Source organism: Lycium ferocissimum, chromosome 9 (genome assembly GCF_029784015.1).
Source record: "Lycium ferocissimum isolate CSIRO_LF1 chromosome 9, AGI_CSIRO_Lferr_CH_V1, whole genome shotgun sequence".
Classification (NCBI taxonomy): domain Eukaryota; kingdom Viridiplantae; phylum Streptophyta; class Magnoliopsida; order Solanales; family Solanaceae; genus Lycium; species Lycium ferocissimum.
The window spans coordinates 38,959,132-39,102,305 of NC_081350.1; the positions used below are offsets into that span (position 1 = coordinate 38,959,132).

The following is a 143,174-nucleotide window of genomic DNA, read 5'->3' on the forward strand; positions in this document are numbered from 1 at the left end:
CTTTTTTTCTAACTTTTTCAAATTTATTCAAAATGTTGAATTCATTTTTTTAGTTTCTTTATTTAATTCATTTCATCTTTATTTTTTAAGTGAAGAAAGATGATATACTGATGATATATTAAATGAAGTGTTCAGCATTGTAAGATCGTTCATGTGAATCTTATAAATGTCCTCATTTTCAAGTTTTAGTCACATTATTACACCTACTTGAAAATTCAGTGGGGAAGAAAACGTTTTTCTGAAATTTGGGTTGTACTCTAGAGAAGAAGCCATCTGATTTAAAGGGGAGGGGGTTTTAGCCACATGGACTGCCTAGGTGGACTGCCATGTCAGTTTTTTTATCCAGTAGGACTGCCTAATCAGCTTTTGTGGCAGTCCATTAAAAGCTAGGGCATTTGTGGTCCCGTTGTTAGACGGCAAGGGCTCGTTTGGTACCAAAATCTAACAGAAGGTATATGTGCTCTATTTCGAATAGTTCGAGGATAATTTTGGCCCTCTTGCGTAGTAAAAATAAAGATAGTTATGATATTATGTTCTCTTTGACAGCTTATTAGACAGCATGAAGTATTATTTGACGAAATAAACATATAAAAACATTAAAATAATGTAACGAGAAGACATCTTTCACCTAAACAGTTGAGACAATACATTAGTTAAGAATTGCAGATTTGACAAAACTTCTCAAAAAGTAGAAAAAAAGGGAGATCGAAGAAAAGATTCTCACCTCAAAGTCTTATTGAGGACAGTTTTGTATGTTTGTCACGATTAAATTTGAAGAAGTAAAATACAGTAAAGAGACAGAGCATATTGAATTTACATTTTAGATTTGGTGGAAAACGTCAATAATTATCCCCACTTAATTAAGTCTTCATAGTTGAAATCTCTTTGTGTAAGGTGAAAGAAATAGTTTGCTGCATTTCAGCTGAAGCTAACATATTTGGGAGCTGTGGTATCCACAACATTGAGGCCTTATCTGTACATTTGTCCCATTTCTTACTTGATCTTCCTTTGGTTTATTAATGAGTTCATAATCTGTTCTCTGCAATTTGTGCCACATCTGGCATTTCTACCCCCCCCCCACAAAAAAAAAAATATTTACACAATCAAATCATTATAGTATAATTATAGGTAAATCTCTGCAATCAATATTAATAATTATCTAGTTAAAATGATAATTAACATGCCATCACAGATTAAATTGTGATATTGTAAAAAATCTTTACACTATTACTATGTCAGTAACTTGATATCCAAAATAAAAAATGAATACTTGTTTAAACAACCCAAAAGAGGAAAAATGTGAAAACGAAAAGGACATGACAAGTAAATAAATAGTCAAATTTAAAAAGAAAAGAAAAAAATAAGCAGTAGAAACCCATAGATTGAAAAGGAGTGAGAAAAAAAAGAAAGTACTTACCAGAGAGAAGCCGGAAGTGGAAAGAAGGAAAGATAGAGAGTGTGATAGAAAAGAGTGTGTGAAAAATCAATCACTTATTTTCTGTTCGGTTAGTTGATAAAAACATATTTAGAGAAATAAATCATAAGCCTTCCAAACCCACCCCAATTCTTACTTACTTATTTTAAAAATTGGACTGGGAAATGCGTCAATAAGTTCTCGAGCATAAATGGTAATATGATTGTATATAAGTTCAGTGGATAGACATTAACTTCCAATCAGATATCTATTGCACTCTTTCCATATATGCCACATATAATTGAAAATATAAGTGTTACTTGCTGCGATGATTGCTAGCTATAATCGATAATATCGTCAATCCATTTAAGCGTTGGGCTTAGCAGTCATAATATCAAGCTAATTTTGTTAAAAGACCTTTAGCCATATTTGTCTAGATTATGGACATACCCTGATAATATGTGAACAACCCTCTACTTCACTATCACGTCTATTACATTTTGGTGATTCAATCATGTTCTTGTTAAATCTAAGTGCATTGGACATAAATCTTTTATGTTGCGTAAAAAGTATTTTATATTTTCAGGGCTTCTGTAAAATATTTCTGTTTCCGATGTTACATATGTATAGTTATATCTTTTGGACGAAAGTAATCTATTAAATTGTCGTCCAATTAGAAAATCAAGACTCATCTCATTGATCTATCTAACTATCATCACATCGAAGATATTAAGAAGCGTATTTTTCTAAAATAATATGAGGTACAATATTTTAGAAATAAAATAAAAATTTACTTGTGGTTGACTTGATACAAAACTTCCATTAAATATTTGGATAAGCAGCTTAGTAGCAAACCTATCTGTGACAACGACAAAATGGTCAATAATTTATATCAGATATAATTAATGTCACAGAGCAAATGGTAGGTATTTATAAACTTGACTAGAAATAAGCAACCCAAAGAAAGGGAAATGCGCAAACAATCGATAATGAGGGAAAATGGAAAAAAGAATAGTACTGTTTCTTTTTTTTCTTTTCTTTTTTTGGTTAAAGTACTGTTTCTTACTACTGAAGTCAAATACAAAAAAATCAAATTTGCCGAGTAGGTGAGTAGAACAACAATAATACAAAATGAATAAAACGTGCATACAAGAAGATATGACGATGAATTCATCACGAATATGTTTGGTAGAATAAAAACTAGATCTACTTATATATGTATATGCACATAAATATTGAGGAAGGATACAGAAGGAAATCAAAATGGATATAAAGAATATGGTGAGAGACAATAAATTGATCAGAATGATAAGAAAATTGTGAGAGGCATTATTGAAGTGAATGTTAGTACATGGCAAATGCATACTGATAATACATATGATGAAAAGTACTGACATGACAATAATTATATAGATATTTGTATTATCAGTATAATGCATACTGATAATACAAAGGTCTATCTAATACCAAGAATTGAAGCAAAGGGCTAAATGTACATAAATAATACTAGACATGACAAATAATTATATAGATATTTGACATATATATATATATATATATATACCATATTATCAGTATATATAAAAGCAAATTTTCATTCCACTCCTTTAATATTTTAACTTCCATTTTGATGAAATTATAACTTATGTATCCTAATTTTTAAAGTTATTTAGTTCTAAATAAATAATCTATGCATAGTTAATGAACTTTTAAGACAAATACAAGGGATGGAGTTCTTTCCTCTCTTAATTAGGGATTAGGGGTTCGAACATGGATATGGAAAAAAATCTTTAGAGGAAGCGCTCCCCCGAATAGGCGCGATGCGGTGCGAATTATACGGATTACATATCGAACCAATCAAAATAAAGAACAAGAAAAAAAATGAGGTAGGAGGTTTGATAGGCTTTTGAAAAGAACTTTAAAAACAAAAACAAAAAAATTGACATAAATAAATAAGATTAGGACCTAAAAGTAATTAATTAAAAAGTTTTAAAAAAATTTGTTACCGGAAATTTAAGGATTTTTAAAAACAAAAAACAAAAAAATTGACTTAAATAAATAAAATTAGGACATAAAAGTAATTAATGAAAAAGTTTTTAAAAATTTGGGAAATTATTGTAGGACTACAAAAGTCTCCATTCCCTCTTATATATAATAGTAATTTGTAGATATCTTTAAGGGGATGAAATAAAGTGATAATTTATCTCCATAAATAACAAATATCTTTAAGTTGTTCCAAGAATTAATGAGAATTGAAAGGTTTCATATCAATCCAATAAATTTGTATGAAAAGTTGGATTGTTAATTTATCTGCTGCAACATGTAAAAGTATACTGACCAGTGTAAAAATTTGCAAATGGTAAGCATTTCTAACTTGACTAGAAAAAAGCAATCCAAAGAAAAGAACATACGCAAACAATCCGTAATGAGGGAAAATGGTTAAAAGAAGAGTACTGTTGTTTACCACTGAAGTCAAAATGTAAACAATCAAATTTACGAGTAGGCAAGTAGAAGAACAATAATACATGATGAAAAAAACGTGCATAAAGATAAGACGGTGAATTCTTCTTGCCAATTAATCTAAAGGATTTCAGGTACAATTCAATTTTATATATGGTGATTTTGGGAGTTATAGAAAAGGAAATTAATTGAGAATTAATGAGCTAAGATGTGATTAATTAAGTGATTAATACTTGCCAACGTACTTTTCAAGTGTTAATTGAGAAACAGTTGAAAAGAGCAGGTCCTCAATGAAGGTAATATTCAGGACTGCAGATAAACGTGGTCCATGTACAATGATGTGGACTTTACATGAAATATCAAACCAATTATTTCATGACAAGTATTATGAGCTGTTTCTTTAATTTATAAAAATGCATAATATTTTTTTGTTTGTTTTCTGATATGAGAATATTAGTGAAATTTATACAAGATCCTATTTTGCCTCTCCACAATAAGAGGTTAATAAAAGAAATTAGTAGTGCTTGGAAATTACTCCATCTATTTCATTCGATGTGACACTATTTCATTATTAGTTCGTTCTAAATAATATTGACATTTTTCTCTATTTAAAAATAATATATTAAGATTTTCATTTTCTTCTTAATGGCATGCGTTTATATCCCCATAGAAATATTGTGCCACGTTTAATATTATAAATTTCAAAAAATTGATCTTTCTTTCTTAAACTATATCTTTGAATTAAACTCCGGGACATAAATAGAAGCATGTGAAGTAATGCTAGTCGAGATGAAATATGAGCTCATATCACATGTCGGCCATTGGTTGTCCAAAAGAGAAAATGAAAATTGTGGAGAATTAGAGGCGAATTCAGAATTTAAAATTTATGAGTTTGAGTTCGAAATTATATGACAGTCCGTTTGAAATCTTTTATTTGTACTTGTTTTATAATTTTTTAGCTTTTTTTTTAAAAAAAAAATCAAATCAAAGCTATTTAGTTTGAACAAACCTGTTATATCCCGCGTTTTCAGAACATGAGTTTGACATGTACCTCATCGTAGTAATGGCATGTTTTGAAAGGCACAAGCCATGGAGAGTACGTAACAACGAAGAAAAAGGGTGAATTACGATCTCGTAAGTCGTAATCGGAAAGAATATTTTAAAACACGGAAACATGGCCATTATTAGTGTAATAAGTGATAAATATCATGTATGGAGAATTTCGAAATATTTCGGGATTGAGTAAATTGAAGAAAATAAGTTCGACGAAAATTTGAGAAACGCGGGACGGATTTTAGTCAACTTTGGAGCGCATATCTCATAGTATATGTGAAGTTTTAAGGTGTTTCAAAATCCTAAAATGAAGTTCGTCGAGTCTAGTTTGTAATGCAACAAACCATTCATTGATAGGACATCGGAGTAGAGAATTATAGACGTTACAAAAGGCTGGCAATCGACGCGAAACAACATTCCCGCGGTACGCCACGGTCTACAGCTAAGATCTTTAAGATGCGCTAGCTGATAAAACCGACTTCGGCGATCCGTTTTAAGGGACGAAACCTCTTTTTTTCAAACACAAAAAAGTTCCAAAATTTCCAGAAAATTCAGCCCTCTCCTTCCCTTCTACATAATTAAATTGAGGGATTTTATGGCTAATTGAAGGAAAAAGATGGAGATCACAACGGCCATGGCTGTTTTTGAAGAAGGTTACATGTTGGCTTTAAGAGCTTGGCTTCTAAGGTAAGATTCCATTCCCTTTTCCATGTTTTGGAAATGATTAATCTTGGTATGTAATTGGTGGATGTGGAATTGAATGCAAAAATTGTGTGGGTTGATGTTGAAGCTTGTTTGGGCGTGGGGTAAGCTAGAAGGGTGAGTAAATTTTAATTAGTGTTGTGAGTTGTTGTTTTAATTAGTGTTGTTGTTGTTGTCATGAATCAAATGGTGAAAGTAAAGGGAATTTGATGATTAGAGATGAAGTTACATTTGTTTAGTGGGGTCGTTCTTGTTGAATTGAGGGATTAAGGATTGAGATAATGTGTTATGTTGTTGATCTCGTGTAATTGGTGGACTAAGTGTCATTAAAACTTGTGTTGTGTTGATTGTAATTGACGGGCCGTTTTAGAAGCTAATGTGAATCAAATATAGTTTCATGGATTTATGGAAGATAATGTTGTCAATGTGTGAATTGTTGGTATGGTTGATGAAATTGAAAGGAAGAAATGTGTTGTTGATTATTTTCTTGAACTTAGCGGATTTCGGGTGAAGTAGTATATTGTTGGATTGCTTTGAATATTATACGGATTGTTTGAAATGTTCTTGAATCTTGTTTAAATGGTTTGGATTAGTACTTGAACGTATGAATATTGATGTTGGTTTGATCGTATGCGGTTGATTTGAATGAAAATGGAATATCGTCGAATTGTATAGAAAGGAGTTACCAATGTTAGAATGCGTTTTGAATTCATTATTGATGTTGTTAGAATGGTTGTTGGTATTGTTGTTGGTAATATTGGCCGAGTTGAATTCTCGGGTTGTTGAACTTATAGGGGAAATGCCGCCCAAATTTCGTAGATAAAGTGCGAGCTTAAATGGGATTCCGAGGTGCCTATGACTAATGTTTGGTGTCTAATGACGTGTTGTAGATTTTGAGAAGTTCGAGACTTGAGTTTGGATTAGCTTAGGAAGCAAATGAGGTATGTAAAGCTTACCTTTCCTTCTTTTGGCATGTCTTAGATATGAGTAAGGTATGATATGTTATGAACCTTGGGGGTAATTCTCGAAAAATCCGAACATGTTTATGATTCATATTCGCTTTGTGATGTTGGCATCCTTAATATGGTCAAGCCATGATCCGTATGTCCTTGATATGATTGGATTTGAAATGCTATGTACACGGTTTGTTTCGAAAGGATCTTATGTCTTTTGTATGACTAAATTTCAAAAGTTGCATAAGAGTTGGTTTTTAAAAAAGAGTTTTGTTCCTAAACGATTCCGAAAACTACGAACGTCCGTAACTTTCACAAACGAACCCGGATGGCCTTGATATGCTCAAAAATGATTCCATGATGTATGATGACTATGTTTTCCATGGCGGGCCGGCTCGGGTCGACACCCGTCCGTGGGTCCCGCGACTCTCCTTATGTACTTAGCGACTTTTTGAAAAGAACTTAATATGACTACCTTTTCGACCCCGAGTATGATTATATATTTGTTTGTTGAGTCTAAAATGTTGATTCGTATACTTATGATTCCGATACGTGACTATGATTTCTGAAGTTCGGTTTGATATGTTCCCGAGTGGCATTCGGAAGAAAATCTGATTTGACTACTGTTGTGGCTTATAAACGATGATTCGTTTTGATTAACTATTAAGTCTTTGAAAATGTTTTAAACCGTATTTGGTTACTCTTGATTCTCGCGTTGTGCATTCATTATTACTTCTTTCGCGAGTCCGTCGGTTGTGTTATCGTGCGCACTATGTGATGTTGACCGCTGGGTTCCTGGCCGCGGTATGTGTGTATGTGATATTACCGCTGGGTTCCTGGCCGCGGTATGTGTGCATGTGATATTACCGCTGGGTTCCTGGCCGCGGTATGTGTGTATATGTATATGTGTGTATATGTATATGTGATATTGTGTATATTTATGTGTGTATGTGTATATGTGCTATTGCCGCTGGGTATTTGGCCGCGGTATGTGTATATGTGATATGTGATAATATGATGATATGATCTTATTTGCCGAGTCCCTCACTGTAGGGCGGGACACGATATGTGTGCATATGATATGTGATTTTGACACTGGATTATGATCGGTCGGTTAATGTCGAAACTTATATGATATGTTTGATTTTCCGTATATATGAGAAAGAAATGTTTTTCAAAAAAAGCGAAGCATTTTGGTATTCGATTGTCATATTTGTCTTAAGTACCTCTTATGTATGAGTTGTATGTCGGATACGGCTTGCTTGGTATTTGACTATTGTGCTCGCTACGTGCTCGACTTCGGTTATGATTTCGTTTTGTACTTGCTACCGCTTTGCATACTCGGTACGTATTCGTGCGACCCCCCTTTCTTCGGTGCGTTTCATCGCGCGGTACCCACGGATGAGTAAGTGATGTTAGCGGAAGACATTCAATTTGGATTAGCGAGCTCCATTTTCCTCACGAGTCTTTTAGAGGTACGAATGCTTTTGTATGGTATACGAGATGTTGGTAGAGACTTTGCGAACAATTGTCGTGTGTATAAGACGTCGGTTGTAGCGGCTATGTAAGCCGGTGTATGATTATGCATTATGTTCTGATTTGTTGTGACTACGATTTTATTTTATTTGAAAAAGACGAAAGGCATGTTTGTTTTACGAAAAATTTTCATTATGTGCTTATGTCATGTTTTGCGGGCCGCATATGATTATGAGTATGACGAGAGTCACGGTTATTTCGGCCCTAAGTAAGGGTCGGGTGCCCATCATCTTTCTATCGGAAATTAGGGTGTGACAAAACCCATACAATTTGATAAACTTGATAAATGTTTTTGCTAAGTAGGTTATTAGACAAATCCTATAAAAATACATGTTGAACATAAGAAATAATTATTTAAGTTAAATAACACGGAATCTTCATGATATCTTATATGATTAGAAGAAGAAAAAGGATAACTTTCCGTAAGAAGAGAGCAATATCTGTCATGCGTTGGACTTTTATTTGAATGTGATCTGTGAAGGTTATGATGATCCATGATTAATTTCTAAAAAGTATCCTATTGGCCCCCCTTTTTTGTAAATGTTCTATTTAGCTTTTCAATTATTAGAGAAAAAATAAAGTTTAAGAGCAATAATTAAAAGTTGCTAACATAAAGAACAAATAACAAAACTTTTGCATCTTATGTCTTAACATAAATAGAAAATTTTATATCATTTCTAACATATACATAAAAATCTGTAAGTTTATTAATCAAATAAAATATTAATAGGGATCCCACATAATTAGGGATTCACATTTATCTTGGGTCAATTTACATCAATGTATTTTTTACTACATTTCCTCTTTCCTCTCTCTTCCATAATTTCTCTCTCTCTCTCTCTCACATGAGGTTGCCTGAAGGAATTTGTGATAAATTATTTTCAGCAAATTCTATTTTAATGTTGAATAGATTTTTCTGTAAAATATATATTTATATATGTCAGCTATATTAGATAACGACTGTATTTATATAATATAAATATTTCACTAATATATCATGTACTGTTTATACTATATTATATCAAGTATATGGATAGCATATATTCAGTATAATACATGTAACTAAACCAAATCTATTATACATACTATTTAAATATGTTCAACATATTAGATATATACTGCTAATATATGGTCTATAGTATATATCTTTGGAATAGAAAATACTAATCAAATTTGTAATATGTTAAAATAATATATATAATATCCAAATTCGAATTTTAAGAAAATTGCTAGTATTAAAAAAAAAAAAGGAAGGTCAAAAAAATGATGGTATAGAAAGAAAATAAGAATGGAAGAGATTAGGGAAAAAAAAAAGAATCTTTATTTTAGTCAACCGTTATTAGCATTTTTCGAGGAATTAGTTGAGAAAAAGGAGGATATATTTATGGTAGATATCTTTTTTTCTCATTTAATTGGAGTTATTCTATATTGTGCAGGATCTTTTTTTAGGTTTTTAATAGGAGTTACGTTAATATGGTAAATATTATTTGGCTATAATTTATACAATCAATCTTATGCTAAAAATTAGCAATGTCAATTTTAAGATTGCTTACTTAGTAACTTCCTCTTTTAATTATGTTAATTCTAGCTAAAACTTAAGATAATCCTTTATCCAAATTCATACTAGCAGCAGACACGTTAACCATCATATGTTGCTATTTATTTATTTTTCGAATCAAATGGAGGATCTACGTGATTCTCACAATTCCAATTTGCTCTATCGTGAAGTTGTGATACATTGTTCCGTATAAATATACAGTACAATATTGTTATCAATGTGGAGGAGTGAGGCATTTTTTCATTAATGTTTCAATATTCGACGAGCAGTAACTGCTAGGGGCAAGAGCGTACGTAGGACCCTACCTACTGCGCCGGTGAAGATGCAACATGATCTCTCTCTCGGGCATTTATGGGATTTGTAGGGTATGTTGTTGTTTTTGTCTGGTATTAATAGTGGGCTCGATTAAATTCAAATTCATCCCGTGAAGTTTCACATTAGAAGGTAAAGCGTTCTCTAACAAAGGTGATTCCTTATCCGGAACTCGAAAATAAGACATTGATTAAAGATAAAGGAGTACGTACTTACTGCTTCAACAGTACCACCCTTATTGGTAAATTCCTCGGAGTTCATGTATTTATTAAGCATACACAAAGTGCAAATAATCTACCAAAATTGATCTACTTGATAAAGTACCTCTCTCTGTAGGCTATGTGGCCTTGCCACATCTTGTATGCCATTGCTGATACCTATAGAAAACCAAAAAAACTTGATAATAATTAACAAAAACGATTTGAATTTTGAGGTTAGAAAACCAAGCTGATTAGGTTAGAACAATAACTACTATGTCTAGCTCGGTTCCAAACAAATTAAGGCTGATTATATGAATTTTGTCTAATCGCATAGTTTTCCATTTAAATTCATCTTAATCTTAAAAAAGGTGTCAAGTTATTTACCAGCTGGCCATGAGTGTAAAACTTACACAAATATGTGTACTTGGTGGCGGAGGCGAATTCAAGATTGGAAGTTTATAGGTCCCTACAACGATCTCAAGTTAACATACAACAATAACTGGATTCCATTCAAATATTTATAAGATATTTGGTGCATTTCTTAAATTTAGTTACATACATAAGGTTTAGGCAAAAGTTACTAAGGTCCCGTGAACGCATACAACGTTGTACTCTAGAACCGGATAACATTTTTTTTTTATTTTTGTGCGCGCATTGCAAGAAAGTCAAACTTTTTAATGATAGCCGAGTGGCGTATTCAACCATGCATGGGTTCGCGTGTTCGGCAGAACCTTGTGCTTCAAGATCGAACCTTAAATATATGTGTGAAACATAGGGGTGGATAGAATTTAAATATGATTTTCAGAACGCACGCTCTCAAGTCTCAACTCGGAACTCAAGTCATCTAAAGTTTAGATCCATAACTGATGATATGGCATTATTATTATCGTGTCAGTTACCACGTATGATCACTGTATCAGTCCATGAACAAAGTTGAGCAAACATTTGAATTATAGGTTGTACATATTGTTACCTATTAAATTCACTACGTAACACAGCAATAGCTCATTAGTGAGTAAAGTTTGTTCTTACTTTACCTACAATTATAAGACCAGAAGAGCAAATAATTCGGAACCCAATAAATTAAATGATTTGCGACAGAATCACGACCTCAAACTCTGAATTCGCCAACGATTAATTTTAGCATTGAGCACTTGAAATAAAACAGAGAATATTTCACTTTTTTCCTTGAAATTATTTCACTTTATTTAAAAATCAACGTTTGGTCATGAAAATTTCAAATCATTTTGAAGTTGTATTTGGAATTTGAAAAATAACAAAAAATCATATTTTCACTTTTTTCACTTCTAATATATTCAAATAACTAAATATTAACTGCTATAACCTTGCAGCTCATTTTATTTGCACTTTAAAATTTCAAATAAAGTGAAAAATATTTGATTTTCGTAGCCGAACGCCGACTTAGCTTTTGTATTGGTGTGCACTATTTCCTATGGATGTTGTGTCATGTGTGCATCACCTAATTTTCCTTGTTATAGTGGACTGACTGATTGATCCCTGTCAATTCACAATTCACGTGGACTCCTACTGGAGATGAATGAATTTTCCAACATTGTAATTCAATATGCAGAATCATTAAAATCAGGACCATGATAAACATGGTAGTCATCATCCATTTTCAAAATATTCTGAAAGAATAATTGAGTCGTTGGCTATGTTGCTCGGGTACGGGTGTGGGTATTTCACGTGAATATGGATCTTGAGGTCGGATTCAGCATCAAATAAATTTTAGGATTGGGGGTACAAATTGGCTTATTTTGAAAAATAACTTGCACTTTTAGTTGATAATGTAATTTAACTTGATTTCTATTTAATTAAGTTCAATGACCAATGATTATTGGGGTAATTATGACTTATTTTTTATTTATTTAATTAAACATTCATGGCTTTAAACCATTGGTTTAATGTTACTACTCAACTTTATTGATGGATGCGGGGAAATGACTAGTATGTTTTTAAGGATTCAACATGAGTGTGGTGGTATTTTTAGATGAGTCCTTTCTCCCGTCTTTCTCGGTTCAGACTTTGTAGAAGAAATTGCATATTAACAAATTATTAAAACAACTTTGCATGTTACTGTTTATACAGTAAATAATCAACGACAGTTCGGTGCACAAAGCATCCCACAGGGTCCAGAAAATAGCCACACCCGGAGTAAACAATGATAACTTAAAAACGAAAATATGTAACATGTCAGTTATACTGAAAAATAAAAGTTCTACTACCTATTAGTGTATAAATTCTTCTTATGTTTGTCTTCCATATCAATATGCTTCAGAGACAAGCCTAAGAAATACCATTCGTATTAGAAGAGTAAAAGGACTGGATTGTGGGTTATTTTAACTGGACTAAATTAGAGGTGCTAAATTAGCCGATGAAAATATGAACTGTCCAATCTTGCGCCAGCCGCAGCATGGTGGGGAGCCGCAACATGGGGGAGAGTGAAATCACATTATTATCTGAATGATGGTGTAACCCAAGTTGGCGGGCAAGTACGACACGTTGACAATCCAGGGTAAAAAGATTCAATATTTCCATCTTCAAGATTGAAAGCCCCCATATCTTTTCCACCACCACATTCTAATCACCAGTACATAATCTGATGTAAGAGAAGGACTGACAGATAAAACAGCTTGGGCAATGCAGTGCTCCCTCTCTCCTGTAGGAGATGTCTCTAAACCCTGTAAAGCAGCTAAGGCTTTATATGAAGGAAGTTGAATTTGGGCACGGGAGAAAGGATGCAACAAGTTAAACTCTCCGTAATATGACATGGTGAACAGCCATCCCTGTGACAGAAAACACTCTCGCCCTCTAGCTTCTGGGAGTTACAATATCCGCGAGACTTTCCCCTTGGAAAGAGAGTAAAATTCTCAATAATCATCATCATCTTTTTCAGGCAGCATAAGTAAAAGAACTTGGGGTGACAGCCCCTCAAAAGTCTCCTTGGAGGCAGCAGTTCGCCAAGAGGTACAAACACCACCAAAAGCAATGAAATCTTCCATCACTTTAACATGTTTTGCAATCATAGTGATGAGTTCCGGCGGCAAGTCTGCCCAATTCGCCATAGCAGAAGTGGGTGATAGATGGAAGAGGATGCAAAGGCTTCTAATCGATTGTGAGGCTTACAAGAAAAATACCAATTCTAGGACATTTATAACAAGGGACCAGTACATCCTATATTGACAAGTATTGGAAAATAAAGCCCAAGAGTTTTTGGACTTGAATCGGAGAACTAGTCCTATGTTCATTTGGACTGTGAATGGTGGCCCAAATACTAGTCATAAATGGTTGAGATTTTAAAGGAATAATCTATCTATATTTATTTTAAAAGCATGAATATAACTATTGATTGATTAAAATATCCTTCTAATATTGAACTACTTTTATACCTTTAATAAGCTTTAGTCCTGTTTTGAACATACTTCTTAAACCTAATACCTAAAAGAACGTTACAGAATTTCTTTTTAGACTTAATGTCCAAAACCTTACTTTACCACATATTTCCGTAAATACTTCTAGATGGAAAAGGACTTGATTCCCTCTGAACAAATATCTGATAGTCTTTCTATTGTAGGAGTAAAATATATATTTATATTTAATTGGATGAAGAAAATATGTAAATTGATAATCCTTTTACCGAATTTTTTTTATAAAATTGAGAATGTTAAATTATTTTCTAATAACATCTTTTACCTCACTATTAAAATTATTGTCTAATAACATTTTTGTACCTCATAAAACAACTATAATGTAATTACAAGTAATATTACCTAACATTTCTTTTTGGTGATAATTGATAGGGAACAATGTGCAACGCATATTCGTAGAGGCCCAATCTTATATTAAGAGCTGAAAGTCTTAGAAATGTTGTTTGAGCTTTTTTGCCGTTAAAAAGGCTAACGATAGATAAAATTATCATTTGCTATTTTTCTCAAATTATTATTTAATCATCTTTATAATAGTTCACCTATTTTGTTTTTTGGAAAAGTAAAACAACTCACTTTTATTTTTGGAATCCTTTTTAACTTTGGCATTGGAAAACCACTTATTTTTGGAGTGGTTTTTCACTTTGACCATTTTTATTTTTGGAAACATAATAATGCCGTATAATTTTATCTTAGTGGAGTCCAAATAAAAAACAAACATTAATTATCATCACAATTAATACCAGTAACAATCTACTTCATCAACAACTCACTTTTATTTTTGGAATCCTTTTTAACTTTGGCATTGGAAAACCACTTATTTTTGGAGTGGTTTTTCACTTTGACCATTTTTATTTTTTGGAAACATAATAATGCCGTATAATTTTATCTTAGTGGAGTCCAAATAAAAAACAAACATTAATTATCATCACAATTAATACCAGTAACAATCTACTTCATCAAAAAACAAAAAGAAATTTGCTTTGTACGTCCAAAGAAATTCATGGAGAGACTTGAATGAGTCCCTATATTCCCTAATATTTAGGACTATTAAATCAATTAGAATTTTGGTTACTGATTTTATTTATTAATAAAAAGTTATTTAGTACTTTGCGATCCTTTTAGGTTTAGGAGCCCTTTTATTTGTCATTAAATTAGTTAGCCATCAATAACCCTAAACGGCAGAACGTTCACAATATTATTCCTTATTTTGGTTATAAAATTGTTGAAATCCTAAAGCTATAACAATTTCACATGAATAAGAATTCCTATAACCACCTCTTTGCCAAGCTATTTGCCGTTTTATCTTTGACTAAAAAGGTAGCCGAAAGTATTCCGAGGTTCTGGGTTCGAACCTTGCTCAATCGAAAAAATAATAATTTCGTAGGCCAAGGCTTTGCAAAAAGTCTGTCTTATGCGGCAGAATTTGCCTTAAGGCATAACTAAAGTTTGCCTTATGCGGCAGACGTTGCTTTAAGGCATAATTAAAAGTATGCCTTATAAGGCAAAGTCTGCTGGCATAACTAAAAGTTTACCGGTTAAGACAAAGTCTGCCGCATAAGGCAGACTTTTCGTGAAACCTGGTCTTGCGAACTTTTTTTTATTTTTATGATTAAGCCGAATTTAAACCCAGAACCTCGGGATATTTTAGGCGAAAAGCCAAAATTAAAGATCAACAATTTGAGGGGCAAAAAGTAAAGACCACCCTCAAAGAAGGGCAATTTGTGCAAATTGCCATTCATTTTGATCCATTCAAATTCGGCCAAACCTGCTCAGTTAACACCCTTTAACAGAACTCTCTTGCCACAGATAGACCTAAGAACTGAAATAGAGGCCATTATCCATTTCATAATAATACGAAGGCAGCACCAGACTAACCTGTCAGTCCATAACATAAACCTACTTGTATTCTTTTTTAACTTGTTTTCCCTTGCACTTAATTATATTTGGTCAAATAAATTATATTTGGTCAAATACCATCCTTGTCACAAATCCAGATATTATTAGATTAGAATACTAAAAGGAGTTAATTGTTATGACTGAACTGAACTATCTTGCCCAACAGTTTCACCTCTGAGCTGAAATAGAGAGGCCGACCATCCATTCTCAAAATAATTGGAAGGAAGGCACCATTATGATACAAGGAAATACTCATTTTCAATCTGATAGCGAAGCATTACAGTTTAAGGACAAAAATATTACGTGAAAAAGACAAAGCTTTTGCAGCGCAATTTATAATAATAGATCTGAAGATGCTACAGATATACACACCCTTGACTTGTCGAGGGTGAGAATACGGGATTAGCATTAGCAACGCTTGCAGGTTGAAGTTTCTTCCTAATATGCAAGAACTGCTCCAGCAGTGGCGGATGCTGATAAAGACGAAAGCGGCATATCACCTTCCCCAAATCCTAGCTTGGCTCGAAAAATTTTGACATCTGACATTTGTCTCACAAAACGAGTAAAGCTAACCCAATTCCGATATTCAAACAAGTTCTTGTCCATCCTGACAAAATTGAATGAAAAGGTTGGTGTTCCTGGACCATCTGAGTAGAACTTAGACATCCTTAACACCTGTTGAAACGATCCATCATCCAAGCTACTTGCAGAGTTTTCACCTTGCAGGGGAATGTCACATATCCTAGCGGCAAGTAATAGTTGTTTTACAAAACCTTCGGGACTACTGACAGGATTCATCTGCTGCTCTTCTGCATCTTGCATTTCGAAACATGTACAGGACATGGTGAAACCATACCTACCAAATACGCGTGCAATTGGCAGCAAACCATCTCGAATGGATGTATTGTAGTAGCCAGCTGTTAGCTCTGACGGGTGAGATCGTGTACCATAATGCCAGTGAATCCCAGCCACTTTCCCTGACAAATTAACTTCAAGACCACGGAATATGGTCTCTGCTTCCCTACAAATCCTCTCACCATGACGCAGCAACATCCCTGAGTACCATGCAAGGAAGAACTCTCCATATGGTGTGTTCCAAGAACCATCACTTCTGAAAAACTGTGTGCTTTCAGGATCTTGCATTAAATTACTGGCACCAATAGGTCCGCCATTGGCCCACTCACGCATTCCTATCTCCCCAGCACAAGCATTTAAAGATGCAAGCATATACTGCCAATTTAAAAAAAGACAATCACAATTTTGGTTGGATACGAATGACAGGAAAAATCAATTGAGATACATAACATCATGTTTTTCACACCTTATCATAGCATTGGAATTCGCCAAGTTCACGTGAGCGCCAAGTCCAAGCCAGCTTCTGTATAGGACATGAAGGATATCTCAACTCACCAGCAGGGCCCATTCCAACTTGGATCCCCTGCAACATAAATTCAAATTGCATCGGTATAATACCATTCAAAATTAGTTGGTGAGGCATTAAGTGAGCATCATACAGTTATGACGCCACCAAGAAATGGTATGAAGGTGTCGCGGAAGCTCCTCATAAATTCAGCATATGCTTGGATTGGAGATCGTCCATGCAGAACGGGAAGAACATCACACCCTAGGGATATATATTCCATATTCCGTCTACCAAACCTGTCTGAATATGCTAAATCTGGATCTTTATCCATTTCTTCACAAACCCACTGAGGAAGAGGAATCCTAAGCAGCAGCAAAAAGGAGATATTATCAGATTGTGAATTATTAACTAGCAGCAATCATTTCCAGTGGAACTGCAGAGGAAGAGGGGCAGAGCAAGACCAGGAGAGCACAACGCTTAGAAAGTTCAACAAGCACCCAAGGGGGTAGCCTAGGGGGCAATGAAGTGGGGAGAGAACCATGAGGTCTCATGTTCAACTCCCAGCGGAGGAAAAAATTAATACTAGATTTATTTCTCCCTACCTAAGACTTGACATGCAGAGTTACCCGTTACCTGTCTTTGGTGGGAGATTGCAGGTACCCGGTGTAATACTCGACCCTCGCGCAAGCTGGCCCGAACACCACCGTAATCAAAAAACTAAAAACAAGAAGGGCAGATAACTACCTCAAAACCATGAAAGCTAAAAAACTATATTTCCAATTTCCAATCAAGGTTCACAAACAGAGGAGACAGCATTCAGTAAAACGGAATCTATTGTTGGATAGACATAGTCCAGTGACCGCACAAAAAGGCCGTCAGAAGGAAAAAGCTCTTCTGCATAACTAAACACTTAGAGCTCGTTTGGTAGGAAGTCTTAGCTAAAATAGTCATGGTATTAGATGTGGGATTATTTTATACCATGTTTGGTTGGCATTTTGGGGCATGTATAACTAATACATGGATTATTCAATACACCAAAGGGTGTATTATCTTATCCCACCACCACCATGGGATAACTTATCCATGGATAAAAAACTAAAATGACAAAATTACCCTTGTTTTGTTCCAAGAAACCTATAAAGACCAAGCATCCAAGGGTATAATTGGAACAAATTATTTATTTCTTAAATTTTAAAAATAAATAAATATTCAAATGGTATCTTTTGTGTCCAATTTTAGTGCAATGAACCAAACACCCAACAAAAATAATCCCTGTATTACTAACCCATGTATTACTAATCCCTACATTACTAATCCCTGCGTTATTAATCCATGTATAACTTGTCTTTGAACCAAACAACCCCTTAGTCTCCATATTCTTTTAGCTACCACAAACATAGCCAGACTAGAACCAGCTGAAATCAATGCTAACCATTGCTAGAAATATGTTAGATTTTAGCGGCCCAAGGTTCACTGCCATATAACATTGTTGGTTCATTTAAAGAGACGGACACTTCTATTTATTTATTTATTTATGTTTGCAAAACGACCCCTCATTTACGGGCGTGACTCTTTTACTATGGACCAAGAGCGTGGTACTATTTTTGCTTATTGATGACCATGAGATTTTTGACTTAGGACCCTGGCTGCTATAGTCCCATACTAAAGAATCTGACAACTATCCAACCCAAAAATTGTAAGGCAGCAAGTGAAGTAGCCAAAAACTTCATAAAATCCCTCAACTCCAAAGTCCAAATCAGGTTACATGTCGAGAAGGGTGCAAAATTATATAATTGTCTCATATAGGCTGTAACATAAAAAAATTGTGCATGTCCCATGTGAGACAATTATATAACTCAACACCCTCCCGACATGTAACCCAATTTTGGCGTACTTATGTGAGACTTATGAATGTGAGAATGGGCTTACCACTAGGTCCAATACTTCACTCTACTACCATGTTGAAGAATTTGAGTTTGTGCCCTAAAACCTTAAGACAAACAACATCTATTGGGAAGAATGAATTGAAAGGTTTGATTTTCCCCTCAAGATATTGAGGTCTGAATAACATTCACAAAGAAATCAAAAAAGGAAAGATCTAATTATATCCTTATAAAATTACATAATTACAGAGATTTGATCTCTCCATATTGACAAGTTACAAGATCGTACCATATATACATATATGAATTAATACTTCACGATATCAACTTCACAGACGACTTTGCTAGAGCAAGTAGCAGATGAATTATGGCACAAGTTAGATGGAGAACACTAGAACGCATATTACTAAATAAATCTGATACCAAGTACATACCAAAAAGAGAAATTTTGTTCAAATGATTACCTATGTGGATGAGACTCTCAAACGTTCCTATTCGTCCATTTCTCCATGCAAATTGTGCCAATTTCTTTTATTCCTTTTGATGAAGCCAATCAATTTTGAAACATGAAAACCAGTCTGTTTCTTTTCTAACTAAACAAATTGATTCAAGTACCTAACAAGCTACTCTGCGTTCCAAATCATGTGCGCTTTCTTATTTAGTCTGATAATTTTGTCCAGTCTCATAAAGGAAGCTTCTGCCCTACAATAGTTTTTAAAGGTTTCTACTCCTGAAAGAAAAATAACCATGGAATGTTTTAACTTGCTTGTGGAATATTTAAGTACTGTCATAGGCTCATAGAATTAGTTATTAAGGTAAACCTACAAGATTTGTTGGTCAAAACAAAAAACACTTTTCTGTGATCTTATTCCAAACTCCGCGGTGCATTATTATTCTTAATAAGTAATAGTATGCACATTCTTTTTGGAAGTTAATACGTAACAGTATGAAACTAGGCAGAATATACAGAAGTCGCCTTTAATTCCAGGCGACCAGACAGTACAATACACTTCCAAACAATACTGAGCATTCTGAATGTGTACCCCAATTAATAAATATGCCAACAGTTCCATATTAAGGATAATCATTCAGTTGAATCTTACAAGACAGTCCAAGCAGCTTTTGTACTCCATTCCAATATTACATCACTAAAACTAAGGTGTCTGAGCTATATAAGGTGAAAATTAAACAAATACCTAAGTATTGTGTCCAGCATTTTGAACCACACAATCCATAAGCATCATATACCAGTGTAGACACCCTCCAGCAAGTTCTAATGCTTGCTAGAACACACACCAAAAAAAAAAAAAAAAAAAAAGAAAAACACTCACACACAATTAAGAGTCAAATTGCAAGCTTACTAGAACACCAAAAGAGGCGCATGGAAAATGTGCATTAGACCGTATTAAAGGCAAATGTTTCTCAAAGATTCAATCAATAAATGACAAACGCAAAGTTGTCAATCGTGTCAAATAGTACCGGTTAATTGACATTCTACTCATATAAGTTACTTTGTTGTGTTTTGAGAGTTATGTTCGTTTTCAAAACAAACAAAACATGTCTGGACGAGAAAATAAAACAAATATTAACCGGAAATGGTTTTTAAACAAGTGTAAAAGAAGGAATTTCAGAAGGTGTGCCAACCAGAAGGGATCATCAGGCCCAGTACCACACTGATGAAATGCCATGACAGCTCTAACTTTCAAACCACAACGTTTAGCCAACACCACAATCTCTAAATACCCTTGCCAATTATAAACCCTAGGCAATTCCTTCTCCACTAGCCCCCACCATACCTCCATCACAACTCCCTCAACACCAGCCGCCGCCAAAGCACGAAACGATTGCGCCATCGCCTTCTTCCTCTTCATCATACCTGTTAAAAATAGTAAACTTAAATGTCTAGGTTCATATATTTGTTACTATTATCCATATGACTATAAGGAAATCTAGGTGCATGAATTTGATGATTTCAATGTAGGCAAGTTCATATTATGTGTGTGAAACTATTTAATAGGTGTCATTCTAGAAGACTCTACAACAACAACATACCCAGTGTAGTCCCACAAGTGGGGTCTGGAGAGGGTAGGATGTACGCAGACCTTACTCCTACCTTTGTGAGGTAGAGAGGCTCTTTCTGATAGACTCTCGGCTTAAAAGAAAAGACGAGGCTGTGAAGCATGGTAACAAGAAAAACATGACAACAAAATAGCAATATAAAAAGCAAATGAGGCACCAGACGGTAATACACATTGAAGAAAAGAAACTACACGATTAATAACTACTACTAGTAATCTACCTACTAACCTTCTAGCCTAATCTTTGACCACCACACCTTTCTATCTAGGGTCATATCCTCAGTAAGCTAAAGTTGTGTCATATCCTGCCTAATCACCTCCCCCTAGTTCTTTTTCGGCCTACCTCTACCTCTCCTAACTCCTGTAATAACCAACCTCTCACACCGCCTCACTGGCACATCCACACACCTCATTCTAGAAGACTCTATTACCACCTTAAGCTCTCTTGTAATGTTATTATGTAAGAGTAGAGTTTTTTCTAATAATATGATTGAGCTAAATGTTTATCTCACTCTTCCATCCTCTTTGTACCCTATGATATTATCCACTACTAGAAACATAGATTTTTCCCACCATCATTCAGTGGAAAATTTGCGTTACAAAACCCATAACATTCCCACCGAATCAGCTCACTGGGGAAACAGGTTCTCATTAAAACACTGAAAAACTGGGAAACTTTCTAATTTTTCTGTATGAAAACTACCTATTTAGGTTTTTTTTTCCATTGACATTCAGTGTGAATAGCCGCTGAATATTTTTAGTGGGAAAATAGTAGCAGTAATTTGTTAGTAGTGAATGGCATCAGTACTTATATAAACAGTACCTGCCGGAAAGCTGAGGGCATCAACGGGAAGAGTGACGAACACGGGGGAACCTCGACGGCGTTGGTGAGTTGAAACGGCGTGTTGAAGCTCGTAACGGAGATCGCCGTCACCGTTAGATGACGACGAGTTGTTGAGCTGGCAAGATAAATTGAATAATCGGCGAGTTGTTTGGATCGGCGAGAAATTGAATGAACGACGAGATGGAGTTGTTGAGTACTCATTATTATTACACCAGATAGAGAAAGATGGAGCTGATGGCGAACTGATCGCCATTGTTGAAAAAGCTTTTTTAGGGATTGGAAATGGTGTTTTTTAAATGTTGTTTTTAGGTTACGTAATCAAATCAAAGAAAAAGCAACTACTGCCGCTACTGTGAGTGTGACCTTGTGCTCATCACTACTCACATGAACTTTTTACTTTCTTCTTTTTTTTATTTGTTAAAAAAAAAAAAAACACTTTCTTTTATTTTTTACTTAGCGATTTAGAACAGATATATCTTCATTAAAAAAATAATGCATATATAATCCTATTTTATTATGAGTCGAGTTTATATGAGAAAACTCTCTACCTCCAAGGCAAGGATAAGGTGTGTGTATAAGTGTATGCTCTACTTTCTCCAAATTCTACTTGTGAAATTATACAGGGTATGTTATTATTGTTGTATGTGTCCCTTTTTTTGCTGACAGAATTTCAAAAAAAAATATTATTTACTTATTTTGTAATTTTAAAAAATGTCACATGACTTTAAAAGATAAGTTTGCCCTTTTTTTTTAGTAGACTTAGTTTTTCAGGGATATATTTACATCCTTTCCCTTGCCACAATTCAAATTTTCTTTTGGAGCTTAGTTGAAACACAATTTTTGCAAAATATATATTTAATAAATTATGAAACTGTTTTTCAATGCTTTGAGATAAACTCTCTGAGAAGGCTATATGGACGCGCGAAGGCAGTTGTTCATAGATTCAAACTTTACATATTCAGTAAATTCATTTAATATATCATATATAGACAATTTTAGTGATATAGTATTTGATTCCTTAGATTTATGAAAGATAAGTCATAAGTATTAAGCTTTAACTTCAATATTATCCAGTTTTACGAAATTTGTGCTTAGTGTATATTGTATCCGGTCTTTACACAAAGGTCAATAAAAGCATAATGTGGTGTTACATAGTCCTTTAATCATGATTAATTAGCATTTATTCTTATCTTATTAAATTTCTTAACCATAATAAATTTACTTAATTTACTATAAACACCTGAAATAGATGAATAATTGCAGTAAGATAACCGCAAATTTCAAATTCCAAAAACTTTTGCCACCACAATTATTTTTCCCACGTTTCCTTTTTTTTTTTTTTTTTTTTTTTGAGCAATAAAATTAATTATGTCATGCGTGTACTGGTTGGAACCAGTAAACATTTATCCTAGGCCACGAATTTAGTGTGGGCCAATTTTTTTTTTATTTTAGTGGGGGCCTAAAATATACAGTATTAAAAGAAAAATACAAGAGAGACCAGAAAGGCTTGTTTTATTCTTGAAATCAGCACACACACGCGCGCGCGCACACACAAAAAAAAAAAAAAAAAAAAACACACACACACACACTTTATCCTTCAAATGTAAATTAGAGAAAACGCCACAAATAGTCCCTTATCTATGAAAGTTGGTCTAAAATAGTCCCTTAAATATGCACTTACCAGTTTTAGTCTTTTAACTATCCAAAAAGGCAAAAACTTATCAAATTTGGTCTCCGTCTATATTTTAAACAAACAGCTACAATTTAATAAGCCTCCATTAAATTAAATTGTTAAGCCATTCCCCCATTTATTTCTCTCTTCCCGCGACTTTTTCTTCAAGTTCCTCTTGTGGAAAAAAAACCCTAGGTTTATTCCATCAAGTTACACCGTTGTTGCAAGCTTAGGACAATGATTTTACGAACAGAAGATGGTACAACTCCTCTCTATGGTGAGTTTTCTAGGGTTTAAGTTTTATTTGTGTGATGCTTTGTTGTTAAAAAATCTAATTAATTTTTCCTCATTTTTCTTTGTACCCCTCAAAAATCAGCATCAAAGTAACGCACGGTGGTGTTATGGAGCACAAGCCCAGAAGACATTATTTTGGTGGTCGTGTCCAGTTCATTGACCATGTTGATGTTTCAGAAATAAAGCTATGGCCAAGATATATTGATATGGTAATGATTCTGTCGCATTTTGGCAGAAGTATGGTAGGCTCGGTGAAAAGATGAGGCTTGTTTCAACTGATCTAGAATTTAATTTAGTATCCAAGAACATCCCTGAAGATAGAGTCATTGAGGTTTGCTTTGAACATTTAGACTCTTATATTGGAATGGATGTCGGGAAAATCTTCAATGCAGGACAAACTAAAAACGGTTCAAGTGAATATCAACAAGCTGCTAGAGGTACTAATAAAAAGGGAAGGGCTGATTATTCTACAAGTAGTGACCATTTTGAAGATTTTGTAGACTCAGATAATGATTTGTCAGATGAACATGATATCATAGGAAGGAGTGAAAATGGGGCTCATAGATATGAAGTTAGTGAAGAAGTGCGAAAAAAGATGGCTCGTGAAGATGGAGATTCTGATTGCGTTAACTCTGAAGGGTTCAAGAGCCTAGAAAGTGATTCGAATTCCGACACTATGAACTTCCCCAAGTTCAATCCATATTAATAAAACCATTACATCATCGTTCATTGCTAAAAGATATCTTGATGAAATAAAATCAAACAGGGATTGGAAGATCTCTGAATTTGAAGACCATGTTAGTGTTCAGTTAAGAGCACATGTGACATTATCTCAATGTATAAGGGCAAAGAAGGAGGCAATTGCAATGATCGATAAAGATATCTCTAATCAATTTAAGTTGTTGTGGAACTATTGCAATGAAATAGTAAGGACAAATTCAAATACTTCTGTTTATATGAAGTTGGTTGAAAATGAGGATCCCAGCAAGCCTAAAAGATTTCAGAGATTCTACATTTGTTTTGGTGCTTGCAAGGAAGGGTTCAAGAGTGGTTGTGCAGAAGGATAGTCGGAGTGGATGGTTATTGTCTGAAGGGCCCGATGTATGGAACTTAATTGTTAACTGCCATTGGGCTTGATCCTAATAATAATATCTATCCTATCGCATACGCAATTGTGGAGAAAGAAAATCGCTACTCGTGGGCATGGTTTCTGAATCATTTGAAGTTTGACTTGGAGATAGATGATGGAGCTAATTGGACCTTCATGTCAAACAAGCAAAAAGGTTTGATAGAGGCATTTAATGATGTATTGCCAGTTATCGCTCATAGATTTTGTGTGAGACACTTGCATGGTAATTTTAAGAAGGCAGGATTTGGTGGTAACACGTTGAGAAGTTCACTTTGGAAAGCTGCTAGTGCAACAACAATAAAGTGGTTCAACGAATGCATGGTTGACATATTTGATTTGGATCTCGAAGCTGCTATTTGGTTGAGAGATAAGTCACCTAGTGAGTGGTCTAGATCTCACTTCTCCGAAAATGTAAAATGTGATACCTTACTGAATAACATATGTGAATGTTTTAACAACATGATATTGGATGCGAGGGATAAACCTATAATCACTATTCTAGAGAAAATCTGGTATATACTCGTGACAAGAATGCAATCAAATAGGGATACATCTGCCAAGTGGAGATCTGGTGATATTTGCCCCAGGATTAAGGATGTATTGCACAAAAGTGAAGCTGTCGCTGCCGAATATATTCCTAGAAAGTCAAATGAGTGCAACTGTGAGCTTATAGGAGCTAGCATAACTAAGGTATATACTCATGACAAGAATGCAATCAAATAGGGATAAATCTGCCAAGTGGAGATCTGGTGATATTTGCCCCAGGATTAAGGATGTATTGCACAAAAGTGAAGCTGCCGCTGCCGAATATGTTCCTAGAAAGTCAAATGAGTGCAACTGTGAGCTTATAGGAGCTAGCATAACTAAAATTTGGGCTGTGGATTTGCTAAACAAAAAATGCAGCTGTAGAAAATGGGATTTGACAGAAATACCATGCAAGCATGCCATATCTGCAATTTGGGCTAAAAACGATGAAAATAATTCTTATGCTGATAATTGTTATAAAGTGGAAACCTATAGAAGGATTTATGAATTTGGTCAAAACATGTGGCCGCAACATGATAATATTCCTCATTTGCCTCCAAGAGTAGTAAGACAAAGTACTAAAGGAAGAAGAGAAGAGAAGAGAAGAATCATACGAAGTGGGAGCGAGTAGGCAGAAAATGAAAAGGAAGCAGAAAAATTTAACATGCAGTACGTGCCACAAGCTTGGACATAACACAAAGACTTGCAAGTATAGGCAAACAATTTCTCAAGATGTGACTCCGCAATATCAAGAATCATCTTCATCACGTGCTCCTGCAAAGCTACCAGTATTTTATTCTTTAATTTAAAGCATGTTTCACTTAAGTCATTATGTTAAAATTGCGTAAAGATTCACTTAATTCATTATATTTCATAGGTTAGAAGAGCTCCAGAGAGCCATGCTAATATACACTCAACTCAACAAACTAAACTGTTCAAGTAGTTGGTGTAGTTTGGCGCGATTCAATTTTTGGTGCAAATTTAGGTTCGATTGTTGATTTTTAGTGATTTGTTGCTGATTTTTGGTGGTTTGGTGCTACTTCTTTTTGTGTTGATTTTTAGTACAGTTGGTGCAATTTAGTGAAGTTTTTGGCGCAACTTGGTGCAGTTTTTGGTTCAGTCTTTTTGAGCAGTTTGGTACAGTTTTTACGTAGTTCGATGCTGGTTTTTGATGGTTTGCTATTGCAGTTCGGTGCAGTTTTTTATGCTGTTTTTGGGCAGTTTGGTCTTTGGTTTATGGTGGTCTGGTGTTGCTATTTGGTGCTGATTTTTTGTGAAGTTTGGTGCAGTTTGTGCTGTTTTTTGTAGGGCTATTCACGGTTTTGGTTAAAACCAAAACCAAACCGAAAATTTAACCAAACCGAATAAAAAAATCGACATTTGGTTTGGTTTGGTTTGATTTGGTTTTAAATTTTAAAAACCGATAATATTTGGGTTGGTTATGGTTATATTAAAAAATAAGATAAATAACCGAACCAAACCGATAAATTATATACATAAATTTTATAATTATTTATATGTATAATATTAGTTTTTCATAAATAATTATAAATATTTTATACCTTTTAATCATTAATTTGATTTACGGTCTACTTATTTCACATGATTGTTTAAGGCCGTGTTTTTAAGAATATGTTCGAGCCCGTATCGATCTTTAAGTCTTTTAACTCTTTAAGTGTTAAGTGTAAACCTACTAACGAAGCTGCGTTAGATTCTAATGTCTTTAACTTAAATTTTTAGCCTTTCTTTGTCGGCCATTTGATTTTAGGTTGTTTCTTCTTCTTTTTTCGAATTTATACCTTTCTTTTTTCTTGTCTCGAATGGGTCCTAAACTTAATATTTTTCATATGAAAAGGATAGAGGTTGTAGATTTGGAGGTTCCTATAGAAGATACTTCGGTAACATCGGCATTTTCGCAACTCAAGCACATGGTAATGTTCTAATACTTCTTTCGTGGATAATCCTCCTAAAAAGCAGAAAAGAATAACTCTTTGTAGTCGAGACCCTAGCCTTGGGGATAATGATAGAAAAACATCGAAGTTTGGGATCATTACGGAAAGTTTTTTTTTAATAAAATGGGAGAATTGAGGGCAAAATGCAATCTTGCCCAAAGTTTGGGATCATTACACAAAGTTTTTTTATTTCATATATTTTCATTTTAATTTTAGGTAGTCTTTATGTTTAATTAATATGTATGTTCGTAATAACAACTAAAAGCTCCTATGCTCTACTTTATTTCCGGTATGTATATTAAGATGATAAAGCTGATCAGTAGCCACTACTTAGTTAGTTTTTAGCTTTATATGTAATAGTCTAGCAACTTTGGGTAACTTGAGTACGACACTATCACTAATAGTGAAAATGTTTCTATGATGTCTATTCCACCTTAAACTATAAATAAAATATATCGTTTGAACAAAAAAAAAGACATGTCTTTTTCAACTTTTTAATATTTACTGATTAGTCTCATGGCTACTAGTCATAAACTGAAAAATTCAACCAAACCGAATCAAACCGACAATAACCAAACCGGTGGTTATTATTTTATTTGGTTTGGTTATGGTTTTAGACATTTAAAAACCGACTAAATTGGTTTGGTTATGGTTTTAATTAATAACCGACCCAAACCGAACCATGAACACCCCTAGTTTTTTGTGGCGTCTGCGCAGTCTAGTTGTTGTTTTTGCAGTTTGGTTGCTGATTTCTGTTGTTTGATGCCAATGTTTGGTGTTTTAGTGTTGTTGTCAAGTGTTGTTTGGCGCAACTGTTTTTTTTTTGTTGTTGTTGTAGTTTTGAGCTAATTTCTGCACAAAAACTACTGAAAACAGTTTATTGTAGTTCAATTTAGTTGTCGTGTTTCGAATTTTTCTGCATTTTAATGCAGTTTCATTGATGTATTGACTTGTTTATTAACGTAGAAATAGAACTGCATTTCTTGCTCACAATGTTTGCTTAAATGTCCGCACTTACGGGATTACATTAAGTTTGTTGTTGTTGTTGTTGTGTTCTTTACTTAGTGTTCCGCTACAACTCAAGTAAAATAATGATGAATGACATAAAAACTCACGACAAATGGAAAAAATAACCAACCATAGTTGCAATTTCATTACATAATTAAGTACAACATACAATTTCATATATTCACAGCATCAAATAACATTGCTGCCTTTCGATTAGTAACCTAAACCAATTATAAAATACCATACAATTTGTCGGTGGACTTATACCACTAGACAGAGAGTCTAGCGACTTTTTAAATTAATCCGCACAATATGCCTAGAATAAATGACGCTACACCAAACTCCTTAGGCAGTCATTCGATCCAAAACAGAGATACAAATCGGGCCAAAAACTATGCGCGTACAACCCAAAAATAGAGCGTCCTCATCTGAATATTCCCAGTAGTTCGCTCCAAAAAATAATCAATGATCAATTTTCCTGATGCAACGAGATTATTTTAAGGTATGGATCATTCGTGTACTTGAAGTATTGAGAGAGTTCGAGAGCTCTTTCTGTAGTCTTCTTGTCCTCATGATTTCATTGCTATCAAGGCTTCTAGTTATTAGACTGACTAATATACTTTGTTTGCAAGAGACTGATTAATATGGTGAGTCCGCACTAGACTGAAATCGCTGAACCACTCGCAATAATCCAATCATTATGCCATAAACAAACGATACAAGCAACTATCTAAAAAGGTCGACATTCAAATACAAACTCTTTCCTGGATTTTTCTTTGTCCAAAGACATCAACGGTATAAAAATCTATTCTTGCATCAAACTTCGCCGTTAATGTCATCTTCTCCAGAACATCGCATATTTAGGCCATTAACAACAATGATGTGCTTTTTTTTTTTTTATCCTCCATTGAGTAAAATTAGGATTTGTATCTCCTTTCTCTTAGGAATTTTACGTTGAATTGTTGAGGTTAGGTTTTTTTTTTCTTTTCACAAGAGGAACTTGAGGAAGAAGTAGAGGGGAAAGAGAAACAAGTGGGGGGGGAATGGCTTAAGATTAACCTAACGGAGGCTTATGAATTATGTACGTTGTTTGTTTAAAAATAGATAAAGACTAAATTTGATAAGTTTTTGGATAGTTAAAGGATTAAAACCGATAAGTGTATATTTAAGGGACCTTTTTAGACCAACTCCCATAGATAAGGGACTATTTATGGCATTTTCTCAATTAATTACCCAAAATCATGTTCCCCCCCCCCCCCCCCGCGATTTTTTCCATATGTTCTGAGGGGGGTTTTCCATAGAATTCAAGAAAAATGAGATAATATCTCACATGGTCATTTAACTATGTCTAGTTCACCCACAAAGTCACTTAACTTTATTTTCTAATCAGAAAGTCACTCAATTATGGCTAATCACTCAGAAAGTCATTCAATTTTATTTTTAAACTAGAAATTCACTCAACCATTGGTGTTTCACCCACAAAGCCACCTAACCTTTTTAAGAGATTTTTAATTAAATTGTATTGACATGAATTTTTTTATTTAAAGCCAAAATTGTAAGAAATAAAAAAAAAAATACCCATTTTAACCATTTCATTGACTCGCCCAACTCAACCTGACCCACTAAAAATATATTGACCAGGTCTTTTTATTTTAACCTCATTCCCTCCAAAATCATCCTGCAAAATTGTAATTTCAAAATTGTAAGCTGAAATTTAAAGGCCATATTTTCAGTTTATACAGTATTATTTTACAAGTATTGATCTTTCAATTGTCGTTGACAAGACGAAAATTAGAATTTGCTCCTCCTAGGCTATATCCTATCAGCTATGGATGTTCTGTCAAATATAGTTACCAGAAAGCTCGTCTTTTGGAGCCTCAATCGATACAGGCTTATTGGCACATACAATGCACCTAGTTCAGATTGTCATAATTGTGCAGAAATTGGATATGCACTTCAAATTGATGTCCGAATGAACTCTGTTAAATTACCGACGTCTCTTTTAACTAAGTTTTCTCTTAAAAAAAAAAAGAAATTTGACTGTTGCAACCATACAAGTAGTTTGCAACTTTGCATTAGTATGGCCAAATATACATGTACAAGATTGTGAATGTACACATTCAGCAAATTGGATAGAAAACAGACAGAATAACATGCAAATGCAAAATCAAACTTAATCTGTTTGCTACAATTCTGAAATTATAATTTTCTAGGATGATTTAGGAGGGAATGAGGGTAAAATAAAAGGTCTTGGTCAATATAATTTTAGTTGGTCAGGTAAAGTGGGTCGAGTTACTAAAATGGTTAAAATGGGTACTTTTTTTTTGTTTTTTTATAACAATTTTGGCTTTAAATAAAAATTTCATGTCAATAAAATTTAATTAAAAAACCACTTAAATAAGTTGGGTGACTTTGTAGGTGAAACACCAATAGTAAAGTGACTTTCTGGTTAGAAAACAAAGTTGGGTGACTTTCTGAGTGAACTAGTCATGAGTTGAGCGATCATCTAAGATATTATCTCCAAGAAAAATTGGTCCAATTAAGTTTCCAAAACAAAATCATTTTATTTTCTCTTAAATTTTGACATGAACGAGTTGATTGTTTCGAATTTAATATATAAAAATTGGCATCAACTTTACTTCGCATTATATATTCGGAGATTCGGTAAATAATTGATGTTTGTTTATGATGGAAATGTTGATGTAATAATGGTATGTAATAGCTCAATCCACTAACGATATTATTCGTATGGAGTCTAAGCTCGTGCGGTTTAAATCGCGTTACTACGGATCTAAGACTTGTTTCCTCATATATAATCGTCTATATGAAATGTTACATACACCCCATTCTCCTTTGATACTCAGCATTTTCAATGAGATTTGCCCCGACACCCTTTGACGATATTGAATTCGCCTAAATGCACTTGAATGATAGGAGTCACCCCTATCGTCTAGAATTACACGCGGAGTGACTTCAATATTATATGTAACAACTCATCCTACTAATAATACTTTCTGCTGTGCTCGCACAACTTTAAAATACGACATTATGGTGTAATGTTGTTTCCTTGTATATCAACATTTCTCTATATTTTACATATGCGGGATTTGTGGAGGTTGTTATGGAGTATGACAACACTAATTAGAATTTATCATATACATTAGATCTCAGTATGATAAGATCCGGCTTGTGAAAGACATTGATTCAAACAACAAAAACGCGAAAACTAAAAATGAGAAGGAATCAAAGATGAGAAGTGAAGAAATTGAGGTGAGAAGAAGAGGGATAGAAGTAAGATCCAATTAGTAAAGGAATTATAGGCAAATTTGGATATATGAAATCCAAACCCTCCTAATCGATTCCTACTAACGAACCTATACTATTTGAATGCAATTGAGAGTTAATCAAATGAATCCACAAATAAGCAACTCTAATATGAAATCAATCAAAAAGGGTTCAATAGCCAATGATGGAATTCACCATAATTAACTATCACTAATCACTAGACTAGCACTACACTGATTCTACCAAACAAACAAACTATTACTCATTTAGAGTATTCATCTCAACATCAAAACTAAGTAATGAAATAACTAAGTTAAAGTATTTATACTACTATGTAAAGTTTTTTTTTTTAATTTTAATTTTTATGTTTTTATTACATAGGGGGCAGGGGAAGGGGAAATGGGGGAGGGAATTATAATGTGGGATTCGAACTCTCACCGACAAGGTGAAAGTTCAGGTAGTCAACCAAGTGAGCTATTAAGTCCCTACTGCTAAAGAAGACTAGGCTGATTATTACAAAAATACCCTTAATGAAGTACGAGCCTTATTTGGTCGTCTTCTTTAGGGATGATGACTTGACTTTAAAGAATAGCCGCTTTGCATAAATAACCAGCATCGTCTCCCTCCGTCTTATCTTCACTCCACGCGACCAATCAATAATCGACACGTCATATGCTGTCCTATGAAGCTCTTCAAAGGTCTCCAAAGCCTCTCTTTGCATCACCATGGCTTGTAAGGCTCGGAGTTCCTTGGCTCGGCCTTGGATGAAGTATCTTGAATCATGTGTGCTCCTCGGGATCATATCACAGTACCACCAAAAAAGTTGTTGAGGTGAGGTAGCAAGTGCAAAAGTTAGTGAATATGAAGTAATTTTTTGTTGTGGGTACTATTTGAACTTGCAATATATATAAGATCTCGTTATCGTATCGTATAAAAATATTAAAATTAAAAGCAATAAGTGAATAAGTCATGAAATGGGAGTCTAGCTGAACTTACCATACGAACTACAGTAGTGAATTTTATTGCGAGAGTTGAAGGCAATAAAAACATAAGATATGAAAAATAACTACATCGAAGTTATTTTGTGGCAATCGATTCTAACTTTCCATAAATATTAATCTCCTCGCCAAGAACGATTCTAGGATGGGTGACCCGCAGGAAGTTTACAAGATAAATTCAAAAGTTATGTGGGCTAGAGTGTGGAATAATTGGAGATCATGAACGCGTTAGACTTGCTCGGCTCCGAATGGGTAAAAACTACTTATGGATTTTCAATGTGAAGGTTAGATTTTTGTGTTTTATAAATCCTAAAGGTTTTGCATTTTTAGAAGATTTACTAATATGAGAAAATGGTCAAACTAATCCTTAATATGTGTCTTGTTCCATGATCTTTATTGTATAAACATAATGGAAATGATCCTTAATGCATTTTAAAAGTAACCACTTTGGCCCCAAGCGTTATAACTAACGACATCTCCATCCTTTTGCCATCAAATAAACAGCGCGCGCACAACATTTATAAAAATAAAGTCTGAATCTTCTAATTTTTCTTGGAGCAAGCGCAAATTCGAAAAGACACTTTCTCAGTAAAAATTCCTTTTTGATCAAAGAGTAACCAGAGACAAGAAAAAAAAATTCTATGCTTGTTTTAATGTAAGATTAGGGGTTTTAATATGGGTTCTGATATTGAGAGCAATACATTTGTTTTATCGTTTGACAGTTAACGTACAATGCACATGTCGAGAGCCTTCGTTTATTTTGACAGCAAAAATAACAACAATCTTTACATATATAATTTAATATCAAACTGATCACTCTTTAAAATATTTCCATTTGATTTATATATTAAAATCCAAATAAAACCAAAGCCTACATATTAAACACCAGCATGTTGAACATTTTCTCAACTTATATCTCTCCATAATGAGATCCTAAGGCCTACTTGAAATCCCTTTCTCAAAAAGCCTAGATCCATTCCATCAAAACAACCTCATCCCAACACGTGTCAAAACATGAAATTCAACGGCCTTGATCATCCCAACAGAAGATCAATCGTCATTGGCGCAACAAGTTCACACTCCTCTTCCTATTGGTCCACGTCATCAACAATGACATGTACAATGTCACTTATTGAACCCGAAACTTTCGGGTATTGATCGAAAGCCCAAATCTCACTCAATTCTCTTCAGTTTTCTCAACAGTATATAAAGCTCTTCATTTTTTTCCTTCACAACTGAAACAAATAACTTAGAAGAATATATAACGGATCACATTGTGTTGTACATAGAGCATAGTGTATTGTACGTTAAGGAAGCTATGAGGCGAGGCAATTCTCTCGTCGTGTTAGCGATCGTTTTATTTGGTAAAAATCGCATTTCTATTCTCTTTTAGATCTGTTTTTTTTTTATTTTTTTATAGTTTTTTTTTTGTGAGATTTGATTTGTTTATGTTTGATGTAGTGGTGAAAATGTAGTAGATCGAAGATCTGTTAGTTTTTGTGTATATAAATGTAGGAAATTTACGATCTATGTCCATTTTTGAAAATATTTACGTTTCAATCTAAGTGAACTTTGACGAATAATTTTAAAATGTATTTTTTCAGTATATTGATTTGAGAAGAATTGCATCTTATAGTACTTTAGGTATAGTTTTTGAATATCTAAAATTTTAATTAAAATATTGAGTTGATCTATACATTTTAGCTTTGAAAATTAGTCACTTTTTCGAGATTTTAAACTATGTGAACTTTGACCGATAAATTTAAATGTATTTCTTTCATCATAGTAATATGAGAAGAATTACATCTTATAGTACTTTATTTATACTTTTTGAATATCTAAAATTTTAATTTTAAAACATTGAGTTGATCTATACATTTTAGCTTTGAAAATTAGTCAAATTGACTCTCGTATGTGTTTGTAGATTTGCATGCTTGATGTAATAGTTGTAGATCTGGTTATAGTACTCATGCAATGTCACATCTGTTTGAGGATTTGTATGGTGTTTTGTATGATTGATGATATGGCTTGTTTGTTTTTCCTCGATTAAGTTTAATGGACAAATTATTTAGTATTGGAATGGAAATCGAGGATTCGCTTTGGAGTGTAGGGCGGAGACAGTTTAATGTTTGATTGAAAGTTACATTGAGAATTTCAGATGTTTGTGGTTTTTGTCAAGTGGAAATAATCTGGAATGAAATTAGTGTTTAGGTGCTATATTATCTGTAAATATTCACAAACATTCATCATATTTTCACTGCGATTTGCTCCTGTTCGCAATTTTGAGTAATAAAAAGTTGTAGAATTACATCATCTTATCAGATGCTGATCTAGTATGTTAGATCATGGTGTGTGTCAGAGGCGTATCTAGGATTTCTAGAACATGGGCGCACCACTAAAAAGAAGGAAAAGTATTCAACATTCAACCAAGTGCACCATTTAGCCTTCTTGTAGCATGGGTGCCAACATATAATATTATACTAATTTTAGAAAATATATACATAAAACACCTAGTTTTACAGAGAGACCACGGGTTCGGGTGCCCCATATTTTAGCCTATAAATTCTTCCCAGTGTGTGTATTAGCTGTCCATGCCAAAGGTAGTCGGTTCACTCACACATGTGCTTTGATCCATGTATCTTAATCTAGTTTCTACCCTAGATTAGATTTCAACTTCAGAAACAGGGAAACAAGGTCACTGTCACGGTGACATTGCACATATCCTGAACTTCACATATGTATCTTTCCTGATTTTGGAGTAACAAGCTTATTAATATTGGTGTTTCAAATTTATACTTGCTAGAATGCTACCGACTTGGGATGCATATGGCCTGTGGTTCTGGAGGTTGCACATTTATGAGGATTGTTTTTGCCTATGGATACTTGTAGCTTTTTAATTTAGCTGAGTGAACCTTTAAATATGCTAAAAGTTCACTGTTACCAGTCTGAAAAAATTGCTAAAAGTTGCTGGTTTATGTTGTTAGCTTATCTATGTTCTATGGCCCTTTTTAAGTATGTAAATTGACTTGAGTTGAGCAGATTAGGTACAAATGATTTATATAGCTATGCCGGACTAGTTTGGGATTGATTTGTATTAGTTGATTGCTTGAGTGATTGATAGTGCAGACACACACACACACATACATACATATATTCCTTCTGCTGCTGTGTTATGTAATACGTTTCATATAGAATTTACAGAATCTGGTGAGTGTCATTTGTTATCTTACTCTTTTCCTTGAAACAGGATGCCTTTCTGCACTTTCCAATGCAAAAGAGGAGGCTACCAAACTTGGAACAGTTATTGGAATTGACCTTGGGACAACCTATTCCTGTGTTGGGGTTTACAAAAATGGTCATGTCGAGATTATAGCTAATGACCAAGGAAACCGTATTACACCATCATGGGTTGCATTCACTGATACTGAGAGGTTGATTGGTGAGGCTGCAAAGAACCAGGCCCCTGTCAACGCCGAAAGGACCATCTTTGATGTTAAAAGGCTTATTGGAAGAAAGTAATGACCAATCTCAATTAGTTTCATATGTTTTGTTATGATTGCGTATTTGTCGTGCTTAGAGATGCTTTTCAGGTTTGAAGACAAGGAAGTACAGAGGGATATGAAGCTGGTCCCATACAAGATTGTAAACAAGGATGGAAAGCCCTACATACAAGTCAAAATCCAGGATGGAGAAACTAAGGTATTTAGTCCTGAGGAAATCAGTGCCATGATTTTGACAAAGATGAAGGAGACAGCTGAAGCATTCCTTGGGAAGAAAATTAAGGATGCTGTGGTTACCGTTCCTGGTATGTTGTTATGAAGTCCTAGCTGTTCAATTTTTTGGTTTTCATTTTTCCTTTCCGTGATGATTGAGAGTTAACTATTTTTTGTCTCTGCAGCATATTTCAATGATGCACAAAGGCAGGCTACAAAGGATGCCGGTGTTATTGCTGGATTAAACGTTGCTAGAATCATTAATGAGCCAACAGCTGCAGCCATTGCCTATGGACTGGACAAGAAAGGTGGTGAGAAGAACATTCTCGTCTTTGACCTTGGTGGTGGGACATTTGATGTCAGTATTCTGACCATTGATAATGGTGTGTTTGAGGTTCTTTCAACCAACGGTGACACCCATCTTGGAGGTAAGGATCTATGGTATAGAAACAATTGAAATTTGAGATATACTACACTACAATTTTATGACCAAAAACTACTGCTAACCATAATGCTGTTAGGGTGTCGTGATTGTAGCTTTTAATGGGCTTCTCTTCTCACAACTTGATATTAATGAATGAAATGCTAAATGATTTTTTTATTGATTGCACATTAGTGGTTTTGATTTTTTGGAGGATCTTTTATGATAAGCTGAGGCATAGTTTTGGATTTTGACACTGCTGATTGTAAATTGGAATAGGTGGTCATTCTTCAAGTCAATGAGGAAGCTTCAGAACTGTCATCTTATGCGATAACTGTTCTTAGATTTTGTTTTAAATGTTCCATATTTCTTGCAGGTGAGGACTTTGATCAAAGGATTATGGAATACTTCATCAAGTTGATCAAGAAGAAGCATGGAAAGGACATCAGCAAGGACAACAGAGCTCTTGGCAAGCTAAGGAGAGAAGCTGAGCGTGCCAAGAGAGCCCTTAGTAGCCAGCACCAAGTCCGTGTTGAGATTGAATCATTATTTGATGGTACTGATTTCTCTGAGCCATTGACCCGTGCTCGCTTTGAGGAGTTGAACAATGATCTCTTCAGAAAAACAATGGCACCTGTGAAGAAGGCAATGGACGATGCTGGGCTAGAAAAGAACCAGATTGATGAGATAGTTCTTGTTGGTGGAAGCACCAGAATTCCAAAAGTGCAACAGCTCCTAAAAGACTATTTTGACGGGAAGGAGCCCAGCAAGGGTGTAAATCCTGATGAGGCAGTTGCTTATGGTGCTGCTGTTCAAGGTGGTATCCTTAGCGGAGAGGGTGGAGACGAAACTAAAGGTACATGATCTAATCAGTTTTCTTGCCATAATTTGCTTATTGGTTTTGATAATGGCTGAATTTGCAGCTTTTAGTGATTGATTGTGGCATGTTTCTTATGTTCAGATATTCTTCTCCTGGATGTCGCTCCTCTCACCCTTGGTATTGAAACTGTTGGTGGTGTCATGACCAAATTGATCCCTAGAAACACTGTTATCCCAACCAAGAAGTCCCAGGTCTTCACCACTTACCAAGACCAACAGACCACCGTCTCCATTCAGGTATTACTTTGCTTCATGTTTGCGTAATCCTATTAGCTCACTGTTCCAGAACTGTTCATTAATTTATGCTCTGATTCTCACTGGTTTTCTCCCCACTTTTTGATGACAGGTTTTTGAAGGTGAAAGGAGTCTTACCAAGGATTGTAGGAATCTTGGAAAGTTTGATCTCACTGGAATTCCCCCAGCTCCAAGGTCGGTTGTATTTCTTCTCTTAATTGCACACAACTTTTTGGACTCCTATTGGGATCTGAATTGGAATCTTGATATTGTTTGAACAGGGGAACCCCACAAATTGAGGTGACATTTGAAGTAGATGCCAATGGTATTTTGAATGTCAAAGCAGAAGACAAGGGAACTGGAAAAGCAGAGAAGATTACCATTACAAACGACAAAGGCCGCCTAAGCCAAGAAGAGATTGAGCGTATGGTTCGTGAAGCAGAAGAGTTCGCTGAGGAAGACAAGAAGGTAAAGGAGAGGATCGATGCCCGTAACGGTCTCGAAACCTACGTGTACAACATGAAGAACCAAATCAACGACAAGGACAAGCTAGCTGACAAGTTGGAAGCTGATGAGAAGGAGAAGATTGAGACAGCAACGAAAGAAGCCCTCGAATGGCTAGATGACAACCAGAGCGCAGAGAAAGAGGATTATGATGAGAAGCTTAAAGAAGTCGAGGCAGTCTGCAACCCAATCATCACAGCTGTTTATCAACGATCAGGTGGTGCTCCAGGTGGCGCTTCATCGGAAGAAGAAGAAGACGGCCATGATGAGCTGTAAGCTATTCTAAAAAATCTCCATTGACACTGCTGAAAAGATGCAAGAAATGAGGATATAGAATAGTTTGAAGCGAGGGTTAGTTCAAAGTTTTGTCAATTGTTAAAGCTATTCTGAAAAATCACCCTTCTTCGCTTAGTTTTTTTAGGTGAAGATTTTCCTGAAAGGATGTTTCCTTTCTTTGAGAACTCTGCTTGTATGTCGCTTCGATCTGTTAAATAGAACTCTTTAGACATTTTCTTTTAAGTGCATGTTTATGTATTTTATCTATGGATAGCATCTTAATTTCAGTCCTGTTTTAACCAAGGTAAAGTGGACGGCGTTTTCTGTTGATTAGAAGTGCCAATACTTGGAACTACTAATACCAAAGTTGCATAAATTGAAAACATCTGTTAGCATCACTTGTTATTATAGTATCTAAAATCGTCGAAAGGAAGTTCGTAACTAAATGAAATCTGACATTGTCCATATTAATAATGTAAAATCATAAATGTAAATACAATTGTTGTTGCACTTTATTAAAGATTTGAGTTTTAGTATATCACAGTACGTAACAAAAATGATAGGTGACTTGTCGAAGTCTGAGTCAAATCACACCAGCATATAGTTATTCTTTGCTCTGAGTGAATAAAAACTTAAGTTCCCATCATAGTCTGACAAACTTAAAGAAAAATGACAGAATTGATCTAAAAATACATTTAAATCAATCATGAGAAAAAAATCTTGTTTTATACAACAGATCGCAAATGATGGTGTTTTCATTATTGATAAGTGTTGAACTGATTTGGTTAAATAAAAGTAAAGAGCAAATTCGACATAAATTAGTCTATCTGAAGACTGAATACTTAGAAAGCATTGAAAATCCAATATCTACTTTCAGCTGCATTATGAGCTAAAACTATGAAGTTAGAATTAGAAGCCAGCTCTTGGATCACTCGAGCCTGCGGCCACAACACCCATCCCACCATCAGCCGTAACGTCAACCTTTTCTCCATCAGTCGATTTTGTAAGAGCAACTGTATCACCATTAAGCTCATTCACAAGTTCATCAATCTTGCGAAATTGATAAGGCCATCGGACATTGTACAGGAACTGGCGCAGATCAAACCTATTGTCCTCTGGCGAATAACTCTGCAAGACCCAAGAGAGAAAATGTTATATGCTTCGCTAGTGAAAGAGTGGTGTTAGGTGTTAGAGATTTATTAACATTATATGCTATTTATTTTTATTTTACTTGTATAGTATCGGTCTAGAATAAATGGAGCGATATAATCAATGAGGATTCTTATATGCCGGTAGAAAATATAAGAATATCCAGTACTTACTATTTTTATTGTGTAATGACGGTCTAAGATGAACTTAAATGGAGCGATATTATCAGCGAGGACTCATATAGCTGAATTCAACTTGCTTGGGATTGAGATGTAGATGATGATGATGCTTCTCTAATGAACAACACAGAACAAAAACATTACGATGTTTTAATCCTTTCTACATGGATATGGGAATGAGTAGGTATCGATACTGGATTTAATGTTACATGTATATGGGAACGAGTAGGTATCAGATACGGGCATGTATTAGTATTCCCATAAGGGCATTTGTAGACTTCTTACATATGTTTGAGGTATCGGTGAAGTACCTATCTACACCTGTGAAGGAATGAATATTGGACCTAACTCAACTAGAAACTAAGTCATAAGGAGAGGATTGCTCAAGTCCATATAAGAGACCAATTACCCCATCTCTAATGTGGGACTATTCTAACAAAACCAGACATAGAGACTTCAAGGCAGTAAAGGATCCACGCAACATAGAAGTGAAGTACCTCGGCATGATATGAAGGCGTCAGTACAGTCATCTTGTGTCTGTTGATGGAATAGTACTTAAAGAAGTATTTCACTTTGTCAGCCACCTCTGCAGGCGTCAACTTTGTACCCCATTTGTAACACAGATTCTGCAATATGATCATTCAGTACTAGTCAAGGACTATGAAAATCTGTGAATGAAATGATCCTACAGCAAGTCTGATTCCATAATGTCATACAGAATAAACAGGACAAACCTTGAACATTGATAGGGGTCCACAGCGGAAAATCTTGCGCAACCTTCCATACACTGAAAGTTCCTCATAGGTCATACCCATATCCACTTCATCCAACTGTTCCACAAATATTGTAATGTAAAAACTTTTAATTGCGCTTGATCACTTCTTCATACATAACCAAACTTTACATATTTAGTTAAAAGAGAAGTCAAGCACTTCCATTGAGAAACTTTATAGAATCTATTACTCACTCTATTCCAATTTATGTGACACTTTTCGCTTTTCAATATTCAAACTTCTTAATTTTGACAATGTGTCTGAACATAGAATCTTTAAATGATTCGAAATAAAATTTACATATTTAGAAACTACGTAAAAAATACTACAAGTCACAATAATTAATACTTTAAAATATTTAAAAGGCATATGAAAAAGTTATGGTCAAAGAATAACTCGTTTGACTCTCGAAATCCAAACACCAGTCACAAAAATTGGGACAGAGGGAGTGTTCTGTTTAGTTGAGATGAACTTGAGAAACAGGTGAGCCCAGGAAATCTGAGAAGTGATGGCAAGATGCCACTTAGAAAAGCAAAGACCCCCTTCGTCCAACCATAAGTACATGAGAACTCTCCAAAATGAAGGACAAGAAAATACTAGAAACAGGAAACAATGGTCACCTGCATTACTAGAATGCATCATATACTGAAAATTGGCAGTACACTGAATCTGATACCTGACTGTAATTCGAGCGTATAGGCTCCAATTCAGCAGTGGGTGGAGCAGCTTCAATCTCTGCCAGGGATGAGTAACCAAGATGAACAGCAGCCCATTTCAGAAATGTTCGAAGATCCATCTTACTGATACTTCCAATTGGATTTATATCTGCTGAACTACAATCATACTGCAAACATAGACAATTATCACCAGGATATGTGTTAGAGAAAAGAGAGAACAAAGGTTCAAGGAAAACCATGCAGCCAATTTGTTATTATCTGTTTATCGACATGCTCTGAGCATAGAAAAGCAAATAGAAGGAGAGTGCAGACAGCCCCAATTCAATTAAAACAGCACTACAGCAGTAGATACCCCAAAAATCCTTAGTTGACAAATCGTATTGTAGGATAAATGCTGTTAATAGTGACAAAATATTCAAAATAACAGAAGTTTCTTCTACCTTTGTTAAGTAACCACGTAATCCTTCATCCACATTGGAGCTACCCAAAACCAGATAAAAACCAGGTTTGTTATGGACCCATGGAAGCAGAGATGCTAACATGAATGCCAGGACCATCCGGACCCGAGCTTGAATGTTTTGTAACCCTAAATTTTCAATGTTTGATCCCCCATCTACCTGCAAAAAAAAAAAAAAAACAAGAATCAGGTCAAGATTGCACTGTGAGGTTCCTCTTAGTCCAATTAGTTGCCAAACAACATGAGGTTAAAGGAATCAGTTCCCACACAAATTGAATACATAAAAGAAAATAATTACATAATGGTAAAATTGATTTCAAACTAGTCTACCTTGTAGCGTGGACGCTTTCCAGTGAGTGTTTGAAACAGAGAGATAAGTGAAGAGACCACTCCATCGATGCTCACATTAAGATGCCATGATCCTATCTCATCAGCCAACACCTTTGCCCGAGTTGTTGTGGCTTCTGAACTGTCACATGCATACACTATCAACAACACTAGTTTGGCTCAATAATCAATTCAAATATATCTTTTTGTCAAACATAGATTACTGGGAAGAACAAGTGTTAAGTGCTCTCCGGAAGAAAAAAGAAGCCCCTAGGGGTTCTTCATTGAAGAAGACAACTATAATCAATATAAAAGGCCTGAAATCTTATATTCGATCATCTGCTTCTGGCGGAGATGATCATTCTCGCTCTAATATGCTCCACCATATAAAAGTAAAAAAAAAAAAAAAAAAAAAAAAAAAAAGAACATTTGCCAACTGAGCATTAGCAAAGCAACTATAAAGGAGTTAATTATTACTTGGAGATTCAATTCCATACCAATTAAGGAACCAGATAATACATATGGATCAGAACAGAAAACCTGAAAAGAACAAAATAATGGGACTTTTCTAATATTCTTACCTATTTTCAGATCCCATAAAAACAGTGTAAAAAATGCGTTTAGCAAATTCTTTGCTATCCGTTGGAAACTGACCATCAGTGTAATGGCCAATGCGAATGGCATCAGCTTTTATCTGCTTGTCGCCATTTGCAATTTCTGCATTGACATCACTGATAATTAAACTGGAAAGAAAACAAAGCTCAATAGTCTGCTTATCTTCAGACATGCCGGTCATGCTATTTACTTTAAACTTTTTTGATGAGATAGACACTACGGGCAGCAATGCAATTTATCAGTCAGCATAACATAAATGAAGACATAGTACATGTGCAAATAATACGATCGTACACAAAATGCTTGCCAGAGCTAGAACATGGAAAATGGCTGATCTATAGCAGAACCAGAACCATGACCACCAATACGACAAATCAAGGATCCTCCTAAATTTGGCCATACTATAGCATTTACAGTTCAGCTACGCCAAGAAAAGTTTAGATCCCAAGATTCTATAAGTGAATGATCATTCTTCAGAAACTTGTACATTTTAACAACGCAGAGCTCCACGCTCTCGTTTTTTAGAGAAAAAAATTACCAGATTTAGATCCAGGTAATAATTTGAGTAATCAAACAGCAGAACAATTATCTATCATTTTTCCACTGGAGGCTGTTGGTTCACGTAGGAAACTAGCACAAGGTTCAGCCAGCTAAAGGGGATAGGGGAACATAACGACTGCATTTTCATCCTGGACTCTGAAACTACGAAACTAACTATGTACTATGACAACAATACGAATGTCAAAGACTAGCTACAAGCACAGGAAAACAGCTAGAACACGACAATATAGATGTTTAGAAGGGCAGGGAGTTTAATAAACCTTTTACAACAAGCTGGCACATTGAACCAACTATAGCAGCAACGGAGGAACTATCAGCACCCCCAGAAAGTGGAAGCAGAAAACCAGATGCACCACTTCTTCTTAGATAATCCCAAAGCCAACAAGCAGGTCCAAGTGCTATTTCCTCCTCGGGAGAGTGGTATCTAATCTGAAACAGAAAGCAATTCACTAAGCAAACTTAATCAAGCAACTGAAGAATCCACAAGATATTACATTCAAAAATCAAAACAAATGGCTTAACCCAGTCCTTTTCACTATTTTTTATTTTGGCCAAGGTTGTGGAATAGACTTCAGATTGAAAGCCTGGCAACTGAATAGAGTCATGTGATAAGAGACCCACCCCGCTCTGCCCAGACGGTTTTAAAAACCAGACCTTACACACAATTTCGAAAAAAAAAAGAAAAAAAAAAATTCATACCAATTTACCTTGAGTGGACTTGAAAGTAACATTTGGAGGTCAAAAGGTTGGCAAAGCTTGTGAGGCACAAATACTTTAGAAACTTTAGCTTTACAACTTGCTTGCTCTTGAAAACTACTGACAGATGATCTGAGACTCGCAACCTGGTACAAAAGGGGAAAACGTGAAGTAAGAACCACTGTCATTTAACTAAACAGATAGCTAACACACATCAGATATTTCAGCAGCAAAAGATTTTACGCAATTATACATACAGCAATGAAGCCTCCACAAAATGCAAAATATGCTGAAGTTCCTATTACTGAATCATGTTATTTCTTTCAAAAACAAACTCTACATATCAAGATCTGGATCTTGCTTTGCAGGCATATCAAAACGTAACGGTTTTCCTAAAATTAGTTGAGCTACGAACAATGTGGAATCAGTAAAAAAAAAAAAAGCACAAATGAGCAATAAATACATGCAGATTCCGATGTTAAGTCGGATTAAGATTTACACATAATTGGAACCAATTTCATGGCATTAGTTCGGTAACTGCAAACGACTTAGGCATCCACCCACCAACTCGCAAAAGAGGAACAAGTTGATGATATAGCAACATTTTAGATATTGAGTTCAAATTTCTAGCATACCGCATCTAGATCAATTTGAGCAAAAACCATTTCAACATCCTTCAAGGAAAATTGTGAACCTTGTGCTACCATATCTCCGTTTACAACAACACAAGAACATCCATCTGTCAAAGGTAAATGAATGATGAATACACGGTCATAATAAAACTGCTAAAAAGGTTACCAAAGTTAGTAAATAAACAGTATTATCTTCATATCACCTGAGCTAAGAAATACAGGTTATATAGATTACTAATATGGTTATTGTGAGAACAAAAGCAGGCTTGCTACCATAATAGAGACGACCACCATCGCATCCCTGGTGATTACTGTACATGTAAACTCCCCCTCGAGTATGTGTGGCACTTATAAAAGCACGATTGCGAAGATCAAGCTTTCGTAATTGATGATGACTTCCACTTGCATTCATAAACACTTCAACACCATTCAACGCAAGCTCAGCGTGAGGAGGTAGAGGAGTAAAAAGTTCCTCACAAACTTCAGCAGCAACAGCTCTGAAAGCAACATTAAACCTAAGCTTAAAACAATATAAAATGGTGGGTAAAGAAGACACATAAATTCTGTTTTTGAGCCGCCCATTCCACAACAAGCAAGAGAAAGAGAGGCAGAAAAGCAAAAGGATAATTAAAAGCACAAATAGTATGAACTTGTACAAAGACTGGGACCACAGTAACATACGTGTCTAGAAACTGGACATAGCCATAACCAAAAGGTACTGTTGTCTGAGACAAAGCATCTGAAATTTCACTTGGGAGATGGAAGTCCTCAAGATGCTCTTTTTGTTTCCACGCCGTAAACCATCGGAGTTCTCGATAGTTTCCATCATTTGCTAGCCACATCTTTGGCCTTATCATGATTATTTTTCTGTTTAGGCACAACACTTGACAGTTGTAACGTTCTGAATCCTTGATAACAGGCATACCGAAGCTGCATAATATGCCATCAGTCCAATCTCCTAACAGTAGTTCTTTTAAGCATTCCCATCTGCAAGTTTGTGAAAACATTAAGAAAGAGAAAAGAGCTCAAATGTTCTCAGGGAAGCAAGCTATTCTCTACTTTTTCTGACGCCAACTTATCAGTAAGTGTTTCTTTTTAAACATCAACAAGTAATTTGATAATGAGAAACACTGATGATATCACCATAATTGTATTGTTGCGCTTGTTATCAGGGAAGGCAAAACAAAAAGAATTCCATGTCAAACGAAACACTAGCATATTACATGTGCAAAGTAATTAAGATTAAAAGGAGAGAAAAGACAAATATCTTAGCATAACACATCCTTCATCTATCTCCAAAAGGCCAAAGCAAGTCATGTCTATTTTAGTCAGTATCTAACAGCTAGATTGATGTGTGTACTTGTTATGGAAGAGTCTGTTTCTCTAAAAACTGCTAGAAAATTCTTATGCACCCAAAGCATGTCATTTTTACAGAAGATAAACCTGGCACACAAAAGTGGAAGACTTGGTATGTGTGTAACATATGGTAACAAGCTTGATCGCTCACGTACATAGATAGTGGCAATTTGTTACATTTTTAAAGCTAATGTCTGCAATTCTCAACTGGAAAAAAGAAGGCAAGAGCAAAAGATGTCCACATTCTATATTGTGCCAAAATTAATTCGACACTACATTTATTTGCTGCGCGTTTTTCATTTCGCAGAGCTCTTAGTGAGATTTATATGTATATGAAGTAGATCATATTGTTAAATGGTGTGAATCACCTCATCTACGCCATCTAAATTGTTACATAAGTGACCCCTTAAGCTTATTTTAGCAAGTTGAGGTGTTTGGCGAAGTTTTTAGGAAAAAAAATAAGTGCTTTTGAGTAGTAGCAGAGGTTGTTTTTAGAAGCTGAAAGAAATAGCTTTTCTCCGTAAGCACTTTTGGAACCTTCCGCCAAGCACAAATTGTTCCTCTAATATTACAAAAGTGTTTTTCAAGTTAATTAGCCAAACACAAACTGCTATCCTCTAAAAATGCTTTTCAGAAAGACTTGTGACAAAAAGTTTTTACTTTTTTTGCTGATTTTGAAAGCCTGGCCAAACAGGCGGAGTCCTCATTGAGGTGAAAGTATTCTGTTCAGTGAGACTCAAACACAAACAGGATATCTGCAGTCTAATCTAAAAATTGTGTGCTCTAACTCATCTTAAAGTTTGCATTTTTAGAGATGATACATATCTTAATTATCTAATTCAGGTATGTATAATAATGAGAACTTAGAAAACACTAGGCAAAGAAAAAAAAAAGGGAAAATTACAGTCAAATACCATTCGGTCATCTGATTTACAAAATATGTAAACACTTACGCTGTACAAAGTATATTAAATATACATATACTATGCATACTATACAGGCGAAGTGCACTATGCTTGGTAAACTGGATTGCCGAAGGGTACATTTAGGTAAGTTTTCCAAAAAAAAAAAAAATGAAAAAAAAACTTACGCATGAGCAACAGTATCGAGTTCCAAGAAATGATCTTCACAACCATAACCAGTTATTTCAAGTTCGGGTCCAAGCCTGATCATAGCACCCGAACCTTTAGCTTCGGAAATAGATTCCTTAATGTTTTTCAAATTACAGTCGAAATCCATTGCCCATTGGTTCAAATTACACGTAGCCACTTTCAATAGCCTCATCTTCAACTGTATATAAACAAATTTAAAGGTTAGATTTGATTTGTTTTGAGGATTGGAAATTGAATTTTTGTATGATGATGAAATGTGAGTTTATTGGTCCTGGTATTTATAGATGTTTGTGAGTTTGAAATATGAATTAATGGAAGAAAAAAATTTGGAAATTTGATTGGAATTGACGCACCGTTTGAAGGGTTTGTGAGTGGAAATTCCAAGTCTTTGGATATATTTGACTCTTTGAATTTTTGACACGTCTAACAAGTTGTAAGCATACTCGCTGTACTTTGAATTCCAAGTCTTGTTGATTTTTTATTCGAATTTTTGGGCGTTGCAACTTGCAAAATGGATAAAAGATTCTTTACAAAAGAAGAAAATATATATGGACAAAAGAAAAAAAGGAAGGATTTTAATGAGATTTTTTAAAAAGATATAATGGTGGAATCGGATGAACTTTACACATACTATCAAGATAAATATGTGAATGAAAAAAAAAATCCTTACTCGCTGGCCTCACAATTACAAGTAGCTCTTATACAAATATGAGTAATTCTTAACATTTAGGCGGACCTTGCAAAAATTCACATACTGCCATGTGTGTTGAATTCAAATTTTATTTGTATGATTATTGTTTCACTCTTCAACTTAGACTAACGTCCTATTTATTTCGAAAGGAAGGTAATACTTTTTGTTGGACTTTTTAGACGAATGAAGCTTAGTCTCGTCGCATATATGTAGATGATATTTACGATCTAATCGGTACATTTGCGTCCCAATTTACTATGTGGCATATCTGTCAATTTTCTTTGTGGTCTCTCATTGTTTTTGATTTTTTTGGGCTGTCCTTTTTTTTTTCCCCACTAATTACGTTCAGAGCTAAAGGCGCCAGTTAATCTTCTCGGTCGATTTCACAACCAAAAGTGGATTATTGTTGACAGAATAAGTAGAAACAGTAAGATATCAAAGAATCTCAATTTATGAATGAGTTTGAGAGTTGAATTGAAACTCTTTTGGAATAAAAGGAAGTAGCATGATTTACACAAAATCACAAAAAAGTTAGTACAAGCTAATTCTTGGTTCTTCACAACACAATTAAATAAACTGGGCAACCCTATGTTCTCCAAGCCCAAGTACATATACAAAAACATCTCCCATAAATACCTAACCAGCACAAGTGCACCAGAAAAAAAAAACAGTTATGGCAGTGCCACAGCCCACATATCTGGCCTATATCGACAAACAACGTAGCCTGACAAGAACCCTACAATAATCCAGGTTGTGTACAGTTCACAGCCGTGGCTGGTGGCATCATCCCAGCGGCTCCTGTTAACACTGGCATATTAATAAGATTGATCCATTCTTGCTTAGGGAAAGTCCTGGCTGCTAACCATACAAGAACAAATAAGAAGAACCACTTCATCATACCATAAGTTCCTAAATCTCCAAAAATCCTTCTTGGTGCAATAAAACCCCAGACCAAAACCACTCTGAACCGCTTTCTCCTATGCAACCTGTCGTTGTTCGTCCACACAGAAAATGAAAAGTATATGAAACGCAGATTTAAAATTCAAGCTTCAGTATATTTAGTGATGCGAAGGGTCAATTAGTAAGACGAAAGGATTGATAAGAAAAATAGTTCAAGAAAGATGTACTATGTAAAACACTTTACCCAATTCTGAATTCCACATTGTGTTTGAATAATAAGTGACCCTGAGCTACACCAATGGGTAAAACAGCGGAAATCATAAGCTTTTTTCCGTCTTGGTATCAAATGGTGTCTCCTCATGTTGAGACTTCGAAAGTTGAAAATCAGGTACCACCTCAACGTCCTTGTCAGGCTTATAGATTTTAAAAAGAATTACAATAGGTTTATAAAGAAAAAGGGATGGCAATAGGAAACCAAATGAATTTTCCGGCACATTTGAGTGAGGTACGTACCTGCCATAGTTGCAAGAGACGCCAGAGCAAAAAATTTACTATCATAACTATGCAAAATAGTTTCCCTGCCCAAGTGCCACAAGTAAGGTACCTGGCAAGAGATTGTCAGGAAAATTAACTTGGAAGTTTAATTAACTGTAAAAAAAAAAAAAAAAAAAAGCAACAACAACAAATTATTCATGTGCAAACTCTATATGGCCAATCACTGCTTAAGAAACAATATAGATGACAACCCGAAATGAACGTTCAACTGCCTCAAGACCTACATGGTCGAGAATTGAATCTAGGATGCATGCATCCCAAGTCTGAGGATACCAACGAACCAAACAATCATGTTCAGTTGCTTGAAGGCCTATGTAAACCTAGTGCACCCTAGCATGCACAATCTAAGACATCAAAAGGAGGATAAAAGAATCCAGAAAACTTTACGTTGCAACTCAATTATCTGATCTTTACTTGAACCACAAATTAGGCCCAAACTTTAAGATTCTATACAATAACAACAAGAGGCTCTTTCACTACTAAAAGAAAAGTAACATACAACTTTTTATTTTAGCTGTTCTCGACTTATTTCTCTAGGGTAATGACATACCTTGACAAACCATTTTTTTTTTCTCTTCAGAGTAGTAGCATACCTTGACAATCGATCTAGCAAAGGTGGATTGGAGCATTTCAAAGCACGGTTGTAAACAATTTCTGTCCTCCTGGCTACATCAGGCCAACTATAAAGTTTTTTCATCTGGTAGTAGAAACCAATGTCAGTAAATAATATGACCGCCATATTGTTTAGATAACAAACCTGTAGAAACACTCTTTCACTCTATAGTTTAAAGAATATGATCGTCTTATTTTCTGTATTTCGGATAAGTATTTGAATTTCTAACTTTTAAAGGGTCAAAAATGCCCCTCTACTTTGGGAAAAGGGCTAAAAATATTCTCCATCACAATTTTGGGTCAAAAATACCCCTCCCGTCATTAAACTTTTCAAATATACCCGTCTTAATGGAAGTCCCCAACATAACCCGATTTCATTTATAAAACCGCTCCATTTAAACCGACCCAACTTCATAAAAAACCCATATGCGACCAACTTGTTCCCGAGTACTACATCTGGAGCCACTAGGCACAGGAGCGGGTAACCTATATGGGTTTTTTATTTAGTTGGGTCGGGTTAAATAGAGATGCGGGTTTAAAAATGAAATTGGGTTATGTTGGGGATTTCCGTTAAGACAGGGGTATATTCGAAAACTTTAATGACAAGAGGGGTATTTTTGACCCAAATTTGTAATAGAGGATATTTTTAGCCCCTTTCCCAAATCATTTCATTTATCAATTTCTTTCTTGGGGGAGGGGGAAAAGAGGCTGTCGAAATGGTTCTAGGGGAGCACGAGGGAGGGGGAAGTTGAATTGGAAATATTTTTCTCTTTGGTCAAGAGATGAATTCGAAGACTTCCATGATAAATTGGGCTTAACCCCAATTTCCTTTAGATCTCACCTAAGATACAAGACTATTGATACATCTCAAGAAAGTAGAAACTAAACAGCTCTTGCTACCTAGCTCAAAAAGAAAATACGAAGAAAAAGGATAAGCAAAAGGAAATGTGGTACTTACACGATTGTGCATATCTTGTGGATCGATCTGAGGAAGCATATGTATAGCCCTTGTGATTGCGTGAACCATAGTTGTAGGATCTGGCGCAGCCAGAACAACCATGTCATCTGGAAGAACCTGGACAAGAAGTACAAAAACATGATAAGTATAACAACGAACAACTTACAAAGTAGAGGCAAGGAGATCTTAAATTATTAACTAGTCAAGCAAAGAGAAATGAATCATGCCTCTGGAACACCTCCTACACGTGTACTGACTGTTAGTAATCCACAACTTGCAGCTTCCAATATAGCTATGCAAAATGCTTCTGTTAAAGAACTGGCACAATAATGCAAGAAACAGGAACGTAAATGAGGATTAGAAACGGGGAAGGTGGAAAACTGGTTGTTGTTCAACCACAAATCAAGCGTGTTTAAATATGCCCAGATGATATTTTTGCTAGCGCTTTCGCAGAAGAAGAATGAGGTAAGGTAGCAATTCAATGCTTTCTTTTTTATTTTTTATTTTTCTAATGAGCCATGTATCATTCATGGTTTCGACACCTCAACCTCACATTGAATATAAAAATCAACTATGTGAAGAAGAAAAAATAACCATGATTATGTCACCTAGTTGATTCTTTTATCTTATTAAGATCACGTACTCAATGTAGCACCTTGCAACTTCTTTTTGTTGAGAAAAAAAATGAGACCAGTGAGGATGCAGAATAGAGTACGTGATCTTAATGAGAATAACACTTCCGTAATGGATTCTCCAACGGAACTCCTTTCACTTCAAGATGTTTGAATTCTCCACTCGTTTCACCAAAATTGTCAATGCCATCAATCATATGGACACGGGAAGTACGAAAAAAACCCTTTCCTATTGGCCTATGGCATTCATCTTTGTAAAGCTATTGGTTTTCTTCGAATACATGATTTTACATTCAACAAACAGGTACAGAGCGATAAGCACCACATTTCAGAAGATTATCAGAGACCGGTGCACCCAAGGTGTGGCCCAGCGGTCAATGAAGTTGGGATGGATCATGGGAGACCAGGGTTCAAATCCTAGCAGATCACCTCCTCCTTCACTGCAAAGTTACTAAACAATGCTGGGACCTGTTCTTGAATATCTGTGGAATCTATTGGGTAATCCCACTGAAGGTTAGAGATTTGACGGAGTGCTGGCAACACCAGAGAATTCCTAGAGGCTTAAAGCAGATCTGGAGAACCATCCCTATATTTATTTTCTGGACCAATTGGCTAGAGAGAAACAAGATATATTTTGAAAACCCTAAGAATTATATCTCCAGAATCAATGATAAGTGCCTCCAAAATTTATATTTCTGCAGTAAATGTTTATGGTGGATAGCCTTAGCAATTTTATCGATTTTCTAGATTTACTTGGTAGGAAGATGTAACATACTGCATGGCCATCCCTTGCAGGTCTTTTGTATCCTTTTAGTACCATCTTGCTACCTCAATAATAAACCTTACCTTATGAAAAAAATTCTAGCAGAGGCAAGAAATATTGAATTCTATTCATCCATCTCCACCTCAATAGACACAATGACCCGATATCTATGTTGGTGAGAGGTAACAGATACCCGGTGGATAAGTCGAGGTGTGTGCAAGTTGTCTCAGACACCACCATAATATATATATATATGTATATATATATATAAATAAAAATAAACTGTAAAGAACGAAGCATCATATTTTGTGTATCAAATAAGGGAAACTTTGCATTACAAACAATTATCACAATTCAGTGAATTAACTGAGACTTTAGTGTATGTAAATAAGCACTAGCATCATTTACTGTGTAAAAACAGAGAAGTTTTCAAGAATTTAAGAAAAGGAAATTGAAATGATTAATCAAGCAACAATATGAATGCGGGTTTGCGGTAATAAGATGAAAAATGTAGTTCACGATTGCATAATCTTTTTTCTGTCAAAACTAATCCAGAAGACTAGATAGCATTGCTTAAGAGAAAACTAAGGCAGATGCCAAATAAAGGAATTTCAAAGAATAAAACGATATAAGTTGTAGGCTGTACACAATAACACTTGAAGGTCTCACACCTGTTCAAAAATATATGGCCAGTTATTAGTACAGACCGTACTTTATTATGAGGGACAGCACCCAACATATCAACTCGGTCTTGAAGTGAGTGCTTTTCCCTCATTTCTTCCAGACGCACTCGTTTGGGTCCATCTCCTCCAACAATGAAGCGAACCTTAGCAAATACAGCCAAATGACTTGCCGAAGTTCAGAATTCATAAACAAGGTCAAAATCCACTTACTAGTTTTGTAACGAAGACCATGATGATGAAGAACACTTACATTGGGATGCAAACGGCATACTTCAGGGATTACTTCAACGAGTAAATCTGCTCCTTTCCGATAAACTAACCTACTTATCACAACAATAACAATTTCATGCCTGCTGAGTCGCTCTGGAGCAGGTGTAAACATGGCTGTGTCCACAGCATTTGGAATAACATACACCTTTTCAGGCGGCAGACCAGACCTTAAAACTGTATTCTCTTTGCTCGTGTGAGAAACACATATAGCCTGAGTCACATCGGCTAGAGTAAATTGTAGCACCTTATTCATGTGAATACTTCCAACATCCGAAAAACCATAGAGAGAATGATCCGTGAATACAACTTTGTAACCCATGGTGCGAGCATGCATAAGAGCTTCATGACATAAGGTTGAGAAGGCTTGATGTCCATGTACCAGCGATATCTTTTCCCTTATCAGAATTGTCCTTGTAATTGAAAGTGTTCCAAAGAAGGTTGGCAATGTGTTTTGCATGAGAAATGGCTTCCATGGGACATAATAAACTTTCAGGCCATTTGTCATATATCTTACTCCAGAACGATTCTGATAAGCATGAGTCATAACAACCACCTGAAATGTATAGAAAGGAACAACAATAAATGAATTCATTAAAGGTATCTGATTATGGGTGTGTTCTACAACAACAACATACCCAGTGAAATCCCACAAAATGAGGTCTGGGGAGGGTTCAATGTACGCAGACCTTACCCCTACCTCCGGAGGTAGAGAAAATGTAAAATGTTTTCCAATATTCCCATGTTTGGTAGGTCAAAATTTTTGGAAAACAAGTTCCTTAAAAATTGAGGAAAATGACTTCCCTAATGGAAGTAGGGAAACGAGTTCCACATTGATTGTATTCTCCCCACCCTTCAAAACACCTAATCTTCACCCCCACCCCCGCAGCCCCATCCCCACCACCCCACACTCCTACCCCCACCCCCACCATTCACAGTTTTTGTATTATGAGAATTCATCATGAATTTGCAAGTTTTACGCTGGCTACCAGCCTACTGCAACCCTCCTCCTTAATCCGAGCTTGGGATAGGTAACGTAAGCAAGCTCACCCCAATTTGTTTGGGACTGAGGTGTAGTTGTTGTTGCTTTTGGGATAATATGTTTTGCTTACGTACCGAACTCAAGAAAATAAGTAAGAAACCCACTTATTTTCTTTCTTTTCTAGCTAAAAAATAAGTCCCTTCCAGGTAGCAACAACAAAATAATCTCTTATCATTCATATTCAATCAAAACCACTTTAAGAGAGGAGACAGTGCTTACTAACCTTGTGGCCTTCCTTAATCAGGCATTGTGATAGATAGTATATGTGGTTCTCCACACCACCAAAATTAGGGTAGAAAAAATCTGAGACCATTAATATTCTATGTTTTCCAGGTTCACCCATGATAACAGACACTCCTGCAGCAGAGGAAACTATTTACACAACAATCTAAGGGGAAAAAAAAAAAAAACTCAGTCCATTTCGACACAACTCACGTTACCCTCTAATCCTTCACGTCAGGGTAACCTACAGGAAAAGTAGGTACGGGGTAAATCTACTATAAAAAAAAATGTAGGGTAAAAGATACAATGAGGAAATGACGCGATCACACCATACCGATTGTTACATAAAATGGGATTTTTCATCATTACACAAAAATGGATTTAACGATAAGATACAGTAAAATTTAAGTAACAATCAAAACAAACATTATATTTAAACTAACAACACAACACAATGCAATACAACAGGTAACAACCATTCAAACAAGCTTCTGCAAAAAAATAGAGTAGCATATAATTAAACTACAAAAGTCTGTAAGGTATTACCCCCGTTACTCTCTAATCCTTCATGTTCAAATTAATGTTGGAAAGCTGGATCTTCTCTGATTTCATCGACAAATTGCCAGAACACAGATCTAACAAGCTAACTCAATTGAAGTTGCTCTTTTTCAATAAAATTTAAAGCTCAGTTTCATTTTGCCCACAAAATTCAAGCAAATTGGTTACATTATTGCTGAAGGAGCACGAGAATAAAGATTATAGTGTCGCCCAAGTTCCATAATCGACGTTGTTAGATGTGTTTTATGAAATTGCACGATTTGGCCTTCAAATGGGTTGGTCTTTAATTTTTGGCCTTCAAATTGGCTGGTTTTTAATTTTTGGCCTTCAAATAAACTGGTGTTTAATTTTAGTCCTTTATCAATACCACATAAAAAATTTAAAAGCAAAATTCACGCGGACATAACTTATAAGTAGGATATTATGATGCAAAAACATAAATTTATATTTTGCCAGAAAGTTATTTGTTATGAAGGTGTACAATAGTCTCAAAGACGTAATATTTTTCTGTTTTGGAGCCCAAATCACAATGTGGCCCTCTTTTTTCTAGAGAAATTGGAGCTAGAATTGTAAATTTGTAATGATATTATTTAAATCCGAGGATAAAGAGCAAATTTTTGTTCGGACAGTTCTTCTCTTGTGGTGAAATGATTTGGATCTAGAATTGTAAATTTGTAATGATATTATTAAAGTTCCGATGGTGAAGAGCAAATCTTTGTTCAGATAACTCTCCTTTTGTGATGACATCATTATATATCGAGTGTATGACAAATATAATCAATATATGTCACGTATAGCACTGTGCATACATTAATATATATACGAAATACAAATGACAAATCTATTTCTTCTCTTTCGAGCTAAATCTATAAAAATATTAGTTGAAACTCCATTAATCGTCACCGCATAAAAAACTTGATAAGCCTAAACAGTAGAGTTCCAACCAAGTTTTCTTAAGTGGTCCAAGAAAATATGACCAGAAGAGACAATCAAACTCTCCAAAATGTCACGTGGACAAAAAGTCTTATGTGGGAGTGATACTTCATGCCTCCTTAAGCTAAAATAGTCACGTGATGAAAACGATCACATGACAAACATAAAGAGGATAATTAGAACAACATGTTTGAATATGCATCGAATAAATAATCATAAATTAAAATTAATTATTTATATATGCCTTTGCGTATATGGACGAATGAGCTTGGCCAGTGATGATCTTCGACTTCAATACGGTATTACCGAATATCATACCGAACCGAAGTTTGATTTACCGATTATTGAATTACCGAACCGAAGTTTGAAAGTTCGGTATTTGGTATCTACTTTCAATTATCAATTACCGAATTACAGAATCCGAACTTTGAAAATACCGAACCGAATACCGAACGCTCTCCCCTAGGTACGTTGAAGAAAGAGATGATAAAGTTTTCTGTCTTAATTGTCTTTCTTGATGTTAGGATATACTATTAATCATGCGGTTTGATTATAGTATTACGTTTTATTCCTTTTGGAACAATGGTTTATTTATTTATTCAATTCAATAAAGTCTTATTTTGAATAGATCATTCGTTCATATGTGTGCCCCTTACTTATATAGTAGACGATTTGGTGTATGGAGTTTTAGCTCATTGAAGATTAAATTGTCGTTCTTATAGGTTATAAAGTTAATGTTCACAATCAAAGATGAAACTGGGCAAAGTATCTTGATGATTGTAGCGTAAGATTAAAATATAATCTATCTTGATTATGGGAATGATTTTTGTTCCAACTTCTTATGCTAGTACATTTGGTATGTATTGAACGGACCAAGTAGAAATAAGTGATGAATATATAAAACAACCTCTCTACTCATTAAATGTACTTATACTCTTAATCTTTATATGGTTGTTATGATCAATGTGCTTCGTTCATTATTTTGATTTATTAAAAGGTACGACTATTTGCGAGTTAATGTATTCTGGTAAATTGGATAATGACAAAGTGCATTTGTGAAATAACAATTAGCAAATAGAATCCATGTCTCGACCTTGAGATTGATGATACCTCTTTATGGATGCTTATAAGTTTTCATGTGAAAACCCTGCAGGTGTATTTTGTATCCGTCACATGAAATAAGTTAAGCGGAAGTATAAAGGATTAAATTAGTCGATGAATTAAATTGTCAGTAATTTAATTTATTTGATTGGTATCTGTAATCTTAACATGGGGAGTTAAATAAGTTTTTAATGAATGATTTCGAAATTAAACAGAGAAGTGCAATTACAGTTTTCTAGTGGAATAAATTGTAATTTATTGTGGTAGGATTAATTCACTCATATCCCGAATTAATACCGCAATAGGAAGCCTCGTTATTAAATCTGTGATCCCTGTTGTGCCTGAATATTCTAGAACAAAGAAAATAAAAGGAAAAATAATATCCTTGGTGGGTCAGGAAAAGGCTACACGTTTTTTGCTAGGGTTTACCCTAAAAACGAGTGTATATAAAGAAAGCCATTCAACCCTAAGTGATATTCATTCTTTAGTCGCAATACTTGCCACTCAAGTATTTCGTTCATAGAAGTTCACAGTAGAAGATCGTAGACCTGGAGAGTACGGACACTATTGAAGATTTGTGTAACAGCTTCAAAAGGTTAGTGTTACAATCTCGTATTTGATTATGTTTGTCTAGTTTACATGTAAGAATATGATCTTGGTTGTTTGATTCCGCTGCGTATACATGCCTATTTTCCATCACTTGAAAGCTTCAATTAGGCAGAATTTAGTCTTGTAATGTTGAATACAATGTTTCTTTTGAAAGCAATACTAGACATATATAGTGAAAAAGAATTTATTCTTTTGGTGACGAATGATTGAAGTTTATTTGTACCTCTAATTTTGAGAAATGAATTGCAGGAACTGTTTCAAAAAATACGACACTCACAAAGATCGGAAAATTATAGGTATTTATTTATTATATTTCTCGCTTCTTCTCATAAAGTTATGATTAGAAAATATCTTTATTCGTGAATATGTATGAGATCATTTTTTGTTAAATTTGTGAAATTTTTGATGAAAAGTTATACATACATATATATGAACACCCATTTGAATTTGTGTGAGCGTTTGTTTTCAATATTTTAAAAATGATATTTTCTCAATTTCTATTTAGTATTTGAAAATAATAATTTGCTCTCGTTTATCCTTTTATCTCATTCATTATTTTGGAAATTAAAAAATTATATACGTACACACAAAAGAAGAGGAAAAGAAGGATGATACAAAGCTTTTATAAAAATATAGAACTAAACTTATTTTGATTGTTTTATATTTATTATTTTTGAAATTAATGTCATATCATAAAAATATTACTTTGCTACATATATTAATGTATATTATGTTGGTTTCTAATTCAGTTTCTTATATGAAAATATAATACATAGTTCGTCGTTTTATAAATGGAATTATTTAATCATGTTAATATCGTTTTGTAGGTCTGCGTACACTCTACCCTCCCCAGACCCCATAATGTGGGATTCTCTTTTGCGTATGTTGTTGTCGTAATATCGTTTTGTATGTAAGATATGTAGGAATGTCATCCAAGTTTGGCAAATGGAAAAACAAGGCACTGATAACGTCCAAATCCACTCCTCAAAGAGAAAGTGTACACGGTCGTCGCAATATAATTTACCCAACTATGAGTCGGGATCGATCCCACAGGGAACAATATACTAGGCGATTTAAACAAGTAAGGAATTATCACCAACTAAGCCAAGCCAAACACATTTTCAATATTTGATTTTTAATTTAAAAACTAACAAAGATAAAACTAACTAGAAAGCAGGTAAAATGATCAATGGCCACAAGTATGGATACAAAGGGAATTACGCTCAAGTAACGATCTAATATATTTCACGATTTTACAACTAAGAGCGGGTTTATGTTAATAGATAATGATTTCTAAAATCTCATTGAAAATCTTCCAACCAAATCAATGAATTTCACTGTAAGCTTTTCCAAGCCTTAGAGTGTGATATTAGGTACAATCAATTTAACCTCAAGTAACTATCCTCTTCCGAGCTCAAGTTATTAGATAGGTTTAATGACCCAAATTCTTGTTAATTAATCTTTTCCAACCTAGATTTCCTCTTCCGAGCTCAATCAAAGTAAATAGGCGAGTCTTAGGGTTAGCTACTCCCTTAAGAACCATTCAAAACGAGATTAATTAAAGAAACAAAGACCCACTTCATTAGAAATAAAAATCATTCAATACATAAGCAAAACAAGAGTTTCAATCCAACCTTTAACAATGTATACTTCCATAAACAAGGTTCAAGTATAGAAATGAAATACTACACACTTAGATATTTATTACAAAGCAAGAAATTAAAGAAATGAAGTAAAGGTTCAAGAAAGTGCTAAACCAAATCTTCAAATCTTCAACTTCAAAGTGTGGTGTAAACCCTAGCCTCCAAGAACTTGTAAAAAATTGCCAAAGATGAGTTTTACAAACCCTAGCATTCTATTTATAGAATTGCCAAAACGAGGGAACAAATTGTGGACAAAAATACCTGCGTGCACAACATGCTACTTGCATGCACGGTGTCGCATGTTCAACCGTGGTCGATGTGCGCATAACTATAGCATGTTGTGCAAGCAGCTGTGGTGCAGCACATGCTGCAGCAAGTGCTGCTCGCAGGCACAACATGCTACTCGCATGTGGTGTCGCAGGTGCTGCACCAACTATCTTCAATTGCTTATATCTCTGTCAGCACATGTTTGCGACAAGTCTTTCTTGCATGCACAACGTGCTACTCGCATGTGCTGCTAGCATGTCCTACATTTCAGCTATTTTTGCTCCATTTTGCTCCGTTATGCTCTCCGGGCATCGATCTTATCCTACAAAACGACATAAATACACGAAAAGTAACACCAAAAGTGCTTGAAGAGTCACAAAAGCTTAAGGAATTAGCATCGAATATCCCGTAATTTCACGGCACATCAGGCACCAAAATTGATAGTTAATAATAGAGGAAGTAACGGTTTTAATCCCTAAGTTATAGCTATATTCCACTTTTGGTCTTTGTGTAATTCGACTGAGCATATTTAACCTTTAATTAATATAAACGTGTGATTTTGATCCCTAAAACTAACGGAAGTTAAAAAAAACTCAACAGAATCAATGTTAAAAAATAATTAAAATAAAAAAGAGAACAAAAATAAAAATGAGGAGAAGGTTAATAAGTAAGTTTACACTATTTTCAATCTTTAGTAGAAATTTTTAGGCGATGAGAAGAGCTCAGTGGGAGCTAGATTCATTTATCAGCTTCTGTTTAATTGAAATAATCGAAAAGCAACGAAAGATCCAAGCTTCTTAATCCTTGCATATTAAAATTATTCTTATTTGTGTTTTTTTTTTGGTGGATCAAACTTATCAAGAAAGAATAATAAATTAAAAAATCGAAACAGAAGGAAATTAATAGAAAGAGGTGGGGAAAGAAACTTTTCTGAAGCAATTTGATTATGAGCATGAGCATCATTTGAAAAGAATGAGTTGTCAGTGATGACCTTTTATTCAATGCTTGGCAATGGCTGCTTGGCCTTTGCTAACCTTCTCTTTTGTTTTGCTTTTTAATTTTCAAAATAATAAGAATATCGATTCCGTTAAGTTTTTAACTTTCGTTAGTTTGAGGGATTAAAATCCCACATTTATATTAATTGAAGGTTAAATATGCTCATTCGAATAACACAGGGACCAAAAGTGGAATATAGCTATAACTCAAGGACTAAAACTATCGTTTCCCCTTAATAATACTTCATATTCACTAAAAATTATACTTTCTTACTTAATTATTTAATTCTATTTTCATAGATCAAGAAAGATACTGCACTCCAATCAAAACTTTATATTGGCCGATAAAGTTCTTGAGAAAGAATATGGTGTATGTTGTGAAAAAATCTATACTTCCGTGTCCAGAATAAACGAAGTGAGGCTGGGCAATATAAGAAAAAAATAATCAACTTTGAGAAAGCAATTATATCCAAGAACAATAGATAGTATTATGATTAAGGAATTTAGAGAGATAAAATTGATTAAAAGGTAAAAAAAGAATAATTATAATGAAAAATATTTATATTTTGATTTTTAACAACCCTGCGAAGCGCGGCTATATTCGATGGTTATATTGTGAAAATTTAAACTTAAATCCTTCAAAACATTAGTTGTTTTGAGGGCCAAAAATTAAACACCAGCACAAAATAGGGTCACAAGTGCAATTGACACCAAAAATTGTAAACAATGAAGATATTTGTGTAATTTCCTCGTGGCCCGCCTTGCTTTCAGGTTTCGCCATTTTTTTTCTCATAGAGTCTCCGTCTATTTTTTTATACAAACAGAGAACAAACTCATAAACCTTCGTGAATAGAACTACCGAGTTTTTTTTTAAAATACGATTTTTAATTTTTTTTTTTTAACAAAAACCTACTAGGTCCAAATGATTCTGAAACGCAGAGAGATCTTGAGGAAAAAAGTTGAGGTTAGAGAACAAACGCGGAGAGAGAAATATAGGTGAGGAATGGTTTAACGATTAATCTCATTTTGATGGTTTATGAGTTTGTACGCTGTTTGTATAAAAAAATACCCAAATTTGATAAGTTTTTGAATAGTTAAAGGGTAAGTGTATAGTTCCCGACCCAGGGATTTTCCCAGGTTCATTTTTTTCTTCTCTACAACGATGACGGAATCTTCTCCAACGATGACGGAAGTAGCGAGTAACGTTGTACACGAAATCCTAGGTGGACGAGTTATTCAAGATGTAGATCAGCCTATTATTGACTATATTATCAATGTTGTTGCTGATGAAGACTTCGATTTTGGACTTGACGGTGAAGGTGCTTTTGATGCACTTGGAGAGTTACTCGTTGATTCTGGTTGCGTTACTGACTTCGACGAATGTCGTAAGGTATTATAATTAATTCCATTTTTATGCTTAATTTTTGATAGTTTAGCTCGAAATTTATTACTCTATATTCAATAGATTCTGAAATATACTATGTGCTTATACTATTATTTGTAATGACTTTGATGAGGTATTAGTAGCTCTCCATTTCATGCTCAGTTTCGTTGTTGCTTATGCTATTTTAGCTCGAAATTTATTAATATATTGAATTGATTATGAAATATGTGCTTATACTATTAGTCCTACTAGGTTTGATGAATATGCTCAGTTTCGTTATTGCTTCTGCTAAATTTGACATTTAAGCTCGAAATTTGTTATACTGAATTGATTCGAAATTTATTATACTGAGCTGATTCAAAATTTATTAATCGTTGATTCCTGTTGCGTTACTGACTTTGACGAATGTTGTAAGGTATTAAAAGTTTCAATTTATGCTCAGTTTCGTTATTGCTTATGTTGATTTTGATATTTTCGCTATCGCTTCTGCTGATTTTGATATTTTCGTTATTGCTTCTGTTAATTTTGATATTTTAGCTTGAAATTTATTAGTATATTGAATTGATTTTGAAATTTATTGCTCGTTGATTCCGGTTGTGTTACTGACTTTGACGATTAATAGTTCCATTTCGTGCTTAATTTCGTTATTAATATTTCCATTTCATGCTTAATTTAGTTATTGCTTCTGTAATTTTAATTATTTTAGCGCGAAATTTCTATACTGAATTGATTCTGAAATATATGCTTATACTATTGCTGCTACCAGTTTTGATGAATAAAAGTTATTGTCGATTCCGGTTGCGTTACTGATGTCATTTTATGCTCAATTTCGTTATTTCTTATGTTAATTTTGATATTTTAGCTCAAAATTTATTATACTGAATTGATTCGAAAATTATTACTCGTCGATTCTGGTGGCCTTACTGACTTCTCTGAATGTTGTGTGGTATTAATAGCTTCATTTGATGCTCATTTTCGTTATTGCTTCTGTTAATTTTGATATTTTCCTCTCGGAATTTATTATATTGAATTGATTTTTAAATATGTAGTTATACTATTACTAGTTTTGATATTCCAGTTACGGTACTGACTTTTCTGAATGTTGTGCGGTATTTATAGTTCCATTTTATGCTCAGTTTCGTTATTGCTTCTGTTAAATTTGATACTTTAGCTCGAAATTTGTTATATTGAATTATTCAAAATATATTGCTCGTCGATTGCGGTTGTGTTACTGACTTCGACAAATGTCGTAAGGTATTAATAGCTCCATTTTATGCTCAATTTTGTTATTGCTTCTGTTCATTTTGATATTTTAGCTCGAAACTTATTATGCTGAATTGATTCGAAATTTATTTTGATTCTGAAATATGTACTTGTACTTGTTTAACCCTAAATACGTGATTCAGAGTAACAATTGAACTTGTATAGTGGCTTAAGGAGCAGGTTAAGGTGGACCAAATAATGAAATAAACAGTGCTAACTTACTGTATGGAAAGTAATTTCAAATAATACGCAAGCAACAATGAACAAAGTAATTGAATAAAGCAAAGTAATGCATATTGAAGTAGCTCCGGGGTTGTTGACTGGCAACGCCTCTGGGTTACAATGACTGAAAGAGAGCTTGAGAGCAAAAAGATGACAATGGAGTAAAAAGTATAGCCGTATTCTGTGATTGAGAATTTGATTGTTTACAAATGAAGGGAAGGGATGTTTTCATAACCTAACCTTAAGCAACATTACTCCAAGCTTATCACCCCACTTCGTTGATCAGTTTCTGCACGTCTTCCATATGGTTGAGATTCTTCAGGAGAGAATCCCTGATTCCTCGGGGTTGGCGGTTCGTGGGACTTATCCTGACCGGACACTCCCCCTAGCGTAGTTGGATGCCCCCGGGTCCCCCGAGCGTTGTCGCATGCCCCGGGTCCTGCCGAATCTGCACTATAAACCCGGACCTTCCTCGGACACGGATGACCTCCCTGAGCAGACCGAGGTACACCTTTGATGAGTCACGTCTGATTTGTCTCTACCTTCCACGCATCAATCCCTGATTCACACAACTGTCTGGTTTGGGTTTCACCCCATACAATATTGTTACTAGTTTAATGAATAAAACTTATTGACTGGGGATGTAATTTAAGAAAGAAAGTAAGGCTTTTGAAACTTGTGGTCTAAAATAAGCCATAGACATTTTGTGTGGCTATAAATTATCTCAAATTTGAGAGTGGAAAATGAGAAGTTTAGAGTTAAATCGTTTATGAATATAGAGAAGTACCATTCTTTGAAAGAAAGTGTGCCTCATAAAATGGGACAGAGGGATTAAAGCTTTAATGTTTACACTGGAAACTTGAGTAAAACTTTGCCGCTATAAAGTGATCAAACAAAAAAAGAGTTTCGACCACAACCAACCTAAGCTAAACCTGTACACGTAAATGTTGAATTTTATCACTTTTAGTGGATTCTAAATTGTTTTACGTACAGATTGGTTCAATAGTCTGGGGTTTCAATGAATAAAAAATTTGAACATTATTGTTTGTATTGATAGTATATGCATGAAGCAATCATTAGCTAGATTTATGAATTTTCGAATCGTGACAGGTTTGTAGCAAGTTGTCCGAGAAGTTAGAGAAGCATGGATTGGTTAAACCCCAACCGACAGTGAGAAGCTTAAAAATGCCGCTCAGAATGTTTGATGGAATGGATGAAGAGGAAGCTCCAAAGAATAAAAAGCCAGAACCAGTTGATGGTCCTTTGCTCACAGAACGTGACAAGATTAAGATCGAAAGGAGGAAGAGGAAAGATGAACGCATGAGAGAGGTGAGGGGACAAAAAATAATTTTGTCAATAATCAGAAGGAACCTGTTTGACACAAATATTGGTTGTTAAATATGTTGAGGAAGCCAACTTTATTGTCTATGAATGTTGCTGATTTGACTTGACACTTCACTGAGTTTCTATTTATTATCCTAATGGGGTGTGTATGTTTGTGACATTTTGCAACACTCCTTTTGTTGGATAACGATTGTCCTCGTGAAGTTCTGACACAGAATAAATGTAATCCCTCCCCTACTGGCTAAAAACATGTAACCCTCTCCTCCCTGCCATGTGGATGAAAGAAGGAAAGGAAAAAAAAAAAAAAAAAAAAAAGAAGAGAAAAGTGGCTGGCTTACTCGTTCGTTTTTCTAATTTGTATGGCTTGATTCTGCAGGCAGAATACCAAGCACACTTGAAAGAAGTGGAAGAAGTGAAAGCCGGTATGCCTTTAGTGTGTGTGAATCATGATGGTCAGGGTGATGGACCAACTGTTAAGGATATCCGTATGGAGAATTTCAATATATCTGTTGGTGGTCGTGAACTTATTGTCGATGGTTCTGTCACGCTTTCTTTTGGAAGACACTATGGTATGCTTGATGTTATGACAAAAATATATCAGAATTCATTCCTATGTAGTGTGATTTTTTGCGTTTTCTTAGAACTTTTAGTAACAAGTAGTCTGTTTCTCATCTATATGGTATTACTCCCTCCTTGCCAGTAAGAATGACCCACTCTAATTTTCAGAGTTAAATCATGACATCTTTGAACATTAAGTATATAGAAATAATTCGATTACTAATTAAATTGATAGCACTCATCTGCATGCTATTACTCCTCCTTGCCAATAAGAATGACCCACTCTGATTTGCAGAGTTAAATCATGACATCTTTGAGCATGTTAGTATAGATAAATAATTCGATTACTATGTAAATTGATCCTACACTCCTTTCTTCAATGTCTGGAGAAGCTATTCCCGGACAACCTGATAGCTGAGTGAGGACCGTATTTGAGATGCTTTTTGCCTTCCAAAGTAGCACTTATCTAAAAGAATGTTGAAAATGATAGTTTGAAATGTGAAAAGTTGGAAAGTTAAGTTGCTAAGAATGTTCACTTACTCTTTTTGTTTGTGATTGACAGTCAAGTTTTATGCATCAACAGCCTTACGTGAATCTCTAATCTGGGTGCAGGACTTATTGGAAGAAACGGTACGGGAAAAACAACTCTCCTAAGACACATGGCTATGCACGCTATTGATGGTATTCCCAGGAACTGCCAGATATTGCATGTTGAGCAAGAAGTGGTTGGTGATGATACCTCAGTTCTGCAATGTATTCTTAACACTGATATGGAGAGAACCCAACTTTTGGAAGAAGAGAGTCGTCTGCTTGAAGTACAGGTTAGAAACAGTTCGAAGGATAAGCTTTTATGTCATATTATACTGTTTATGTTTTAATATTCCTTTGTATTTTGTTCTCACCGGATGAAGTATATTCCATTCTTTAATATTTTCATGGTTTTCTAGAGAGTAATGGACCTAGCAGGCGAAGCTGGAAAGAGTGATAAGTCGAATGGGGAGATGGACAAAAATGCCCTTGCGAAAAGACTTGAAGAGATATACAAAAGACTTGATTTCATTGATGCTTACACGGCTGAAGCACGTGCAGCGACTATTCTTTCGGTTAGTTTGAATTTGCCCAGTAATTGGATTTCCATGTTTTGGCTCGCGTCAGTCTCTTAATAACTGTCTGAGAAAGTCTGTTCACTTTATGCACTATGTTTAATTAAAGCAGAGTTTGCATTTGATTTATCATATCGTACACCTTTTCTGTATATCAGAGACAAACTGCATATGTTTTTTTTTGAGATGGTAACAAGACAAACTGGGTATGTTGTTGTTGTTGTTGTAACAAGACAAACTGCATATGTTACTTATAATGTATGAGCACGATCGAGAACTAATAAATAAATGTAACCTGAGATACCTGTTGGTTTTCGTTCCTTGTTACTACAATTATGCTTCCGCTTACTTTGTCTAAGGAATATCTTTTGGACATGGCCAAAAAGTATGCTGTTTTGGCCTCTACTTATAGTTTGACTTGTCGTAGCTTGTGCCCTAACTTCATGTTTTCTGAACTATCTTGCTGTTTTGGCCTCTCCTTAGAGTTTAAGTTGTCTGTTAAGATTATTTTTTCTCTGATAATGTAATGTTATCTTGTTGTTTTATGCTTCTATTTCCAGAATAGATGTAATGTCTTCTTATATTTGCAGAGATTCAGGCTTCCATAACTTCGGCGTTAGACTTTTTATACGTCTTAAGCTATGGATCTGTGTACTAATATCTTAAACTGGAAGTTGTGAAAAGTGGAAGATGCTAGAAGTCAATCTATCTTTGTCAGTCAAAGTTAGAACTCTCTTATTTAAGAGGCTGGGTTTGATTCTGCTGTAGTTTTGACATGCTTCAAGCAGGATGATTCTCCACCTTAATTTTTTTTAATGATGTTTTGCCTATTGGTCATTTGTGCTCACACCAGTTTTAATGAATAGTCTAGTTCTCATTAGTAGCTATTACTTCCAGGGTTTGAGCTTCGATCCGGACATGCAAAAGAGAGCGACTAAAACATTTTCTGGAGGATGGAGAATGAGAATAGCTCTTGCTCGGGCATTGTTCATTGAACCTGATCTATTGTTGCTTGATGAACCCACGGTGTGTTATTTCTTCTTGAGGATGTAGATGTACATCTATTCAAACAATGAACTTATGTTTTCTTTTGCATTCAGAATATCATAGAACCTATGTGTTCCTTTCCTTGCAGAATCATCTTGATCTGCATGCTGTCTTATGGCTGGAAACTTACTTGGTGAAGTGGCCCAAGACATTTATAGTTGTCTCTCATGCTAGAGAGTTCTTGAACACTGTATGTGCTTTCTTCTCTTCGACCTAAAACAGTAGTTGGGTTCAGTATGGTTAGATGTTTTTGTTTGTTCTGACATCTCATAAGCTTATCTTTGCTTCTTTCTTCAGGTAGTCACAGATATTATCCATCTACAAAATCAAAAATTGAGTACCTATAAAGGAGACTATGATACATTCGAAAGGACGAGAGAAGAACAAGTTAAGAATCAACAGAAGGCATTCGAGTCAAATGAACGTACAAGGGCCCACATGCAGGTCTTTCTCAATTAGATTAATTTTTATTGGTAGACTATTGCAAACAGATTAATTGAGACCTTACTTGCTGATTTCTTGTTAAGCTGTTTACAACTTTGATACATTTTTCGGCTTTAATGTTTTGCAGACCTTTATTGATAAGTTCCGGTACAATGCAAAGCGTGCATCTCTTGTTCAATCTAGAATTAAGGTATTCTTTCATTTTACCATAAGCTGCTCCGTTATATATTGTCAGTTTTCAGTGGTAATGGTTGTTTGCTCAAGTGATGTAATCAGTTACCCGATCCGATTCCATGATCAAGAACTGAATGGTTTTCCTTGAATTTAACAGGCACTGGAACGAATTGGTCGTGTTGATGAAGTCATCAATGATCCTGAGTACGTTTTCATTCCTTCAACACATTGCTCCTATATCTCTCTATTATTATAACTCTCTGATGGTTTAACATGTTATCACCTGAATCTATAAAACTCCGATCTCTGTTATTATAACTCTCTGATGGTTTAACATGTTATCACCTGAATCTATAAAACTTCGATCTCTGTCATGTTACATTTTTTTAATTGTATGAACTCATGGTTGTTTTGCATATGTTGTATGCAGCTACAAGTTTGAGTTCCCTTCTCCTGATGATAGACCTGGTGCTCCTATTATAAGCTTCAGGTTAAGCATCTCTTATTCTGTGTCTAAGACATTCTTTTGAATCTCTTGTCAGATGGCAAATCTCAGCTAATTAACTTCTTACCTTGTTGTAACAATTGCAGTGATGCATCCTTTGGATATCCTGGGGGCCCATTGTTGTTCAGAAATTTGAATTTTGGAATAGATTTGGATAGCAGAGTAGCAAGTAAGACCTTTATTGCCTAACAACCAAGTAGTTTACTCGTAAAAAGAAAAACAATCAAGTATTTTGAACTTTAGTTTTCTTAATTGATGCAAACCTTTGTACATATCCTCTGATCATATCCTCTGATCAGTAATATGTCTCTTTGGATTTGACATTGATTTTTTCTGTTGGGAAGTAAAATTAGATATCTCTATCTGTGAATTAGGTAGCATGTGGTTCTGGCATGCGTATCTTTATAATTGTTTTTTTTTAAAAATCATTTATACTGTTCTATACATCATGGGCCTTGTCTCACCATATATATTTTCCAGTGGTTGGTCCTAATGGTATTGGAAAGTCAACAATACTGAAGCTTATTTCTGGGGAGCTTCAACCAACCTCAGGGACTGTTTTCCGCTCTGCTAAGGTAACTTTTATTTGCCAAAGACATGGAGATTTGTGAGGTTTTTTTAATCACTTTCAACATCTACTAGTTCTACCGTTAACATCATATCTTTCACCAACTTTTGTCAGTGTACCATATTGTCTGATCAATTTGCGTTTCAGCTGTATTCTAGCATGCTCTCATTACAATTCCTGTCACCTTTTATTTACTAAAAGTCTAGATCAGTAATTCTGTATAAACAAATGCTGTTGGTTATCTTTTGAGCTTATAATCATTCTCGTGCAGGCAAATGTCTCATTTTGCTCCTTTCAATTACTTGGTGTTAATGCATTCTAAATGCACTTCTCTTTTTGTTTAGGTCCGCATTGCTGTATTTAGTCAGCATCATGTTGATGGGCTGGATCTGACCTCAAATCCCCTCTTATACATGATGCGTTGCTTTCCAGTAAGTTCTCCTAACCGATGATGAATTCTCTTGTAAATTCTAAAATATGTGCGTAATAGGTTCTCTATAAAGAAGGCGGATCTAGCAGTTGATTTTTCCGAGTTTATTTGTGTCCGAACTCCTGAATAAGATATTTACTGGCTTTATTCCTCTCTTAAATCTGATATTGCAAAAAGTGGATCTGCAAATTATCTCTTTTAATGCATAACCTGGCTCTGGCTTCCTGTAGGGAGTGCCTGAACAAAAGTTACGTGGTCATCTAGGTTCATTTGGTATCACTGGGAATCTTGCTCTTCAGCCCATGTACACTTTGTCTGGTATGTTAGCATTCTACTTGTTTTTTCTGGTTCGGATCACAATGATTCAGTTCCGGCTTCTGTTATGTGCTGTCATTTGAGTCGAGAGTTGTGGTACGATAATAACTTATTCTCCACATTATGAATTGATCTATGGAATCTCAGGTGGCCAAAAAAGCAGAGTTGCATTTGCAAAGATAACTTTCAAGAAGCCTCACATATTGCTTCTTGATGAGCCATCAAATCACTTGGTAAGTTATATTTTACTTGTTTAAGTTTCTTATTATTTATTACCCATCTTTTTTTGTACATCTGTGATTTTGACGTCTTTTCATTCGTTCTGAATATATTTTTGTTGGTAGTAAAAAGTGGAAGCTTCTTGCCTCTGGTGCCTCTGGCACACAAACAAGCCATATTCGTAGCTAATATGTGTGGGCTTTAGGAAGGATGCTTAGTATGCGTTGGCATCAAAACCAAAATATTTTCACTTCATTTGGAATTTTGAAGTTGGAGTTGTGTTTGGTTATAGTTTTTGCAAAAAAATATTTGGTTGTTTGAATGTACTGAAAGTGAAAAAAGTGAAAACAAGGTTTTAGCTGTTTTCCAAATTCCAAATACAACGCTGATTTCCAAAAAAAGTGCAAAAAAAATTACGGGAAAAAAGTGAAACTCTCATGGCCGAAGTTTTTTGTTTTTTTTGCTTGCATTTCGTTAGTAGTCAGTATGATGTTTAACCAAAGTTTTGGCATATGTGATTGCATTATCTGCTATTGACACTTTGTCCGAGTGGGAACATATGTCTTGCTTGATGTTCGTAGATTAGCGATAAATGCAAATTTTTAATCGAGCTCTATGTAGGATCTGGATGCTGTGGAGGCCCTGATACAAGGTCTGGTCTTGTTCCAAGGAGGCGTACTGATGGTACTATGAAACTTCTGTAAATGTTTTTGGCTAAATTGAAACATAACTGTATTTTGTTTTTGCTGGTCTTTAATGCTTCTGCTACATCATGTTATTTACAGGTCAGTCATGATGAACATTTAACATCTGGTAGTGTTGATCAGCTCTGGGCCGTCTCTGAGGGCAGGGTGACGCCTTTCGAGGGGACATTCCACGATTACAAGAGACTACTGCAAGCAAAACAGTTATAACAAAGGTTGCTGTTTTCTGAAATGGACGAACTATTATTAGTTACTTCATGGCATACAACCCCTACTGTATATGCTTGAAAATGAGACTTTAACAGTATGCAACAGATGGATGCAGAAAAGCAGTGATGCGTTTAAGTTTTTCAAACAATCTCAATTTTGTTGTCTTGATGAAGTGATCGTAGTTGTCAATGTGGGTCTTTTATGTTATATTTTTCATTTTATAAAACCAAAGACATAACTTTTTATTTTCATATCTGGAGATTTTCTTTCAACAAAATGAAAGACTATCTAATTCTTAACGTTTTGAAAACATATGTACTAGAATTTCATGTGAAGCTATAAGTTAATAAGATTTCTCATAATAGCACATTTTCAATGACTCGTTCCCTTTTGAGTAGGTAAGTCCTATATGCATGGCTTCTAAATCGTAAAAGCAAATGTCTGGATAGAGTACAAAAGAGCAAGACTGACAATATTTTGACAAACTAAATTAAATGATTTTAGAATATCCTTGTAATTTGTAAATATGTACGATACACGGGCCTCAGCTTGCAAAAAAATCAAAATGAAGTTCTAAGGACAGAGAAAAGAGAGAAGATAAAAGGGCGCGTAATATGCCACATCAGTTTGAGATTCTAATATGTTGCCACATAGAGCAACTATGAGGACTATTAAAACAATGACGACTATCTGTCCATCTCCACCAACTCACTTTAATCAAGTTGAGATCGGTCATATGAATTTTTACTAATATATTGTTGCGTTCAGTTTCACCTTAAACGAGGACTTTCAGAACGAAGAAAACTTATATACCGAGGAAAGGTTATTGGGCTACTTATAGGGTATATTGGTACATCGGCTAAAATGATCCAATTAGATGTGCTTACTTTCTTCTCGACTCATAAAAAGTGAAATCGAATTGAGGAAATTGCAAAACCGGGAAAAAAAAAAAGAACAAAAGAATGCGCATCCAGGGAATCGAACCCTGGTCAGTACCGTGGGAGGGTACTATGATACCACTACACCAGATGCGCCTGCTTGTGCTCTATATGATATAGAAGAAAATTATATTAATCTACCTCTTTAGTTTTTTTTTCTTTTTTTTTTTTTTGGTAAAAAGATTCAAATTTGCCTAGCATACTAAATGGAGCAGTTGTGTCTCCTTTAAACTTTTGGATTAATATTTCTCTGCTGTTAGGAAAAATTCTTGTTTTTGCCGTGGACTCCGTATGGGTTTTTAACGTGAGGATAATTTTAAACGCTACCTCGTATCCTATTTTTTCCTTTATAACATTATACGCTTATTGTTCAAACTGCTGATCTGTAGCACTAGGAAACGCTATGAAACAATACAATCTATCTGAACGTTATATTATCAAAACAATACATTGCCACTGAAAATATTGACGATTTACATATTAGTCACGTCTTCAACTCAGAAAGTAATGGGGTTTGATGCAAAATGAGCTACAAAATATACACTGGTAACTATTGTAAAATTCCACAGTTCACACTTGGTGGAATCGATCATAATTCTAAGATTAACATTGTCCCTATTCCCTACATTAGAAATTCAGCCTAACAAAATAGAGTAAATACAAGGATATAAAATGCATCTGCTTCCTACAATCTGGCTTGAACCTTTGAATAGACTCTGCACGATCAACAACCATAGTTGCACGGAGTACGGTAAAATTCCTCGGTATGGTCATTTGGGAAGTCCCTCCGAGGACTATTACCGGGAATTCTATTCGACACGTTCCCTCCCGCAAAGTAGCATGTAGAGACATTGGCGAATGATATACAACTTTGCTCTTTTATTTTTCAAAGTCTTTTTTCTTGGTATAGAAAAAACTCTGGCTTTGCCATTGTTGGATGAAGTCGAAGCTTCCATTTTTGTAAATTGCTTTTGATTTTGTTGCTTTGAGGGAAGTTGATAATTTCTAGTAGTTTCTTTTAGAACTTCCACGGGAGTTACTAGAAAAAAACATGTCTCAGTTTCATCAGTTTCTTACATGACTGTTTTATATATTTTGTTGAAATCTATATGTTGCTGCCAAACTAGACTTTTTTTTTTTTGGCAGTAAACCAGGGGCCCTGTTTCCTGATTTTCAGTGACTATGTTTTTTACTGTTGGCATGGCCAATAAATTGTTGGGTTAAACTGACATAAAATATTCTTAACATGGTGTGATATTATCGTAAGAATTAGGTGGAATGATCAATTTTCAGGCATGCTATGAGTTTTTAGCCACGGTTAAAGTAGGGACAATTTAATACTAGAAATAAAATTTGGACAAATATATCCTACTTAAAAAACGGAAGAACTTATAAAAGTTTTTGAATCCCATAAACGTTTCTTGAGTTCCACTTGTCACTCCTTTGAATTCTAGCATCGTTTATTGGAGTTGTTCCGTTCATGGGGTTTGAAACTCCTCTTTCCTTAAGTTCCACTTGTCAATCGTTCGAATTCCGGCACCGTTTACTGGAGTTGTTCCGTGTTTTGGTTGGAGGTATTTTTATCCAAGACTTTTTCCGTGTCAAAAGAATGGTTAGATGTTACTCCTATAACTTTTACAATAGTGACTAATATTTGATAGCATGTGTTAAAAGTGTCTATTTACCAGCTTTGCCTGTTCTCCCTCTGTGATATTATTCGTCTTAGGCTAAGCTCACACGTTTTTTCCTATAAGGCCTCATGCCATTAACAACATCCAACACCTCATAAATAGCTTCTTTTTTTCTTTTGTATTTTCTATTTGTGACTTCGTTCACAGCCGCCCATACAATAAACCTGATTTTCTGGTTAACAGTTACAGTCTCGAGGACTTGAGTAAAAGGACAAAGGTGCTGTTTGCATAGCCCTCCTTGTTTTTTGCCACTCTATTTTCCACTCTGCAGAGTTCACACTTAACCTAAAATGGCATAGGTCCATACGTCTGCAGTCAAAGTTTCAGGATCAGGCATATGTAGACTATTTGTTTTTTTCAACTTTTGTTTTCTGAAGTTACCCAATGTACGTCCTCCTACATATCTTTTAATTTAAATTCCGTTTTAATACAGTTTGCTATTGAAATTGTCATACATTATTTATATAGTTCACACATAAAGGAAACACTAAACACAGTGAAATAGGAAAGATATCATCGAGCATAAATAATAGTAATAACATCTCTTAGGATTTAAGCTATATAGTGATGGCGTAAAGTTTTTTCTACAATATCAGTAAATTTTAACATGTGACAGCAAATTGGTTACCATCTTTACCAGATTAGGTTTAAATATAGTTACTTAATAAATGACTTAATAGTGTAAATATCTTTTACATGTGCATAGAACTTAAACTGTTTCATCTCCCCCCTCGTCAAATCCCATATGATACAAAAACCTAAATGATTTGTGAACCATTGATGTGTTATGGTTGAAATAATCAGGGCGTCATACGGAAGCTAATAGTTGCAAAGCCTTGAACGACGATAAATCAAACAACAAAGAAAATATACTAAAGACGCATAATACTTTAATATGATTTGGTCAATTGACCTACATATAAAAACTAATACTCTCTCTGTTTCAATTTATGTGAACCTATTTCTTTTTTAGTTTGTGTCAAAATGAATGACCTATTTCCTAATTTGGAAACAAATTCACTTTATGAAATGATTTACAGCCACACAAATATTCAAGACTTATTTTGAACCACAAGTTTCAAAAGTCTTTACTCTTTCTTAAATGTCCTGCCCAGTCAAATGGGTTCACATAAATTGAAACGGAGGGAGTATAAAAGAAAGCGCAAACTCTATGAGAGAAAAATTTCCCCCTAAGCAAAACTCTCTAAACGACTACATTCCGGATACTTTTCTGTGTTTTTGTTTGAAGGGAATATTCTCAATTTATAAAAGTGCAAAATTTCTCCTCCAAGAAAAGGATAAATATGCAGAGTCCATTTCCACATAGAAACCTTTTCTACCAAAAAATCCTTATCGAAGTAAAACACACTTATGGTAGAATCCAAATAAGGTAGAAAATTTAGGGCAACCCCTAACATGATGTTGGTTTACAATAATAACAACATACACAGTGAAATCCCACAAAGTGGAGTGTGGGGGGTAGAGTGTACGCAGGCCTTATCGCTGCTGGTTTTTATATCGCTGCTGGTTTCTATAGTAAAAATGACAAAAAGCAAACAAGTATTTTTTTTTTTTTTTGTGAAGCTAATCAGATTTGTTTTGGTTACTCTTCTATTGCTCAGTAGCAATCAATCTTCAAGTCTTCAGGCCATCCAAATTCCTCCAGAAGTGCCAGTACAACACCATTTGCCCATCCAAAACCAATCTGCATTTAAACAAAATGATTGGTTTAAATTATTTTTTATTTCATATTTAGTGTCCTCAATATATTTATTTCAAAACATTTTAGATGTCCATAGTACACTGCTTTTTATAGTATGATTCAAAGTACACCTAAAACCTTGTATCATAGCTATAATATAACATATGAGTGAAGAAAAAGCTCTTGACCATACAAATATTATGTATCCAGAATTTGAAGCTTATAGGTTCCCACAGCCACCTCAAGTTAATAAACAATAATAACTTGATTCACAGTCAAATATTTATGAATATTTAGTAGATTTGTTAATGTAAATGACATAATTCATGGTGATTCATAAAGCCGATCCAAAATTGTTTGAAATTGAGATGCAGTAGCTGTTGTTGTATTCATTATCAAATAAATTGCAGGAAAATAAAAAAATGCCAAAAAATCAGATCCTGTACTTACTTGAGCTACATAAAAGCCACCACCTCCGGCTGCTCCACATTTTGTCACATCATATTTTTCATACATTGCACCCGTTTTCTTGTAAGCTACATAATTCGTTCTTATCCACCGGACAGCAATGTCTTTAGCTAAGGCTCTTGCCTCTTCTAGCCCCGACCTTGCGAGACCTTCAATGATTATGTGTTGAAGGGGTGGCCAACCATTTGGAAAATCCCTGTTGTAAAATCATAATGAGATAACAGAAATTAAAAGGCACTGTAGTTTAATGTATTATTTCAATAAGAGTTAAAACAAGCTATGTATAATGTACCATTGTTGTCCGGTATTAGACAAGGTCATTGCAATCCCTGCAGGTTGAAGAAGGCCCGAGCTCCGGAGACTTTGAACTACTTTTTGAGTTGTGATCTTATCTTAAATTATATCAAAGCAGAAATAATATCATTATATGCTCGAGTAGTGATATCTATATCCATAAATATCACTTAGAAATATACAGACCTGAACGAAATAATTCAGTCCACAAAGGGACAAAGTTAGAGGCAAATGACTTCTTGTTCTGGTGTAAATCTTCCCATTTATAAATATCCTAAAATCACAAACACGCAAAACAAAACTTGAGAATACTTTAGTTTTTCAAGGCGAGAAGACATGCGCAAGAATTCATGCATGATGTACCACCTCGGATGTGTTACTGCTGCCAAGCCAGTAATCAAGCCATTGCCCCATCTCCGCGTTCCAAAAGATACAGTTAATGGCCCTTTGTCTATTTTGAGAAGCTTCTGTAAATTGTGCAACCACACTACTTTCTCCAATAATATTTGCTAGAAATACTATGTCAATTTCCATCTGTGACACAAACTTAAAAGCCCATGTTATATGAAATATCACACTTATAAGGCCTAATATTCTGAGATTCTACAAAATTACCTTCAGAAGGAATACATTCAGGTCAACTGGTAAAATTGATGTTGTACTAGTTGTTGTGAGATCAGATTCGTTCCTGCAATACAAGATAAAAACAGTTCATGCTTTGCATTATCAAACTATAATGAGAAATAAATGAATAATGTGCCACCTCATCCATCTTGAACTGAAATCCCATCCACTTTCAGCAGCTGACGCCAGGTCGCGATAAAATTCTCTTTTTTCACAGATATTTGGGAGTTTGGTAGCTGTTTTCTTATCCTATATCAAATGAAGAAAAAAAAAACTGTATTTGCACTTGTACAAAGGTCAAGATAAACCCAAGTCAGGAATATGAGTAGCGGAGCCTTACAATAGTTGACGCTTCTGGCCGGGGTTTATTCCACATAGCATAGTACCGACTCAAGCTGTGGTTTGATCCCTGAGCATCTTGAATAGTCACTCTATGTATTCCTTGAACAAAATTAAAAAAATAGAGAATTAAAGGTGAGTGAAGTCTTCTGTGTAGATTTAACATAAAAAGCATTTTAAGTCGGAAGACCTGTACAACAAAACCCAAAAACATACTTGACATAGCCAACACATTGCAAGAAAAACAACAACCTATTCAATAGGAAACCAAAAAATAAGATGGTATACCTGAACTCCAAAAGTGATACTCCTTGAGCAAAGCAGGAAGAGATCCTCTAACCAAGTCTAAATCACCCGTTTGATTGTATATGTCAACGATCATCCCTGCCAGGACAGGAGGCTGACTGGACATGTGAAACACAAGTACACAAGATACAGTAAGCATGTGCACAGCATCAGGGGTGGATCTACACACAAGTGAGGGTGTTCGGGCGGATCTACACACAAGTGAGGGTGTTCACCCGAATACCCTCGGCAAAAAATTACAATGTATATATAAGGTATTTTTGTATTTTTTATGTACATATATAGATTTTGAACACCCTGAACACAAGAGTAAGAGTTGTTTCAGTGATTTTCGAACCCCCTCAATGAAATTTCTAAATCCGCTACTGCACAGCATGATAAGAGTAAGTAACAAAACTGAACTTTTTCACCTATAACTTACACTCTAGCTATAAAACTGGCAATGTTATATGGTAATGAAGGTTAGGTTGCTAAAGTCTAATATATCCATAAGATGAGTGTTGCAAAGATGTGAATGCTAAGATGGATGTGCTATTATACAAGATTAGAGCCGCACCGATCCGTACGTGTGAAACTATGGTGAGTGAAGGTGTTAAAAGGGGATGGGGTAGACCTAACAATCACATGAAAGTAATTTGTCCCGGAAGACCTACAATCCTTGGAATTAATGCAGACTTCTAAAATATTACTTATTTTTCACATTTATTTTATTTGTATTGATAGTGATATGACTTGAGCTTAAATGAAGAAGTGAGGATTCATATAGTGGACCCCAACTTGTTTGGGATTGAGGATTGAGGCGCAGTTGTTTTTGTTGTATAACGATAACTTATACTCGATTAGTCCAATATAGTTGCATTTACCTAACAATGTCATCGCACCCCGACCTCAACCACCAAAAGAAAAAGACAAGTACTAGGGAGGAAACAAAGCGCAATAAAATAAAACCAAATTACAAGTGGACATCCTTATTTTCCAGAGAAAATGAGCTAAGTAGTGAATGATAATACAATTACTCCCTCCATCACATTTTATGAGTGTGAAATTAAGTTGACTAGCATCTCTATTGGTAGTATTACAAGAAAAAAATCATTGAGATGTCTCAAAAACTAAGTTAAACACATATAGACAATATATACAAGTTAAAGCATCTTAAACACGGTAAGTTTTAAATATCAGGAGGTGAAAAGATGCTTGCCTTCTGTTAGTGTAGTATGCTCGTGCGCCATTAAGAACATAACCATATTGATCTATCAAAGAAATCAGATTAGTAACAATCCCTTTTGCAGTTTCATACATCTTGCTTACTAACAAGCCCCTGCATAAAAAAATTGTCTAACGTATAAGATTTTATCAAAAGAGAACTATAAAAAGGACGATAAGGGCAGGAACTCCAAGAAGTATCACAATATGCGAGCAACATCATCACTTCATATAGAACAGTTGTCAATGAAATTAGATTCCAGCTAGTTAACTTAATTATAGAACAACAAAGGATTGGATATTTCTGTCTAAATGTAGTCCTTAAGAATATACTTTTTTCGTTTTTTTTTTATGACCGAAAATCCATCCAGAGCTAACCCTTAGGACCAACCACAACCTTCGAAACTCGGGGATGATTATGCAGAGTTGTGTTCAGAACAATTAGATAATATTTATTCAGCTAATTCATCACTTCTTTATAAAGTAAAGTAAATGGATATTGTGAAAAATATGAGCTGAACTTCTATTAGTTTCACAATGTAGATTATCTTATAAACTGGGAAAAAAAATTAATTTCCACTCGCTGTCTTCTTTTTACTTCAACTTATGCCAATTCACATCATGAAGAAACAAGCAAAAACAACAATTATTAACAGCATTTAACACAAGGAAACAAGAAAAAAGACTAACCTTATTACCCAGTAAGAATCCCAGTAATAAACCTCTCTAAAACGCGATCCCGCTATAATGACTGGATTTTTCAACGGAAGCAAAGTATACAACTCTGGCTTTTCCAATACATTATCAGACACTTTTCTACTTAAATTCTTCCAAAGTGAATGCACCTCCAATGCCCATTTCCTCACTTCAGGATTCTTCACGTTTGGCAAAAAACCTTCAGGCTCAGCTACATAATCCACAGGCTCAACATAAACCAAATCCTCATCAACTTTCCTTAAATAGTTAACTATAAAACCATCCAAATCATTTGCTAGTATTGAACCATTCACAGTTCTTGGAAGCTTATCAAAAGCTTCAACTGTCACTGAAAGATTCTTTCTCAGTGACATATCAACAAAATGTTTAGCATCAAACCCTTTTTGGCCATAAGCTTGAAGAGCAGATTCTTGAACTCTTTCAAGAAAACTCACTAAAGGGGTTGTGGCAATTACAGGACCTTTTTCAGTGTATGTGCAAGTTTCAGCTTCAATCGTATTCATAGCTGTAAATAACATGAACAAAGTAAAAATCACAAAAATTGTAGCGTTGTCCATTTTGTATGAGAAGCTAAGGAGTTAAATACTGATACTCAGGGTGTACAAAGTAAACGGATACCGTACCAAACCGATATGGAGTCGGATTCAGAAGGCAAGCTTCACCACCGGCAGCTTAGTTTCCACTTTAGGGATTTACGTCTTGCATTTTACTTTACTCTTTGCTTAGGATAGGCTTATTTTGTAGGATTTCTTACGAGACCTCTATTTTTCAATAATTTATAAAATAGCCCCTGGGGCCTTAATTTAAAAAAAAAAAAAAAAAAAAAAAAAACGATAAATCAGGTTAAATCGAAAAAAATCCGATGAGTAGTTTGATTTGACCTAGTTTGGTATTAAAAAAAAAAAAAAAAGACTATAATTGGTTTGGTTTGATTTTAGCTAAAAAAAATCAAACCAAACCAAACTAATCTGATATTATATGTATTTAGTTTTTAAAATAATTTATACATAAAAATATTTATTTGTAATGTAATTTATAAATATTTTTTAAATTTTTTCTTAGTATTTTATCTTTTATCATATTATTTCAAGCTTGAACTTAGAATTTTGAATGTCAAGACATCATTTGACCTTGAACTTGACACGAAAACTTAGTTTAGCAACTAAACTTAAGTTATAGTTATTTACCCCCTTAACAACTTTCAAGTTAATTAAATACCCCCTTAGCGAGTGACGTGGCAAGAAAGTGTGTTGACTTTCTCAAAAGCGCGTGAAAGGGGAAAAAAATACCAAAATAATTCCAGCTGTACATATGTCCTCTTCTAATTGGATGACAATTTATTATACTTAATTATACTTTTTTAATATTTTATTTTTCCTTTCTCTTTCTTTCTTCTAACCCCCCCCCTCTCTCCCACCCACGTGCCCCCACCCACCACCCCTTCTTCTCTCTTCAACCCACCCCCCGCGCTTTCGCCACACACCGGTCCGTTTAAAGGGCAATTCGTGCAATTTCTTCATTATTGAACATTGCAATTTCTTCATTACTCATTTGAAGAAAACCCATCAACCAAATAGCTTATAGAATCAATATTTTACGAGTTCCAATTGTTGCTTTTTATCATTTTTTTTTCTCAGAAAATTTTATTTTTGAAATTCTTATTTGGGGTTTTCATGAAGATATTCTTTTTCCATCAATCTAATGGAGAGATCTTGGTCCTTAAACATTTTCCACTTTCTGCTTCTTTGGCTCTCTTGCCAAGCTTACTTCAACTTTTTAACAAATATGACACTAACGAGAAGGATCACTATCAGAAATTCAAAATGGTAGTAATTTTCTAGAATGTGAAAAGTATTTGCGGGAAAAAAAGATTATATAAGCGAAGCTAAAGATTTGAACAGGGTGTGAGGATATTTCTTGAAAGATTTGAGGAAAGAGAAAGGATACTTTTCAGGGAACCCAACTGGGCAGTTCGTGCAATTTCGTACAACTTCATTGCTTCAGTGGTGGGGAAGGTTGGCGGCGGCGGCGGTTATGAAGGTGGGTGGAGGTGGAAGTTGGCGGGGGCGGGGGGAATTCAGTTGGGCTGATTTAAGTGGGGTGGGGGAAAGGCGCGGGAGGTGGTGGTTATGGTGGTGGTGGTGGAGGTGACAGTCGTGGGGGCGCGGGGGTGGGATTCAGTTGGCTGATTTCAGTGGGGTGGGGGAAAGGAGCGGGTAGCGGGGGGGGGGGGTGTTTTTTTTTTTTTTTAAAAAAATTATTGTTTAATAAAATAATAAAATAGGGAAAGAATGAAGAAGAAAGGAAAAAACTAAATAAATAAAAATAATTAAAAAATATTTAATGACGTGGACCAATCATCAGGCGAGTGGTGAACAACACCTAGATCTCAATTGGTCCACGCCGTTAAGGGGGTATTTAATTAACTTGAAAATTGTTAAGGGGGTAAATAAATACAACTTAAGTTGCGTTACTAAACTAAGTTTTCGTGCCAAGTTCAGGGGTCAAATGATGTCTTTTCTCAAGTTTTATATCTCATGGATATTAGTAACTCAAATAAAGTTTAGTAACTCAAATAAACTCCAAATTAAAACCAACTCAACACTAATGCTAATAAAAAAAAATCAATTCTAACACTAAAAATGACAAAAATATTGGATATATATTCTTTATTTTTATATAATTGGTATAGAGAGTAAAAATATATATAACTTAATTTTTTTCTTTGTCATGTAATTAGTACTTATTAGCCGTACTTATTTTAGCATGACTTAGTATTTTTATATTATGATTATTTTTTTATGACTTATTAATTAACAATATTTATTTTAACCGATTTTATTATCATTTTTGTTGAATATTTTAATATAATATCATCATTCATCTCACATTTTGTGTTTTTTTTATTAAGAAACACCTTAATCATATAGTTATGTCTTACTAGGACTAAAAAAATATATGAAGTAAAAGTTATATGTTTTGTATGTCTTACTACGACTAAAAAAAATATATGAAGTAAAATTTATATGTTTTGTATGGAGACTTTTCAGGAAAAAATCTGAGATTAAAAACTTCGAATTTTATTGATTTGATTTGATGTATAAATTTAAAAACCAGACGTAATTAATTTAATTTGATATTTAAAAAATTCGAACCAATCCAATTCCACGTACACCCCTAACTAATACCATAGCCAACTATCTCTGCTGCTATTCATGGAAGTCAATTCAGCTTTAATCGTTGGGCATGTGCATGTGCATGTAGCATGTCCACAATGGGTATATGCATAAATATTTTTTGTCTGCGGTCCGCCACTTACACCAAACTAATGCAATTTACCGTAATTAAGTGATTTAATAAAGTGAAAGCGTACATTAATTAGTAACTAAGTGATAGTTGTGTAAGTTTAACAAATGTCATTCATTTATTGGTTTGACGTATATAACAGATACGAGTAAGTTTTTACCCTTTATATAACTCGCACCAAGCATTAAAATCAAAATATACTAATTTATTATAATTAAGTCATAAATTAAGGTGAGAGAGTGCTAGAAGTGTATATGAAGATACGTGGCATGTATTTATTGAATTGACGTAAGCACTAATAAATTGTGCGGAGAAATGTTTATCATTGTGCAAATATGATTCACAACGTTTACTACATGTTTAGAGGCGAGTAGGCGACTCTAATCTCATAGCATTGGTTCGGGTGTACCTAATACCAATCATACTTTAAATTTATCGAGATTCCTAAAAACATCACAATCAATAACATTAAACTACAGAACTTTTTTAGTATCTCGATGATCATTCATCGAAACCTAGGAAAAAAATCACAATCTATAGCATTAAACTACAAAATTATTTAAATATCGCTATGATCATTAATCAAAACCTTGGGTAAACTAGCCCCAACAAAAAGAAGACAAACTGTGGCATCAAAAGCTCGATGTAATGCAAAGACAATTGGTTTTCCGCTAATTTTTATATAATTATGTCTTATGTCAAAAATAATACTCGATGCCAAGGTAATAGCATCTACTTGTTGGTATTTTATCTAAAACAAATTAAAATACGAATTTGAGTCTGTCACCATACTATATAGGTATACTGTGATTCTCTAAGAAAGTGATTGCTCTAACTAAATGAACAATTAAAAGATGCAAACATTCGAGTCTAAAGTTGATTTTGAGGTAGTTAAACTAATCAATCGACAACCATTATAAAACACTTACATTGTGCTTCTCCTTTCTTTTGTCATCTTCCACTAATCAATTGACGACCATTGTAGAATTTATCCACTAATCAATCGACAACCATTATACAACACTTACATCGTGCTTCTCCTTTCTTCTATTATTTTCCACTAATCAATCGACACCATTATAGAATTATTCCTTTTAATATTTTAATCTAGTTTAATTAGTAACCTTTAGGTTAATTTTTTTATTTCAGTGCATCAAAATTAAATCCTAGGAATGAGAATACTAATACTGATACAAAACAAAAGCTTAAAAAAAAACGGAAAAGGGTCAAATATACCCCTGGACTATTAAAAAAGGGCTAAATATACCTTTCGTTAGACTTTGGGTCCAAATATACCCCTGCCGTTATAGTTTGAGTTCAGATATACCCCTCCGATTAACGTTGACACTTGACCCCAATCCTACATGACATTAATATTTTAATAAAATAAAGGAAAAGGCTCAAATATGTCATTCAACTATCGAAAATGACTCATTTATGTCACTCGTCAATAGTTTGGCTCATTTGTGCCATCGAACTATAGGAAATAGCTCATTTATGCCACTCATCAATAGTTTGACTTATTTATGCCATCGCCCGTTACCAAAATGACTCATTCATGCCATTTTTCATTAACGCTAGTTTTATAATACCAGATATGACACGTGGCTCCAATTAGAGGTCTACGTCGTTTAATTAAACCAACCCAATTTTAAATACTAAATTAATAAAAAACCCGATCCATACACCTTACCCACCCACAACCATAATCTAGTTGGAGGCCACGTGTCATATATGGTATTGTAAAACCAGTTTTAATGAAATATGGCATCGATGAGTCATTTGATAATAGGCGATCAGATAAATGAGTCAAACTATTGATGAGTGGTATAAACGAGCCATTTTCATAGTTCGATGGCATAAATGAGCCTATTTCATAGTTTGATGGCGTAAATGCCCAAACTATTGATGAATGTCATAAATGAGCCATTTTACGATAGTTGGATAGCATATTTGAGCCTTTTCCGAAAAAATAATAAACAATCGCAATGAAAGAGATGCCAAATGCATTATAAATTGATAGGGGGACAACAAGTCAAAATCCAATTGATTCAAAGCCAAGATTTTAGCATTAATGTTATGCATGTGAATTTTCAATGGCTTAAGAATGGAAGGTCTTCTTCAGTCCTTGGTATATTTAATTAATGGTGATGGGCAAAAGGACAGTAGCAGTAGAGGCGAGGTGTGGTGGAAGAAGATAGGGAGGGGAGGGGTAAAATTGAGTTTGTAAGTGAGGTGGCATGCCACTTAATATTTATTTTATTAAAATATTAATGTCATGTAGGATTGGGGTCATCAATTTTAAGCATGAGGAGTATATTTGAACTCAAAGTATAATGACAGGGTATATTTAGATTCAAAGTATAACGAAGGGTATATTTAACCCTTTTTCGACAGGCGTATATTTGGCCCTTTTCCGTAAAAAAAACAACTAAAACCAAAATACACTTTTTGAAATACAAACCATTATAAAAAGGCTTACATCGTGTTTCTCCTTTTTTTTGTCATCTTCCACTAATCAATAGACAAGACGACAACCATGGTAGACTTTTTTTTAATATTTTAATCTAGTGTAATTAGTAGCCGTTAATTAGATTATTCTTTAGGTTAAACTTTTTATTTCAAAGTTAAATCCTATTTGGAATAAGAACACTAATACTGATACAAAACAAAAGCTTAAAAAAAAAAAATAATAATAAAAAAAAACTAAAACCAAAGTGTAAAGTTTGAACAAAATCAAGAAATCTTTATTTCAGTTCTGAGTTTTACATAGTACCAATCGAAAGTTAAGATTTTTCACACACTACAATTTTTTCCATTGCCGGCCTAGTATTTTTGTTCTCATTAAAGAACCAATTTTTTTCCTTCAATTAATCTATATAAATTAGCTATGGCATCAATATTGAACCCCTCAACATGGATAAAGCTACAATTTTTATGATTTTTACTTTGTTTGTGTTATTCACAGCCATGAATATGATTAAAGCTGAAAATTGTAAAAAGGGTCATGTAATTCCAACAACCCCTTTAGTGATTTTTCTTGAAAAAGTTCAAGAAGCTGCTCTTCAAGCTTATGGCCATAAAGGGTTTGACCCCAAACTTTTTGTTGATATGTCACTGAGAAAGAATCTTTCAGTAACAGTTGAAGCTTTTAATAAGCTTCCAAGAACCGTGAATGGTTCAATATCAGCAAATGATTTGGATGGATTTATAGGTAAATATTTGGGTAATCCAGATGAGTATTTGGTTTATGTTGAGCCTGTGGATTTTGTTGTTGTTGTTGTTGTTGTTACCTATTGTGTTGTTGGTTTAAATACAATGTTTGTTATTTAAATGTTATTGTATCATACCATTAAATCTATTGTTATGTACCGACGAAAAGTCTCATTTTATGTAACGACCGATTTGGTGTGATCATGTCGTTACTTTTTTTTTTCCCCCCTCACTTTTGTTTTTGCTTATTATCTAACTATCCTATTTTATCCAAACAGTTGAAGTTTTTAATAAGCTTCCAAGAACTGTGAATGGTTCATTATTAGTAAATGATTTGGATGGTTTTATAGGTAATTATTTGGGTGGTGCTGATGAGGATTTGATTTATGTTGAGCCTGTGGATTATGTGGCTGAGCCTGATGGTTTTTTACCAAAGGTGAAGAATACTGAAGTGAGGGCTTGGGCATTGGAGGTGCATTCACTTTGGAAGAATTTAAGTAGGAAAGTGTCTGATAATGTATTGGAAAAACCAGAGTTGTATACTTTGCTTCCATTGAAAAATCCAGTTATTATACCGGGATCGCGGTTTAAGGAGGTTTATTACTGGGATTCTTATTGGGTAATAAGGTTAGTCTATTTTCTTGCTTCCTTGTGTTTAATGCTGTTAATCATATTTTGGTATATGTTATTTCTTCATTGATGCTTATGCTTGTTTTTTCATGAATAATTGGTAAATTGAAGTGAAGAAAAAAGTGAAACTACATTTTTCACAAGATCCAATTGTTTTGCTTTGTAAAGAGATCATATTGCTAAACTTGAACATTGATGAAGCCGACACAAAGGAATTAGTATAATGAACATTATATACTATTATGTCCTTTGAAAAGTTCCAATCTTTTGTTAGATTTTTAAGAATTGAGGTTTCTGAACATAACTTTGCATTCTGTAAATATAAGTATATCCTTGAGGCCTACCTTTTTGACAATAAGAAATCTTTTCTTTGCTCTGTACTTTAATTAACTAGCTGAACAACAATCTAGTCTTATCGGTAGGTGTTTTCTAAGAAGTCATGATGTTGCAATGTTGGCATACAGTGATACTTCTTGAGTTTGTGCACTCTTTGTCCTTTTAATAGTTCTATTTTGCTATGAGAAAATGTTATACGTTAAACATATTTGTGATGCAGGGGCTTGTTAGCAAGCAAGATGTGTGAAACTGCAAAAGGGATTGTAAATAATCTGATTTCTCTGATAGATGAATTTGGTTATGTTCTTAATGGTGCAAGAGCATACTACAGTAATAGAAGGCAAGCATTCTTTACATATTGATTCGTAAAATTTACACTCTTAAGATGCTTTAACTTTTATATATTGTTTTTATGCAAAAGTTTCAACTTCTAGGCCATTTCAAACCAACTTCGGTGATGCTATTTTCTGTTAATACTTAATACTACCAATTGAACATGCAAGTAAGCTTAACTTCTAGATTTGTCCTTGTTTGAATCATGCACATAAAAGGTTGCACATAAAAGCTTAGCTATTTTTTTCTTTGGAAAAATCAGGATGTCCTCTTGTATTTTGGTCTTAATTTACTGTGATTTATCCCCTCAATACTATACTTTGCTATTGTTTTACGAGGGGAGGGGGTGGGGTGTTGGTTATTGGTTAGAAAAAATTAGTAGGTCTGACTGACTGTTTATAAATTATGGTTATATGAGAAATCCAGTTTATCTATTTTCTCTTTTCATGCTGTGCAAAAATTCTGAATGTATCTTGCGTTCCACTTGTTCAGTCAGCCTCCTGTCCTGGCCGGGATGATTGTCGACATATACAATCGAACAGGTGATTTAGATTTTGCTAGAACATCTCTTCCTGCTTTACTCAAGGAGTATCACTTTTGGAATTCAGGTATATCTTGGTTTTCCTTCCAATTCCTATTGAATAGTCTGTTGCCTTTTCTTGTTAATTTAATATATTTAAGCTTTGTTATAGTTCTTGTAGCGCTTTTCATTGGAAGACTTTACTTATCTGTCATTGTCCACTTTTTTTTTTGGTTCTAGGAATACATAAAGTAACTATTCAAGATGCTCAGGGATCAAACCACAGTTTGAGTCGTTACTATGCTATGTGGAATAAACCCCGGCCAGAATCGTCAACTATTGTAAGGCTCCGCAACTCATATTCCAGAAATGTGCATGTCATGAACTTCTTACAAGTGTAAAAAAATAAATTCTTTTTGTTTTTTCATTTGATATAGGACAGTGAAACAGCTTCCAAACTCCCAAATATATGTGAAAAAAGAGAATTATACCGCGAGCTGGCATCAGCTGCTGAAAGTGGATGGGATTTCAGTTCAAGATGGATGAGGTAACACATTTTATAAGTTACGAAGCAGCGTTACTGTTTATTTATTTCTCATTATAGTTTGATAATACAAAGCATGATGGTTTTATCTTCTATTGCAGGAACGAATCTGATCTCACAACAACTAGTACAACATCAATTTTACCAGTTGATTTGAATGCATTCCTTCTGAAGGTAATTTGTATAATCTCTGAAGGTAATTAGTCCTTATAAGTGAGACACCTTGCATATAACCTGGCCTGTTAAATTTGTATAATAGATGGAACTTGACATAGCCTTTCTTGCAAATCTTGTTGGAGAGAGTAGCACGGTTGCACTATTTACAGAAGCTTCTCAAAATAGACAAAAGGCCATGAACTGTATCTTTTGGAATGCAGAGATGGGGCAATGGCTTGATTACTGGCTTACTGACAGCAACACATCCGAGGTGGTATATCTTGCATGAATTCTTGCGAATGTCTTTTCACCTTCAAAAACTAATAGCAGTCTAAGTTTGTTTCGCCTGTTTGGTGATTTTAGGATATTTATATATGGGAAGATTTGCACCAGAACAAGAAGTCATTTGCCTCTAACTTTGTTCCTTTGTGGACTGAAAATCTAATTTCAGGTCAGTATCCTCTATTTCTAATGTTTGTTTCCTCTGTTCTCTTCCGTTCTCGTTGGATTTAAGCTGTGAAATTGTAGGACTTTGCATGTCAAACTGAGATCCACCCATCTGAATGAAAACCTTTACGAAGTTAATACCTAAAACATTCAGAGAGAAGAAAAAACTGAACTTAAACACATCCGAAGCTGAGCATTGTTCCTTGGGGCGGACTAATAGAGTTATTTGCCTTCTTGGAACTGCTAAGCTTTTGACCCGGGACTTGTTTCGACTATCGATGATGTTGTCTTGTCATATTAGTTTTTCAAGAGATAAGCCAATGTGTCGTTTTTGTTTTGCTCCCAAACTTAGTAGAACTTTTTAAGTGATATTTATGGATATAGACATCAATACTTGAGCATGTAATGATCTTGTTTCTGCTTGAAGATAATATCACAACTCAGAAAGTAGTTCGAAGTCTCCAGAGCTCGGGCTTGCTTCAACCTGCAGGGATTGCAATGACCTTGTCGAATACAGGACAGCAATGGTAAATTATTGAAGCTTGTTTTAACTCTTATTGAAATAAAGAGGAGATTCATGAATCATGACACTGCCATGCATTTTAATCTTTGATCTCTCACATTTGTTTACGACAGGGATTTTCCGAATGGTTGGCCTCCCCTTGAACACATAATTATCGAAGGTCTCACAAGATCTGGACTAGAAGAGGCAAGAGCCTTAGCTAAAGACATTGCTGTGCGCTGGTTACGAACGAACTATGTGACTTACAGGAAAACCGGTGCAATGCATGAAAAATATGATGTCACAAAATGTGGAGCATACGGAGGTGGTGGAGAATATAAACCCCAAGTATGTGCAGGATATTCTGCTGATTTTCTTGCAATTTATTTGTTATTACATAGTTTGATAAACCTCATTGGAAAAACAAAGATCTCATTTCATAAACGAACTATACCAATTTTCGTATATACAATGTTAGTTCAAGGAGAAAATATCAGTAGTAAAAGTTACTAATTCCAAGTGTTATACATAAATATTTGCATAATCGAGAGCTTTTGTTTCACTCATATGTCATGTTATCGATATGATACAAGGTTTTAAATGTTCTTCGAATCATACAATGGAAAGCAGATCCAGAAAATTTTAATGTAGACATGTTGAGCACACTAAATTCCTTTCTTTTTGAGTTTTGATTAATACCTTTTTCTGAAAGCAGACGGGTTTTGGATGGGCGAATGGTGTTGTACTTGCACTTTTGGAGGAATTTGGTTGGCCTGAAGACTTGAAGATTGACTGCTAGTGAGTGAGCAACCAGAGAAACTATGTTGCTCGGACTCTTCAAAAATGTCGCCGTACTCTTGTAAGGTCCTCCAAAATGCATTATTGCCGAGTGTGTGTTGGATCCTTCAAAGGTAATGCATTTTTGGAGGACCTTCTTGTGTTTTGTGTTGGATCCTTCTTGTGTTTTGTTTCTTTTTCCCTTTTCCTATAGGACTCAACTGCATTGGTTCACAAATAATTTTATGTTCAAAGCATTTCATTAGGTATTTGTACCATATCCAGTGATCCAGATGGTGAAGGAAAATAAGAGAGATTATCACCATTGATTTTATGCTTGCAAGCAAATTGATTATCAAGTGAAAATAAGATGATTTATATGATTCAATAAATAACCATAAGTTATTCTGATAGCCCTTTTTCTCTTTTCAATTTTGTTCTTCTCTCTCTATGTTATGAGTATTTTTATTACTCCATCAGTTCCGAAAGAACCACCACAAAACCACTATTTGAGAATCATATTTTGAGTATAACTATTCCTATATATTTTTAATAGGACAAAACATTCTAATTTATTTATTCTTATAAAATATATAACTTTACTCCGTCAGCGAAGTCTCCAATAAAATTTCTGACTACTTCATGCATGCTCCAGGCTTAGAAAGATATAGAATCGACATGATCATATGATAAGTTTATAATCCTAACCATTCGTTCAGGAAGTTGCAAAGAAGTTTCCAAATAACCCTGCATACAAAATGTCATATGAAAGGAAAAGGAGAAAAAAGGATAGTATTTGGTGCGGAAGATCGTGAATTAACTAGCACATAATTGCACACAAAGCAAATAAAGAAGAGGACTCACACAAGGATTTAACGAGATTTGACTAAGCCTACATCCCCAGGCCAGAGTTCTTTAGCGGAAAATTGCATACAGGGTTTAGTATTAGGTTCTTAATAAACGTTTTTTTTATTCACTATTTTCTCACTAAAGTGCCCATTGAAAAATGTTCAGTGGCTATAGCCGGCTATTGCCCGCTGAATGTCGATGGGAAAAATCTAAATAATAATGTTTTCACTGGAAAAGAAAGTTTCCCAACGTTTCAATAAGAACCTGTTTCGCACCATGCGTTTTCCCGATGAGTTTTTTCACTGAATGAGGTGGAAAAATCATGTTTTATAACACAAATTTTTCACTGAATATCGGTGGGAAAAACCTTTGCTTCAGGCGGTGGTTAAAGTAATAGGGTTCTTAATAATGAGAATAAGCAAGTCCACCTATTTCCAGCTGAAGAGAAATGACACCTTCCAGTATGGGTTAGGTTAAGTGACAGATGTTTATCTTAACTAGCTAGTCAATAACCATTATGAAATAATTAACATAAGATTAATAAAGTCCATACATTTTCCAACACTCAGAAGAAAACATCATATCAAACAAAATTTACCTTTTTCCCCAATTTAAATAAATTAATTGGTTGGTGCAATATGATCCACCATACAAACTTGAGACAATAGATGGTGGAATCAAAACATCATAATGCAAAAATATATGGGGCAAAAATATATACAGGTAAGGGCAATTTAAGTGGAGGAGAAGCTGGTTTTATCAACTTGTTAGGTTAAAGGGAGGTAAAATTAGGTCCACCATTTGCAAACGTCCATACTTGAAAAGAGGCTAACTCATCAACTCTTTGCGGTCCAATTTATGTGACATAATTTGAATAGGTGCGAAGTGGAAGAAAAATGAAGACTTTTAAAATTTGTGGTCTAAAATATAACGTAGTATTTGTGTGGCTATAAATTTTTAAAACTTGAAGTCTTAAACATTTCATAAAATTTGTATTGTTATAGAAGCTTTTCATTATGGGTAAAATGTGAAGCTTAAAGATAATTGTCTTGAATTTGGAAGTGAGTCGTTTTCTTTAAACAAACTAAAAGGAAAGTGTCACATAAATTGAAACGAATTGAGTATATATGGAAAAGATTTGTTAATTTTTTATATACTCAACAAACTCTTTTTATTTATTTCCAATTAATTTAATGCATCATCAAAGTTGAACTTATTCTAACTAATCCATATATTAATATTCGATTGAGTACGTTTGATGTACCATGCAAATATTAAACAGTACTCTTTTCATCTTTTGCTTTGTGTGGTGCGAGTTACCACTTACCCCTAGCTTATATAAACCAAAATTTCTTTTGATCTTCCTCTATACAAGTGCCTGTGTGGCTCAGTATGATTCTTCTAGGATACATGGATCATTCAGTTTCAGGTAAAACTTACATTCGTGTTTACGTTAAACGAATGAAGACGAGGCATGTTTCTTTTAAATACAAATCTATCCTATAACTATTATTATTAAGTAATATATATATTTACTTTAACTTTTATAGTTAAATTATGTGATTTGGTATAAACACAGCATATAATTAAATACCCTCGGCAAAACAAATAATGATTGCTTCTAGATGACTGCAGCTTAAATTTTGCCTTTTAGAGACGTTGATTGAAAATGATTGTCTCTTATCAGTTGAATGTGGCTTAAATTTTGCCTTTTAGACACCTTGATTGGAACTATTCAACTTTACATCAAAATCCACGGATTGTAATTGACAACACAGACACACAAATAAGATCACTTTAATTAATTGTTTTTACTGAAATTGCTGTCATTTAATTTGATTGTTTTATATTTTTCAGCTTCTACACACGCTTGCCTTACACCTGATACATGTTAGTTGGTCCCTCGTTAAACCCTCAAAGATACCCCCCAAAAAATAAAATTAATAATAATCAATCACATGGATACTAACAAACCCATGTTATTGATTCCATGTTTCTTGAATTTCCTTTCCTACTCAGAAAACAATTAAGAAAATCCATATCTTTTGTCAATTTTGCAAATTGTGCTTGTTTATAGTTTGCCCAACTATTTTACTATGCAAATGGACTTCCACAAATCTACACATTTTAGTATAACAAATTTATTCATCAATTTATATGTAAAATGAGCTGCCAATAAGAAATTATTTTCAATATTGGTAAGTCTCGCATAAATCTCCACAAACTTACATAGACGTACGAACAAAATAAACCAATGTACATATTACATATCTAGCTTACTATGTATACGAACATACTCCCAGATTTTTGTGTGTATATATATATATATTCTACGTACTATATTACTGCAAAAACGTTTTTTTTATACATGAACTCACTTATATATCTCTAGCAATGCCATAAGTCCTACACTATATTATCGTTACTGGCTACTTCTTAATTTGCATTTGAATATTTAGCGACCATAATCTCTGAGGCTGACCATATGCGTGCTGCTTCTGTTAAATTGGAACCCAACTTTGAAGAAGAAACTTCATTACAGTCTGCAAAATATTTTCCACTCACATCTTCAAGTCTTGGATGAGTTGCAACATAGCAAGTTGTAGCAGCTGCCTGAAATTTTGATGAACGAGGCATATAAGTAAAATTCGACGTTATTATTATTTTTTATAATCTAAAAATCAATGTCTCTTTGAATTATTAGTAACACTACAGCTAAATACTAACCTGGGGAATAGTCTTCAAGAGCTTTGAGGTCAAAAAGAATACCAGATCTGCATTAGCAAAAACATATCATGAGTTATGGGATATTAGTTTTATGTAAACGAGACCGTCCGTCCATGTGCTTAGTCTCTCTAATTTCGACATTCTATATGCATGGTTTGTTTAAGATGATTCGAAATGTATTCTAGTGAATCTTAAATATCTAAATTTTTAATTTAAGAGCTTCAAGAATAAATAAAATCTAGTTTTGTTTTTATATTCCTATGTACCTATCTTAAATATCTAAATACAACAACATATATTGTGTATTTGGATTCACCTGGCTTCTTTTTTTGGGAAAAGGGTCAAAATACCCTCTACTTTGGAAAAAGCCCCAAGAAAATATCCCCCAAAATAACCCGAAAGATATTTTGACACCTTATCCCTATTCCCCCCTCGAAATCGAGGGAATAAATAGGTCACATTTGATTTGGTGCTAGTTTTAGTTTTTGAAAAGTAGACATTAGACAACAACGCTTAAAGAAAAAAAAAAGAGCATATATTATTTGGATTCTTAAGAAATAATTTTTGGATACCACCTGGCTTCTTTTTTTGGTAAAACTTGAATTAATTGTTTTTGATTTTATAAGATATTCAATTTTGATTTCTCAAGAATTTAAATGTTTTAAACCAAATGGTACTTGTGTCTATGATATTCAAAAGGAAGCTTTGAAAAAATTTCACTGGACTACCGAACCAATTTTACTACTATAAAGTATAAACAATCTTGGATCTAATCTAATTAAATAAATAAAAAATCAAATCAACTTCAAAGTTGGTGGAAAAAGAAAAAAAATACCAGTGACAAGGCCTTCGCGTTCTCTAGTGAGTCTAGTTCTCACAATCCCAGGATGAACACAATTGACTGTCACATTTGCCCCCATTTTCTGCAACATTTAATAGACAAAAAGACACCTAATATTAATTTCTAGTATCTCAACACAATCAAATATTCAGAAGCAAGGCAACAAATTTCGCTTTTTCCTAAAAGCAATAAATAACATTATTTCAAAAATAAAAAATAAAAAAAGGAGAGAGAAATCTTGGACTTACTTTTAATATCTGAGCCAGCTCCTTGGTATGCAAAACATTAGCCAGCTTCGAGAGAGCATATGCACGTGTCGCATCGTATTGACTGTCCAAGATCAAGACAAATTACTTTATATCATACACTAATAAAGTCAAACTAATAAATTTATTTTTCCCAATAGTTACTGACATTTGTGGCCGAAGTATGTATATATCTAATCTTTTGCAGTTACTATAAACTACAGCTTTTTCCTATCATCTTATAAAGTTGAAGTTGACTAATAAGTCATTGTTATTTTTTATCAAATTGTTTTAAGCTTGTCCGATTCAATTAAAAAAATAATAGTAATAACAACTAAACTTCAAACAATTTCTTTTATGTGAGCTTGCTGTTATTATCGATTAAAAACCTAAATACGGAATACTGCAATTAAGAATCGTTTGGTAGGATATATTAGAGAAAAAGAATACACATATTAGTTTTAATATTATTAATCCCTTAATTGATAGTGTTTTCAACCTACTGGTTGTACACCCTAGTATTATTCTTATACATAGCAAATCTATATGGAGTATAACTAATAATACGAGTATTATTCTACTCTAATACTCGCTATTCATTTCATACAACAAACCAAATAATTAAAAAAAAAAAATAATAATCTCAACATTATTTATTAATACACTTTATTCATGAAAGATTATTCTGATATACCATACCAAACGAGGCTAAAACTTGCAATTTTGATGAATTCCCAGTTCAATGTATATATCATTTTCAAGAAAACAGTGAACGTAGGAATATATACTAGAAATCCTAGTATTATCTTCGACAATTAATGCATTTATTCAGTACGAAGTCCTATGAAAGTAACTACTGTACTTCCCCATTTTTCAAAACACTTCCAAAAGAGATAAGAAATAAATTGACCTTTTGTCTTTAGTAATGAGTCTGAGGTACTGAATTGCATCGCCGGAAAACCAGCCATGGATGCTTGACGATACATTCACTATTCTTCCTTGAACACCGGTTTTTTCAGCCGTTTCCATTATCTTCTTCAGTAAAAGCTTCGTTAAAAGGAAATGGCCTGTAGTTTTGCCCACACAAATTATAAAATTAGAAAAAACAAAAACAGATAATAATATAATTTGCATCCAAAAAATTAATAATCTGCACATGCATGTAAATGAAACATATACTCCTTATGTTCCAATTTATATATCTAGAAACTACGTAAAAAATACTACAAATCACAATAATTAACAACTTAAAATATTACGACATAAAAAGAAATTTCGGTCAAAGAATGATTGACTTTCAAAATTTGAACTGTGCAACATAAATTAGAACGTCTCAAATTATCTGTCGTGGTTACTATTGTTGTCTCGAATTATTTTATCGTGTTAGAAGTTCAATGCACAATTACTTATTTTTTCTTTATTTTATCCTTGATAGAATTTTATCATTATTTAACATGCCATATAAATAAAGAAAACGTTTACTAGCGCTAGATTATAGTTTAGACATAAATAAAAATAAAGTTAGTATCAAATACCCTCACTGATTAATATTGCTTAAGGGCGTGCAAAATAAAAAAACACAGATAGTTTGATAAGGAAGGAGTAACATTTTAGTAGTTTATCTGAAAATTTACCTAGGTAATTAGTAGCAAAAGTCATCTCAATTCCGTCCTCAGAAATGGCGTGCTGGTGAGCGAATTTCCCGGCGTTATTTCTGCAATCAAACAGATAAAACGTGAACCTCAAAAATTCATAAAAAAAAAAAAAAAAAAACTGAAAAAACATATACTCCTATAACTGATGGGAATTAAAGAGCTATGGCGAATGAAGCTTACATGAGAAGATTGAGAGGAAAATTAAGATATTCAAATTCGGTAACGAACTTTCGTACGGAACTGAGAGAACTAAGATCGAGAGCCATAACGATAATCTCTGCTTCTGGTGATTCAGAAAGAATTCGAACTTTGGTTTCTTCAGCTGCTTTTATGCTACGAGCTGGTAAAATCAACTTAGCACCGCGTTTGGCTAGAACTCTCGCTGTCTCCGCTCCAATACCTGACGTAGCACCTGCATAAATCACACATGCTCAGGGATAATGATAACGACACGATGATATTACGAGGTTTCAAGTTCAAATCCAAACAGTAATAAAAACATCGTCTGTCCTATTTGCATATTTGCATACGCTTATAACTTATGGCTCATGAGTATAAAAGGCATAAGTTGAGCTTATTTTTTCATTTTGGTTCAAAATATTTTATTTTATTTTATTCAAACATAACAAAATTACTAAAAAAATATTTTAATTTAAAAGTACTTAAAATAAGCTTATCCAAACGGGCTTTTAATTTTAGTGGACGAAATTACGTGATACTTGTTACTGGCTTGAGGTGACATTTGAAATTAATCGAAGTGCGCATGATTATCAAAAATAAAAATAAAGGCTTGAATTTCGAATATAGTACTAATATATAACCTTATAGCTCACCGGTGTTTATAGCGGTGACGGAGCAAAGTTTGGGGAGATTGTTCGGTGATGATAATAACGATGATGATGATGATGAGGAGGAGGTAAGAAATTTCATTAATCATTTTATTTTTTCCTATCAAATGCTTGAATTTGAATAGTACAACTAATAAATATCCTTACCGGTGATAATAGCGGTGATGGAGCGAAGATCAGTTGATTGTTCGGTGACTTTCTCCGCGGTGGATTTGGAACCGTAACCGCTAGGGCCGGCAGAACCAAGCAGGTACTTAACCGTCTCAAGCATTTTTTTTTTTTTTTTATGTTGATAATTTTTCACTCTCCAGATAATACAGTGATTGGTTGGTTACTAGTAACTATAGTAGGAGTACACTATACTTGATTTCCTTCCTTCCAGAAATTGCTTTCATAGAAACAACTTTTTGCAGTACTAGTGGTCCATAGACCGTAAATTGGGAAACCAAAAAGAAAAAACAGTAGTTTGTTGACTGTTGTTGATAAGCAGCAGTATATGCACTTTGCAGTGATTCAGAAACGCAAAAAGGCAACACTATTAGAACTATAGGCCTGCGATTTTCTACTCTGATTTAGAGACTGAGAAGGAAAAAAAAAGGACAGAATGTAGAGACACTAAGAGAGAGAGAGAGAGAGAGAAAAGTTATGGAGATTGTTTGTGGCTATGGCAGCAAGAAATGTGTGTATAGTGTAATGGATTAGTGTGGGAAAAGGAGGAGAAGGAAGTGGGAATTTTATAATGAGGGGAGGGTAGGGATTAAGGGAATCATTTAAGACGCTGAGAGAGGATTACATCTTTGTCACTGATTGCCATTAATTTTTTAATTGTACTCTTAATTATGTATTCTTAAGAATCTTAACTAACTTTACCCCCAACATGATTTTACAGTTTAGGAGTTGAACCACATATAGTTAGTGGTCAAAATATTACCGTAATTTAGAAGCAAATTTTAAAAATTAAACCTATAATTAGGAAGTACTTTAATAGTACCAAATTGTATGACATTTGTGCATGTCTATACAGTTGCGTCTTTCATATATACATTTACCACTTAATCGTGATTAAATTGTATGTTTTTTCACTCTAATTTTTAACTTTTAACATTAATATTATTAGTTTAGTATACATATTCGGCGTAAGTAATTAAGTATTTACTATAAACATTAAGATTAAATGATACTCTTGATCACACTGTTGTCCAAATAATACATTCACCCTTGTCCTAGTTTTAGGTTCAAATTCAATCACTTGCGTTAATAAGTTATTATCTATATGACATAGCAAATTTGTTATTAATCAAAAAAATATTTTTTTTAATTGAACTACCTTAATTATATGTCAGGCAATAGAAATATATTGGAGGAAAATTTATTAAAGACAGTAATATATTTGATTTTCTAGGATCCGAATTTACAACCGTATTAAAAAAAAATCTTAGAGCTAGCATCTATCTGCACTTTTAGTCAAATCCCTTTCGATTAAAGTTTGTAGTACCATCATTAAAGCAAACAACAATCATAAAGGATTCCGTTATTAAATTTTTCTATGAAAATAAAAGAAATAAACTTTGATTGGCCAGTGCCAACAGTCGGCGATTATTAAAGGAGAAGGGGAAAGTTAATTAAGGAGGTGGCACAGGTGTCAAGATGAACTGTAGAGACTTCTACGAGTAATAAAGAAATAAATTACTCCTACTACTATACTACAGAGTATTAATTAATCGATGGAGTAATATAATTGCATAATTAATTAATAATAATCTAATCTTATCGTCAAAGAGGAATCGCACGTGAGGGTTGAGATGAGTCAATCTACGGCCTCGAATCCCTCACTTTTCTTCTGTGAGGATAGTAAAATTACTGGTTAATCATTCTCCCTTTCAACTTTATTTTATTTATTGATTTTTCATTACAGTATCAGTTTTATCTTCATTCTCAGAAAAGAATAATGATCACAACATTCAAATTTTTGTTGTGGACTCAATTATTGGTTTCTCAGACTTAACAAAGTTTATATACTTTAGAAAATTACATAAAAATTGTTTCCTATGTCACAAAATAAATGATGAAATTCCAAAAGTCGTTTTTCGATGAAACTATTTTATAATGGCGTGAGCTAGGCTATTTATTTCGTGAAGTCTCTGATAAAATTCATATGTTTATAATTTTATAAATGATGTTGTAAATGATAAATTTTGTAGCTAAAGATATTTGAAAAATGCCCTAAACGATCGAAGAAAAAATTGCTCAACTCCTAAATAATGATCTAATTGATCTATCATTCCACATTTCATTTGCATCAAAGCATCATCCCTTTTTTTCACTAGTTATTCGTCAGTATAAGAGGAATCGGAATATGTTCTGATATTAAACAATTAATAATATTTGAACAAGTTATAATTGAAGAAATATCATTTACATTCAGTTTCATATAAAAGAGATTGAAGGAGTAATTGACAATTCTAAGATTCTCTTCTCTTTACTTTGAAGGCATATTTGGATTGAGAACAAGATGATACTATAATAACAACAATTATTTGAAAATACATTAATTCTTATTAGCAACTTGAGTATTTTCATAAATTAAGGAGGTGAAGTACTTATTACTTTATGTTAACTAGAATAGTCATCACCTTCCAATCATGAATATAACGATCCCAATATGATGAATACATTATGGTTGTAATCTAGTAAGAAACGCTACGATCCAAATGTATAATGAGCTTTTAGTTATGATAAAGCTTGATTAATTATTAAACTTAAAAACACCTAAAAAGAAGATTAAGGAGGGAGAAAGAGAATTAAATGATTATTTAAGTTCACGTTTGGCATTGTCCTTTGTGAGTTTGCAACTTAGCTGAAAAAAATAAAAAGATTGGTAGGGCCTTTTAGAAGTTTTATTTTTTTTATTTTTAATGTTTTTTAAAAGGAAAAGAAGCCACGAAAAATCAGCTTTTTGTAGCACTTCTTCAGTCCCCGTGCCTTCCTGCGGGGACCGTAACGTATAAATAATAAACTTTTATAGTTTAGAAATACAATTTTTTAAGTCAGCAATTAAATACAATGCCCTTTTTGTTGTTTGCACATATCCAGGTTTTTCATTCCGTAAGGATCTTTTCTACTGCCATTTATCACGTATGACCACAATTTTGTTTGATTGTTAATCTCATAATACAACACGTCTTGTTAACTTATCTTTACTTTTAACACTAACAAGTGTAGGATATATGAGATTCCTCAATATTCAATTAGAAGTTTCGGGTTTTGAATTCTGAAATGTAGAAAATACTTGTGTAGGAAGTGTTTTTATCTTTATGACCAGGTAACGCAAACTCAAATTAATTAAATAAATAGGTTTCAAATATTGGATGGTCAAACAAAAGAAGACTCTCTTAAAATTAAGTGACACTTGTGTGTTGAATGTCCCATATCGATGTGGGATAGTGTAATTATCTCTTTATATGATCTTAGATAATCCTAGTTGTGTGAGTTAACTTTTATGTCCACACTCCAGTGTCAAGTATGAGCATGCGGGGATGTTGGAAGTTCCACATCAGTTGTAACATCCCGTAAACTTGAACTAGGTGTGAATATGTAAAAATCTAGTGTTAAGATGATATTTTATCTATATGAATCCATTCTTGATGAATTCGGGTGGAAGATGGTCGTTTTGAAGTCGAACCAACAATTGAAGTTCTTAAGGGCTCTTAAATTCGCCTAAGTTTTGGTAGGTCTGTCTTCTGGCCGATTTTCATGAAAATGTGTTGCGAATTTGGAAAAACTTCCTAATAAAAGTTGTAGACCTTTGAAATAGCTTTCCAACGGTAGGTCGCCCAACCCAAGCAAAGTTGCATACAAAAAGTTATGCCTGTTTTACTGAATCCTGTCTTCGCTGAAAATTTGGCTTGTGTTACGGTGAGACGTTACGTGCCGTAACACGTGTTACGGGCCGTAACATGAAACCGTAACGCCTCAAAAATCACCAGAACTCTCTGGAAATTTTCACTAAAGGACGGTCCGTAACACGAAGGACGGTCCGTCCTTCGGGCGTCTTTGGCCCGTTTTTTTCACCGAGAAAAGTATAAATAAGACACTTATTTTGTTTATTCCTCCACTTTCTGAACAACCCTAAGGACGAAAATCATTCCTCCAAGTCTTCAAATCAAAGGTAAGGACATCCTTAACATTACTAATCCATTCTAACATCAAACCCATGATTCTTAACATGATTCTTGTGACCAAAACTTAGGGTTTGCAACATAATTCTTCCCAAAGCGATTCAAGCTAGGGTTTGGGTGTTCTTCATTAGAAAAGTGAATTGTTAAACTTTGTTTAACCTATTAAGGTATGTCTCTTTTAAAAATCATTTTTGACTATAAAGGTGATTTGTATGTCTCTTTTAAAAATCCTTTTGACTATAAAGGTGATTTGTATGTCTCTTTTAAAAATCCTTTTGACTATAAAGGTGATTTGTATGTTTCTTTTAAAAATCCTTTTGACTATAAAGGTGATTTATATGTCTCTTTTAAAAAAATCCTTTTGACTATAAAGGTGATTTGTATGTCTCTATTTTAAAAACCTCATCATGGATATATATTTTCTTCTCAAAGGTTATTTATTGAATAAAGAGGTGAATTTCTCATGTAAAACCCTAATTCCTTGCTTTGATTATGGTTGGTGCGCGTGAGGGGGCAAGCCCACATAAAACCTTGACTGTATTATCCTCTATATACGTATATGAAATCATAACCGTTTTTCCTCTATAAGAGATAATCAATAATGATGGCTAAGGATTGGTATTAATGTTTTCATGATGAATTATGACATTGAAATCTTAGTTAAAGAAGTGTAAACGTTTTCAAGACATTCATTGAAATGATTTATGTTTACTTATATGGCATAACGAACCTTAATGTTAATTGATGGTGTGACATACCCAGACAAAGAATCGGCTTTCTACGTTTATGAACTTTGTTGTGGTTGTTTGCCTAGCTACTCGGGAGGAAGGGGTAGCCACCATGGATCCTAGTGTGGTAATTGCCTAGCCATTCGGGAGGAAGAGTGGCCACTACCGGTTCGCTACCCGGAGTGTGGTTAATGCCTAGCTATTCGGGAGGAAGGATAGCCATCGAGAATTTCATATTCCGGTGTGGGCGCGCCGGACAGGGAACCCTACGGTCATCCCTTCGCGTGATTGATTCTTGGGCCCGTATTGGTACGTGTGATATTCTTATTCTCTCATGGAAATGTTGTTGACAATCATGATCAATTTGAAAGGCATAATTGAAAGTTGTAACTTGACAAAAGACTTTATAATCGGTTTTGATAATTCTTATTGAGATACACATGCTGAATACCTATTTTTATATTGATTAATGGCTTTGTAAACTGTTTAACAAATGATATTAAGAATCACAAAGTGGAATGACTGTTTTTATACTATCTTTTCGTAATCGATTTCTTTATGTAAGTATTATATTTTATTTTTATAATACTTGTTGTCCCCGAGGCACTCACTAAGTACGAAAGTACTCGTGCATACCATTGTTGTTTTGATGGTATGTTAGAAAACGGAGAAGAAAGGTTCGTGATACTCTCGACGCTTAGGAGAACTTCTGGTCTTGTTGTTGATTTGGTGAGCCCACATCCTTGTTCGTGGGACACTTCTTGTTTCATTTATTATTCTAGATTTTCCGGCAAGGCCCGAAAGTTAGACGATTGTCAGGTGTCTCTTAGAAGCTCCAGATAGTTGTCGAATCAGGTAGATTGTCAAAGTCTCGTACGATTTTAACGGGTGTTTGCCACGTTTATGACTATTTACTTATATTAGACTTCCACTGATCTTATTTCATAATTATGATCTTGATATATGCAGTTATTTATAACTTTATTTAATTTAATAAGGAACGATTATTAAAAAGGAACTTGACGTTACATTTATTTTATAAACTGTTGGAGGTGAATGTTGAATCTGGCGGGTTCAAGTGTTATTATTACATTGTTTAGGTTCTTCCGATGTTGCTCATGACGTCGGATGCCGGTCACGACTAGGGTGGGTTTTGGGGCGTGACATCAGTCTAGAATGGTAAATGGTGTCTTTGTAAGTTAATCCCTCATTGCTAAAATACTTGTCACGTTTTGTTTTTCAAGAGTCAATTTGATTAATGTTCGGAGCTAAATGGAACTAGATTAATTCAATATTTTGAACGAAAACTACTATAAATTACAATCTTTTCATATCAATATGGTGGAAAAAATATACAGCTTAAAATATTGGTCAAAATTTATGTAATTTGACTCTCGTGAAGCAAAAAATGACAAGTATTCGGAAACGACGGGAGTATTGGACAATCCCCGTCTAATGAGTTAGCTTCTGAGATTTAGGACCAATATTCATTTTTCTTTTCTAACTTGTTCCGAAGTTTACAGTAACTTTTATTTTGTACACTCGGTGTTATATGAGTTTTCGCATAAGAAGTTAATAATTGTGACTTGTAAGGAGTAAGGCCATATTTTGGTTTTATTTAGCATATAAGTTGTTCATGAGAGTGTTGACGCGGAAATATCATCATGGAATTTCGAAAATGAGCGCCACGTGAACTATTATTTAACCGAGCTTATGCCATGAAAGAAAAAAAAAAAAAGGATGAAATTAAAGGCCAAGTAAGTTATTAAAATCATGTGATTAAATAAGATGGAATTATTCTATTCCAAGAACTTTATGAAAAAAAAAGAGATTGGAGAACATGGAACCAACCTTAGAACCTTATGAATAATTGGCCAAAAAAGTCCTTGAATAATCTAAATGAGGTAATTAGTTTAGTGAAGGTGAAGGGGCTTATTTGTAAATATGTTATGGGAGGACTTGTATAATATTATTATTATATGGAATTATGATGTGTGTGTGTCCCGGTAGTGCGTACGTGTTGAGTAGTATAAGGGAGATGGTCATTCATTTGTAAACCATCAAGCAAAATCAATCAAATCCTTGTTATAGGAAATTATATGAATAAAGTTTTATGTTAACTTGGAGAGCAAATTATTTGATTGTTGCCTTATTGGAAGACCTAAAATAATGTTAAAGATTAAAAGTTTTTAGCCGATCTTTGTGAAAAGTTTGTATATTTTGTGATCATTCTAGTAGAAATGATATGCAAGATTGTATTTGAATGGTTTTGGAAGTAAAAGATATGAGAATGTTGACATGAAGTTGGAAAGGTGAAGTCGGAATGGAAGCTGCGCTTATGTTGGAAAGAAGATTAGTTGTGTTATATTGTGATTTGTACAATTGTGTTGTGGTAAAGAACCAGTTGATTGTTACGGCGACTAAGGGATGTTGAAATAGTGGGTTGAGAAATCAAATATGGATTTAAAATACCAAGCCAACGTCATGTTTGGTAATTATGGGTAGATTTTTGGTAGAAACGGGAGTTGTTAGCGTAAACGCGAATAAGGTAGTAAAGCCTTTGTCCTAGACATAATAGATTTGGATACGATCTTGGGGGTGGAATTATAGATAGAGGTGTGTGTGAATTATGGCTTTTATGTTTATCCCAAGAACTAAGCATCGATAATTTTCACAAATGGCGAATTGTCCTAAAACTCTCGTAAGTGTGGCTAATGTAAGTCGTTCATCCGACCCCGCCCTCGAGGGAGATGGATTGTTTGACTTATTTTCATACGATAGTTAAAGGAAACGGTTAGTTAACGTATTAATTGGTCTAGAATTGCTTAAAAATGGTCGGGTTTTATGTGGAGGTTCATAACGATATTTGAAAGGCATTTAGAATGGCATGGTCAAGTAATCTTTTTATGCTAATTGGAGTTTGTGGTTTATTAATGATTTCCGAGATTGTTTTATAAAGGAAACATAAAGTTGTTGTAGGAAATTATATTTTATTTTATTCTAGTTATGTTTACGTTATCATTACTACGAAGGAAAAAAATAGTGGCACTCGAAAACATTGTTATGATTGAAATTGGAAGATGGAAACAACACTATGTTGTTGTGATGAGGAGGCTAAAATCGTTGGATACATGATATGAGCCACCTTTGGTTCAAAGTTTGTGATATTTTGTGAAGAGGGTGGAGAACTTTCGAAAACGTTAGTTGGATTCCGAAGCTTGTTTTGGGACTTTGGTATTTATTTATGTTTTTTGGAGGATATTGAGTTGATTAAATGGTTATTATCTAATATCAACACCGAATGTTGACATGAAGTTGGAACCTAGGTGAAGTCGGAATTGGCGGTGGAGAAGAAAGGTCGCCGTCACTATTGAGAGAGAGTATGTGTACATATGTACGTTTAAAGACGTGAGTTTTATATTAGTATTTTATGTTGTTGTTGATTGGTCAAGAACGACTTCAAGTTGACAGGTTGGGCGTGACACTCGATTGCTACCAAGCTAAATGTCTTATACGAGGCAAGGCGTGGAAACTTAGGGCAGAAGCATGAAGCAAATATTCTAGAGGAGCATACGAACTATGCAAATTGGATTTCACTGTATAATAATTATTATTTATACCTTATGCTTCAAATTCCCAACCTCAACGATGACTTATTGTTTCACTTTATGATCTTGCAAAATTGTACTTATTTTGGTGTGCAAACGAGGAGTTCAAGTCGCAAACATAGACAAGGCATGAGGCCAAGTCTTTGATAGACTTTTGGCATGACAAGCAGTGACAAAGTCCAAGGCAATGAAGTCGGTAGGGATGGACGATGCCCTTGGAGGAGACCGTCATACTCTTTAAGAGGTTGAAAGAGAGTCGCAACAACCATACTCCAAGACTCAAAATGCGAACAAGTTCGACGGCCAAAGTTTTCGTCGGGCTATTGAAAAGAAGGTGCTTGGAGAAAGTGAGGGACGAACTAATATCAGCCTAGAAGGGATGCTGCTTATACCGAGGGCCGCAGACTGCCATGCTTGGGAGAAAAATTGCCCCGACCTAAAGCACTTCATAAAGGCTAAGTAATGTCTTATACGCAAGTGCGCAAAAGGGAGTTGAAGTGAAAGTCACGAGCGGCCTACCAACGATGACTTATTGTTTCGCTATAGACGGGTTGCAAAATTGTACTATGCGGGAGTTGCAATGGAATCGCACATAGACCAAGGGGGGACGATTAGACTCAAGGCAATGTGTAGCGATGCCAAAGGTGGAGACCGTCATGAGAGCAAGATAGTCAAATCAATAATAATAAAAACCAGTACGTGGATCTCACCATCAATAACAAGCCCGCTCGTGCCGGCCCAAAAAGGTAGACACTAGGTCGACTCATAATTTTGTGACGCGCGAGCAAATCAATAATAATAAACAAGAGACTAGAGTTGAAGCTCGCTCCAATTAATGCCCTCGTCAAGATCGTAAATACTAAGCCAGAAAATGCTCATGGTGTAGTCAATAGAGTTGGTGTCAAATTGGGCAATTGGAAAGGTACGTCAAACTTTACTGCCACTACTACGGATATCTTTGACATTGTTTTGGGGTAAGAATTCTTTAGACATTGCCACGCGATGATCGATCCCTACCTCCAACGTCTCTTGGTCATGGAGCGAGAAGGCGCTTGCATAGTGCCTACAGTGACTATGTCGCATGAACAGAGCGATGCGCAACTTTCAGCTATGCAACTTGTCGAGGGGCTCAAGAAAGAGGAGCTGACATTGATGGCAACCATTACAAATTTGAAGGAAGATAATGGTACCCAAGAGACACCGCTGCCTTGGATAGAGAATTTGCTCGAAGAAAACAAAGATGGTATTTCCGAAGAGCTACCTAAGAGCTTGCCTCTTAGGCGTGAGCTGGATCACAAGATTGAGTTGGAGCATTAACCGGGAAAGGGTCAAGTCATACACCGATTACCATCACCGTCTCACACGATAGGGAGATTAAAGCTATCATTGACTACTAGGCCAGGCGGAAACAGGGGGAAAAAGGCACTGTCATGTTCCTCATCTATTGGAAGGGAAAATCACCGGAGGAGGCCACATGGCGGTGGTACGAAGACTTGTGGCAATTTAAAGACAAGATTCGAGAGTTTATACAGCAGCATTGCGCCGCGGTCGTCGCAACATCGGGTGGGGGAGAGTGTGATGACCCGCCACATCATCATGCCACCTAGGCGCCACGTGGAACTATTTTTGCCATGCAGGAAGCTTATGTGGATGCTTACATGGAAAGGAGGCTAGCTTATGTGAGAAGATTCTAGAGAAATATGGAGATTTCTCATGGAAGACCTTAGAACCTTATGGAATAGCATGGAAAGTCCTTAGAATAATCTAGTTGTGTAGAGATTTCTAGAATAGAGGCTTATTTATAAATATGTAGGGACTTGTATAATAATAATTATTTACATACTAGTCTCTAGGTGAGTAGTATAAATAAGAGGGTCATTCATTTGTAAACCATCAGCAAAAATCAATCAAATCTTCTATAATAAAAAGCTTCCTTCTAGCAAATTTCTCTTGTCTTATTCACCTACTATTCCCTTAGCGATCTTGAGTGTATTAATCTAGGCTGACTTGGCATAGCAAGATCGTGAGCAAGTTATGTAAGAACGTGAGCGAGTTGTCAAGTGCCGCACGTGCGCTTAGTTGAAGACTAAGGACGTGACATTATTGCCTTCAAGAAAGGGTAAAACAATCAGAATTCAGTCAAAACAATGAAGCACACACTTCACACTGAGTTAACCCCGCACCCCACCGGCCACCACCCCCAAAAAAGTAAAAAGAGCATTAATTAAACAAACAAAAAAAGAAAAAAAGAGTGGTTAATTTTCAATTGGTTTTCAACTGGGAGCTAGTTTGAATGCTTTTCGAGAACCAAGTTCATAGGTACAATGAAATCGCATGAATTTTCTAATAAGAGCACATGGGGAAAGTTTTGACTAACAACTTCGATTCCAACATAGGGAAATGCTCTATATAATGTAATTAAAATGAGATTCTTGAAAAATTTGCCTTTCAAAGAACATTATTAGTTCAACTAGGACCATTGCCCCCCGGCTAACAAATTATGTGGACCAATTCATAGATGTGTATAAACAATAAATATGATTATGTAATTATTTATTTTGAAAGAAAAAAATAATTGGGGCTTAATTCCTAGACTTTGAAAATGATGCATGCTTCTGGTTTCCTGTGTTTACATATAGGAGCTAAACTATGCTTAATTAGTTTCTACATTAATTGTGTTTGAAATGAGCATTGGGTTTGATGAGTCTATTTTAATGCCTCATTCCCCTTTGACTTGCATTGAAAGCCATGCAATGTACTGCTTAATTGGGACAGGAAGAAGAAAATATTGAGGAATCCAATGGGTTGAGTAATTATGCACGCTCTCTTTTAGAATGTTCCCACAATAATAAATACTCCATTCCGAGATGAATACATAATTTAAAATTTATGAGTCTCTATAATGTATTCTAATTAATATTATAATAATAGAATTTATAGTCAAAAGTTTGGAGATATTTAATAGATATATTATGGTATATATAAGCAGGGGCGGATTCATCCTTTAGGGTTGGGGTGGCATGGCACCCCTTAGATTAATAAATTTTTTATGTACTTATGTTGTAATTTGTTTAAATTAGGTTAAATATTTGATCCGGCCACCCCCAATCGTAAATTAGACAAAGGTGTCACAGCTGGTGGACACAAGTTTGAATCTATCTTGAACATTTTCCGACTCCCGTTTTTCTTTGTGCTTTTTATTTCCTTTGTACCGGTAATTTCCTTTTCGGCTCTCCCAATTTTCTATTTATCCTTTTATTATTTATATTGCCTTTCCTCTTTTCTATTATTTTATCTGTGATCTCTAGCGAGAACACACAAATAGAAACTTCAAAATTCCTTAAATTAAGCATTTCTCTTAATCTCAAATCTGTAAGTATTTAAATCGAAAAACTTGGGTCTCAATGGGAATGTTGGATTGAGATCAAAATTTAATTTTTTTTATAATTTTTTTTTGTTTATTACTCCCTCCGTCCTTGTTTACTTGTCTATATTTGACTTGAGACACTCTTAATAAGTAATAAATAAAATGAGAAATGAATTGGAGTACTTGATAATAAGGGTAAAATAGTTATAAAATGGTAAATTATGTCTTTGTTTTTTAAACTATATAACTTACAAGTAAAAGTGGACATATATTTTTAGTATAGTGGACAAATAAAAATAGACGGAGGGAGTGTATTATAAAAATTTATGCTATTCTATAATTGTTAAATTCAATTTAAATCACGTTACTACCTAAATTATGATGGAAATTTCTTAAGCACTTCTTAGAAAAAATATGAAATTTATGATTTATTTTTGAGAACTTGTAGTTTATCTAATTTTACATTTACTTATGGGGTGTATTTACCTATCGAAGAGTTTTTCTATTATTTTCCTTATTTTGATTGGTGTAATTCCCTTATTGAAAATGTTATTTTACTTGTGCAAATTTATTTTTTTATATACATAAGAGTTGCAAGTCCCTTGGTGAAAATGTTGATTTTACTTATGTTGTTAATGGGTGTGATTCCTTATTTAAGATGCTAATTATGTTCGTTTCTTGATTTTTGAGATGTAATTTTCATATTTGCAAATAAAAAAAAAAAGCCTATTAAGTTAACCCGAATAAACAAAAAAGAGATGGACCCGACTCAAATATACGTTCCTAACAAGATGTACATTGAAGAAAATTGTGGCACCCGCCACCTTCAAATTCTAGATCCGCCTCTATATATAAGGTTTGGACAAAAAATATTAAAGTTTCCGTGACCCGTAACCTACATTTGAGATTCGCTTTCCATTTGTTTCAACTTATATGATACAATTTACTTGAGCAAAAACTTAAGTTAGAAATAAACATTTTTATAATTGTAGTCATCTTAAACATTGCTATGAGATTTATGCGGTTATAATTAAAAGCGGATCCAAATTTGAAGTTTGTAGGTTCTTACTGAATCCTCTTCTACCTAGAGTTCTTTCTTGTCTTATTTTTTTCTTTAGTTAACCATAGTTCTTTTTTGTTCTTTTTCCCTTTTTCTTTTGGACTCTCTGCTTAACATGCACTGCTTCAACTTTATTTCTCTAAGTGGGCCTTTGGCCATAAAAATTATCCACTTTTTTCCGGAAATTTTTTTCACTTTTTTTACTTTTAGCGTTTGGCCATAAAAATTATTCACTTTTTTCCGGAGTTGTATTCCGGAATACTAAAAACAAGAAAAACTTGTTTTTAAAAAATTTTCAACTTTTTTCACTTTTTTACACTACATTTCATCAAAAATTACAATTTCAAAAATTATGGCCAAACAGAACTCCAACTCCAACTCCAACTTCAAAAATTCCAAAAAAAGTGAAAAAGTTTTTGGTATTTATGACCAAACGGGCCCTAAGTGTCCATTTATTAAAAACAAGATGTATGATTCAACCTCAACTTCAATATGCAAATTAAATTTCAAAGAGCCTCATATAGTTGACCGCGGCATGCATTGAGGACAGAAATTTAGGATTAATAAATCTATAAATTATTACACCATATGCTAATGCACAATGGTCATGGGTTTTTCCACTAACTTTTATAAATCTCCAAATCTGAAACTAAAAAAAGTTGGATTTTAAAATGAAAGCAACACAAAATGGATCAATTGAATACAACCATACTTCAATCATTGCCACTCTTTTCCTGTGGGAACCCCAGATCTTACCTTGGACCCTTCCTTGAAATTAGGTTTTTATTTTTTAATTTTTTTTAAATTAAGGTTTTTAGTTTTTGGAATCTTTCTATCTTTTTTCAAATATATTAATCATCCTATGATTTGACTAATCTTCTATTCCATCCACAACCACCTTTCCATGATGATAAATTATGCCCTTTTAGTTATGCAAATAATTGTTAAACGACAATGTTTCATGATTTTCTTATGAATTAAGCCTCTATTATACTTAATTATCATTTGTCAACTTTCTAGGAAAATGCTAGTTTTAATTAACTGCTATTTCTTGTAATCTAACCTCACCAAAATAAAAACAAAAGGAACAAAAAGCCAAAAATCCTAAACCAACTACAATATATTTCCAATAATAATATTGTTTTTTCAAAAATTAATCTAGGATTAACAGCATTTTGGTCCCTCTATTGTTGGTAAATTCTTATTGTAGTCCCTATGGTATGTATCTAAGCATATTAGACCTTCAATTAGTGGAATTATGCACTTTTGATCCCTTTACTGTAAATTTTTACAAACTTACCTGAAGTATTAATCGTTCCATTGCTTAACTATTCATGTGTTATGTTAAATTTGCACTATTACTTCATATTTGACCGTAATATACTTCTATAAAACCAAATATAACATATTTTTATATGAAGGGACCAAAATTACACGTTTTTTTTAATAGTTAAAAATGATAGTCATATGTCACAAAGATCAAAAGCAAAATATGCCAATAACCTAGGACCAGAAGTGCTAAAAATCCCTTAATCCAATTTGGCAATATAAATCTTTTTTTTTTTTTTGCCCGGATTGCCCTTATTTTGGGGTGGTCCTTAATTTTTGCCCCTCAAATTCGTGGTCTTTAATTTTTTCCCTTCACTTAAAAAAGTGGCTAAAAATACCCTGAGGTTCAGGGTTCAAAACTCCGGCTCAGTAAAAAAATAAAATAAAAAAATAAAAATCTCAAGGCAAAGCTTTGGGAAAAGTCTGCCTTATGCGGCAGAGGTTGCCTTAAGGCATAACTAAAAGCCTGCCTTGTAAGGCAACCTCTGTTGGATCCGGCAGAACTTTAGTTATGCTTTGAGGCAACCTATGCAACATAAGGCAGACTTTTACAAAAGCTTTACCTTGCGATTTTTTTTTTTTTAAATTTTTTTATGCTTGAGCTGGGGTTCGAACGTAGAACCTCAGGATATTCTAGGGGAAGGGCAAAAATTAAAGACCACCCCGAATAAGGGGCATTCCTGCGAATTGCCCAAATCAATATAAATCACCAGTTAAGCGAGCACAAAAAACAAAAAAGAAGGAGGAAGTATTAATTAAAGAAATGAGAATGAAAAAGAAAGAAAAGCAATTTGGTTTATCTAGTCATAAAGTCACTAAATAGCTAAATCTCAAAAATCAGCCTAATGCTCAGAGATCACCAAACCCAACTCTCCAATTCTTTAGGTGCTTACTGCTAATTGGGTAGATAATATTACAATATTAAGTTCTTTCTTGTTTATATCATTTAATGCCTAAACAAACAATAAACAAACAAGTGTTTTATCTTTTAATGCTGATCTCCAAGAAATTAGGCTTTTTTCTTGTTGGTTAAAGTGAATGGTTATATTATATTCATCAAGTGATTTATTCAATGTCCCACCACTAACATAAAATTATGCATGTATCTGCTGAGATAATCGCTGACGTATTGCTATCCACTAAGCTATACAATTAATGTTATAACTACTATGAATTAGCACAAAGATTAATTAGCTTAATTATTAAACTTTTGTCAGTTCATTCGACTGATGTTTGAAAAAAAGGAGTAAGGAGGAAACTAACTCCACTGTCTTTGGAACACTAAACTATTCTTATTTCTTAACCAAACTGGCTTTAATCAGTGCTCGCTCTTAGGAAAGTGCTGTCATTTGTCCAAACGATCAACTCTGCAATACGTTGTTAGAATCACTAGTTTTTGAAATTGTTCATTTGAAATATCGAAACGCTTGGTAAGTCTGGAATGCTCAATTTATCGGCGACACATATCCTAAATGTTATGATCAATTCTAAGTTGAAAGAATCGGTTCTGATATATATACACACACACACTTAAGCTCTGTCCTTACTTGTTTTTGAGGTACACATATATCTATTAGGTTCGCCTCTAAAATACTTTCTGTCTAATTAGCGAACTTATGGTTAGATCTGCCATTATATTGATAGCATTATTACGACCAGAAGTTGTAGTGGGATGAATATACTTCCTCCACCCTATAGTTAAAGGTCTCGGGTTTGAGTCAAAGAATTTTTTTGTTTTTTATAGGAAGCGCTTCTTCCTTTAAGGGCCTCATACTGCGGGAATTCGAATTAGTCGGAGTCCCAAAGCGCGTAATTGATATCAGATGGAAAACAAAAAAGACATCATTAATGACTGGATGTTTGTGCCAAATCAAAGGATCAACTATAAAAACAATGATTTGATTTAACTAAACCATGATTTACACCCCCACCCCCCCCCCCCCACGCATATTCTCGTGGGTATATATCATGGAATAGCTGTTTGGTTATAAGAAAAATTGGTTAGTGGATTGAGCTGTCACGAAATTATTTTCTCTATGACAAGACTTAGTGTTAGCCTGTTTGGTTGGCATGAATATAATCCTATGACCAATTTCCCATGTAAAAGAAACATGAATATAATTTGCTTTAAAATTATGCAGTGTATATAGGTTAAATGTTAGTTATTATGCATTTATATTTAATTTTGCACACCCTTAACACAAGTTAGAAGAAAATTTGCATATCCTTCGCCAAATTCCTGGCTCCGTCACTGAAAAGAAAGATTAGTATTTTCTTCTTTCAAAGAAAGTCAGCCAAAAAAAATATGGGAAAAAGCAAATAAATAGATAAGAACCTAAAAAGCAGTTATTCACTTTATCTTGAGTTCCATATGAGGGCCAAGTTTTAAAGCAAATTTGATTTTTTTGTTTTTGTTTGAATTTTTGAAGATATAAATTTGAATTCATTTTATAAATTAAATAGTATTCCTTTTAATTATTTTGTCACACTATTGTCCAAATTGACTACCAGAAAGTTATATGATGACTCTTTCCTGAATAGTCTAATCTGTTTCTACTTTTTTTTTCCTTCCTTTTTAACTATTTCACCAGTAAATTAAGTAGTAGGGAAGTTTTCATGATTTTATTACTATGCTTGAGAAAAACGTCCCACATGCAAGTTAATCATCAAACTCCTTTAGTTGATTTGGTAGTTCCTGATATAATTTGTTTGGCTTTAATTAGTTGGAGATATGACTGATGAACTAACTTGGAAAGTTTTCGTAGTAAAGCAAAATGTAATGAAGGAAAATTATATTGATAGGGTGAATTGTAATCACATGCATTACTATAAGAGTTCATCTTCAAACTATTACAATTACTCCAAGCTAGTAACCAAATCTTCCAAGGGAAGAAGAAATAGAAAAGTAAGAAGGGAGGGAGGTTCCAGGATTAATCTAACCAATTAAGAAAATAGAGAAATAACTTCACAGCATAACCTAATGGAATAGTTACCTTCTATATATAGTCATCTTCACACATAGTGCACACGGGGGTGAAGCTTCTTTGGGTGTAGGTTTAACCCAATAGCTTTTGTCCGAACCATATATTTGTATTAGAATTTTTGTCAAATATATACAAATAATTAATTAAAAACCCAGTAACTTTAAAGAATTAGAACCTCGAACCCACAAGTTTCGGATCTTGGCTCTGCCTCTGAGTGCACATGCTCCTTTAACCAGGGTCCCAAAGAAAATTAGCCAACTCCCGAAATATGTCTTCCAGCCTAGCTACATTTGTTACACAAAACACATAAAAATTGGAGGAAGTAGCAGAATATCTAAAAAAAAATTATGACAAACACAAACATCTCAAGAAAATTATTTTAGACCATTTCAATTTAGATCACAGTGTAGATAATGGTGTTTGAAATAGACATCATCAGTGAATAATATTAAAGAATTATTTCACTGACGATACTTCGTAATAAAATTTTAAAATAGGTATCGGAGCGACAATAAAATATATAAGTTTTAAATCGGGATCATTAGTGGAATAGATAGGTGAAATAATGTGAAAAGTATTATTTCACTCATGGTACTTCTCCGATCTTGACTATAACATTATGTCATGGATTTAAACTGATAAAAGTGTGAAACTCAATGAATTTTTCCTAAAGTTTTAAAGTCCATTCGTAGTTTTTTTAGTCTACGGGTACGATCGTCCAAATATTATTTCTTTACTAAAACTCGATTAGCTGTTCAATTTTTTTTTATTTGCCCATTTATCCCGGGCTTAAGCTTTCTTGAGCTCAAATGAGCTCGTAATGACACGGGCAATTTGCACGATTACCCTTATCCGGTGGTGGTCTTTAATTTTTGTCCCTCAATTTGCTGGTCTTTAATTTTTGTCCTTTGCCTAAAATACCCGAGGTTCTGGGTTCGAATTCCGACTCGGTCAAAACAAAAATCGCAAGGCAGAGTTTCGTAGTAAAATTAGGCTTATTTGGGCAAAAGTTAAGGCCTAACTTTAGTAGAATTCCAGCAGAGTAAAAAAAAAAAAAATCGGCCTTGCGAAATTTTGCCTTAAGGCAGGTGTGCCTTAAAATTCTGCCATACAAAGCATAACTAAATTCAGCCTTATAGTTTTATATAAGGCAAACTTTTCGCGAAGCCTTGCCTTGCGATTTTTTTTTTCTTAATAGAGCGGGAGTTCGAACCCAAAATCTCAGAGTATTTTCAGCTACTTTTTTAAGCGAAGGACAAAAATTAAAGACCAGTGCCTTTGAAGGAAATCCGTGCAAAAAAATGTAATTACACTAGGAGGTTGAGTAGCAGTATTGCCTCCAGTCTCCTCACAGTCCAGTGGACAGGGTAGCCTTGAAATGGGCTCTTCTTGTGTAATTATAATGGGCCTCCACTTCAAAAGAATGGACAGGGAAGGAAATTGCACGATTTGTTCTTCGAATGAGCTGGTCTTTATTTCTTGAACTTTAAAATTGAATTTATACCAAGTGGGGCAAAAGTTTTTTAATGGCTCCGGCATAACTTGTGTGATATTATGATGTGAAAGTATAAACTTATACTCCGCAAAAAAGTTATTTGTCTTAAGGGAGAAAAATTAAAGACCAACACAAAATAGGGACAAAAGAGCAAATGGATGTGAAATAGTTGAACGGTTTTCCCTTCAAATGGGCTGTCTTTAATTTTCCCCTTCAAAATCGAACTTATGCCTAGCGGGGCATAAGTTCTTTAAGGATGCAGGTCATAACTTATGGAGTATTATGACGCGAAATTATCAACTTACACCCCGCGAAAAAGTTGTTTGCCCATGAGGACAAAAATTAAAGACCAGCACAAAATAGGGACAAAAGTGCAAATGACCAAATTGCACGGTTTAACCTTCAAATGGGGTAGTATTTAATTTTGTCCTTCAAATGTGCTGGCCTTTAATTTTTAACCTAAGCAATCGAACTTATGCCCAGCGAGACACAAGTTTTTAAAGGCGTGAGGCATAACTTGTGAGATATTATGATGCGAAAATATAAACTTATGCTAAATAAAAAAAATTGTTTGTCTTGGGTGACAAAAATTAAAGACCAGCACAAGATGGGGAACAAAAAGTGCAAATGACTGTGCACTATGTTGGGCCTTCCTGATAGGCCCAAATCCTTATAGGCTATACGGGCAATTAGCAGGAATTCCCTTTTTTTGGGGTGGTCTTTAATTTTAGTCTATTAAATTGGTGGTCTTTAATTTTTGGCCATTGCTAGAACCCCCAATTTCGGGTCCAAACCCTCGCTCAAACAAAAATTAAAAAAAAAATTTCAAGATAGAGTTTGGATTCGCAAGACAGAAATTTGCCTGCAAACCTCTGCCAGACAGAATTTTGCTCCCTTCAGGTAGAGTGCAGAGTTTTGAGGCAAACTCTACCTTAAATTTTGCCTTCAGCTGCCTTAAGACCTAACTTTACTACCAAATTTTATCTTGCAAAATTTTTTTTTTTTTTTTTTTGAGCCAGAATTCAAACCCCAAACCTCGAGGTATTAGACGAAAGAGTCAAAAATTAAAGACCACCAATTTAAGGGCCAAAAATTAAAGACCAGTGAGTGCATTTGAAGGCCACTCCAAAATTTGAGTAAAATTGCACGGTTTGTCCTTCAAATGGGCTGGTCTTTGATTTAGCCCTTCAAATGTGTAGCATTAGTTCTTTAAGCGACGCAACAGCAATGGAAGAAAGTAACGTTGGTGTAGCAGACCTTAAACCCTCCTAAAAATCCTCAATTTTCCGGTGTCAAAGAAATGGGGTCAATAGTAACAGAAACCGTTCCAAAGTTCACAGCGGAAGCACTCAAATCAGCAGCTAAACAATCTGAACGATGCCGTATTGTTCCTATCCGTCTTCGTAGAGCTATCAAAAAATATCTCAAAGGTAACACTTTTTTTTGGATGGTTTGAATCTTGTAGTCCTAAAAAAAAAAAGACTGTGTGTAATGTACTAAAATGTCATTTGAATTTTGTGATTTTAAACTTGTCATGTATGATGTGGTGTTTGAACAGCCCACTTACGAAAGAGACGCTCTCTTTGGGACAGATCAAAAAGGAAAATAAGACACCTAAGGCCCTGTTTGGCCATAAATAATCAAAAATGAATTCACTTTTTTTTGGAATTTTTGAAGTTGGAGTTTTGTTTGGCCATAGTTTTTGGTGAAATGTAGTGTAAAAAAGTGAAAAAATTTTGAAAAACAAGTTTTTCTTGTTTTTGGTATTCCGGAATACAACTCCGAATATTTATGGCCAAACGCCTAAAAGTAAAAAAAGTGAATAATTTTTATGGCCGAATGGCTACTTAAATTGGGACGGATGGAGCACTTTTTTTTGATAAACCGAAGAATTTGGTGCCTCATGTTTATGCACATTTATTTGATTTTTTGGCTGAAATAGTCCCTTATGTAGTACATTTCATACTCAAAGTATCACCTTTTAGCATATATAATCCTTCAAGCAAGTAAAAGCTGAATACTTTTTTCGACAAACCGAAAAATTAGCTGTTTTTCATCTTCGTAGAGCTATCGAATGGTATCTCCGAGGTGAATTTGAATCCTTTTTCATATTTTAAAAACGTTTATTTGAACATTGATTTCATTAGGATGTGCCTGCTTAGAGTTTTGGCTGAAATAGTCCCTTAATTATTACATTTCATGCTCAAAATATCACCTTTTAGCATAGATAATCCTAGGAGCATGCTTTTTCTAGTATATTTCTAGTTTTTTTTCGTTATAATCGAAAATTAGCTGTTTTCAGCTCTGCTAGCTTCCAAAATATGTAGATAATGCCTTCAGTCCTAATACCGTAATGCCAATAAATAAACAACCCTCTCTTCCATTCTTTTTCTAGTATATTGAGCATCAGTTTACAAAAGAAGAATGTAGGAATCAAGGCTTATTGTTAGCGTATATTCCCTCCGTTTCAATTAGTTTGTCTAGTTTTGACCTGGCACCCAGTTTAAGAAAGTAAAGAAGACTTTTGAATCTTGATGTGGAATGTACCAAAATGCCCTTTAATCTTGCGGTTTTAAACATGCCATGTGAAAAGTTGGAATTAAAGAGTTGCCAAAAAAGGAAAGAGACATTCGTTTTGAAACAGACAAAAAAGGGAAGTAAGATAAACAAATTGAAACAAAGGGAGTATTTTCTTGTATAATAATCTCGTTCGTTTTACCAGAGCCACTATTGAAATTGTGATATTATCTTGAAACTGATTTTGTCAGTATCTTTGGCAAAAAGAAGTTAATTTGTGAAAACGAGTTATCCTTATTTGTTAAGTCAAGTTCTTGCTTTAAGTTTTAGAGCTTGGTATAGCTAAAAGCTTGGAAAATGTTCGTTTCCGCCTCTTTTTCTCTGTAGAGTCATGCTGAGAATATCTGGAAAAAAGGCACATGCATAAATGCTTCCTTCACATTAGCAGTCAACTTTGTCATATTCAAAGCATTGCCAAGTACAATCTCTCTTTCTTTTGCTGCCAAACCCTCTCTTGATTTTACATTAGCCACTTTTGATATGCGTCAAATATTGGTCCTTTTTTCCTTTTGAGATGAACTATCTGTTGTTTTTTCTCATCGTGATTTTGTATGTCTTAGGAGATGGGAAGGCTTGTTTTGCAATTGTCTGCATATGGATGTTGGTTGACTGATTGATGCAATTCTATTTGATCTTGCTCTAAAGTTTTGTGTTTCGGTTGGATCTATTTTATTGCAGAGCAAGAGGAGCCACATATGAAGAGAAAAGTGTTGAGGTTATCACAATCATTCAGCCAAATAAAGGAAGTGAATTTGATGCTTCCAACCTCCACATCCAAGGAGCTTTTTGAAGATCCTCTCAAGTCTATTGATTGTTCGCAGCGGTGGAAAATCAAAAGCAACTATGGTGACATTGGCCTCAAGTATTGGGAAGATGAAACACTTGCCTATTTGGCGTCCCGTATGCCTGCTGTTTACTCTGCTCTTTATAGAGTCCTTAGTGAGGTAAAGAAATTATGTTTCAGGATTTTTCGAACTTTGGATTTTGAAACATGAATGTAGATTTTGGTTGCTAAAAGTGAGTGTGCTTTAATGTGCTTGTACTTTAGGTACGCAGAAGATTGCCTGGTTTTGCACCTGCCAAGGTGTTGGATTTTGGGGCTGGGACTGGTTCTGCCTTTTGGTAAGAAGATTGATATTTTGTTGTTTAAATGATTTCTGCTGGTTAATTATCCAACCTATGTGTTAATTTCTGTTAGACCCTTCCGTTTGATAAGTTATTGAATTGTGTGGTCATGCAGGGCAGTTAGAGAAGTGTGGCCGCGGTCATTGAATAGAATTAATTTGGTAGAGCCATCACAGTCCATGCAGCGTGCTGGACAGAACCTTATAAAAGGTACATTCTGGTGTTCGATTGACTCTTTTTGGCCTGGAAAATCTTAGACTTTTACTATATGTTTTGGAATCCTAATTAATAGTTATTGGTTACTTCACTGATCAGCTCGTTCAAGTTTCTGAGTGGGCTTAGGTGGAGGTGTGTCTGTAATTGTGCTCTTAGTCTTATTGCTGTGGAAATATAAAGGACATGAAGTCCGTGCTTCTCACACAAAGTATTATAAGTCTCTCTATGTGTGCGTCTTATTAAATTTGTGCATAAAGCTGATACAACTTTAAGCGAAATTGTTCTCGTATCAGAGGACAGATTCGCCAACATCATTTTGTATGCCTTAAGCTTTTGGGCAGTGCATCTTGATATGAATGAGATTGGCTGAGCTTCATAAACTACAACCCGAGATGTCATATCTTGGAGTCAGTTGTTGTTGTCCCCGGGACATATGTGCTGCATGATAAGGTTGTGGCCTGTTACTGTTTTTGTACAACCAAGGAGTATCATAGCCAGTGGTTAAGAATCACTTCATATTGCTTGACCTTACCCTTTTTTTTTAAAAAAAAAAAGTGTTATTTTCACATTGCTGTCTCCAGCAAACCGTCGACATATATTTTTAATTAACGTTCTACTGCTGTAATTAGAAAATGTGAGGTTGATAAAGATGGTGAAATATGTCTTGTAATTGCTGCAGGTCTTAAAAATTTGCCACTCATTCAAAGTTATGGAAGCATTCAAGCACTCTCTAAGGATGTCAAAAAGAGTGACAGACAACATGATCTTGTGATTGCTGTAAGTACAATCTTATTGTGGTGTCAGCTTCTTAAATTTGTGTAGGAATTTCCCCAGTTTTTATACTTCTTTTGCATCCTCTGGATGCTCTCATTGTAATACTTTATTACTTCATCTAAGAAAAATGTATAATTTTATTGTTTTATTTTTCATTAACAAGAATGTATTGATGCTTTCCTCTGATAGATCCGTATTTTGTGAATATTTTTGGCACCTTGTTGCTGATCTGTTTTTAACTTTGTTTGACCGAAGTCATATGTACTTGGAGAAATTCCATCTCTTAAGGACAGAATCACGGTTGTACGCCAGCTTTGGGAACTGACAGGAGATGTTCTGGTATGTGTTAAAATCCATTCTTAAGCTTTATATCTACATGTTTCAGCATACTGCATTCATTATTGATGATTTGAAGATTTAGGGGGAGGTGAGATGTTATACTTTAGAAGTTCCTTTCTGTCACTTCCAGGAATAGAACATTCGCAAGTGTGCTCATGAATAATTCAACCACCTAAAATAGTTGTCATTTTAGAAAACCAAGATATAATTGAGTACATTCTTCCCATTTTTCCCTGTAATAATTATTCATGGAAAGCAATAAACATGGACTAATTAGCACAGAAAACCTAAGTGAAGAGAGATTAAAGAGAGACCTTTTTTTTTTTTTTGATGAAGTAAAGAGAGAATATTTATTGAAGAGAGATTAAAATTCTAAATGATTAAAGATAATGAATAAGGGTACTATGGTCAAAACACATACTTTCTTAAGGGACGTGTAAACCAAAAATGTGACAAGTAAAGTGGACTAATAGCTGATAAACTTTTATCAAAATGTAAATATGTTTGTCAGATGAAGTTGAATTCTTAAAATTGGTGAAAACCGTATAAAATAATAAAGTATCTGCTGCATCCTGACATGAGAAGTGTGTCATACAAATTTGACATGGGAAGTGCAGGCAGTATTAAGCGCAAATCATATAAAGCCTTCATTGCTGTAGGATTTGATTTTTTTAATTCAATCCAAAACTCTGATAGCTTCTCAAAGTCAAATGTGAAGTTCTTCCTCCAACTTCTGCAGATTATTATAACACACACACATTCTTTTGTAAGTAAATGCATTCGAGTGAAGATACTCCTCTAGAGTACAGCCTTAAAAACGTGAGCACTGGTACCGAGCGATTCCACAGCAGACTGCAAGTCATAATTGGTGACTGTAATATGCTCTAGTTTCTGTCTTACTGTATGGACAATGAGGGTCAGGATACAGACACAGTTTAAATAAGAATAGACTTCACAAGGGAGAGAGAGGGGGGGGGGGGGGGGAAGGAGGGGTGTTTTAAATGGGGAGCTGCATGCGTAAAAGAGAGCGACGACTGTGTAAAAGAATCGAGCCAGGTGCTCATAAAAAAAATTGACTACTAACTGAGTAAGGGGGAGGCGATGGTTATTTCTCGTGTAGAATTTTTCGCATGCTATTGGTATAGTTACTGCTCAATTTGCCGGTTCAAGTGTTATCAGGCTGATAGCATGATCATGACATTGGAATAAGATAACCTCCATTTACACGTCTGTTTACTGAAATATCTATTTCTTATCGCTGTATAAAACATCCTTGATTGTAAGAAAAACAAAAGTTATTTCTCCCTCTGACAATGTACTGTTGAGCAGGTCTTGGTAGAACCAGGAACACCACAAGGATCTAATATTATATCTCAAATGCGATCTCACATTTTATGGATGGAGAAAAGGGTAAAACTCACTTTTTGGAATTTACTTGAATGGAGGGAGGCGGCTGGTTTATTCCAATTTGGAATGTGAATTCTTAACAACCTTTTCCGTTTGTTCTTAAATGTTAATTTCTAGAGAAGTCGCAAACTAGAAGATGTATCTGGCAAAGAATCTACAGCATTGACGACACTAAAGAATGGGGCATATATAGTTGCTCCGGTAAGTGTTTTTTAAGTTTATGGTGTAATGACTTGAATAGATTGGACTACAGTTTTTCTGTCTGAATTGATTTTTTTTTGCCCCCTTGCAGTGTCCACATGACGGACGTTGTCCTCTGGATAACACTGGAAAATATTGTCATTTTGTTCAACGCTTGCAAAGAACAACATCTCAACGTGCCTACAAGGTTTGCCTCACATTCCTTTGCAATTCTACCTGAGCTCTCTGAATTTGATTCAGTCTCTTCTTACCCCCTCTAATCTCGCATAGGGCCAGATATATTCTACTCTCAAGTTCCCAGCTAAGAAATTGATCTTGCTGGCAATATCATCATTATTCTTTCCTTCTCCCGTTTCTTGAGTGAGCTTTCTCTATACCTGGTTATGAATCATGTTTTTTGACTCTTATGTCGTTGTCTTGTAGCGGTCGAAAGGCGAGCCTCTACGTGGCTTTGAAGATGAAAAGTTTAGCTTTATCGCTTTTAGACGAGGAGAACGGCCAAGGCAAGTTATTCAATAATACGACATGACAATGGTTAAATTGTTTTTAGCTTGTTACACAGTGATATTTCAGTAGCTTCTTCCTTTTTTTTTTTTTTTCGCCACCTTCAGATAACCTCTATTGAACTAATTTCTTGTTTCAAGTAGAGAGCCTTGGCCACTGGATGGTATGAAGTTTGAGACATTGAAGGAGCAGCATGCCAGAAGAAATCCAGAGGATTTAGAGATTGACTATGGTATTGCTATCAATATTAAATATTAGTTTTTCTTAGCCATCTATTTTTATTTTTTTTGACAATTATTTAATGCGCGTTAACTCATTGCAAAGTAGTGACATTTCTCCTTTTATGTCAGAGGACCAATTCATTTCAGAAGATGAGGATGTTCAAGAAGAAGACCCCATATCCTATGATTCTGATGCTACGGAAACAGATGCCATTACTGACAATGATGAATGGGAGGAAGAAGGTGAAGAAATGGCCCACGCCGATCTTGGTGGTGGTTGGGGAAGAATCATATACAGTCCTTTAAGAAGGGGAAAGCGGATTGAAATGGACGTTTGTCGATCAATGAACAGAGAAGGCACTGAAGGTTCGTTTGACCGGTTTGTTATTACAAAGAGCAAAAACCCAACATTGCATCATCAAGCACGACGATCCCTTTGGGGCGACCTATGGCCCTTCTAAATTTTGTTTGAAAAAGGGCGCTCAACGATTTTGATCTATCATTAACAGCACATCGTGTGTGATGTATGAGTTAAGCATTACACAAGTTCAAATCCTGCAACAGAGAAAGGCATGATATTCAAGTGGAGAAGGGTTGGATTGAACTGCGCGTCACTAGTCCTCGGAGATTTCTTGGTTATCAAAAAAAAATACTTTTGTTAGGAAAATCTTAAAAAGTAATCTAACTTTCATGTGTCCGTCAGGTACTGTAATAAATGTATTTTCCATTCTATAAAGAAGGGAAGTGAAGTCAGATGGTTATTCTGGTAATGCAGAGGATAAGATTGGGCCAAATGGCTCAAGAAACAAGAAGGGTCATTTGTGAAACTGAAGTACAGTTACTGTGTACATGTGAATTACGTGTTCCTTTTTGTACTGAATAAGGAAAACTATGTCAATGTAAAAAACAGAGAGAATAGTACGTGATATATCACGTGCTGAGTCCCACATCGGAGATTGTGTCAACGCTTTGTTGTATTGATTTGTGATCTGTAATTTTTTTATGCTCATGTGAATCATGTGCTCACTTTCCAGAAATGGGGATATTATTGCTACTGTTTGAAAGGTGAATAATTTTAAAGATTACTAATTTTGCAAGTGTTATTTGTGCGTATGTTTTGAATAATTGGGGAAATTGTTTCCAAAATTACATTGAAAGCAAGCTTAAGAATGAATTTAATAAAGTTTTATGTCTCTTTTCGCTTGAAAATAATTTTCTCGTACTAGTAGTAGGCCATTTACACTACCTAGTAGTATTATTATATACTCCCTCCATCCCAATTGATGTGGCACTACTTGATTTGACACGAAGTTTAAGAAAGATAGGAAGATTTTTAAAATGTGTGGTTCAAAACAAGCTTTATATAAATGTGTTTCTGTAAAATATAAATGTGATTGTAAATTAACTCATAAAGTTAAATTACTTTTAAATATAAAAATATGATATTTTTTTTGGGACAGATTAAAAAAAAATGGTGTCACAATTTATAAAGGGGTAGTGCATTATTATTGAATTTTGAATTAACAAAAAAAAAAAAAATGCATTATAGTGGCAGAACAGTTTCTTGTCTCTTTTTCTGGATATATTTGTCCCTTGTCCCTGTCCCTATCGTTTTGATTTCCTCCCTTATTTTTAATTGGGACTTTTGATTTCCTCCTCATCAGGAGAAAGTGACAATTGTCAAGGTAAATTATCATGTGGACAAAGAAAACCCAACACACACACACAATCATTACAAGAAGTCTAATTTTTCTTTGATGTGTGTTATCATAGGACGTTTTCTGCTATAAGAACAAACTTTTCTACATTCTACAGTAAAGCATGGAAAGAATAAAGATGAGGATAATCACAATTTTATTGGGTGATACGGCATGCAGATTTTTACCGTATGATGTCGATTTATTACGTATGAACACATTAATTTCTGAGTTTTCAACTAACTGCACGTAAGCTTCTTTAAAATGTGAAATTTCTAATATTTAAAGTAAGGTATAATGCCTTTACAGGTATAAGTTACACACTAATGTAAAATAAATTAAATTCTTATTTGTCTTCAAGTTTTAGAAACATCTTGACATTTTGAATCACAGTGAAATTACACTGGGTATATTGTTGTTGGTATCTTGAATCGAAGTAACAGGGCAAAAAAGGCAAACAGTTGGTATTGAACATTTTATTATAACATTTATAGGTATGGTGGATGGATGAATAACTCTATTAAAAGTATGAATTAATTAGTCGGATTACTAAGTTTCGGATAGTTATAAAAGATAGTGGAGCGCTTCTTTCGAAACTTTCTAAGTTAGGTGCCGTTTGGCCATAAAATTATTCACTTTTTTCCGAAATTTTTTTCACTTTCCGGAATACCAAAAACTCAAAAAATTTATTTTTAAAAAAAAAAATCACTTTTTTCACTTTTTTATAACTACATTTCATCAAAAACTACAATTTCTAAAACTATGGCCAAACACAACTCCAACTTCAAAAATTCTAAAAAAAGTAAATTTGTTTTTGATATCTATGGCCAAACGCCTACTTCAAATAATCTTTCTTGAAAAATTTAACCAATGAAAGAACAAATCTTTCACTATTCATGGCAAAAATTGTAAGGAGCCGCCTGTGTACTGTGGGCTGCTTAAGTAGTGGCTGCTATTATATGAGAGCACGTTTTATTCAAAATATAAATATAAAATTCCAGATTTATCATAAATCTGCTCAAAATAATTGCAAATGGAAAGTTTGTCAATGGTCCACTTTAGCCGACACTTGTCCTTTTGTTTTATTGTAATTATTCTTATTCCTATGTAACTTTTTTCGGAATTTCCACCTCACTATGTGACTTACAAGCCCCAAAACTGAGAAATGTGAACCCACATTTTAAGTTTCAGTATGAGAGTCCTCGATGCTTCATTTAAGTTCAACTTATACTATCATTATCATTATATTATTATTATTATTATTATGTATTACGAGGATTCATTATAAATTAAAAAAATTTGTTGCCTGCCAGTTTATCGTAATCATACCTTTTTATCCGGCTTGAGACCGACAATATCAACAAGGTCACGCAGGAAAAATTATTTCATAATTTTCTAAGAATTCTTTTTCTTCTCATGTCTCGTATTTACACCAAATTTTGTAAAACATAATATGTCTAGGATACACTTTTTTTTTTTTTTTACCATGGTTAACTACACTATTTTTTTTCATCTCAATTATTAACGATAAATTAACGTGATATGATGTAAATAATGGAAGTAAATAACTATTAATCATCTTTATACTTCATGTTGCAAAATAAATTATCAAAATGAAAATTTAAAAAAGAAGAAGTGCTTTTCAGGTCCCTGAAAAAGAAATAAAAGAAGACAGACTGATCAAGATTCAAAAGGAACAAATAATTGAGGCAAAGTCACGTGCTACTGATTTCATTTAACTTTGGTACATTGTACCCACGACAAAATTGAGCCAAAACTAGATAATTATTAGTAGAAACTAAACTAATATACATTCTTAGAAGCAGTAAATTTAAATTAGTCGGATCAGTAGACTTCAGTTAAAAAAAAAAAAAAAAAAAACTAACCTGCATCTGACTAAAACTAAATTAACAATTTTGCTCCTTTTGATCTTCTTGATTATAACAATTTTCAGAAAGAAGTAGAAGATATTCTTCGTAGACTTTCTCCAACATATTATCATTCATTTCCACTGAGCATTTGTTTGAAAATTTGCAACTTTCTCCCATAGGAAATTCATCACAAAATCCATCCCCTTCAAGTAATTCACCAAAACCTAAGTCCTTTAGAAAAATATTCACCTCATTTTCATGACTCATAATCCCATTTTCCTTCTTGTTTCCAAGATCAACTTCTTCAAAATTACTATTTGAGGAACAAGCGGTACTACTCAATGTAACATTTTCACAACTATTGTTCCTTGAAATCCCACAAGAAATCTTTATGGGCTTTGGTGCAAAAACTTTGGTCTTCTCAACTTGTACAATTTGACCCTTTAAGTTGTTGTTATTACTCTTCTTCCCCTCCTTTTTTCTTGACTTCTCTTTTTGGGGTTGTTTTCTTGATTGTTTTTTGGATAACTTTTTGTGGGGTTTTTTCGGTTCAATTCCAGCACTTTTGAGCTTCTTGATTAAATGCGTGTTCCAATAATTCTTGATTTCATTATCTGTACGACCAGGTAATCTTCCAGCAATTAGTGACCAACGATTACCCAAAAGTGAATGTAATCTCACTATAAGATCATCTTCATCTTCACTGAAATTTCCTCTTTTAATCCCTGGTCTTAAATAGTTCATCCATCTTAACCTGCAACTTTTTCCACACCTAAGCAACCCTGAAATATTTTTCACGTTATTCAAAATCAACAATCAATCACTCAACGAGCAAGAAAACAGATACACTCATGAAATTGCGTATGGTACAATAAAAGTTATTTTCCATGAAATGTTTTCATGTTCATAGCAAATTAATAGCCAATCACTAACTAGCAAAGAAATAGGTGCACTCAAAAGGGCACGTTGCGGTACGATAAAATACATTTTCCATGAATTTATTTTTCATAGAAAGTACTTTTCTAGAAGGATGGGATTTTGGTTTTTGGCTGGTGAGTGGAAAATATTTTCTTGAATAAAATATACACGAACAAATATTAATAACATTAGCAAATCAAAACATATTCTGATGAAATCTTTCACTAGTACTAAGGATTAAAAAATAAATTTGATTAATAATTGGAGCAAATAATATGAAGTTAAAATCAAAATTGTTTTACGAAAAATGATCTTAAGTATCGGAAAATGACGTCCTTATTTTATAGTAAAAAATAAAAATGACTTACATCAGGCCAAACACAAGTAATGGCTTTAAAACGGAAAAGAAGAAAAAATAAAACCAAACATATGTTGAGAGTGTTAACACGTAAGAACATGTACCAGCATTTTTAGGCAAAGATCTCCATTGGCCTTCACCATGTTGGTTGATATAATTAGTAAGTAACAAATCTTCTTTAGAGGACCATGGCCCTTTGCGCAACCCCTCTTTAGCACAACATGGTGCTCTACCCATTATCTCTTTAATTTGTTTCTTCTTCCTTGTTTTTAATTTTTTTTGTAAAATTTTCAGAGCTACTAAAGAACAAAACAGAGAGAACTAAGAATAAGTGAAGATGGAGTGTTTGGGGTGGAGGGAGAGACAAGACTTAGGGGAAAGGTGGTACTCTTTTTGAAGCCACGAGGTTGAAATTACAAGGCATTATTATAACATATAATAAGGGGTCATTTGGTTACTGAAATTAGGATATTATTCTCGGTTTAAAATTTGAGATTACATTTATCATGTGTTTGATTGATAGTATTAGTTAAAATCGGTAGAAATTTTCCACCAAAAGCTTAGTATTTTGTATCCATTTAGGATGTGGGATTTCAATAACAACAACAACTGCATACTTAGCATGGTGAGGTCTTGAGAAGGTAGAGTGCACTGCACCTTATTATACCTCGTAGAGATAGAGATGCTATTTCAGATAAACCCTCTTCCCATATAAGATTGGGATTATAATCCCGAAAGGTTCTTGTTCCAAACCAAACAGCCCACAGCTAAAACTTAAGAGTTTAAGTTCTGTGTATTTACTGTGTAAAAATAACTCTATACGGTCACTTGAAAAGTAGTAGAGATAATTATATTTAACTAACAGTGATTGATACCCTTGAATAAATATTAACCAACTTATTGTAACATGTTAAATTATAATCATGATGCGGGTGTATAATTTAAATCCTTGTGATTGTAGTTGTAATAATTGTAGTAGTAGTAGTAATAGACTTTAAGTACTAATATATACCTTCAATAACTAGTTTTTACATCATCATGCCATCTTTACTTCTTGCGGTAGATAATTCTCATTTTCAAAATTACAAATCTCATGTTTAAAAAAAACTTACTTGAAGATATAATTTGAATGACATAACTGTTTACCCCTTAAAAAGATAACAATTGAATTTATAAGTGGTTTAAAGGATATGCGATTTGATTTGCTATAGATCGAATAATAAAATAACGAAATATAGATTGCGAATAAAAGAGTAAGAAATAGCCTTGGAATTGGATGCAATGAATAGCTCGATCTGAGGCTTGAATTACTCGGACCAAACTGTGGAAATTCTTATTACTTTTATGCTTGACAGAACTTTGAGAAATAAGTCTGCAGTATACTTGAGTGGAGAATGGTAAAAAACTGATGGGGGTATGAATATTTACTCCCCCCTATTTATAGTACAAGAGTTTACATTCAACAAGGTAACTAAATCAATTAGAGATAAAAATCCCCGAAATATCGGGCTTGACATCTGTTAATTGCGCCGTGTGGAATGAAATCTGCAACTGGCCGGATTTCTCGCAATATCACCAATTGTAAGCGCACTCTTCGGGAATTGCAGGTCCAAGCGTTGGGTTCGAAATGTTCCTGTCCGATTTAGTCGAGCTTTATTATCCACTGCCCCTCATTCTTAGTTCGGAACGTTGGCCTCGAGTAGGGATCACCGACCCCGATTTTTACCGAATGCAGATAGTCCCTCTATTTTTCGGAGGAAAGTATTAACTCCGGGAAATGGATCAGAATAAAGCTGAGCAGTCCGTACCTAGCCGCCTTGGAAAAGACATTCCATCAATCTTGCACTCTGACTGATGCAGGTTCCTCATTATTACAGCCGTCTAATCAGTCTCGAGAATTCACCCCTTGTCAGAACTTTTAAACCCTTCAACTTCTTCACTTTCTACTATATAAAACCCATGCCACATATTTTTTGTCATGCACTTGAACAAAACCCTAAGCTTCAACTCTTTCAAAAACCCTTGCTTGTAACTGCCTGAATCTGAACTTTCTTCTGAGTTCCAAACTCTTTCAAAACCTTTGTTTTCCATCGCTTGATTCTACGCTTTGTTCTTAGTAATGACTTCCTTACCATTGTTAACACAAAGTGCGAATCACCCTTTATCACCACCACATTCTCCGCCGTTTTCAGCGATGGGAGCGACCAGCCCCGAGGAGAAGTTGGAGTTCCTTGCTGCGGATATCCTCCCCGCCGGTTTCAAATACGCGAATGACTGCAAAGTTTCTTCACACTTTGATTCTGTGGAAAAATTCTAATCCTACATTGATGCCGCCACTATTCCCATAGTTCGGAATGATTGTAACTTCAGTGCGGACGTCGACATCCGCCCTGTTGAAAGAGGGGTAAGAATCAACCACCATGTTGTTGGTTATTCGTTGGCTTATACTTATGCTTTTGCTATTGGGTTTTCTCTTCCCATTCCCAAGTAATAGAGGACTTCTGCCATCGATACCACATCGGTATTGGCCAAATTGCTCCGCAGATTTGGAGGCTCGTATACTGCCTAGAGATTTTTGCCAACGTAGCCGGGTCTCTTTTACCCTCGACCATCTGATCCATATCTATGTTCCTCGGGTAATCCGAGGTGGCGTAGTTCATTTGTTTCCTCGTGGGACTCGAGGCCTCATAGACCCGGAGAATGATTATGACAGGGGATGGTCAAAGCATCGGTTTGTAATGATTTGTACGGACCAACTCCATCGTTCTCTATCCGTAAGCTTTCCAGAAACGTGGAATCCCACCCCGAATCCAGTCGAACCCGAACTTGTAATCACTTTCTTTAAGTGGGTAGTTGCACTTTTAAGCGACTTTCGTGATGTGGGCTGTTCTTGGAGATGCATGGCACCCGAAGGGTGGAAAGGCAAAAACCATGATAAATCTTAATCTGCTTGTGGAATTCCTTGTTTGTTTTTTTCCACTTTATATTCTAACCCCGAACCTTTGATTTTCAAGGCTTCCTACGAAGAGGTCTTCTTTAAAATGGAAAACATTATCAAAGAGGATGCTAAGGATGCCGTCGAGGGAAAGGAGACAACGGCTGCTTCGGCGAAGGCACCCAGACGGAGATTCCCTGCGAGCTCCTCGGTTATTCCTTCAGTGATAGGCTCTCGAGTCAGATCACGCCATATCTTGCGGACCCGAGCGGAGATTTCTCTTGGTGGACCACCCCCGGTGATTATTCTAAATGAAGAGTATCCACTGAAGTAAAACAACCCCGATTCGATTATTCCGAAGGATAGTCCTGAAGCCATTTAGCTGATTCATAATTTTATAGAAGTATCCGAGGGTATGGACCGAAGTTCTCAACCTTTGGTTTACCATACCGGATCGGATTTTCTTTCCGTTTCTAGTTTAGGACCATAAGTTAGGCCATTTTGTTTTGTGAGGCTAATATAACCGAGATGGTCGGATACTCGTTACAAATGTAGTAGAAACTTCTTTGGATTGAATCGAACCTATTCGGATTATGAATGTTTTCATTGGCTTTTAGTTTTCACCCGAACAGAGTTGGCCTTTACTTTCCGTACGGATTCTTCTCTTCGTTTAAGTCTCCGTTATGCCGAGCTTATGGATATCTTATCCTGTAAGTTTCGAAATAAGCGGGAAAATCAAACGTCTTATCAACTGTCATGTCCGTCTGACTTCGGCCACGTGTGGCTTTACTATTGGCGACCCTTGGGTTACCTGATCAATGCACTTTCGTCATTATGACCCCTCGCTTATAAATAGTTCATCCTTTCCCATTTTTACTATTTACAGCCTCCAAAATTTTACTCTTCGATCTCAACTTTTGCTCTCTTCACCTGAGAAGCAAAAACCCTCGGTGGAATCTTTAAGTTTTCGTCGGAATCACCAAACTATTCATCGAAATCTTCATCCCCCTTCGTCGGATTCTTCATCCTACTCATCGGAAACTTTATCTTGTTCTTGAGTTTTCCCCAGACCTCCAAACCTTTAAAATATTTTCTTTCACCTTTCCTTTCTTCACCATATCTTCATAAAAAATGGCTCAGCGTCACGACCCAAACCGGAGGGCCGCGACTGACACCCCGACTGACACCTAAGACCCTACTCGGCTGAGTGCCATACTACCATTCTATTCATAAGTCACACCTTTTTGTGAACCTTTAAATTATGAAATGACGCTTTCGTCAAGTAAAACATGAAAACTTTTTAATAGAACTCTTTCATCATATCAGGGGCTTTTCCCTTATCGTTTAGTCAAAGAAAATCTTTAATCACAATAAAATCTTTAAATCAATACATATGAACACATTGACCTTTGTGGCCGCCTTACACAACTGTCGACATCTCGATGCACTATCCACAAGACACTGTCTGCAAAGTCTTTAACATGAACCAAGGTACCATAACATAGGTCGGGACAGGGCCTCGACGTACCCATAATGCATATGAAACATATATATACATATGTGCTCCGACTCGACAATACTCCGAATAGAAATGGAGTTCACCAAACCAGCTGATAGCCCGGGAACATCCTATAGCGAGTGTCCTCTACTCATCTGTCTGTACCTGTGTGTCATAAAACATAACGACCCCAAGCAAAGGGACGTCAGTACGAATAATATACCGAGCATGTAAGGCAGGAATGAAACAACATATCAAGATTCGAAGGATAAGAAGAATGTAGGAGTCAACCTGTACCTGTGACTGTCGCTAAGGACCATGAATATGCATAATGTACTTTTGAAAACATGTATATATGTATATGCACCTTTACCCGTTCGCTCCTTCGAGCTTCGCCTCTTCGGGCATCATATCATATAGGCCCCTTCGGGCATCACAATTATCATATACCAGATGATCAGGTGGTTTGCGTATATAACGCCATAAGCCTTCCTACTCCCTACATAATATCATGATGAATAAGTATATAAATATGTATATATGTATAATGCATGATAAAGCTTATAAAACTTTGAACTCCCTTTAGAGTGACTCTCTAGTCATCATAATCATACGCCCCCTTCAGGAGTTGGAATTAATCAAGAAATGTATGGAAATGAGAAACCTCGTACATGCCCCCTTCGGGACTTAGGACTTAAGAAACAATATTCTTGGAAGCTCAATCATAAGAATGTCAAAGAGTAAATTTCTCTAACGTTCTAAGAGTAGAATCATTATGGAGCAACATTCGTTTACGCTTCGTTCTAGCATGAATCATGCCAAAATGAAAGAAAGGATAACCTTAACATACCTTATTGATCTTTTACTACTTAACGCTGATCCTTCCAAGCTCGTAAATCTACATTCAAGAGAATTCATACTACTGTTAGGCTTATTGTCACATGCTTATCTTAAGTCTTCAAATTAAACCCCTTTAGAATATGCCAAAATTCGAGCAACATCTCCCCTGTTTATATCACTAGCCCGAAATCACAATAGCAACAACCAACATTACAACAACAACACTAACACCAACACCAACAACATCATGATCAATACCAAAATATTCTATAAAACATCCCATGTGATGTTTATCAACATACAATAACAATATACACTTCCTTTCTTCCCAATCAAGGAGCATAATCTCATCAACACACCAACAACATTAGATACCATCCATATATATGGAAATTAGCTTAACAACACAGCCACAACATGCTCAAAACAGTCCATAAACTCAACAACCACAACACAACACTTTATGACCTTTCCTCCATAACTATTTTTACTTTTAAGACTTGCTAAACTTTCAAATCCATTTAACATAAGAGATAAGATGAAGAACATACCTTATACTTGAAGAACTTTAGCCACACCAGCTTTCTTCAAGACCAAACTCACCACAACATCAAGTGGAAGCAAGAACAATCACTTTTCTTGAACTAGTTTGGTGTAATCTTATTGAATTCTTGATTTAAGGGGTTATAAGTATTTAAGAGAAGTGTATGGATGTGTCTAGAACTCCCAAGAAGTGTAAATGATTAAAAAAGTGGAATAATAAGGTATTTACACCCCTTGAGAGTCGGTTCCACCGACTTTCCAAGTGGGGCCCGCGGGGAGCCATTTGGCAGCTTGGAGGCTTATCTTGAAATGCCCATAACTCCCTACTCCGATGTTGTTTTGACGAACGATTTGTTGAATTGGAAACTACACTTCTTGAACTTCAATTTAGGCTTTTGTTTCACTTCAAAACTCTTGATATACTAGGAGATATACCCCTCTAAAGTTGACCCAAAATTTCTATCCAAAATTCTGCCAACTTTTTTCAAATTTTCGGTAAACTTATTTTCTTCGATTTGCTTGGCCCGGGAACCTTCCGAAACTCTCCATACATGATATCTATCATTAATTATACTTGATAATGGTCATGTCCTTTGTTTCCAAGGTTATCCATCCTGGTTACGACTTACGAGATCGTAATTCATTCTCTACTTCATTGTTACGTACTTTTCATGGCTTGTACCCTCCAAAACTTCATGGGACATCTCTGATACTCCATTAATACGGTAAACTACGTGGCGTGCTCATGCTCGGAAAGTGCGAGGTGTAACACTCAGAGCCCAGGGTCCTCCTCTCATGAAGCCTTTCCGGTAGGATCTCCCCAATCGATCAAGACTGAGGTTAAAGTTCCATCCGAACCCTGAGGTAAAGATGTCATCCCCTCGTTATACCACTTCGAATCCAAATTTACGGTCGAAAAGCCTTCAAGGGCCAACAAAGCCGACCGGGGTTACGATGTTAGGCGTTACCCTTCCGTGATAGATACGACTATTATTCCCAGGGTTCATTTGGAATGTGGTTGGAGACACCGCCCTTCCGAGATTATAATCCCGGGCCCCGATGACGACATCACCACCTATGTGGAAGGGTACTCGTCCGTTTATACTTACCTCTTCACCCTCAATCTTGACCCTCCGATTGATGAGGTTATTCTTGAGATATGAAAGACATACAAATTGTGCCTTGCACAAATTGGGTCAAACGTTTAGCGGATCGACATATGCATTCGCTTTTTGGCAAATAATGTTAGGCTCCCGTTTACTCTAAACCACCTGATCCGTCTTTATTCTCCCTGAATTTTTCGTGATGGGATCGTGAAGCTTGCGAAACATGGAAAGTACTCGATCCTTTCCAGCGTGGAAGAATACAAAGATCGTGGTTGGCTTAAACGCTTCGTTTGGGTTAAGACTGAGGAGACTGTTTTTCAAAATTACCTCCTCTTCCTCGAGAAGTGGAACAAAGGCCGTAAATGCCCTCGGCATCTCTTATTTCCTCCGTTTCTTGTAAGCTTCTTATTTTTCTAACTTTTTTCTCTTTGACCCTTTTCTTCTTTCAGCAAAAGAGTGGGTACCAGATACCATATCCGATTTTGAGAAGTGGGTGGATGCCATAATGGCACAGCACCCACATGGAATCTGTACTTGGAGAGACCTCTCCACAGGCAAGTGGGTTGCAAAACACCACGGTGAGCTTTTCGTTTATTTTTTGCATTTTTTCGCTTTACTTCAAAAACTTTACCGGTGGTTAACAATGTGTTATGTGGATCAAGTCATCGCCGAGGCTTCAAGGAGCAAGAAGCGGAGTAGACCCTCCAAGATTTCATCCTCAACAGGTCAGAAAAGGAGGAGAACTACTCAAAATCGGATGTTGAGAAACGTTCCCGAGGATAACATTATCATTAGATCTGTTGGTGCCGACACAGCAGCCGCCACCGGTGTTAGGGCGAGTGGCACTCCGGTCGATGTGACGGAGGAAAATGTGACTGGGGTGGCCAGTCAGGTTGCTGAGGGTGGTGATGTGCAACCTTCCTATTTTTCAGACCTCGGCCCGTCGAGAACCACAGTTCCAGAGAGTCCTGTTTTGGTAGAGGACGAACCGCCCTCGGCCAAAACAGCCGGAACTACTTCCTCCCTCCCTCTCGAGTAGGATGAATTTGAAGGTATGTTCGATGCTGCTGCCTCTACTCCTACTGCCATTGCAGATCCTACGGGATTTAATGTGCCTATTCCTCAAGGGCAAAGAAGACCTTTAAGGGCCACCGAATCAGGTTCTCGACCTCACCTCGTGGATACTATTCCAGCCCCAAGTGCTAAGCCGAATTAGACCAGGTCCATCGTAGTCACTGTCCCTACGAACACCCATTTCATGTCTCGACCGGTCGGAATAGCCAGTTATCTTCGGCCCTTCTCGTCCGATGAGGACCGAGAAAAAATGGACCGAGTCTCGTGGCAATATCTCTTCAACGAGAGCATGCATTTAGCTAATCGGGTATGCTCAACATCCTCGGTTTTGATTTCATCTTGTGACTTGTACTTATGCCTAATCTAAGTTTTTCTTCTTCTCTACAGTCTGTCCTTTTGCAGCATGAGGGCTTCCTTCGATGTATGAAGGAGAACGCTGAGCAGCGCATCCAGCTTGAAGACGTTCGGGGCCAGCTGGACGCACAAGATTGAGAGATCAAAAAATTCAAGATCCTGGTGCAGCAGAAAAAAGATCAACTTCTTTCAGTGGGTGACCTCTCGTTACTCAAAGCCGAGCTTATGGCTGCTAAGGAAGGCACACTCAAGGCTGAGAACGACCTGGCGGACCTGCTTGAGAAATACAGTGTTCTTTTGGTTGACAAGCGGAGGCTTGAATTGGAGACCGAGGCAGTACTTGAGGAGGAGGCGGCTGCCAATGTTAATCTGCGGCAAGAACTTGATACCGCCAAAGCTGAGATTGCCCATCTTATTGCCGAGCGTGATTTCGAAAAAGGGCGTTTGAAGGTTTTAGAAGAGAAGGTTGATACCCAGGCCAAGTCTGTTGAGGATCTCAATGAACAGCTCGAGGCGGCCAACGAGATTTGAGTGTACTGTCTCAACAAAATGCCGGGTTGATGACCTAGATATAGCAAGCCTTGTCCGAGCGGGACCCAATTCAGGCCCAATCTGATGCCGACCTCCAAGCTGCTACTGCTCGTTCCACTCTCCGAGCTGAGCATATGAAGTGGAAAACTCGGGTGCTTACCCTCAAAGAAGCCCAATGCGGTATTGAGGACATAGGTGTAAAGATTGCCCAAGCCAAGGAAGCAGAGACTCGAACCTAGAAGGCTCTCTTGGGCGACAGTTCGAAAGAGGAGCCTACCGCTTCCGAGGAGTTAGGTTCCTTAGAGGAGGAGTAGATAGGCCCTTAGGCTTAGAGAAATGTATCTTTCTTTTGTGTGTAAATTTTTGTTGAGGTCAGTATCTGGCCTTATGTAAATATATTTTGGAAATGCTTATCTCACCGAAGTCTTTGAAAACATCATCTATTTAATGTTTATTCGAATGAAGTATATTCATACTTATTCAAATGTAGACTCGGGCTTGACTTCAAGTGATATTTGCACAAGTTAAGGTGCATCACCTTCTGAGAACAAACGATTTTTACACCGAGGGTTGGCGACTTATGTATATTTTTATGCTCGTGAATTTGGACGTCAGCGAATCACTTCGGGCATTTGGGCTAGTATTTCCAACCTTTCAGACTTAAGTGTTTTTTAGTCTTTTACTTTTAGGCTAAGTCCACTTTAGATCTTTTAAAGCCTTTATGAATGAGTCGGGCTCAATTTGCTTGGAATTTGTTTGAGCCGAACCTTTATTTTATCCATTGATCATTAACGACAGTCCCTGGTTCAGAGCTGTTTTCGAACTTAGAAGCATTACGGACTTATGAATGTGAAGTGGATATATTGCGAACAGTAATATGCGCAAAGCTTAAACCGAAGTGTTCTTCTCATTTCATAAACTTGTATGGTACAACTGCCGAAGGGCATCCAACGTTTGTCGTAACAAAATTAACTATCCGGGCATGACTCGTTCCGTCGTTTGGCCCTTACAACAAATCCTAATGCAGGAACTTTCAAAGAAAAAATAATTGATTTGGCCTCGTTAGGCTTATGTAATATGATAGTCCCCTAGTGTTAGTGTTTGAAGTATGAGAAGAGAAACACTATCGTTGATACCGAGAAGTCTCCGGTCCTAGCACTTGGCTAGTCTTTTCAACCAAATTAAAACGTTGTACGTTGTTGCCTCGTTAAAAACCCTGCCAGAAAATCTACTTTGGGATAAAACCGAGCTAAGGGAAAAAGAGTGCAACACGTGTTTTCATGTCTAACTCTAATCTTCCTGACTTCGTTTGGGTTTTCTCCTGCAGGGATAAAAAATAGGTAAGTTAAAAAATTCACGAAGAGGGTACGGGTCATACCTTAGCAATAGTATCTCTTCAAGTGTGCTAAATTCCAATTGTTTGGCAGCTGTTGGCCATCCTCCGACGTGAGTTGGTACGAACATTTGCCAGTTATACCGATTACTTTGTCCTTTCCCAGTTCGGACCAAGCTTCCCTTCATTAGGGTCCTTCGTGTGTAATGTGACCTTTCGGAGGACCAAGTCCCTGATCTGTAAATGTCGAAAGTTGGTTCTTTGGTTGTAATACCTGCCCATTTGCTGTTTTTGTGCTGCCCAACGGACTGACGCGGTTTCGCGTAGTTCCTCTGTTAAGTCGAGTTTTACTGCCATAGCCTCGTTATTTGACTCCTCTGTGGCATATTGGAATCTTAGGCTCGGCTCCCCAACTTCAATATAGATCAGAGGCTCAGCTCCATATACCAAGGAAAATGGCGTCTCACCAGTGCTCGACTTTGAGGTTGTCTGGTAAGCCCAGAGTACTTCTGGCAAGATTTCTTTCCACCTGCCTTTGGATTCATCCAGCCGTTTCCTCAAGTTCTGAATAATGGTCTTGTTCGTTGATTCCGCCTGCCCGCTCGCACTCGGATAATACAGAGTGGACATTATCTTCTTGATCTTCAAGCCTTCGAGGAGATTATTGACCTTGTTACCTATGAATTGTCGGCCATCGTCGCATGTGATTTCAGCGGGGATGCCGAACCGGCAAATGATGTGATCCCATATGAAGTTGATAACTTTCTTCTCCCGTACCTTTTCAAAGGCCTGCGCTTCAACCCATTTAGAAAAATAGTCAGTCATAAACAAAATTAAACGAGCCTTACCTGGTGCCCAAGGCAATGGGCCGACAATATCCATTCCCCACTTCATGAATGGCCATGGGGACAATACCGGATGAAGCAATTCCCCCAGCTGATGGATCATTGGGGCTTGCCTTTGGCATCGATCACATTTTTGAACAAAATTCTTTGTGTCTTCTTCCAAATGATCCCAGTAGTAACCGACTCGAATCAACTTTCGAACTAATGACTCAGCTCTAGAATGATTACCACAGGTTCCTTCGTGAACCTCGCGCATTACGTAATCTGTCTCTCCGAGCCCCAGACACCTGGCTAAAGGACCGTAAAATGAACGTCGGTATAATTTCCCATCGATTAAGCTATATCTTGCCGCCTTGGTCCTAAGAGCTCGTGACTCCTTAGGATCCGCTGGTAATTTTCCCTCCACCAAGTAGTCTATGTATTTATTTCGCCAGTCCTAAGTTAAACTAGTCGCGTTGACTTCGGCGTGGCTGCTTTCAATGGCGGAGTTCATTAATTGTACCACAGTCCCCGAGTTGAATTCCTCCGTTCCGACCGAAGAGCCTAGGTTTGCCAATGCATCTGCCTCGGTGTTTTATTCCCTCGGCACATGCTGCATAGTCCATTCTTTGAACCGGTGTAAAACTACCTGTATCTTCTCCAAGTATTTTTGCATCCTATCATCTTTCACCTCGAAAACCCCATTTACTTTATTGACGACCAAGACGAATCAAATTTTGCTTCGATGATCTCTGCCCCCAAGCTCCTGGCCAGTTCCAATCCTACAATCATAGCCTCATACTCGGATTCATTGTTAATCAATTTTAAAGTTCTTATGGACTACCGAATGATATCCCTACAGGGGGTTTAAATACAATCCCAAGCCCAGTCCCTTTCACGTTGGTAGCTTCATCCATGTATAGGGCCCAAATCCCCGAGGTTTTACCCGAGGTTAAAAGAAGTTCTTTCTCTACCTCGGACACAATTGCGGGGGTAAAATCCGCTACGAAGTCTGCCAAAATCTGAGACTTTATACCCGTTCGAGGCTTATATTTGATGTCAAACCCGCTGACTTCGATCGCCTATTTTGCTAACCTTCCGGATAGTTTTTAACTAGCATATCATCAATATATACTTCCATTGTTTTACCTACTTATTTTTCGAACACTTTGTTTACTAGGCATTAATAGGTAGCACCGGCATTTTTTAACCCGAACGGCATTACGTTATAATAGTAAGTTTCGTACTTGGTTATGAAAGAAATCTTTTCCCCATCTTCCGGGTTCATCCGAATTTGATTGTACCCGGAGTAAGCGTCAAGAAAACTTAATATTGCGTGGCCAACCATCGCATCAATCATGCGATCAATGTTAGGCAAAGGAAAGGAATTCTTCGGGCACGCTTTATTCAAATCTTTGTAGTCCACACACATTCTAAATTTGTTCCCCTTTTTGGGTACAACCACTACGTTAGCTAACCAATCCGAGTATTTAACTTACCTGACAGAACCTCTTTTCAATAATTTTGTTACCTCTTCCTTGACGAATTTATGTTTGACTTCGGTCATCGGTCTCCGCTTTTACTTCACCGGAGTGAATTTTCGATCAAGGCTTAGCAGATGAGTGGTGACCTCGGGCGGAAAACCTGTCATATCTAAGTGGGGTCATGCAAAACAATCAGCATTAGCTTGAAGAAATTTAATTAATTTACTCCTAAGCTCCGAGGTTAACCCCGTGCCCAGGCATACCTTTTTGTCCGGTAGATGGATGACCAGAATGACTTGTTCAAGCTCTTGCACCATTGATTTTGTTGCGTCCGAATAGTCGAGTAGTATAAACGACCTAAGAACTCCGAAGTCGTCTTCTTCCATGTCTATATTTCGTTCCCCTTCGAATCTGATCGGATCCGCATCTTCTGATTGCTATTTGGCATCCTTCATTTCATTCGCGTCCTCAGCATTCTCGGGAGCCTTTTTTGGTGTTTGAACAGGTTCTTTAACTGCGAACATCTCCTTTGCCGCAAGTTGCTCTCCATGAATTATTTTTACTCTTTTTGAGGTTGGGAATTTTAGCATTTGATGCAAGGTCGAAGGCACCGCCCTCATGCTATGTAACCATGGTCTTCCGAGCAAGGCATTATATCTCATTTCTCCGTTAATGACATAGAATTTTGTGTGCTGGACTATACCGGCCGCGTTTACGAGTAGTGTGATCTTGCCTTTTGTACTTTCGCACGCCATATTAAATCCATTTAGGACATGGGCTGCTGGTACAATCTGATCCAACAGTCCCAGCTGCTCCACTACCTTCAATCGGATAATGTTAGCCGAGTTACCTGGATCAATCAAAATACGTTTCACATGAGTTTTATTTATAAGGACAGAAATTACAAAAGCATCATTGTGGAGTTGAATGATGCCCTCCGCGTCTTTATCACTGAAGGAGATAAATCCATCCAATATATACTCCCTGGTTCTCTTTTATCTTGTAATTGAGAACTTCGTCTTCTTCATCATCGGGCCCCGGGGTGTTTCGACCCCTCCAATAATCATGTTGATCACATCTTGAGGTTGTTCTGGTTCGGTCTTCTTGCTGGGTTCCCGAATCTTGAAGTGATTCTTTGCTCGCTCACTCAAAAACTCTCGGTGATGGCAGTTCTTTAGTAGCCGTGCCACTTCATCCCTTAATCCTTTGAAATTATCGGTTCGGTGTCCGTGAGTACCGTGGTACTCGCATATCAGGTTTGGATGCCGTTGTGAGGGTCTGTTCGTAACATCTTTGGCCATCTCACACCTTCGATGCGACCGATTACGGCTACAATGGCTGCCGAGTCGATATTGAAGATATATTTAGATAACCTCAGACTTTCAGCAGTGTCGGTTTTCCCAACAGAGCTGTTTCTGAACTATAAACCCCTGCTTCCCGAACCGCGATCGCTTCGCCTGTCACTTCTCGCCGTATTGGGCCCAGGACCACTTCTTCTCTTATCCGATTTGAAGGTGGATCTTTCAGGTTGAGAGCGTGGATGATATCTATCTCTTGGTGGTGGAAATTTCGTTTCTACTATCCTCCTTGGTCTGTCCGAATTTTTTATCTGATTAATCGGACCTGGTGGAAGCCCGAGCTGATATCCTCCACCCGTATCTTGGATTCATACCTGTTATGGACATATGTCTAAGTAATAGCTCCGAACTCTAATAAGTTTTCTTTAAGCTTGAAGGAAGCGTTGGAACTTCGGGGATTAAGTCCCTTCGTAAAAGCCTGAGCTGCCCACTCGTCGGGAACCGGGGCAAGCAATATCCTTTCCTTCTGGAATCTTGTCACGAACTCTCTGAGCCATTCATCGTTCTTTTGGAAGATCTTAAATATATCGGCCTTCCTTGCCTGCACTTTTCGGGCCCTGGCGTGAGCTTTACGAAGGCATCTGCGAGCAGCTCGAAGGATGGAATAGAGTGTTGGGGCAGCGTGCAATACCACTGCATGGCTCCTTTAGTCAATGTCTCACCAAACGTTTTTAGCATTACTAACTCAATTTCATCGTCTTCCAGATCATTGCCCGTTATGGCACAGGTGTAGGCGGTTATATGTTCTTGCGGATCCGTTATCCAGTTATATTTTGGGATATCGGGCATCTTAAACCTTTTTGGTATTAGTTTTGGAGCCGCACTCGGTGGGAAAGGCCTTGCACAATGTACTTGGTCTCCGATCCGGTCAGAATAGGTGGTGCACCCGAAATCTGATCCACTCGGGAATTATAGTCTTCCACCTTCTTTTCGTTAGAGTTGATCCGTTTAGACAGCGCCTCCAACATCTTTATTACCTCGGAAGATCCATCAGGCACCGACTGTTCTCGATCGCTGCTTACCTCAATTTCCCTACCGGCTGGTGCAAGCCTTCGGTTTGTTTCCGCTACCCTGACCTCG

General features: G+C 35.2%; 10 protein-coding genes, 1 long non-coding RNA gene and 1 other non-coding gene across 16 annotated transcripts; 5 read left to right on the plus strand and 7 right to left on the minus strand.

Moving 5' to 3' along the window:
* Nucleotides 1–15,616: 15,616 nt before the first annotated feature.
* LOC132030679 (beta-amylase 1, chloroplastic-like) lies at nt 15,617–22,061 on the minus strand. Of its 2 annotated transcripts, XM_059420406.1 has the most exons (6): nt 21,681–22,061; nt 20,424–20,655; nt 17,048–17,258; nt 16,855–16,971; nt 16,209–16,763; nt 15,985–16,140 (listed from the first exon to the last, which is right to left on the minus strand). In XM_059420406.1, exons 1-6 carry the CDS (start codon nt 21,952–21,954, stop codon nt 16,120–16,122), a joined length of 1,410 nt encoding a protein of 469 aa, XP_059276389.1. In that variant the 5' UTR covers nt 21,955–22,061; the 3' UTR covers nt 15,985–16,119. The 2 variants fall into 2 exon arrangements, with proteins under 2 accessions (XP_059276388.1, XP_059276389.1); XM_059420405.1 differs by having other exon boundaries at nt 15,617–16,763.
* Nucleotides 22,062–33,779: 11,718 nt separating this feature from the next.
* On the plus strand, nt 33,780–38,921 carry LOC132030682 (luminal-binding protein). The gene is made up of 8 exons (XM_059420408.1): nt 33,780–33,928; nt 35,812–36,079; nt 36,155–36,369; nt 36,463–36,705; nt 37,075–37,554; nt 37,660–37,814; nt 37,924–38,006; nt 38,093–38,921. Exons 1-8 carry the CDS (start codon nt 33,883–33,885, stop codon nt 38,589–38,591), a joined length of 1,989 nt encoding a protein of 662 aa, XP_059276391.1. The 5' UTR covers nt 33,780–33,882; the 3' UTR covers nt 38,592–38,921.
* Nucleotides 38,922–39,298: 377 nt separating this feature from the next.
* On the minus strand, nt 39,299–47,550 carry LOC132030681 (glutamine-dependent NAD(+) synthetase). Its single transcript, XM_059420407.1, has 13 exons — nt 47,104–47,550; nt 45,339–45,644; nt 44,931–45,154; nt 44,661–44,764; nt 44,037–44,171; nt 43,590–43,758; nt 42,735–42,870; nt 42,157–42,295; nt 41,810–41,986; nt 41,369–41,536; nt 40,654–40,749; nt 40,417–40,545; nt 39,299–39,719 (listed from the first exon to the last, which is right to left on the minus strand). Exons 1-13 carry the CDS (start codon nt 47,295–47,297, stop codon nt 39,501–39,503), a joined length of 2,196 nt encoding a protein of 731 aa, XP_059276390.1. The 5' UTR covers nt 47,298–47,550; the 3' UTR covers nt 39,299–39,500.
* A 724-nt stretch (nt 47,551–48,274) lies between these two features.
* Nucleotides 48,275–55,339, minus strand: LOC132030683 (phosphatidylinositol N-acetylglucosaminyltransferase subunit A). 2 transcript variants are annotated; one of them, XM_059420410.1, is made up of 11 exons: nt 54,997–55,339; nt 54,664–54,694; nt 54,452–54,585; nt 53,170–53,742; nt 52,908–53,062; nt 51,069–51,159; nt 50,842–50,958; nt 49,865–49,968; nt 49,230–49,320; nt 48,961–49,129; nt 48,275–48,802 (listed from the first exon to the last, which is right to left on the minus strand). In XM_059420410.1, the coding sequence occupies exons 3-10, from the start codon at nt 54,569–54,571 to the stop codon at nt 49,034–49,036; spliced, it is 1,347 nt and encodes a 448-aa protein (XP_059276393.1). In that variant the 5' UTR covers nt 54,572–54,585; nt 54,664–54,694; nt 54,997–55,339; the 3' UTR covers nt 48,275–48,802; nt 48,961–49,033. The 2 variants fall into 2 exon arrangements, with proteins under 2 accessions (XP_059276393.1, XP_059276394.1); XM_059420411.1 differs by lacking the exon at nt 54,664–54,694.
* Nucleotides 55,340–61,730: 6,391 nt separating this feature from the next.
* On the plus strand, nt 61,731–71,297 carry LOC132030684 (ABC transporter F family member 3). Its single transcript, XM_059420412.1, has 18 exons — nt 61,731–61,946; nt 64,536–64,754; nt 65,146–65,338; nt 65,940–66,148; nt 66,275–66,430; nt 67,328–67,456; nt 67,566–67,667; nt 67,775–67,921; nt 68,049–68,111; nt 68,253–68,299; nt 68,526–68,585; nt 68,687–68,769; nt 69,081–69,175; nt 69,513–69,599; nt 69,829–69,916; nt 70,061–70,146; nt 70,754–70,816; nt 70,918–71,297. Exons 1-18 carry the CDS (start codon nt 61,740–61,742, stop codon nt 71,044–71,046), a joined length of 2,163 nt encoding a protein of 720 aa, XP_059276395.1. The 5' UTR covers nt 61,731–61,739; the 3' UTR covers nt 71,047–71,297.
* A 712-nt stretch (nt 71,298–72,009) lies between these two features.
* TRNAG-CCC (transfer RNA glycine (anticodon CCC)) lies at nt 72,010–72,080 on the minus strand. Its single transcript has one exon. It is a non-coding gene; the product is annotated as a tRNA-Gly (tRNA).
* Nucleotides 72,081–75,197: 3,117 nt separating this feature from the next.
* Nucleotides 75,198–79,920, minus strand: LOC132030685 (probable trehalase). Of its 2 annotated transcripts, XM_059420413.1 has the most exons (11): nt 79,302–79,920; nt 78,607–78,726; nt 77,391–77,506; nt 77,104–77,204; nt 76,903–77,012; nt 76,755–76,827; nt 76,506–76,673; nt 76,326–76,413; nt 76,138–76,237; nt 75,828–76,041; nt 75,198–75,380 (listed from the first exon to the last, which is right to left on the minus strand). In XM_059420413.1, exons 1-11 carry the CDS (start codon nt 79,883–79,885, stop codon nt 75,294–75,296), a joined length of 1,761 nt encoding a protein of 586 aa, XP_059276396.1. In that variant the 5' UTR covers nt 79,886–79,920; the 3' UTR covers nt 75,198–75,293. The 2 variants fall into 2 exon arrangements, with proteins under 2 accessions (XP_059276396.1, XP_059276397.1); XM_059420414.1 differs by lacking the exon at nt 75,198–75,380 and having other exon boundaries at nt 75,902–76,041; nt 76,138–76,232.
* A 5,378-nt stretch (nt 79,921–85,298) lies between these two features.
* On the plus strand, nt 85,299–90,505 carry LOC132030686 (probable trehalase). 2 transcript variants are annotated; one of them, XM_059420416.1, is made up of 12 exons: nt 85,299–85,848; nt 86,198–86,474; nt 87,034–87,153; nt 87,639–87,688; nt 87,907–88,007; nt 88,104–88,213; nt 88,312–88,384; nt 88,470–88,637; nt 88,730–88,817; nt 89,241–89,340; nt 89,450–89,663; nt 90,031–90,505. In XM_059420416.1, the coding sequence occupies exons 1-12, from the start codon at nt 85,551–85,553 to the stop codon at nt 90,112–90,114; spliced, it is 1,683 nt and encodes a 560-aa protein (XP_059276399.1). In that variant the 5' UTR covers nt 85,299–85,550; the 3' UTR covers nt 90,115–90,505. The 2 variants fall into 2 exon arrangements, with proteins under 2 accessions (XP_059276399.1, XP_059276398.1); XM_059420415.1 differs by having other exon boundaries at nt 85,300–85,848; nt 87,639–87,754.
* A 2,588-nt stretch (nt 90,506–93,093) lies between these two features.
* LOC132030687 (short-chain dehydrogenase TIC 32 A, chloroplastic-like) lies at nt 93,094–98,041 on the minus strand. Its single transcript, XM_059420417.1, has 8 exons — nt 97,405–98,041; nt 96,590–96,821; nt 96,389–96,468; nt 95,665–95,821; nt 94,758–94,839; nt 94,504–94,591; nt 93,669–93,715; nt 93,094–93,554 (listed from the first exon to the last, which is right to left on the minus strand). Exons 1-8 carry the CDS (start codon nt 97,526–97,528, stop codon nt 93,378–93,380), a joined length of 987 nt encoding a protein of 328 aa, XP_059276400.1. The 5' UTR covers nt 97,529–98,041; the 3' UTR covers nt 93,094–93,377.
* Nucleotides 95,845–96,723, plus strand: LOC132030689 (uncharacterized). The gene is made up of 2 exons (XR_009408073.1): nt 95,845–96,316; nt 96,355–96,723. It is a non-coding gene; the product is annotated as an uncharacterized LOC132030689 (long non-coding RNA).
* Nucleotides 98,042–117,206: 19,165 nt separating the features above from the next.
* Nucleotides 117,207–124,381, plus strand: LOC132030690 (rsm22-cox11 tandem protein 2, mitochondrial). The gene is made up of 12 exons (XM_059420418.1): nt 117,207–117,436; nt 119,262–119,527; nt 119,632–119,705; nt 119,824–119,918; nt 120,604–120,701; nt 120,954–121,037; nt 122,367–122,447; nt 122,562–122,645; nt 122,737–122,832; nt 123,069–123,152; nt 123,297–123,381; nt 123,500–124,381. Exons 1-12 carry the CDS (start codon nt 117,307–117,309, stop codon nt 123,829–123,831), a joined length of 1,509 nt encoding a protein of 502 aa, XP_059276401.1. The 5' UTR covers nt 117,207–117,306; the 3' UTR covers nt 123,832–124,381.
* A 2,350-nt stretch (nt 124,382–126,731) lies between these two features.
* LOC132030691 (MYB-like transcription factor 4) lies at nt 126,732–128,620 on the minus strand. The gene is made up of 2 exons (XM_059420419.1): nt 128,319–128,620; nt 126,732–127,720 (listed from the first exon to the last, which is right to left on the minus strand). The coding sequence occupies exons 1-2, from the start codon at nt 128,449–128,451 to the stop codon at nt 126,975–126,977; spliced, it is 879 nt and encodes a 292-aa protein (XP_059276402.1). The 5' UTR covers nt 128,452–128,620; the 3' UTR covers nt 126,732–126,974.
* Nucleotides 128,621–143,174: the final 14,554 nt, after the last annotated feature.

Excerpts from the sequence above, each read along its gene's own strand:
- LOC132030679 (XM_059420405.1), bottom strand. The coding sequence starts at position 21,954 with ATGGCGATCAGTTCGCCATCAGCTCCATCTTTCTCTATCTGGTGTAAT. Across the intron at positions 20,656-21,680 it reads TGCCCTCAGCTTTCCGGCAG|GTATGATGAAGAGGAAGAAG; the intron begins GTACTGTTTATA and ends TATTTTTAACAG. Across the intron at positions 16,764-16,854 it reads AATTCCAATGCTATGATAAG|TATATGCTTGCATCTTTAAA; the intron begins GTGTGAAAAACA and ends TTAAATTGGCAG.
- LOC132030682 (XM_059420408.1), top strand. The coding sequence starts at position 33,883 with ATGAGGCGAGGCAATTCTCTCGTCGTGTTAGCGATCGTTTTATTTG. Across the intron at positions 33,929-35,811 it reads GTTAGCGATCGTTTTATTTG|GATGCCTTTCTGCACTTTCC; the intron begins GTAAAAATCGCA and ends TCCTTGAAACAG. Across the intron at positions 36,370-36,462 it reads TGCTGTGGTTACCGTTCCTG|CATATTTCAATGATGCACAA; the intron begins GTATGTTGTTAT and ends TTGTCTCTGCAG.
- LOC132030681 (XM_059420407.1), bottom strand. The coding sequence starts at position 47,297 with ATGAGGCTATTGAAAGTGGCTACGTGTAATTTGAACCAATGGGCAATG. Across the intron at positions 44,172-44,660 it reads CTCAAATTGATCTAGATGCG|GTTGCGAGTCTCAGATCATC; the intron begins GTATGCTAGAAA and ends CTTTTGTACCAG. Across the intron at positions 41,537-41,809 it reads TACGTGGTTACTTAACAAAG|TATGATTGTAGTTCAGCAGA; the intron begins GTAGAAGAAACT and ends CTATGTTTGCAG.
- LOC132030683 (XM_059420411.1), bottom strand. The coding sequence starts at position 54,571 with ATGGGTGAACCTGGAAAACATAGAATATTAATGGTCTCAGATTTTTTC. Across the intron at positions 50,959-51,068 it reads GTGTAGGAGGTGTTCCAGAG|GTTCTTCCAGATGACATGGT; the intron begins GCATGATTCATT and ends CTTCTTGTCCAG. Across the intron at positions 49,969-50,841 it reads CACAAGATATGCACAATCGT|ATGAAAAAACTTTATAGTTG; the intron begins GTAAGTACCACA and ends TTCTACTACCAG.
- LOC132030684 (XM_059420412.1), top strand. The coding sequence starts at position 61,740 with ATGACGGAAGTAGCGAGTAACGTTGTACACGAAATCCTAGGTGGACGA. Across the intron at positions 67,922-68,048 it reads GTACAAGGGCCCACATGCAG|ACCTTTATTGATAAGTTCCG; the intron begins GTCTTTCTCAAT and ends AATGTTTTGCAG. Across the intron at positions 69,917-70,060 it reads GCCCATGTACACTTTGTCTG|GTGGCCAAAAAAGCAGAGTT; the intron begins GTATGTTAGCAT and ends ATGGAATCTCAG.
- LOC132030685 (XM_059420413.1), bottom strand. The coding sequence starts at position 79,885 with ATGGACAACGCTACAATTTTTGTGATTTTTACTTTGTTCATGTTATTT. Across the intron at positions 77,205-77,390 it reads GTATCACTTTTGGAGTTCAG|GAATACATAGAGTGACTATT; the intron begins GTATACCATCTT and ends ATTTTGTTCAAG. Across the intron at positions 76,828-76,902 it reads TTCAGTTCAAGATGGATGAG|GAACGAATCTGATCTCACAA; the intron begins GTGGCACATTAT and ends CTTGTATTGCAG.
- LOC132030686 (XM_059420415.1), top strand. The coding sequence starts at position 85,551 with ATGGATAAAGCTACAATTTTTATGATTTTTACTTTGTTTGTGTTATTC. Across the intron at positions 87,154-87,638 it reads GCATACTACAGTAATAGAAG|TCAGCCTCCTGTCCTGGCCG; the intron begins GCAAGCATTCTT and ends CCACTTGTTCAG. Across the intron at positions 88,214-88,311 it reads TTCAGTTCAAGATGGATGAG|GAACGAATCTGATCTCACAA; the intron begins GTAACACATTTT and ends CTTCTATTGCAG.
- LOC132030687 (XM_059420417.1), bottom strand. The coding sequence starts at position 97,528 with ATGCTTGAGACGGTTAAGTACCTGCTTGGTTCTGCCGGCCCTAGCGGT. Across the intron at positions 94,840-95,664 it reads CTCATTACTAAAGACAAAAG|TCAATACGATGCGACACGTG; the intron begins GTCAATTTATTT and ends GATCTTGGACAG. Across the intron at positions 93,555-93,668 it reads TCTTGAAGACTATTCCCCAG|GCAGCTGCTACAACTTGCTA; the intron begins GTTAGTATTTAG and ends TCAAAATTTCAG.
- LOC132030690 (XM_059420418.1), top strand. The coding sequence starts at position 117,307 with ATGGGGTCAATAGTAACAGAAACCGTTCCAAAGTTCACAGCGGAAGCA. Across the intron at positions 122,448-122,561 it reads TTTTATGGATGGAGAAAAGG|AGAAGTCGCAAACTAGAAGA; the intron begins GTAAAACTCACT and ends GTTAATTTCTAG. Across the intron at positions 122,646-122,736 it reads GGGCATATATAGTTGCTCCG|TGTCCACATGACGGACGTTG; the intron begins GTAAGTGTTTTT and ends GCCCCCTTGCAG.
- LOC132030691 (XM_059420419.1), bottom strand. The coding sequence starts at position 128,451 with ATGGGTAGAGCACCATGTTGTGCTAAAGAGGGGTTGCGCAAAGGGCCA. Across the intron at positions 127,721-128,318 it reads ATCTTTGCCTAAAAATGCTG|GGTTGCTTAGGTGTGGAAAA; the intron begins GTACATGTTCTT and ends AAAATATTTCAG.